General features: G+C 42.3%; 2 protein-coding genes across 5 annotated transcripts in view; both read left to right on the forward strand.

Moving 5' to 3' along the window:
* LOC115476163 (oocyte-specific histone RNA stem-loop-binding protein 2-like) overlaps positions 1-13,335 on the forward strand; it is a 15,653-nt gene extending 2,318 nt beyond the window's left edge. For 2 of the 3 annotated variants that reach the window (XM_030212378.1, XM_030212375.1), the window contains 4 exons: positions 3,737-3,826; positions 6,662-6,757; positions 9,963-10,088; positions 12,160-13,335. In XM_030212378.1, the coding sequence (XP_030068238.1) occupies positions 3,737-3,826; positions 6,662-6,757; positions 9,963-10,088; positions 12,160-12,325 (478 nt within the window). In that variant the 3' untranslated portion in view covers positions 12,326-13,335. The remainder of the gene's footprint in view (positions 1-3,736; positions 3,827-6,661; positions 6,758-9,962; positions 10,089-12,159) is intronic. The other variant, XM_030212377.1, reaches the window with a different exon arrangement.
* Positions 13,336-41,906: 28,571 nt separating this feature from the next.
* On the forward strand, positions 41,907-87,962 carry LOC115476923 (C-terminal-binding protein 2-like). Of its 2 annotated transcripts, XM_030213507.1 has the most exons (11): positions 41,923-41,985; positions 47,225-47,330; positions 48,571-48,686; positions 51,611-51,765; positions 51,990-52,134; positions 59,215-59,421; positions 59,570-59,784; positions 60,346-60,476; positions 76,234-76,361; positions 76,656-76,782; positions 84,373-87,962. In XM_030213507.1, exons 3-11 carry the CDS (start codon positions 48,638-48,640, stop codon positions 84,527-84,529), a joined length of 1,314 nt encoding a protein of 437 aa, XP_030069367.1. In that variant the 5' UTR covers positions 41,923-41,985; positions 47,225-47,330; positions 48,571-48,637; the 3' UTR covers positions 84,530-87,962. The 2 variants fall into 2 exon arrangements, with proteins under 2 accessions (XP_030069368.1, XP_030069367.1); XM_030213508.1 differs by lacking the exon at positions 47,225-47,330 and having other exon boundaries at positions 41,907-41,985.
* Positions 87,963-144,179: the final 56,217 nt, after the last annotated feature.

Genomic DNA, 144,179 nt, shown 5'->3' on the forward strand with positions numbered 1-144,179 from the left:
AGCTCCATGCGATTTTCCATTTTTTTCCAAAATTGAAGGAATACCTATATCGTATGGTTTGTGACTTGATATTTGCTATACCAGCTTAAGTGGATACATCAAAGCATCTTATAGTGAAAATACATGGACAAGAACGTTCAGAACAGAAGACAAAGAAATAAATCTCTCCTCAGCCATTTCTTCTTCGAACTGAAGAGCTATAACCTCTCTAGCCTATTCTCATTTCAGAGTCATTCTGTCCCCTTCATCATTGTTGTTGCCTTCTCTGTAACTTTTCTAGTTCTATTTCTTTTTTTTTTTTTTTTTTTCTTTTTTTTTTTAATCCTATGATATTTGTTTTATTCCCTAAACCAGTGGTTCCCAAACCAGGTCCTGGAGGCAATCCAGCCAGTCAGGTTTTCAGGATATTCACAGTGTAACGTAGTATGTAACTTTGCTTTGAGATTAGATTTGTAAAAAGGTAAGCAATAAAATCTAAAATCTAGATGTGATTAAATATAACTGTAGTAAATGATGGCAGATAAAGACTACCGTTTCCTATTTAACCTGCCCAGTAAGGTAATTTGGGCTGTAAGTGCTCCTTGTAAAATTACTCCCCCCCCCCCCTTACCCCACTGCAGGGGCGTAGCCAGACAACAGATTTTGGGTGGGCCTGGGCAAGAATTGGGTGGGTACCAAGTGTTCTCCCTCCCCCACCACCACAAAAAAAAAATAGCTGGTGGGAAAACACTTCTTTCCACCTTGGCCATTTGCAGCAGGCATACGCTGAAAACTGAGTATGTGTAGGTGCCAGTATCATGGAGAGTAGCATTTTCAAATACCATCAGGGGGAAGTCTTCAGCTGGCGGAGCTTGGGATCCCAGCTACTACTAAACATGTGCTAATGATGGGTGGGCCTGAGCCCTAAATGGGTGGGCCCCGGCCCACCCGTGGCTACGCCACTGCCCCACTGTATGCCTCTTCTGAAATGTGAAAGTCATTTAACTTTTACTTTAAGTGGAAACTCTATACTTCAATTCCATCCTCTTCTGTTAAGACTGCAAGACCCATCTTCGCAATCCTGCTATGTGAGGCTAGTGTTGTAATACTGCAACACTTCCTTCAGTTGTCCTTTGTCAGTCTTTCTCCTGTGAGACTTGTCTGTTGCTATCAAAGACTAAACTTTGTTTTTAATCACACAAACCAGCACTTCCCGGTTCAGTCGTTACATTTTTTTTGTCCAGCGATGCACAGTACTCGCATCAACAGTCATCGCCATAAACAACCTGCATACAGTGATGAATTTCAATTGAAGGGATTCCTTCAACAGTCGGCAAAGACTTTGACACAGTTGCATATAAATGACTTATGAATAAACTGACTGCCTCAGTATGGGTGCCAGTGACTAACTGGATTAGAAACTGGTTGAGTGGAAGGTGACAGAAGGCAGGGCTGCTGACAGGCATGGCCGGGTCCAGGGTAGAACCGGACTGCCACAAGCCACGCTGCCACCCCCCCCCCTTGCACTGCCACTCTTGCACCTTTTTGTCTTTTGCCTCCAAGCGGGGAGCCCACTCCGGCAAGCCGCTTCCTTTGTGTCTGCTCCCACAGTCTTGTCCTCTCATGTTCGTGTCCATGCTGGAAGTCAGGACCTAGATGATTGCATTAATGCGATAAGTTGGGTCCTGGGCAGCACACAGGAGCAGGGGAGGACAGACCCGGAGGCAGGCAGCAAGAAGCCCCCGCCCCCCCCCCCCCCCCCCCGGAGGCCGGGCCTGGGGAATTTTACTCCCTCTTAGCGGCCCTGACAGGTCGTGGTAAATTGAGTTCATTCTGAGGAAAGTGATGTTACTAGTGGTGTATCACAAGGTACAGTTCTTGGGACTGTCCTTAACCCTTTTTTTGAGTGATGTTGTGGAAGGGCTTTCTGGTAAGGTTTGCCTCTCTGCAGGTGCTACCAAAATCTGCAATAGGATACACAACCCTGATGGTGTGGTGGATAACCAAGAGGAGGGATCTAGTGAAGCTTGACGAATGGACCAGAACTTGGCAACTAAGATTTTATGTTAAAAAAGGCAGAGTGAAATGCTTTTACTATGAAAGAGGAGCAGGACTTGAGTGTGATCACACTTGATTTTAAGGTGGCCAAACAGGTAGAAAAGGTGATGGTAAAAGCTTGAGGAGTGGCCTGCAGGAAAGGAGGTGATGCCTCTTAAGACCTCATTTAGAGTACTGTGTATAATTCTGGAGAAACCAGCTTCAAAAAAATAAACAGGATGGAGTTAGTCCAGAGGGCAGCTACTAAAGTGGTTAGTAGTCTCTGTTATAAAGCCTATGGGGACAGACTTAAAAATCTCAATATCTATATAGACCCAGCCAGTCAGGTTTTCAGGATATCCACAATGAATATTCATGAGAGATTTACATGCACTGCTTCCACTGTATGCAAATCTCTCTCATGATTATTCATTGTAGATCTCCTGAAAACCTGACTGGTTTGGGAACCACTGCTTTAAAAGAAAAGATGAGAGAGGAGATGTGATAGAGGTGGCATAAATACACAAGAAGCACAAGCCTTTCAACTGACGGGAAGCTCTAGAATGAGGGGACATAAGCTGAAGGTAAAAGGGGACAAAGTCGCGGAGTGCAAGAGTGGTTAGGGTGGTGGACTCTGGTCCTGGGGAACTGAGTTCGATTCCCACTTCAGGCACAGCTCCTTGTGACTCTGGGCAAGTCACTTAACCCTCCATTGCCCCAGGTATAAATAAGTACCTGTATATGTAAGCCGCATTGAGCCTGCCATGAGTGGGAAAGCGCGGGGTACAAATGTAACTAAAAAAAAGAAAAAGAATAAGAAAATACTCTTTATGGAAAGGGTGGTGAATTTATGGAATGGCCTCCAGTGGAGGTGGTGGAGACACTGTATCTGAATTCAAAAAAGCATGGGACAAGTCGATAGGATATGTAAGGGAGAGGAAGGATAGCATGGATGGGCAAACTCCATAGACCCTATGGTCTTTATCTACCTTAATTATTCTATCAAGGTACATTGCTTAAATAGCACCAAATGCTCAGTACAATGCCTCCATTTTACAAGCAATAGCAAAACAGCCTCTTCGCACAGACACTTCTTGATAACTGAGATATATATTTTGGCCCTGTCTATTTCCTTCTGCCCTTTGTGCTTCTTTCTCTGTCTGAGTCATCCTCTGAAGGTTCAAGACACTACACCTAGCATTCACAGGTACCTCCCAGTACAGTCCAGCCATTGTGGAAGTTGCACTCGATTGGGTGTCCATAAACCATGCCTCATTCTAGAGCTCAACTAATGGAGGCTCAGTCCAGCTAGTAGGTGCCCTATTGCTCATTAGGGATTCCTCACTCCAACTACCTGTGGCATGGAAGATTTAATGTGAGATGCTAACATGGGTCTTCATATTACAGCACACAGCAGTGGCACAGGGCTGACCGAACTAGGTTGTGTGAGTTGATATAGGTGGAGGCAGCTCTGAAACTGTGCCTTTGTTTTGAGATACTGATGTGTGTATTCCCCCAGTCTTCCTTTTTGTCTTATAGTAGTGACCTGTTGGACAAAGGATAGAGTGAAAGTCCCTATAGTTGAACCTCTTGGTTCATCTATAGCTGCTGACTGAGGCCAGAAGATCTGGTCTGCTTTCAACTGTTGAGCTCTTCTCGGAGCTAAGTTTATATCCATTAATAGCATGAATATTTACATTTTTATTTTTATTTTGATCAGTGGAACCTGCAGGTCTAGATTTCATGCTTCTTTTGTACCCAGCTTTGAAGAATCTCTTCTTGGAGAGCTGGAAAGGACCTGGATACATAGGTTTGTATCATAAAATGATTTCTAACATGCAGGTTACAACTACAGATAACAGGGCACTTCCAAAACCACAGGGATATTTTTAGAATTTGTCAAAAGAATTCTATAAAGACCTTTTCCAATGGTGGCACAATCTACTTGAAGATTAGATTCTGTGAGCAAAGCTAAGTGATTTACTCCCTAAGCTTGGGAAGGGGATTTGTCTTATGATTTGAGTTAGTGTGCAGGGAGAGTCGGCCTTTGTTCGATCACATGTAAACCTGGGAGGAAAGTTCATCTGCCAACATTATTCATAAAGCCCAGACTGGTTATAAGAGGGTCATGTATTTGTTATACCACCTTTCTGAAGTACAACCAAAGCAGTTTACATTTATTATATGCAGGTACTTTCTCTGTCCCTAATGGGTTCACAATCTAAGCTTTTATACCAGGGCAATGAATGATTACTACTAATCATTTCTATAGCGCTACTCAGGGGCGTAGCCAGACACCCAATTTTGGGTGGGCCTGGGCCCAAGATGGGTGGGCAGAAGAACCCCACCTCATCCCACAGATGATGTGGTCTCTCCTCTCACCTGCTGTCAAACATTCTCTCCCCCCCCCCCCCCCCCCACATACCTTTTAAATAGCAGATTTTCACCGGCAACGGGCAGCAACTAATACACACTGCTGATGTTGGCTCCATACCCTTCCCTCTGATGCAACTTCCTGTTTCTGCCTAAGCAAGAATACATCAGAGTGAAGGCTATGGCGCCGGTGCGAGCAGTATGCATTAGTCACTGCTCACTGCAGGCGAAGATCTGCTATTTACAAGGTATGCAGGAGGGACAGTTGTTGGGAGTTTTTGGCTGGCGGGGCTTGGGGATCCCTGCCAGCCACATTATAGCTATGCTGGTACTGGCCCACCCAAGCCCACCCTTGGCTACGCCACTGGCGCTACTAGACATATTGTAATGAAGGAAGGCAACATAAGACACTTTGCAGATCCAGGGGATATAGAACTACTGTACCCACAATGCCAGGGGGGAAGGGAAGAAAGAGCAGCCTAGAAACCCTGACATGGAATCCTCCCCTAGCAAGGAAGGGCCGGACACGGAGAAAAACCATTATATCAGAGGGTGGCCAGTAGAGGGAGCAGCAGTGCTAAAACTCCGTTTCCATGGTTAAGAAATCCAATATAGGATTCCATCCACCTGGGAGGAGGGAGAGAAAAGGTGCAGGCCAGCTGATGGGAGGGAGGAATCAAGTGGTATGAAGGGTGGAGAGTAGCCTGATTGGATGGAGGGCATAGAAGAGGGCATGGATTTACCTGCAGTGGACAACCGTTTGGACGAGCAAATGTGCATGGACTATAAGAACACTAATGACCTAGGTTTGCAAGGCTGAAGGAATGGCAGGGGGTGGACACAGAGTGAAGTAGCTATGAAGTGGGAGGTGTGCTGCCCAGCCTGCAGTACTCTGAGAGAAAGGTATTCAGAGAGCAGGTGATTTTTTTCCTTTTTCTTTGCTGTTTTGTATGGACTATGCTTAAAGAGACTTGAAGTGTGTTTATAAAGAAAAGGTGTGAGAGTTTTCCCCTTCTCAAGGAGAAATCTAGAATGAACTGTTAGCTATATTTTGGGACTACTGAGAGGTTTATGTAAACTGTCTCTAAAGACTGTGGATTGTGAAGGAAGTTTGGTGTTGACTTTTGGATTGTGTGAAAGAGGGAAGCTCCAACCCAGGAGGACAGAGCTGGAAACGTTGTCTGCCCCACGCTGAGGACCACAAGGGTTACAGTACACAGCGCTGTACACTTGAACATGAAAAGACAGTCCCTGCTCAACAGAGCTTACAATCCAATTAGGACAGACAGGACAAACAAGAGATAAGGGAATAATTAAAGTGAGGATGATAAAATAAGGGTTCTGAACAAGTGAATAAGGGTTAGGAGTTAAAAGCAGCATCAAAAAGGTGGGCTTTAGCTTAGATTTGAAGACGGCCAGAGATGGAGCTTGATGTACCGGCTCAGGAAGTCTATTCCAGGCATGTGGTGCAGCAAGATAAAGGAACGAAGTCTGGAGTTAGCGGTGGAGGAGAAGGGTGCAGATAAGAGAGATTTACCCAGTGAACGGAGTTCCCGGGGAGGAGTGTAGGGAGAGATGAGAGTGAAGAGGTACCGAGGAGCTGCAGAGTGAATGCACTTATAAGTCAATAAGAGGAGTTTGAACTGTATGCGGAAATGGATAGGATGATTAAGTGACTTGCCCAGATTCACAAGCAGCCACAGTAGAAATTAAACCCAGTTCTCCCTAGTTCTCAGCCCACTGCACTAACCATTAGGTGGCTGCTCCAAGAAGTCTAGAAACCATTTTTTTCCCAGTCGTGGCCAATCCAGGCCACAAGTATCTGTCAGAATCCTGTAAAACAGTTGGACCTAGGAATAAACAGTGGCTTTCCTAAGTCTACTTGGATATTAAGTTCTTGGAAGAAAGGTCAAACCATTAACTAAGCCCTTTGTAAACCCAGTTCTACTAACTGCTTTTACCACCTTCTTGCACAGTTAAGCTGTGGAATTTGCATTGCATGAGTCCCAATTAGTTGCAACCGCTTCACAAAACTAATAGCATGTTTACATAACCCAGGATTGATTTCTGTCCTTAAATATTTGTGTATGTACCCCATAGATGTAGATGAATAGGATACTAAATGGGGTAGGAAAGACATCCCTGGTGCCGTGTCTCTGAGCTCCCAAAATGAATGAGGGTGAGAAGGGTGCCTGTGTTGCTCCCTGCAACGCAGGTATATCTAATGAAAGAGCTGTCTTTTTTTTTTTTTTTTTTTTTTCTGTTTGGACAGAGCCTTCCTGTCAACCTCTCTCTATGATGTGGGCATGGTCAGCATTGGCGTTGGCACAGACTCGGACCCAGCTGAATCAGATTGGTTTCATGACAGGTTTGTGTGTGTGATTTTTTTTTTTCTTATTTTGTCCTTATTACAAGGATTTATGACTTTCTACTACATGCCATTCCCCTCCCACCTTTAAATTAAATTTTTACCCTAGTGATGTGAAGATCTTTTTGGCTACTAAATGCCTCAAGCTGTCATTGTTAAGCAGAGCTAGGATTCCTAAGATGAAAATGGATCTTGGGGTGATGGGTGAGGAACACTAAAAGTGGATGGAAACATAATAAAATAATTTGTTAGCAGTGGATCAGTTGGGGCCATTTGTGCTGCTCAGACATCTGTTCTTTAGGGCTTCATTTGTTGGTGTTTTCATGGATGACATTGATCAATATGGGTAACTTCAACAAAAGGCAGCAAAAAGTCAGTGTCTGTGGTGAATTTGGCCTTTCCCCAGAGTCTAGGGATAAAGGAGGGAAAAAACACTTTTGGGTTCTGGTCAGCCTGGTGGTGTTGGCAGTGAGAAGCTGATGCAGTGCCTTCATTTAAAATACAACACAAATATACATTTCTATACTGCATCAGCCAAATAATAAAGTTGTAAAGTGTTCAAGATAGAGGAAGAAACTTAAGACTGCCAAATTACACAGATTGGGAGTCCAAAGGTTGAGGAATGATCTCTTAGCTTTTTTTCCTTAAATTTTCGCAGTAGATTAGTTACTGCATTCATAACCATGCAAACAACTTTAAGAACATTAAACCAAGAGGAAACAATAAATCAATTAAACTCCACAGTTTATTTGACTCCCACTCAAGAATTTTAAGCCGCATTATTCAGTATTATAAACCTGCTGGAATAACCTTGTCTTTAATTCTCTTAAATGTCTTCACATTTTGAACTGCTCTTAATTTTAATGGTAGAGAATTCCACAACTTTGGACCCACAGTATTGAAGGTAGAAAAGCGATATGCCTCTAATCTTACAGCACGAAATGAAGGAACTTCCAGTAGGGTCATATTTGTGAACCTCAATGTGTAAACTGAGATTGTCACAGATACTACGGACCTTTCACTAAGCCATGTACGTGCTTGTGTGTGCCCTATTCGTGCCAGTTCCGAGCTGCTGCGTGGCCCTAGCGGTAATTTTATTTTTTAGGCGCACGTCCGCTACGCGTGTCAGAAAAATATTTTTTTATTTTCTGGCATGCGTCAGATACGTGCGTCGTGGCATTTGACGTGCATAGGTCATTACCAGAATCCAGCCTTCCTTCGCAAGTCGCATGATGGCTCCGCCCTCGCGTAAACAGGAAATACGTCAGAAGAGGGCGGAGCCATCATGCGACTTGCAAAGGAAGGCTGGATTCTGGAGCCGAGATAAGCCTGCTGCTGACTTCAAAGCCGGCGCTGCCCGCAGGAAAAATACAATATTTAAAGGTAGGGCAGGGGGCCGGGGCAGGAAGGAAACGAGGGCTGCCTATCGGGGAGCTAAGGGCAGATGGGAGAGATGGTCGATGACCTGGCTGGGGAGTGGGCAAGCGTGCAGCTGGTGGGGTGGAGGCAGCAGGGGAAAAAACTTCACGGTCGGTTGGGCTGGGGAGGCTTACCCAAGCCTCTTATACGGGGCGCCTATGGCGCCAAATTCAAAATTAACACCCGGGGCACGTGGTAATGCTGATTTGGCATATGCTGGACATGTGTAGACCCTTACGCGCATTTGTATAAGGGCCCCAAAGTTAAGAATTGATGCAGTGTAATTAGTTTAAAACAAAACAAAAAAAACCCCCAAAAAACTAAAACTATACACAAAACATTTTAGTACTCTAACCTGGTTAAAACGATGCTCTGCCAATTGATTCTGAAATCTTCAGATGGTATCCATGTATTCAAGGCAATGCAACAAGCCTTAAATTGAGCCTGGTAGAAGACTTTTATAAGGTCCAGGCTAATGTGGTTTCTGTAGCCAGTCTCTATAAAAATCTGCAGCCAGCTAAGAGGTAAGGGGTGACTATTATCCTTAGTCGTTTTGTTTTTCTCCCATCGTATAAGCTTTCTTTTGAAATCAGGATGCCAAGGATGAACAGGAGGGACCCTAAAAAGTATGAGCTTGTGATTATCAAGGAAGAAAGACAAGGGCAGTCCTTTATGTACAGCAGTCTTTAGCAAAGGGCCACATTATGAACCCTCTGCTTATGAGCTAGTGCAGGAAACATGGCTTCCCTCATATCATCCTCCCACCTTCCTCCTGCAAAGGGAGAGCTGGACAGTGAAACAATTCTCTTTCTGCCTCTTCATCTTCATTCTGAACCCAACCCTCCCTGGTCTCCCAGATTTCCCCTGGCATAACTGTTAAGAAGCAGGAGCAATGTGCATTTGCTCCTGCCTCTGTACAGCCATCTTCAAAAATGGCAGCACCTATCTTTGCAGTGTGCATTCTGGGATGTTGACACAGCAGTAAACACAGAGGCATATTTTCAAAGCACTTAGCCTCCCAAAGTTCCATAGAAACCTATGGAACTTAGCCTCCCAAAGTGCTTTGAAAATATGCCTCACAGTCTCCTGGGTTGGAAGCACAGACTATAAACAAAGTGAATACAGTACAAAAATGTCAAGTTTTTTGTTTTGTTATTTTTGTAGACTCCACAGCATTTGGATCTAAATATGTATTCCAGAGCAGAGGTCTGCAGACTAAAGCCCAGCGGGCATATCTTCTCCCCCCCCTCCCCCCCCCCCAGTGCAGTGTGAGATGGGAGTGGAGAAAATCCAGCTCAGTCTGGGCCCAAAGGTGGGGAACAGGGCAAATAGAGACTTGAGGGGAGGGGTGAGCTGTTTGCATGGAAGACTAATTGCAGTGGTCCTGAAAAATTCTAGATCAAAGCTTTTTATCAAGTATCAACATTTTCCCATGATAGTTTAAAATTACAATTTAGTGAATTTTATGATATTAGATTTATCATAGATGTTACAAAACTGTTTCTTTTGCAGGCTTTTATAAGGCTAGTTTATTTGTATCATTACTAATCTGTTACTTGTGATGCTGCTTCTGTGGTGGGGTTTTTTTTTTTTTTTTTTTACATAGTCTTACAATAGGTATTAAACATTATGTTCTCACAAGATAGTATTACTTTCATGCACAGGACACTACTGCTAAATATATTTAAACCTTGCTGGAATTCTTGGCATAGTTTGTAAGGGTGACTGTTTTGATTGTACATGAGCTGGAGATTCCAGTAATCAAGGTATATTTCAAATCCTACAGCCCACCAAATGCTCCTTATTTATCAAGATATGAGACAGATGTGGCAACTCTTCAGAGGAGACAGAAACAGATTGACTATGGGAAAAACACCATTGGCTACCAACGGTATGCGGAGCAGGTTCCCAGGTGAGAGCATCCTGCCTCTATCAGAGGGTCCTGTTTTTGTCACGCTGCACACAGCTAATCTCACAAACATCTAGCCTTGCAGAACAAAATATTGTACAGTTTCAAACAATATGCAGAAGCACTTGTGTGCTGAGTACTGAGTGTTTCTTAAAATGTTCAGCCACCAAGTTGAGATCTGGCCAAAAACAAACTTGCTTAAGAGGACTAAGACTAGCTAGGCCGAGACAACAGGACACCTTTGTGGTTGGAAGGGGTGAACAAATCAATCCCTGACCCCCACCCCTAAGGACATAAGAATAGCCAAACTAGGTCAGACCAATGGTCCATGTATTGCAGTGTCCTGCCAATCCAGGTCACAAGTACCTGGCTTAAATACCTCCGTGAGGTAATTGGTTTTCAGAATACCCACAGTGAATATACATGAGACAGATTTGCATGTACTGCCTCGGTGTATGCAAATTTCTCATGCATATTCGCTGTGGTGTCTTGAAAACCCCTGATAAGTGACCGCACACAAGTTATGTTTAAGGTTAGGGCTCTTGCAGTCCTAAAATCTCAGATATTTAGGGTCCCACCTGAACAAATAAGGTCATTAACTATTGGACATAAAGATAAGGAGATACATCCTCCACTTGCTGCTGCTGACAAAGCCCCAGTATTTATTTTAAGGTTCCTTAATCAGTCAACATATAATGGTCCTTAACTAGGTTTGGAACTACTTTGTTTTAGACAATCTACCTTTTTTTCCTGTTCTCTGCTGGTAATCGCATGTGCACCTAACTGTTAGTAATACCACATTAGGCATACACATCACTGATGCCTCAAGCTTCTACCAGATAGTAGAAGAGGCTTAAGGGAGCAATTTTCAAACTGCCTACATTACTGCACAGTCCATGGTTGCATAGGCGGTCGGTGGCCCAACTGTTTGGGGAGGCTAAAGGGGGCGGGGTTAGGGAGTGGGGCCAGGGGTGGAGCTTAAATCCATAATTGTCTAACACACAAAAAAATAAATAAAAATAAGTCACAATACCTTTTGTTAAATTTAGATATTAGATATGTATCGTGTCAAAGAATAAAGTGGTTGCTCAAAGCATATTCTAAGCACAATCGCTCAACTGCAAAACACTATGCACAACTTTGTGCAAAAACACACTCAGAACCTTACTGTACCATAAATATTACACTGGGCAGAACCTAATACACCAATATGCCACCCATACGGAAAATGCAGACGGTCAACAATATGAAACAAGGGATCATAATATCACAACTCTCATGTAGAGCCACAAAACACCCTAATTCATGTTTAATGTGGGATAAAATGCCATAAATAAGTAAATAAATATAAACGTTTAATGTTGAGCACCTGATTCTCAAAGTGGACATATTCCAAACACTATAATGAAAATAAAATGATCTTTTCTACCTTTGTTGTCTGGTTGTCCGAATCTGCTGCTATCTGTTCTCAGTGCAGGTCAGGAAGTCATCCTTGTTAAATATCTCCCTGGCAACCCAGCCAACCCCCCTCCCCCTGCTCTCCCAGCAGTAAGGTAAACAAACCATAAACCAATTTCTACAATTGGTTACACAAGGCTAGAGGGCTTTCACTGCAGCTCCTGCTGTGAGGATGAAGGTAAATCAACAATTTAAACCTCTCAGAGCACAGCAGGGGAGGCTTAGCCTGTCCAAGCCTCTTATACGGGGCGCCTATGCATGGTTGCATTGCACATGTGGTCTTTTGCTCCAGCTTTCAGCCAGTACTCTTGGCAGGTACTTAACCCTGATTAGGCACTTTTGAGAGAGCAGCTTCTGCAACTACTGTAGTTCTAGGTGGGGTGGGGAGGGGGAAAGAGGCTATAGCTCAGAAAATTCAGAAATATGCAGGTAGGCTTATTTATTATTCTCCCAGCTTTATTATTCTCCCAGGTATAACAGCACCTTGACAACAGGCAGGTAAAAGGACAAATGTGTAACAAAAGCACAAACTGCCTACCTGTCTGTAAAGAATACATGCAATTCCTTTTAAAACTCTTTTGCTGCCAAGTTTCACAACTTTCTGGTCTTTACACAGGGCACTTCGGAAGCCAGGCATTCATCCTCACAGCCCCAATAAATATAAGAGATACAGTCGACGCTCCTGGGATATGCAAATCAAGCTGTGGCGCCGGGCCCTTCACGCTTGGGATCCTGCTATTCCTCTAGGAATGAATGTCTTCCACAACACACTTTTCAAATGACGCTGTCTGATCTCTTGTGCCTTTTTAAAATGCAGACAGATATTTGGTGGACAATAAAAGTGTGTTTAGACCTTGCAGAGTAAGGTTCCTTTACGTTCATTTTCCGCATAACTGTGCACTGAAACTCTGTTCTGTTTTCAAAAACTTTTCTTAAAACATACTCAAATGCTGAGTTTTGCTGTTCTAAAAAGGGGTTTTATTTAAATAGCAAAACTCATCTGTGTTTTGTGATGCAGGAATATTTCTTTATGACCTGTTACTAGAGAGCTGTTTTCCAAGTTTACTGCATTTTTCAAATAGCTTTTCTAATTCTTGCATCTGAAAGGAATAAATCCAGCCTTTCCAGTCTTAGACCATTTGACCTGACTGGAGATTGAATGAAGATGCAAGTACTGTCTGTCCCACAGTGCATTACTTAGTGACTTTCTCTGATGCTCCTCCATTTTTGTGCTGCTCTACTTCAGAAAAGACTCTGTTGGCAGATCTATTTCTAAAATAATACCTGAATTGAGCTTTTCCAGTCTCTGTTCTGTGTAAAATTGGGCTCTTACAATGGCACAAAATGTATAATTGCTGTCTGAATATTGATCTTGTTATTACAGTTACTGAAAAATGTCAACAAATTACATGGGAACATGATATAATCTAATGTAAATTCTGAAAACACTTTTTCTAAGAAAATGCCTGTGTACAATAGGAATAGTAGGGGATGTTGCAAGGTACTGTTTCTTAGGGGTTTGCCAGAGGCTGTGCTGTAGTGACATTCTGGATGTGGCAGGAAATTGTGCTACCCTATTGGGGATGGCAGGTTCTGAGTGTTTCTCTCTAGGGTGAGGTGGGAAAAATATGGAAAAGAGTGCAGTGACATCCACTGGTGGTGGGGAATACTTCTATATAGTGTTTTTTTCCCCTTCATATCATGTATATGAAAGACTAACTCACTTTCTCATTGTTATCACTGCTAGTCTTTAGCAGGAGAGACATATAAAATAAAGTAAAATGGAAACTTTTATCTTCTTTTTATTCAATTGTTTTTATTACATCTTATCTGTTTATGATGTATTATAAATAAATTACAAAATACATGTTGCTACTACTCCCCCCCCCTTTTTTTTTTTTTTTTAAAGGAGGGCCCTCTTAAGCCCTCCCTACACCAATCCTGCATATGTCTGTCTTATGCTGGACTGGGAGTGAGGGGATTATCTCCCTCTTTCTCAATCTTCTGCACTCCCCTCTCCCATCTGGCATATTTCCCTCTTTCTCAACCCTTTCCCCAGATTGGTATGTCCCCTCCCTTTCTCATCCACTATTTATCAATCATCTTTCCAGTGCAGTATGTCTCCTTCTTTCTCATCCATGATATCTCCCTCTTTCTCAATCCCCCCCCCCCCTCATCCAGCACATCTCCTTCCTTTCTCTTATAATATCTCGATTCCATCTATGCCTCATGTATTGGCTTAAACTGATCTTTTTTTTTATCCACCATATCGGGTTATAAAATAAACTGGGGGAAAACAGAATGCCTGCCCCTTCATAAAGGGAAATGGGAGTTGATATACAGCCTTTCTGTGGTATTTTGCAACAACATTCAAAGTGGTTTATTTTATTTGCTGCACTTGTATCCCACATTTTCCCACCTATTTGCAGGCTCAATGTGGCTTACAAAAAAATATTACGACATATACACATTGCAGAATAAGAATTTCAGAATAAAGATAGGTACATAAGAATATCATAGCAATCATATTAACGGACTAATAAGATGTAATATTCAGTCATGAGGATGTAATTAAGATGAACAAATAGCAGGGTTCCATAATAGTTACATAGTAACATAGTATATGACGGCAGAAAAAGACCTGCATGGTCCATCCAGTCTGCCCAAGACAAACTCATATGTGTATACCCTACCTTGAATTTGTACCTGTCCTTTTCAGGGCACAGACCATATAAGTCTGCCCAGCAGTATTTCCCGCCTCCCAACCACCAGTCCCGCCTCCCATCACCGGCTCTGGTACAGACCGTACAAGTCTGCCCTCCCCTATCCTCGCCTCCCAAACACCACCCCCTCTTCCCCCCACCTGCTCTGCCACCCAATTTCAGCTAAGCTTCTGAGGATCCATTCCTTCTGCACAGGATTCCTCTATGCATATCCCACGCATGTTTGAACTCCGTTACAGTTTTCATCTCCACCACCTCCCGCGGGAGGGCATTCCAAGCGTCCACCACCCTCTCCGTGAAAAAATACTTCCTGACATCTTTCCTGAGTCTGCCCCCCTTCAATCTCATTTCATGTCCTCTCGTTCTACCGCCTTCCCATCTCCGGAAAAGATTCGTTTGCGGATTAATACCTTTCAAATATTTGAACGTCTGTATCATATCACCCCTGTTCCTTCTTTCCTCCAGGGTGTACATGTTCAGGTCAGCAAGCCTCTCTTCATACGTCTTGGAACGTAAATCCCATACCATCCTTGTAGCTTTTCTTTGCACTTCTTCCATTTTTTTAACATCCTTCGCAAGATACGGCCTCCAAAACTGAACACAATACTCCAGGTGGGGCCTCACCAACGTCTTATACAGGGGCATTAAAACCTCCTTTCTTCTGCTGGTCACTCCTCTCTCTATACAGCCTAGCAATCTTCTAGCTACGGCCACCGCCTTGTCGCACTGTTTCGTCGCCTTCAGGTCCTCAGATACTATCACCCCAAGATCCCTCTCCCCGTCCGTGCCTATCAGACTCTCCCCGCTTAACACATACGTCTCCCTTGGATTTCTACTCCCTAAGTGCATCACTTTGCATTTCTTCGCATTGAATTTTAATTGCCAAACGTTAGACCATTCTTCTAGCTTCTTCAGATCTTTTTTCATGTTTTCCACTCCCTCCGGGGTGTCCACTCTGTTGGAAATCTTGGTGTCATCCGCAAAAAGGCAAACTTTACCTTGTAACCCTTCGGCAATGTCACTCACAAATATATTGAACAGAATGGGCCCCAGCACCGATCCCTGAGGCACTCCACTACTCACCTTCCCCTCCTCCGAGCGAACTCCATTCACCACCACCCTCTGGCGTCTGTCCGTCAACCAGTTCCTAATCCAGTTCACCACTTTGGGTCCTATCTTCAGGCCGTCTAGTTTATTCAAGAGCCTCCTGTGGGGAACCGTGTCAAAAGCCTTGCTGAAATCTAAGTAGATGATGTCCATAGCACGTCCTTGATTTAATTCTCCTGTCACCCAGTCAAAGAATGCAATGAGATTCGTTTGGCACGATTTCCCTTTGGTGAAACCATGTTGTCTTGGATCTTGCAACTTATTGGCTTCCAGGAAATTCACTATCCTTTCCTTCAGCATGGCTTCCATTACTTTTCCAATAACCGAAGTGAGGCTTACTGGCCTGTAGTTTCCAGCTTCTTCCCTATCACCACTTTTGTGAAGAGGGACCACCTCCGCCGTTCTCCAATCCCTCGGAACCTCTCCCGTCTCCAAGGATTTATTAAACAAGTCTTTAAGAGGACCCGCCAGAACCTCTCTGAGCTCCCTCAGTATTCTGGGGTGGATCCCGTCCGGCCCCATGGCTTTGTCCACCTTTAGCTTTCCAAGTTGTTGATACACACTCTCTTCCGTGAACGGCGCTTTATCCACCTCATTCTCAGGTGTACTTTTGCCAGTCCCTCTCGGTCCTTCCCCAGGGTTTTCTTCAGTGAAAACAGAACAAAAGTATCTATTTAGCAAATTGGCTTTTTCTTCATCATTTTCTACATAGCGTTTTGTTGTATCTTTTAGTCTCGCAATTCCCTTTATAGTCTTTCTCCTTTCACTAATATACCTGAAGAAGTTTTTGTCTCCCTTCCTTACAGTTCTAGCCATTTGTTCTTCCGCTTGCGCCTTCGCCAGACGTACCTCTCTCTTGGCTTCTTTCAGTTTCATCCGGTATTCCTCCCCGTGTTCCTCCTCTTGAGATTTTCTATATTTCTGGAACGCTAACTCTTTCATATTTATTTTCTCAGCCACTTGCTTTGAGAACCATATCGGTTTCCTTTTTCTCTTGCTTTTATTTACTCTCCTTACATAAAGGTCTGTGGCCCTGTTTATTACTTCTTTTAGCCTGGACCACTGTCCTTCCACTTCTCGTATGTCCTCCCAGCCCATCAGGTCCTTCCTCAGGTATTCTCCCATTTTGTTAAAGTCAGCTCGCTTGAAATCCAGGACTTTGAGTTTAGAGTGGCCGCTATCCATATGAGCTGTTACATCAAAACAAACCGTTTGATGGTCACTGTTTTCCAGGTGTGCAGCCACTCGGACATTTGACACACTATCCCCATTTGTGAGCACCAGATCCAACGTGGCTCCCTCCCTTGTGGGTTTGTTCATCATTTGTCTGAACAGAGCACTTTGGAAAGCATCCACAATCTCTCTACTTCTTTCCGATTTTGCAGACGGAACCTTCCAATCTACATCCGGCAGATTAAAATCTCCCAACAACAGCACCTCTCTTTTCTTCCCCAACTTTTGAATATCAGCGATCAGATCTTTATCTAGTTCTTCCAATTGTGTCGGGGGTCTATAGACAACACCCACGTGGACCAAGGTTCTATCCTCTCTTTTTAAGGTGATCCATATCGCTTCTTCCTTTCCCCAGTTCCCTCTCATTTCAGTCGCTGCGATATCATTTCTCACATACAGAGCTACTCCTCCACCTATACGTCCCTCTCTATCCTTCCTAAAAAGATTATAGCCTGGTATGTTTACATCCCATTCATGGAAACCATTGAGCCATGTCTCTGTGACTGCAACTATGTCCAAGTCAGCCTCCAAAATCAGGGCTTGAAGGTCATGAATTTTATTGCTTAGACTGCGAGCATTTGTGGTCATTGCTTTCCATGTACATTTCCTAGTATGTGTTTTGGTTTTAGTGATTTGTGAGGGTGTTTTCTCTTTGGGTACCTTCTCATATTTTTGTTCCCCCTTCCTTGCTTTTTCTTTTTTTTCCGCTTCAGTTTTATTTTCAGGAACATCACAGTGCTGTAGTGGAGCAAAAGAATTTTGTAGTGGCAACACTTGTGCGGGCGGATGCTTCTGTGTTACATGATGAAGTCTGCCTGAGCCTACTGTGAACCATCTGTTATGTGGTTTTATTCTTTGAGGCAGTGGTGAGAAGTTATGATTCTGCACAGTCCTATAAGTTGCTTTAATTGCATCTAATTCTTGCATTGCTTTACAGAGCTCTTGTTTTAAAGTAGATAGCTGAAGACAGATAGGACAAGCTTTAAGTCTCCAGATGATTGGCCTTGAAACTAAAGCATCACAATTTATTGCAGAGAATAAAAGTCATCCTGATTGGTTGAAATGGGTATGAACAGGTGTACTATGTTGGAGTAACAGCCTGCAAGACTGCCTGTGTATGATTGAGTAAAGTTAATGAGGTTTGGTTTGTCTATAAATGAGTGGCAAACCCTGGGGTGGGTAGGTTGTGGGGTGGGAGGGTGGGATTATAAGTTCCAAAGTGTCAGCTAAGTGCTGTTATCAAGGGAATACTCTAGTTGAATGGACCCAAATGGTCCAGTCTGAGCAAGAATTTTCAATTAACTTTTAAAACTGCCCTAGATATTGCTAACTTTCCTTTTAAAATAAGTCTAAATATTCCCAATAATTATAGTTGTAATTGGAATAATTTGGGAGTCAGATCATTATGGGAAATCTTTTTTTTTTTTGTACGTCTTTATGAATAAGTTAGTATTTAGTAATTTTCGGAAGGTTGTCAAGTCGTGTGTTGTTTTTATGGCGATTGGTAATTCATTCCGTAGTTGTGGGTAGATGTATGAGAAACTAAATGTATGTATAGATTTGTATTTAAGTCCTCTGCAGCTGGGATAGTGAAGATTTAAGCAGGTGCGTGATGAACCTTTTGTTATTTCTCTCTGGTAAGTCAATTAGGTCTGACATGTAGGATGGGGCATCTCCGTAAATGATCTTATGAACCAAGGTACATATCTTTAAATATATACAGGTACTTATTTTGTACCTGGGGCAATGGAGGGTTAAGTGGCTTGCCCACAGTCACAAGGAGCTGCAGTGGGAATTGAACCCAGTTCCCCAGGATCAAAGTCTGCTACACTAACCACTAGGCTACTCCTCCACTTTATGGTCTCAGATCTATCTAATTTCTCTTTCAAAACCCAATTATCTTTAATTGGCTATTTAGGAATCTAGCTTGGTGGATCTATTCAATAAACAATTTCTGAAAATATTATTTTCTCCAAGAAATTACACTCACCATCTCTGAATGGTCTCCCTTGTACTTGTGCTGGTGGGGTAGACTGGAGGCAATTAAAATGTCAATTGCCCTTAAAGTCAAGTATGTGTTAAATAGGCTTCTGGTTCACCTAACTTTTTTTTTTTCTTCAAATGATTGGATAACTATTGATAGCTTTCTATCTAGAATAGCCACCAGAATTTTGAAACTCTCCAAACCAGGGGCGTAGCTACGGGTGGGCCCGGGCCCGCCCAGTCTTTTGCGACCCTCACCTTCCACGATGACGACTTCGTTTTTTTTGCCCACAGCGGCGAGTGGGCGTAAAAGCAGCGAGCCAGTCTCGACTCCGTCCTTTGCTTCCTGCCCTCTCAGCATCCCGACTCCCGCCCGCCTGAAAGGAAATGACATCAGAGGAAGGCGGGACGGCACAGAGAGAGGGCAGGAAGCGAAGGACAGAGTCGAGACTGGCTCGCTGCTTTTACGCTGCAACTTCGGGAGTGGAAGTGAGCCAGCCAGCCCGCCCATCTAGTCCATTAAAAAAAAAAAAGAAGTGATTTGGTTTCCACTCCTCCGCGCAGCCATCGCCGTTCACTCAAAACACAGGGCAAGCAAACCTGTGAGCTGCTGCATCCACGTTGTCGTTCTTTTGAGGGGGGGGGCAGGGGAGACGCCAGATGGAATGGGGAAGGGGATTGAAATAAACAGGATGGGCAGGGGAGAGTGGAGAATTGCCGGACAACAGGGATTGATGGAGGGGGCAGGGGAGAGAGGAAATTTGGTGGAGATGGATGGAGGAGAAGGCAGGGGAGAATGGAGAGTTGCTGGACGGAGCGGAGGGCAGGGGAAGGAGGAGAATTGCTGGACATGGATGGATGGAGGGAAAAGGGGAGAGAGGAAATTTGCTGGGTATGGATGGATGGAGGGCAGGGGAGAATGGAGAGTTGCTGGACATGGATGGATGGAGAGGAGGGCAGGGGAGAGAATAGAAATTGCTGGACATGGAGCGGAGGGCAGGGGAAGGAGGAAAATTGCTGGACATGGATGGATGGAGGGGAAAGGGAAGAGAGGAAATTTGCTGGGTATGGATGGATGGAGGGGAGGGCAGAGGAGAGAGGAGAATTGCTGAACATGGATGGATGAATGCAGGGGACAGAGGACATTTGCTGGATATGGGTGAATGGAGGAGAGAGCAGGGGAGAATGGAGAGTTGATAGATGGAGGGAGGGGAGAGAAGTCAGGGAGGAGATGCACATAGATGGAGGGGAGGGAAGAGAGGAGAAATGCTGGACATGGATGGAGTGGAGGGCAGGGAAGAGAAGGAAAAATGTTGGACAAGGATGGAGGGGAGGGAAGACAGAGGAAGTAGAAGCACATGGATGGAGGGGTGTAAGGAGAAATGCTGGATATGGATGGAGGGAAAACTGCTGAGTTTAAGGGCTGGTTTGGAACACGTTGAGGGCAGATACTGAAACTCAAGGAAGGATAGGAACAGGGCTACAGATGGTAGACAGGACACATAAGGACACAGGAGGATGGTGGACATGGTGAGAGAAAAAATATCAGATGGAAAGAAGACACTGGGACCAAAGCAAATAGATCAGACAACAAAGGTAGAAAAAGTATTTTATTCAGAATTTATTAATTGGAATATGTCAGCTTTTGGAAATGTGAATCTGTGATATTTTGCATGTAAGTTTCAATTTTTCTGGTATTGCTGCATGCTGAGTCTGACTTCTTGAGTTAACTTTCCAGTTCAGTATTTTGCCTTCAGATTTTTTGATTTCTAGTTCCTTGTGTCATGTCTGTTGTGTCATGTGTTTTTCATGTGTGAATTAGTGCTGTTATTGTTTAGTAAGGATATGAGTGTGTTTTTGCACAAGTTTGTGTATAGCATTTTGCAGTGGAGAGATGTGAGATAATGTAATTATATTTAAAAATATCAATTTTTCCATTAAGTATGTATGTGGTTATTCTGATGCAGGGCAGCTGTTGGGCATCAAGTGAATTCTAAGGCATTATTTTGTAGGATCCCAAGAGACACTACTCAAACTTACATAGACAGTGCGTGCTCACCCATATTAGCTCTGGGCCCACCCAAAATCTCAGGTCTGGCTACGCCACTGCTCCAAACAAAATGGGAGTCAGGTTTCCAGATTTCATTAATTACCACTCTGCATTTATTTTATGTAACGGCTCTAGATCGTTTAACATAGATGATTCCTTAGCGTCCCTCCGGCCCGGACCAGTATTGGACTGATGGGTTGTGCTCGCCTACCAGCAGGTGGAGACTGAGAAAAAACTCTGACTCTAGAGAGCCAATAGGAGCCCTGGCCATGGGACCTTAGCCTCAGTATTTTCTCAGTCTCCCAGCAGGTAGGAAGCGAGCCCATTAGTCTCTCTCTTTATCTCTCTCTTTTAGAGGTTAATAATGCTACCTCTTCTTCTGTGCCTAGGAATTCTCTGTTAGACGCTGGTCAGGTAGGGATTTCTTTTCCTTTCTTTCTTTTACAGCCTATGTGGGTGTTAAACTCGGGTGTCCCCGGGTCCCTCCCCCCTTCCTCCCCATCTCCCATACGTAGCTGGGAAGGGATACCCTTTGTTTAGAAAGGTGTATGTCTTTGGGAGAGGCAGCCACTATGGAAAGTTGAAAGTACAAGTATTTTTTTTTCCTTTCCCAGCGTTTTAAACGAGCAAGTTGTTTAAAAAAAAAAAAAAGGGGGGACAATACTCAGTTGGCTAATGAGCACCAGAATTGTAACGAGCAGGGTCAGCTGTTTAAAAAAAAAAAAAAAAAAAAGAGAACCCCAGCCTTCTAACGAGCAGAGGCAGCTGTGTAAAAATTAAATAAATAAACAGAGAAGGATATAATGGTGTCTGGGGTTTTTGGCACATCATTTTCTTCCTCAGCAGTTGATTTTCTCTGTTCCATCTCGCTTGGGCAGCGGGAGCTAGCTTGTTTAAAAAAAAAAAAAAAAAAAAAGGGGCGCGCAGCGTTGTTTCTAGAGCTCAGCTGGCAACCGCACAGAGAGCTCAGTGAGGATGGGCACGCAATGCGTTCCTTCTCAGCGCCAGGGTGTGATTACTCGGGGCACCTTCTTGGCGAGTTTACATGTTTTCTTTGGTCTCTTCCTGCGGTTCGCGTCAGCGGTTTTTCTTTGCTGGTCCGTCGCGTCTGCCTCATTTTTCTCCGTTTCGCTTTCGGAAGGCCACCATCTTGTCTTCGGCTGCTCTTTTTTCAGCGAGGGAGCTTGATTCTGGTTTAGCTGGCAGACGGAGATCGTTTTTCGGGGCCAGTCTACGGGAACTTAGGAGGCGGGATTTTCCTCTCCGTTTGTTTCTCACTTATACCAAGCACTCTTATTTAATCTTGGGACTCCACTGTAGACTCTCTTTGTGTCAGGTGTTCAGCGCTGTGTTTTTCTGGTAGAGCTATATATATATAGTTATAATCCTATATAATAATTCTCACCTCCAACAGGATGTGCTTGGGACCGTGCCTGCTGGAAGTGGTCTGCTAGGCAGGCACGCATTGACCTCAGTGACATCAGTGACAGACAATTTGGCAAAGCAAAACAATCTGAGTGCTGGCCATTAGGACACAGGGTTGATAGGAGAGTTTTAAAAGACTGAAGGAACCGAAAGTGTTAAATGGGGGGAGGGGGGGAGTTCTGAACGACTGAAAGACATGAACATTTGGGAAAGGAAAACAATCTGAATGCTGGCCATTAGGACACAGGGTAGATAGGAGAGTTTTAAAATACTGAAGGAAACGAAAGTGTTAAACTGGAGAAGGGAGGGGGGGAGTTGTGAATGACTGAAAGACATGCAAATTTGGGACAGGAAAACAATCTCAATGCTGACCATTAGCACACAGGGTACATAGGAGAGTTTTAAAAGACTGAAGGAACCAAAAGTGTTCGGGGGGGGGGGGGGGGGGGCAAGTTCTGAATGAATGAAAGAAATGAAAATTTACGAGAGGAACACAATCTGAATGCTGGGCATTTGTACACAGGGTAGATAGAACACTTGTTAAAAAAAAATGAAGGACGTGAAAGTATTACATCTTGGGGGAGGGGTGAGGAGGAAAGCGGTGGGGTATCCGGATACTGGGCGTTAGGGCCACGGGGGTACATAGACTTTTGAAAGCCTTAAGGAACCCAAAGTGTGGGAAGGAGGAGGAAAAGGAGGGGAGGGAACGGGGTGAGGGGCATTAGGAACAGGGGAGGAGGCCCTGTCACACACACTCATTCTCACACACACACTGTCACACAGACAGTCTCAGTCTGTCACACACCCGCACATTCACTCTGGCTCTCTCTCTCAAACATACACACTCTCAGGAAAACCTTGCTAGCGCCCGTTTCATTCGTTCCAGAAATGGGCCTTTTTTACTATTTACTAATAATAACAATAATGATACCTTCCAGAGAACTCATTTTCATCTGTCCTACTCGTTCAGACCTATAACGGGGCTTCTTTTTGGGCCCAGAATCAGACCTCTACGCTTTTAGGCTTCGCTTTTATGTATATTTTACATGGACTGATTCTTACTTTAGCCTTCTGCATTTTTACTCGTTTTCACGTTTTTAATACCATTTCTGTATGTCCTTGAACCACTCTATGCAGTATTTAGACAGCCTTTTGATGCTTGTTTCTCTATGATCTACCGTGATTTTCACTGTGTGTCCGTAGTGCGCAGTTATGCCTTCTGGTTTAGTACCTTTCAAAATGTCATGAGTTGATCATTTGGGTTACATACAGTGGGGGAAATAAGTATTTGATCCCTTGCTGATTTTGTAAGTTTGCCCTCTGACAAAGACATGAGCAGCCCATAATTGAAGGGTAGGTTATTGGTAACAGTGAGAGATAGCACATCACAAATTAAATCCGGAAAATCACATTGTGGAAAGTATATGAATTTATTTGCATTCTGCAGAGGGAAATAAGTATTTAATCCCTCTGGCAAACAAGACCTAATACTTGGTGGCAAAACCCTTGTTGGCAAGCACAGCGGTCAGACGTCTTCTGTAGTTGATGATGAGGTTTGCACACATGTCAGGAGGAATTTTGGTCCACTCCTCTTTGCAGATCATCTCTAAATCATTAAGAGTTCTGGGCTGTCGCTTGGCAACTCGCAGCTTCAGCTCCCTCCATAAGTTTTCAATGGGATTAAGGTCTGGTGACTGGCTAGGCCACTCCATGACCCTAATGTGCTTCTTCCTGAGCCACTCCTTTGTTGCCTTGGCTGTATGTTTTGGGTCATTGTCGTGCTGGAAGACCCAGCCACGACCCATTTTTAAGGCCCTGGCGGAGGGAAGGAGGTTGTCACTCAGAATTGTACGGTACATGGCCCCATCCATTCTCCCATTGATGCGGTGAAGTAGTCCTGTGCCCTTAGCAGAGAAACACCCCCAAAACATAACATTTCCACCTCCATGCTTGACAGTGGGGACGGTGTTCTTTGGGTCATAGGCAGCATTTCTCTTCCTCCAAACACGGCGAGTTGAGTTCATGCCAAAGAGCTCAATTTTTGTCTCATCTGACCACAGCACCTTCTCCCAATCACTCTCGGCATCATCCAGGTGTTCACTGGCAAACTTCAGACGGGCCGTCACATGTGCCTTCCGGAGCAGGGGGACCTTGCGGGCACTGCAGGATTGCAATCCGTTATGTCGTAATGTGTTACCAATGGTTTTCGTGGTGACAGTGGTCCCAGCTGCCTTGAGATCATTGACAAGTTCCCCCCTTGTAGTTGTAGGCTGATTTCTAACCTTCCTCATGATCAAGGATACCCCACGAGGTGAGATTTTGCGTGGAGCCCCAGATCTTTGTCGATTGACAGTCATTTTGTACTTCTTCCATTTTCTTACTATGGCACCAACAGTTGTCTCCTTCTCGCCCAGCGTCTTACTGATGGTTTTGTAGCCCATTCCAGCCTTGTGCAGGTGTATGATCTTGTCCCTGACATCCTTAGACAGCTCCTTGCTCTTGGCCATTTTGTAGAGGTTAGAGTCTGACTGATTCACTGAGTCTGTGGACAGGTGTCTTTCATACAGGTGACCATTGCCGACAGCTGTCTGTCATGCAGGTAACGAGTTGATTTGGAGCATCTACCTGGTCTGTAGGGGCCAGATCTCTTACTGGTTGGTGGGGGATCAAATACTTATTTCCCTCTGCAGAATGCAAATAAATTCATATACTTTCCACAATGTGATTTTCCGGATTTAATTTGTGATGTGCTATCTCTCACTGTTACCAATAACCTACCCTTCAATTATGGGCTGCTCATGTCTTTGTCAGTGGGCAAACTTACAAAATCAGCAAGGGATCAAATACTTATTTCCCCCACTGTATGTGCTTTTTTTTTCCCATAGGCATGGTTTCAGTCAGGTATTATTTTTTGTGGCTGTATTTGTACAATATGTACATATATAGGAATATATATATTGTAATAAGTACATAAGTAATGCCACACTGGGAAAAAGCCAAGGGTCCATCGAGCCCAGCTTCCTGTCTACGACAGCGGTCAATCCAGGCCAAGGGCTCCTGGCAAGCTTCCCAAGCGTACAAACATTCTATACATGTTATTCCTGGAACTCTGGATTTATTTCCCAAGTCCATTTAGTAGTGGTTTATGGACTTGTATATGAAACAAATAATTTATACTAACCACTGCCTATGTTTGCTTAATTCAGTTTCTTACAAATTGCCATCAAGCGCAGGAGTCTCAGGTGATCTACTTGCAGAGGCAGCAGCTACAGACGTTTTTCCTGTCTCATATGAATTGCGTTTTGGGATATGTTTCTTCTGATTTCATATGTGTCTCAGGGGTATATTGTACATCTGCAGCAGCTGACGGTTTACTGGACCTTCAGTCAAGTTTGCAATAAACATTTATATACCTTCTTCGTGGTCATGACATTTTATTCTATGATGATTTATTTGGCTTACTGTGGTTTCCTTGATAATAGCCTTTACATACTTCGCTTTCTGTAGCTCTGTCGGCAATGGTCTCCAATATCTGTAGGAGTTTGTAGTTCAGGATTCCTGTTTCCACTTTCTGCAGCTGAGGCGGAATCATTGCAGATTGTTCGAGATGGCTATGCCTCTAGTTTTGTCAACCTTCTTTTAGCCGTCTTTCTAGAGTCTCCCTGTCCTTCCCACCACACTGCTAGTGCGGTAGGAGACAATCTTCAGCGGCTCTTGGATCCTCAAAAATTTTTGATTTGTAATCATCCTATTTGGTTGGTTGGTGCCTCTTGGATCTTCAGGCTTTTTGCTATGGAATCATCCTATTTTGTTTGGTGGCGGGTCTTGGATCTTCAAGATTTTGGCTTTGTAAGCATCCTATTGTGTTTGTTGTCAAGGTAGTCTTCCGCGTTCTCAAGGTCCCATGTTTTTTCATAGGGAGACATTTGAATATGTCATACTGGTAATTTTGTGCAGGGCACTGTTTTTTAATATCCTTAGATCTGCTGGCAATTTAGCCACATATTCCTTTCTGGACCGCTTTCCAAAGGTTTTGTGCGGTTTCAGATTCTGGGACACCATTTTTCAGTTTCAGGCTCTGCCGTGGTATCTTGCAACAGTTCCTACCACTGTTGTCAAACTTTTGGTGGTGGTGACAGTAGATCTTATGGAAGAGAGAATTCTACTTTCCAGTATCTAGATGTCCAGCTAATAAAGAAACCTTATTATCAAGAGAGTTGGCCGGTCTTAGACCGAGCAGGACAATATTTTTCTTCCAGTTCTTAGGCTGGCTACTAAAGATGGTCCAGATTCAAATTTTGCTTCTAGGTCGAGTTCTTTATGTTCAATATTATATTCAGGTTACCGTCCATGACATCGATTTTGGAGTTCTTTCCTGGGCTCTACTTTTCTTGACATCTTTCTGATATTCTCTCATATCCGGATATTCCTCTCGGATGGAGTCTCTTTGGCTGAGGTGTTCTCTGTATTCTCAATACTGCAGCTCTCTGGTCTGCTGTTGGAGATTGAACATCTTCACTGCAGGTACTGTATGTCTCTAGACTATACACAGTGGACAGTTTTTATCGTTCATTCTCAGTTTACGTGGCGGGGGTGCCCGCTAGTTAGACAGGCTATACTATTTTCAGGGGGGCTACTTGTCACTTCTTCAATTGCTTTGAAATTAAAAAAAAAAAAAAAAAAAAAATTTGTTTAGCTCTAGAGGGCTTTCTTTATTTTTTTTAATTTTATTTTAGTTACATTTGTACCCCGCGCTTTCCCACTCATGGCAGGCTCAATGCGGCTTACATATACAGGTACTTATTTGTACCTGGGGCAATGGAGGGTTAAGTGACTTGCCCAGAGTCGCAAGGAGCTGTGCCTGAAGTGGGAATCGAACTCAGTTCCTCAGTTCCCCAGGACCAGAGTCCACCACCCTAACCACTAGACCACTCCTCCACTTATCTTCTGGATAGCGAGGTGGTGAGAGTCTGTCAGACAATTTCTTGACAGTAGCCTATCTCTTTCCTCAAAGAACAAGGTAGAATCTACTCTTCACAAGGCAGAAGGCAGCCTTATTAGCATGGGTAGGTTTTTTGCCTTACTGTCACTGTCAGTTTTTTTTTTCAGGGGAATGGACTCATACCTTCTGAGCATTGTCAGCTGATAGTTCCTTATTGGGGTGCTTCAGTTCTAGAACCTTTTGCTTTTGCTCTGTCCTCACAGGTTCCTAGCTTAGTGTCTCACTGAACAGTCTCGTAAGCGGCAGGGGTAGATGTCCTCTTGCGGCAGTAGTCTTCTCTATCTCTTTCTTCCAATTTTTCTCTTGGGTCGTCTTTTACAGGAGATCGAGACACATGGGAGTCTAGTGTATCTGGCAGCTCCATATTGGTCCTGAGATCCGGGATATGCGGATCTTCAGCGTCTTACTTGCTGTCTTTTCTACATCTTCGGGTTAGCTCAGTCAGGCTGTTCCAGAGTCCCATCGTTCACTCAAGCCAAGCTTGTTTTTATTTTAGTCTGTGGTTTTCCTATGGCCTTCTTGAACTGAGACAGGATTTGCTGCTTCAGTAGTTGTAGCTATGCTGCGGTTGCCTCGTTGGACCGTGTCTCTCTCTCTCTCTTCTTGTTCCTTCTTTTCTGTCTACCGGAATGTCATCTTTCTCAATCAGTTTTTTCTGTCTGTTCTGGGGTCAATAATTTCAAGTTTAACAGAGATCTTGCTAATTAAGGGAGCTGTTACATGGTATTGCTCAACTGTCACAACTATTGACTATTTTCGGCGCTGGGATGGTCCTTCTGTTCTTCTAGCCGATTGGCGTAAGATATTGGTCGTTTCTACCTCACTATGTCTAGATGCATTAAGGAGATCAGAACTTCTATTTCTCTCCTCACCGGGAGTACAGTTACAGTAAGGTCCAAAAAGAAAAAAAAATTCATTCCACGACTAAATGATCGGTTGTTCCTTGGCAGAGTGATTTGTTTTGGGGTCCTCAGAGTACTTTTGTACATTGAATGGTCACTATCGCTGGTAGACGCTCTTGGCAACTCCAGTAGTTCCACCAGGTTTCATAGGGTCCCTCCCGTAACATTACTGCTTTGGTACTTCCCATCAGTCCATTCCTGGTCCGGTCCGGAGGGACGCTAAGGAAGGAGAAATTAGATCTTACCTGCTAATTTGCTTTCCTTTAGTCCCTCCAGACCGGACCAGGCCCCTCCCAAGTTTCATCATTGGTTTTCTACAGAATATGTAAAAAACAAAAACAAAAAACAGATGCTAGTATATATAGAGAACTTTAAGTGGGACATACCACAGCTCTAGTTGGAGTTGCCGGTGGGCTCAGTTGCTGGAATATGTGTCTGTACGTGTTTATTTATGTATGTATATGTATATATATGTGTATATATATAGAACTCTGAGGGTTGCTGGTGAGTTCTAATTCTCGGGAGCCATGCCACTTCTCTGGTGGGAGTTGCTGGTAAGCTTTACTACAAGAGGGACATATCACTTCTCTGGTGAGAGTTGCTAGGGGGCTCAGTTGCTGGTATGTATATGTAAAACTTTAGGTGGGCTATACCACGTCTCTGGTGAGAGTTGCTGGTGAGCTATAATACAAGTGAGCCATACCACTTCTCTGGTGAGAGTTGCTGGTGAGCTATAATACAAGTGAGCCATACCACTTCTCTGGTGAGAGTTGCTGGTGAGCTCTAGTACTCGGTTTTGCCGAGGAATTTGTGGCTGCTAGGATTCCATATGGCACAGAAGGTCTTTCTTTCTTTCCTGCTTTGTTATTCAAATACTGAGGCTAAGGTCACATGGCCAGGGCTCCTATTGGCTCTCTATAGTCAGAGTTTTTTCTCAGTCTCCACCTGCTGGTAGGCGAGCACAACCCATCAGTCCAATCCTGGTCCGGTCCGGAGGGACTAAAGGAAAGCAAATTAGCAGGTAAGATCAACCAACCAACTCCTTCTCCTCCTTCCCTGATATCTCCGAGGAGGAAACTGCCCGCCTTCTTTCCTCCTCGAAATGCACAACTTGTTCCTCTGATCCCATCCCCACCAACTTACTTAACACCATCTCTCATACTGTCACCCCCTCCATCTGTCATATCCTCAACCTATCTCTATCCACTGCAACTGTCCCTGACACCTTCAAGCACGCCATAGTCACACCTCTCCTCAAAAAACCATCACTTGACCCTACCTGTCCCTCCAACTACCGCCCCATCTCCCTCCTACCCTTCCTCTCCAAACTACTTGAGTGCGCCGTTCACAGCCGCTGCCTCGATTTCCTCTCCTCTCAGGCCATCCTCGATCCACTTCAATCCGGTTTTCGCCCTCTACACTCGACAGAAACAGCACTCTCAAGTCTGTAATGACCTGTTCCTTGCCAAGTCCAGAGGCCACTACTCCATCCTTATCCTCCTTGATCTATCCGCTGCGTTTGACACTGTCAATCACGATTTACTTCTTGCCACACTGTCCTCATTTGGGTTCCAGGGCTCTGTCCTCTCCTGGTTCTCCTCCTATCTCTCCCATCGTACCTTCAGAGTACACTCTCGCGGTTCTTCCTCCACCCCCATCCCGCTCTCTGTAGGAGTTCCCCAGGGTTCTGTCCTTGGACCCCTTCTTTTTTCAATCTACACCTCTTCCCTGGGCTCACTGATCTCATCTCATGGTTTCCACTATCATCTTTATGCTGATAACACCCAGTTGTATCTCTCCACACCAGACATCACAGTGGAGACCCAGACCAAGGTATCGGCCTGCTTGTCTGACATTGCTGCATGGATGTCCAACCGCCACCTGAAACTGAACATGTCCAAGACCGAGCTTATAGTCTTTCCACCAAAGCCCACCTCTCCTCTTCCCCCTCTCTCGATCTCAGTTGATAACACCTTCATCCTCCCCGTCTCATCTGCCCGCAACCTTGGAGTCATCTTCGACTCCTCCCTCTCATTCTCTGCGCATATCCAGCAGACAGCCAAGACCTGTCGCTTCTTCCTCTTTAACATCAGCAAAATTCGCCCTTTCCTCTCTGAACACACCACCTGAACTCTCATCCACGCCCTCATTACCTCTCGCCTTGACTACTGCAACCTTCTCCTCACTGGCCTCCCACTTAGCCATCTATCCCCACTTCAATCCATTCAGAACTCTGCTGCTCGTCTTATATTCCGCCTGAACCGATACACTCATATTAACCCCCTCCTCAGGTTGCTTCACTGGCTTCCGATCAGATACCGCATTCAGTTCAAGCTTCTCCTTCTCACCTACAAATGCACTCAGTCTGCAGCCCCTCATTACCTCTCCACCCTCATCTCCCCTTACATTCCCGCCCGAAACCTCCGCTCACAGGACAAATCCCTCCTCTCAGTACCCTTCTCCACCACCGCCAGGATCCGCCCATTCTGCCTCACCTCACCCTATGCGTGGAATCAACTTCCTGTGGCCCTACGCTAAGCCCCCTCCCTACCCATCTTCAAATCCTTGCTCAAAGCCCACCTCTTCAATGTTGCCTTCGGCACCTAACCTTAGACTGCCCCAATTTGACTGCCACTACTTGATTGTCTGTACATTTGTCCATTAGATTGTAAGCTCTTCGAGCAGGGACTGTCCTTCTATGTTATATTGTACAGCGCTGCGTAACCCTAGTAGCGCTTTAGAAATGTCAAATAGTAGTAGTAAGATCTAATTTCTCCTTTCTCTTACCGTCCTTCTTGGTTCCTTCTGGAACAAGAAATTCATAAATCTGTTCCCTTAAACATATTAGCTAAATTCTCTTCACCTCGTCCTTTCAATGTAACTTTAGCTACTGTACTTTCTTTCTACAATTGTCAAAGACTGACAATATTGTCATATGGAACAATAAAGATATCAAGGTGGATGGTAAGCCTATTAATGGGCAGGTATGGAAATCTTGTAGTATTTGGTTTCTAAGACAATTAAACTCCACTGCCTCTCTCAAAACATTTGTACAATTACAACAAGAGTTTAATGTCCACAACTCTTAAATGTTATTGTTGGCTCCAATTATATCATGCTCTGAAAAAGAAAAAAAAACCCAGTTACCCTTATTTCATTTATAGCTTATTGAAGCCTGCAAGCAGTACTAGCTCAAAGATCTAGGATATAACAGAGTATTGTATATTTAGCCTACATGATAAACAATGCACCTAGCCAAGCTATATTTTTGAAACAAAACAGATTTTAACACTTCTTAAAAATATTAATACTGGACACCAATTTGTCATGTGGAAGAGTGGATTACAAGCTGGCAGCTTGATATGAAAATAAAGATGCATACATTTTCTTAGATATAACTCCTTTGGGACTTGGAAACAATAATGCCATCCTATTCCTACCATCATAAAATTAACAAGTCAATACCCTATATATAAGATGAACAATATAGAGAGGAATTAGGTGATTTCTGATCTTAAAAATCAAACAGCTCAGCTTAAATGACATTCTGGATTCAACTGGAAACCAGTGCAAAGCTACAACAAAAGGTGTTATCCTATCCAAATTTTTTGTCAGAGAATATATAAAACGCACTGCAACATTTTGAATTGTTTGAACCCTCTTCAGCAAAGTTTTTGGAAGCTATAAACAATGTTGCAGTAAACCAACTTGCTCAGTATCAACAACTCAACCACCAGCCTAAATTCTTTTTTTTCTGGTATTTTCTGATACTTTTCAGTTTTTGTAAAGTGCCAAAGGTAAAATTATGTATCATACCTGATAATTTTCTTTCCATTAATCATAGCTGATTAATCCATAGACTGGTGGGTTGTGTCCATCTACCAGCAGGTGGAGATAGAGAGCAATCCTTTTGCCTCCCTATATGTGGTCATGTGCTGCCGGAAACTCCTCAGTATGTCGATATCAAAGCTCCATCCGCAGGACTCAGCACTTAGAGAATTACACCCACAATGCATAATGAGAGCTTGCTGACCCTTACTCACAATTAATCTGATTTGTTCCAGCAGTTAACAGTATCTCTGTGCTGCACAAAAACCAGACTGAGATGAATGTTGTATATCAAACTGAGCCAAATAAGTTACCAACTGATTTGTAACTATACCATCCATAACCTTAAAATAGGGAGTAGATGCCACTGGTTTATAAATAGAAGTATCACTCACTGATGCCTTTGGATTTTTCATTATGGGAGTTAAAATGATCTCGGCATATTCCCTAGGGAAGATGCTGGAAGTAAAAGAATCCTCTATCCAATGAAGTAAAATGTTTTAAAATTAAATGGTGCCATTTTCATTAGGTATGTGGGGCAGTTATCAATTGATGTCTTTATTGAAAAAGCATGCTTATTGTCACACAAAGCTTCAATTTTTAAAATAAACTTTCTAATTACCCAACAGGAACTTTTGTGTTGATAACTCAGTCTGGGAAAAAGACATCTGTGATCAGCTGTCTCAAGAAAATTGGCACAATTTCTAAATGTTTGGCCCCAGAGCTTCTTTATCCTCTTCAAAAATTCAAATCATGTACTTTTTACAACATCATGCATTATGAACTCCCAGGAAATCCAAACTTAGTGGATCCTTGTCTTCAGACCTTTGCTGCTCTTGCCACAAGGTAACTAGAACTCTGGTTCATCTACTGTATGAATGTGACAATTTACAACGATACTGGGGGGACGCTTGGGGCAAGATTCAGAAAATATTTAATTTCTCTGAACACCTCACTCTAAAGCACATTCCCCCATTTACTAAGCTGAGCAGCAACCCCGACATAGCCTATTGAAAGTGAATGGGCTGGGTCTGCATTAGGGCACCCGCTAGTAAACAGGGGCGATTATTTTTAAATCATTATGACTTAATTCCATCTTATCAACAGAGGATAAAGGTCTACTTGATTTTCTTATTACTATAGCTCAGAAATTAGTTGTTAATCATTGGAAAGATAATACTCATCAGTATTTATGTGGTGGAATTGGGTATTGTATAAAAAATATACTTCATAATTGTTATCGTTATAAACAGAAATATATCAAAACATAGAAAAGAAAATAAGATGAACTTTTTTTATTGGACTAACTTAATACATTTTTTGATTAGCTCTCAAAGGTAACCTTTCTTCTTCAGATAAGAAATAACCAAAATTAATTTGTTATTAATCCCTCCACTTTTCATAAATGGAAATCTTTGGATTCTTATCTATTAAATTCTCAATAATTTAGTACTGCTATTAATGTCTTCCTTTTTAATAATTACAGCTAAACTACATAAGTACATAAGTAATGCCACACTGGGAAAAGACCAAGGGTCCATCGAGCCCAGCATCCTATCCACGACAGCAGCCAATCCAGGCCAAGGGCACCTGGCGAGTTTCCCAATATGTACAAACATTCTATACATGTTATTCCTGGAATTGTAGATTTTTCCCAAGTCCATTTAGTAGTGGTTTATGGACTTGTCCTTTAGGAAACCGTCTAACCCCTTTTTAAACTCTGCTAAACTAACCGCCTTCACCACATTCTCTGGCAACGAATTCCAGAGTTTAATTATGTGTTGGGTCAAGAAGAAGTTTCTCCGATTTTTTTTTTTTAATTTACTACACTGTAGTTTCATCGCATGCCCCCCTAGTCCTAGTATTTTTGGAAAGCGTGAACAGATGCTTCACATCCACCTGTTCCACTCCACTCATTATTTTATATACCTCTATCATGTCTCCCCTCAGCCGTCTCTTCTCCAAGCTGAAAAGCCCCAACCTCCTTAGTCTTTCTTCATAGGGAAGTCATCCCATCCCCGCTATCATTTTAGTCGCCCTTCGCTGCACCTTTTTCAATTCTACTATATCTTTCTTGAGATGTGGCGACCAGAATTGAACACAATACTCAAGGTGCGGTCGCACCATGGAGCGATACAAGGGCATTATAACATCCTCACACCTGTTTTCCATACCTTTCCTAATAATACCCAACATTCTATTCGCTTTCCTAGCCGCAGCAGCACACTGAGCAGAAGGTTTCAGTGTATTATCGACGACGACACCCAGATCCCTTTCTTGGTCCGTAACTCCTAACGTGGAACCTTGCATGACGTAGCTATAATTCGGGTTCTTTTTTTCCCACATGCATCACCTTGCACTTGCTCACATTAAACGTCATCTGCCATTTAGCCGCCCAGTCTTCCAGTCTCGTAAAGTCCTACTGTAACTTTTCACAATCCTGTCGCAAATTAACGACTTTGAATAACTTTGTGTCATCAGCAAATTTAATTACCTCACTAGTTACTCCCATCTCTAAATCATTTATAAATATATTAAAAAGCAGCGGTCCTAGCACAGACCCCTGAGGAACCCCACTAACTACCCTTCTCCATTGTGAATACTGCCCATTTAACCCCACTCTCTGTTTCCTATCCTTCAACCAGTTTTTAATCCACAATAGGACATTTCCTCCTATCCCATGACCTTCCAATTTCCGCTGTAGCCTTTCATGAGGTACCTTGTCAAACGCCTTTTGAAAATCCAGATACACAATATCAACCAGCTCCCCTTTGTCCATATGTTTACTCCTTCAAAGAATTGATGTAAATTGGTCAGGCAAGATTTCCCCCCACAAAAGCCGTGCTGACAATGGGGCTCATTTTCAAAGTACTTAGCCTTACAAAGTTCCATAGTAACCTATGGAACTTTGGAAAGCTTTGAAAATATGCCTCTTGGTCTCAGTAATCCATGTCCTTGGATGTGCTCTGTAATTTTGTTTTTGATAATAGCCTCTACCATTTTCCCCGGCACCGATGTCAGACTCACCGGTTTATAATTTCCCAGATCTCCTCTGGAACCTTTTTTAAAAATCGGCGTTACAGTGGCCACCTCCAATCTTCCGGTACCACGCTTGCTATTAAGGATAAATTGCATATCACTAACAGTAGCTCCGCAAGCTAATTTTTCAGTAGTAGTTTATTATTGTACTTGTATTTCTTTTTTATTGTTTCTAGCTGAGCTGATCCGGTCAATGGACACTCAGTTCTACACCTATTCAGATGATCTGCAGCCACTCATACCCACTGAACCTGACTTACCCACAGCCTTGAATAAACTGATTAACAGTCTAACATCAATTCAACAATGGGCTAAACACAATAAACTTTGCCTGAACCCAAGTAAAATCGAACTTCTTTGGGTACCTAACACGAGTGGTTACATACCTGACATGAAAATCCCTTTTGGAAAGTACGAATTCCCCTCAAATCACAAGTCAGGAATCTTGGAATACAGTTAGACTCAACACTTACTCTACTCCCCAAATCCAAGCAACCTTCAAGAGCTGCTTCTACTGTTTGCAACAGCTATGCTGCCTCTCGCCTTACATTGAGAAGGGAAATCTTATCCCAGTTGTGCATGCCGTGATAACATCACGACTGGATTCCTGCAATGCACTAGACAACGGTCTGACTACAAAGGGCCTGCACCAGCTCCAGTTGATTCAGAATGCAGCAGCAAGACTCATAGAAGGTTGCAAGCGACGTGACCACATCACACCATTTTTGCAAAAACTTCATTGGCTACCAGTACAATACAGGGCTAAATTTAAAACTCTATGTCTGATCTTCAAGGCGCTGAAAGGAAAGAGTACCTGAAGAATAGGATGATCCTCCACACACCGACAAGGACACTAAGGTCCTCTCAAGGACTATCACTAACCACACCCTCTCCAAAATACATTACACGATGTGATACCCGCAAGTGAGCCTTCTCCAGAGTACAGGGTTACCATATTTTGTCCTCTCAAAAAGAGGACACATGCCCTGCCCATGCCCGCCCCTTTCGCATCCTCACCCCGCCCCTGTCACATATTCCCCTATCCTTGGGTCACATAATCCCCTCCCCTGCCCCCCCGTCACCTCCCCTAGCCCGGGTCACCTTCCCTTCCCGCCCCTTACTTACTATCTACTGCCCTGGTGGTCTAGTGACCTCTTCGGGGCAGGAAAGAGCCCCCTCTTTCCTCCCCGGAGCTCTGTCCTTGCCCTGTATCCTGTTGCTGTGATGGTCTCGGGATTCAAAATGGCTGCCGAGAGGTGAAGTCTTGCGAGACCGTTTCAACTCTCGGCGGCCATTTTGAATCCCGAGACTGTCACAGCAACAGGATGCAGGGCAAGGGCAATGCTCCAGGCAGGAAAGAGGTCACTAGACCACCATGGCAGTAGATAGTAAGTAAGGGAAGGGGAGGCTAGGATAGGCCCGCCGCCTGCCCTGTTTGTCTAGAAATCCGGACAAATGGGCGGACTGGCAAAACCCGTCCGGACATGTCCTCAAAAAGAGGACATGTCTGGGTAAATCCAGACATATGGTAACCCTACCAGAGTAGCCCCCCTCACTCTGGAATGCGCTGCCTGAAAGGCTGCTCCTAACACAAGATTAGCTCTATTTCAGGAAGCAGGTGAAAGCTTGGCTGTTCAACCAGGCCTTTAATGGAAGAAGTAACTAAAGTGTTAGTCTCACTCACACACACAAGGATTGACTTGGGCTGCACATACTGCAGCAGGACATGTTTATTCACTCCTACCCTAGCTGAGATAATATTTGACCATCTCTCTGACCTCATGTCCACCTTTCTTTAATTAGTCACCTTATTTTCTAACTCCTCATACTCTCTTACCCATCTATATGTTAACCAACTCTCTGACCTCATGTGCAACTTTCTCTGAATCAGTCACCTACTTTTTAACTCTTCTTACTCTCTTATCTATCTATTTTGTTGGAGGCAAAAACACATAGTAAATGGGTTTTTTTTAGGTATATTAAAAGCAGGAAGCCGGCAAAAGAATCAGTTGGACCGCTAGATGACCGAGGGGTAAAAGGGGTGATCAGGGAAGACAAAGCCATAGCGGAGAGATTAAATGCATGCTTTGCTTCGGTTTTCACTGAGGAGGATTTGGGAGAGATACCGGTGCCAGAAATGGTATTCAAAGCTGACGAGTCGCAAAAACTGAATGAAATCTCTATAAACCTGGAGGATGTAATGGGGCAATTTGACAAATTGAAGAGTAGCAAATCTGGACCAGATGGTATCCATCCCAGAGTACTGATAGAATTGAAAAATGAACTTGCGGAACTATTGTTAGTAATATGTAATTTATCTTTAAAATCGAGCGTGGTACTGGAAGATTGGAGGGTGGCTAATGTAATGCCGATTTTTAAAAAAGGTTCCAGATGAGGAGATCTGGGAAATTATAGACCGGTGAGCCTGATGTCAGTGCCAGGCAAGATGGTAGAGACTATTATAAAGAACAAAATTACAGAGCATATTCAAAAGCATGGATTAATGAGACAAAGCCAACATGGATTTAGTGAAGGGAAATCTTGCCTCGCCAATCTACTACATTTCTTTGAAGGGGTGAACAAACATGTGGATAAAGGTGAGCCAGTTGATATTGTATATCTGGATTTTCAGAAGGCGTTTGACAAAGTACCTCATGAAAGACTCCAGAGGAAATTGGAGAGCCATGGGATAGGAGGTAGTGTCCTATTGTGGATTAAAAACTGGTCAAAAGATAGAAAAAAGAGAGTAGGGTTAAATGGTCAGTATTCTCAATGGAGAAGGGTAGTTAGCAGGGTTCCTCAGGGGTCGGTGCTGGGACCTCTGCTTTTTAACATGTTTATAAATGACCTAGAGATGGGAGTAAATAGTGAGGTAATTAAATTTGCTGACACAGAAATATTCAAAGTTGTTAAATCGCGAGAGGATTGTGAAAAGTTACAAGAGGACCTTACGAGATTTGGAGACTGGGCGTCTAAATGACAGATGACATTTAATGTGAGCAAGTGCAAAGTGATGCATGTGGGAAAGAGGAACCCGAACTACAGCTACATAATGCAAAGTTCCACCTTAGAAGTCCCCGACCAAGAAAGGGATCTAGGTGTCGTCGTTGATAATACGTTGAAATGCTCTGCTCAGTGTGCTGTTGTGGCTAAGAAAGCAAATAGAATGTTAGGCATTATTAAGAAAGGAATGGAAAACAAAAATGAGGATGATATGATGCCTTTCTATCGTTCCATGGTGCGACCACACCTTGAATATTGTGTTAAATTCTGGTCACCACATCTCAAAAAAGATGTGGAGGGGCATTTTCGATCGGGGACGCCCATCTCTGAAGACGGCGCCACGAAGGGGCAGGGTCGACTGTGTTTTCGAAACGAGATGGCCGGCCATCTTTCGTTTCAATAATACGGTTGGTGCCGCCCAAATGTCAGAGATGGCCGGGTTTGAGATGGCCGGCCTCGGTTTTCGCCCATAATGGAAACCAAGGCCGGCGATCTCGAACCCGGCCAAATCCAAAGCATTTGGTCATGGTAGGAGCCAGCATTTGTAGTGCACTGGTCCCCCTGACATGCCAGGGCACCAACCGGGCACCCTAGGGGGCCCTTCTACAAATTAAAAAAAAAAAATAGCTCCCAGGTGTATAGCTCCCTTACCTTGGGTGCTGAGCCCCCCCAAATCCCCCCCAAAACCCACTCCCCAAAACTCTACACCATTACCATAGCCCTTATGGGTGAAGGGGGGGTACCTACATGTGGGTACAGTGGGTTATGGGGGGGGGGGTTGGAGGGCTCCCATTTACCACCACAAATGTAACAGGTAGGTGGGGGGGATGGGCCTTGGTCCGCCTGCCTGGTCCACTGCACCCACTAAAACTGCTCCAGGGACCTGTATACTGCTGCCATGATCAGATCAAGAGAGAGGAAAAAAACTTTTCTCAATGCTCTCTGTTGAAGCACAGCCCTTGAAAAAGCCTACAAGCGAAACGGATGGGGCCACCGTCGGGCAACAGATAAGTGCTTGACTTTGCTTTATCTTTGTAAAGCTGCTTTATAGCACTTCATGAGAATCAGTGAAGGTTTTTATGAACTAAATAAATTTTGAAATTAGCATTGATATTGTCAACATATTAAAAAAACTCTGTTGTAAAAAAGAGCAAAATTGCTAAAATCTTTTTGGAAATAAATTTGGAAATAAATTAAAAGTTAAAATAATTCTTTCCAAGCAAGGTTTTTATGACCAGTGATGAACACCACCAGTTAAAGCCGCCGAAAACTAAAAGTAAGCGGTCGGGCGTTTTGAGGTCTTTTCCTTGCTTTTTAGAAATATTTTGTTAAAATCAAACATCATATTTCCATATAGATTTTATTGGATTCTTGTATCTTGGAGTCCTGTATGGTGATCCTCCTACTATTGTTTTCCTAACCGCAAGAACATACCAAGTGCTAGCAAACACGAACACATCACTACCATGGAAACCAGAATGTGGAGTACCCCAAGGATCACCACTATCACCAACCCTTTTCAACCTAATGATGACCCCACTAGCCAAATCCCTATCCAACCAAGGCCTCAACCCCTACATCTACGCAGACAATCTCACAATATACATCCTGTTCAAACATGATCTAACAGAAATCACAAAACGAAATTAAACTCAGCCTCCAAACCATGAACTCTTGGGTGGACACATTTCAATTAAAACTCAACGCAGAAAAAACACACTGTCTCATCCTTTCATCACCATACAACACAAACATTACACACACATTAAACACCCCAGACTACACCCTTCCTATTTCGGACAGCCTGAAAATTCTTGGAGTTACAACCAACCGAAATCTCACCCTAGAGAGCCAAGCGAAAAACACAACAAAGAAAATGTTCCATTCAATGTGGAAACTCAAACGAGTTAAACCTTTCTTCCCGAGGGAAATATTCTGCAGCCTGGTACAATCAATGGTCCTAAGTCACCTAGACTACTGCAATGTAATCTATGCTGGATGCAACAGGAAATCATGAAGAAACTCCAAACTGCCCAGAACACCGCAGCCAGACTCATATTTGGAAAAACGAAATACGAAAGTGCCAAGCCATCACGAGAAAAACTACATTGGCTCCCAATCAAAGAGCGAATCGCGTACAAAATCTGCACCCTGGTTCATAAAATTATTCACGGCGAGGCCCCAGTCTACATGGCAGACCTTATAGACCTACCAACCAGGAACACAAAAAGATCAGCATGTATATACCGTATTTTTCGGACTATAAGACGCACTTTTTTCCCCAAAAATTTGGGAGGAAAATGGGGGGTGCGTCTTATAGTCCGAAGGTAGCGAGTTCCCTCCCTCCCGCCCTCCCCCCGAGTTCGGGATCGCCCTCCCCCCGGCCCTGTCACCACTTCTCCCCTACTCACGTCACGCGATGTTCCCTGGTGGTCTAGTGACGTCGGGGCAGAAAAGAGCCCCCTCTTTCCTGCCCAGCGCGCTGCTCTCCGTCCTCCTGTATGCTGCCTGACGGTCTCGGCGAGATTCAAAATGGATGCAGAGACTTCAATTCTCGGCAGCCATTTTGAATCTCGCCGAGACCGTCAGGCAGCATACAGGAGGACGGAGAGCAGCGCGCTGGGCAGGAAAGAGGAGGCTCTTTCCTGCCCCAACGTCACTAGACCACCAGGGAACATCGCGTGACATGAGTAGGGGAGAAGTGGTGACAGGGCCGGGGGGAGGGCGATCCCGAACTTGGACAAGACGCACCGGAGCACCTAGGTTTTAGAGGAGGGAAAAAGGAAAATTTTTTTTTCCTATTTCCCTCCTCTAAAACCTAGGTGCGTCTTATGGTCCGGTGCGTCTTATAGTCCGAAAAATACGGTACCTAAATCTCCACTACCCCAGCTGCAAAGGATTAAAATATAAATCAACATATGCATCCAGCTTCTCTTATATAAGCACGCAACTAAGGAATGCACGACCTAACAAATTACCGAAAATTGCTAAAAACCAACCTGTTCTCAAAGGCGTAATAGAATGATCCAACCTGAACACCTATAACCCTGCAACACAATCGAAACTCCTACCAGAACTGGACAAAACTTAACTCTCTCTCCTTGTATACTTAATATACTCTGTCACTTATGAACATTAATACTAGATCACGCTGTATTTCGCTCACCGTAATTGGCGATTGCCATCATGGTACTATGTAAGCCACATTGAGCCTGCAAATAGGTGGGAAAATGTGGGATACAAATGCAACAAATAAATACATAAATAAATAAAATAATCAAAAGAGATCTTCATAAAACAAAATATTTATTTTTATTTTGACTTATAAAACCACTTGCCCCTGAAACATGTTCAACAGAATAATCCGTTAGTATATCTAAAATGTTAATTTCTACAAAATAGATTGAAGATAAAGATGTGATTCCATGTGCCACCATGAAAGAAGAGTTTAATTTTACTTCCATTTACTTTCAATACATTCCATCATCATCTTTATAACACCTTCCAAAGGCAGATTACATCAACAGTTAAGATAAACCCATCAGGAAACAGGATATCCTCACTGAAATTTGGCTATCTGTATTGTATAGAACAGTGTAGAAAAATGAGCCCAAGTGCTCTTTCTACTGCCTACAATCATTTTAAAGCTGTTTTAGTGATTATATATCTAGATAGGGGTCGCTTTTAACTAAATTAAAAACATCAAACATGTCAAGTAAAAAAACGAAAATCTTTTGTCCTGTACATTTTAAAACACTGCCCATCCAACTGGCACAGCTTTAGACTTTTTACAGATGGACCACGCCTAGAGGCAGTCCTTTAATATTTCTAATAATCTTTTGCTATTGTTTTGGGTGAACTAAAGCTCCGCCTACTGGCTTCAGCCCGTATAATGGACTAGACAACCTCCTTGGTATCAAACCTCCTCCGTCCTCGGCTGCTTGGCTGAATCGGGCCCGGAAATTTCCCGCATCCCGCCCCTCCTCCCTCTCCCTCCCTTTCCGACGCAACGTCCCTAGTTGTGCCGGAAACAGGAAGTTGCGTCGGAGGGGGGCGGGACACGGCCGAGGGAAAGCTCCGGGGTCGCCGGAGGTGTCTGTATAAAGTGTTACTGCTGGCGGCGACCACCTCAAATAGAAATCTGAAGGTAGGGGTTAAGAATGAGGGCGAGAGGCTGAACCGCGGTGGGGCCGGGAGGAAGTGGGGGAACCATGCTGGACTGGAAGAGAGAGGGAGCGATGCCAGACCGGTGGGGGCGGGGGCTGGCTGAGTGTGTGAGGTTAACCAAAGATGTAGGGGGAATATTCTCACCGGGAGGAGAGGTGGTATGGGGGGGTGTGGAGGTAGTTGAGGGGTGGAGAAAGAAGGAATCTTACCCGTATGGGAGGGGTGGCACTGGGGACTGGAGAAAGTAGAAGGAATCTTGTAGTGAAGGGATAGTGAGGGGAGTGGGGTGACTTGGTTGGAGAACAGAAGGAATCTTGTAGGGAAGGGATAGTGAGGGGCGTGTGGGGTGAATTGGTTGGAGAACAGATGGAATCTTGTAGGGAAGGGATGGTGAGGGGAGTGGGGTGAATCAGTTGGAGAACAGAAGGAATCTTGTAGGGAAGGGATAGTGAGGGGAGTGAGGTGAATTGGTTGGAGAACAGAAGGAATCTTGTAGGGAAGGGATGGTGAGGGGAGTGGGGTGAATCAGTTGGAGAACAGAAGGAATCTTGTAGGGAAGGGATAGTGAGGGGAGTGAGGTGAATTGGTTGGAGAACAGAAGGAATCTTGTAGGGAAGGGATGGTGAGGGGAGTGGGGTGAATCAGTTGGAGAACAGAAGGAATCTTGTAGGGAAGGGATAGTGAGGGGAGTGAGGTGAATCAGAACAGAAGGAATCTTGTCATTGGGAGGGGATAAAGGACAGAGAATTTACACTTAGGGTAGGGAGGGAGTGGAAGGAAGGGGTGAACAAAGGGATAAGTGAGAGCAAAGAAGAGAGAATCTTGGCATGGAGGTCAACAAAATCCTGAGTGCTGGAGAAGGGTAAAAGTAAATTGATTTTTTTACTCTTTCAAAAAGTATAAAGACCAGGGGACGCTCAGTGAAGTTAGATGGAAATACTTTTAAAACAAATAGGAGGAAATATTTTTTCACTCAATGGAGTGGAGGAGTAGCCTAGTAGTTAGTGCAGTAGACTTTGATCCTGGAGAACTGAGTTCAATTCCCACTGCAGCTCCTTGTGACTCTGGGCAAGTCCCTCCATTGCCCCTGGTACAAAATAAGTACCTGACTATATGTAAACCGCTTTGAATGTAGTTGCAAAAACCTCAGAAAGGCGGTATATCAAGTCCCATTTCCCTTTCCCTCTGGAACTCATTGCTGGAGGATGTGGTAACAGAAAAGGTCAACTTCCTGGGGGAAAAGTCCATATTCTGTAGAGCTACTAGATGTACGCAGTGCTGTACACATTATATGCTGGTACTTTTTCTGTCCCTAGAGGGCTCACAATCTAATTTTTTTTATACTGGGTGCAGTGGAGGGTTGTGACTTGCCCAAGGTCATGAGCTGCTGTGGGAATCAAACCCAGGTTGCCAGGATCAAAGTCTGTTCTGCTGCTCCAACCATTAGGCTACTCCTCCACTCCAATGAGGGCGGAAAGAAGAAGAACAGGTATTCTACTATAGGGATTGGGGTGGGGAGAAGGAGATGGCGTTCCATTTTGAGAGAAAGGATAACGAGAGAGAAATTAATAGACATCACAGATTGGGATACAAATGAAAGTAAACCCCCTTCCTGAGGTGGTATCTAGGGGATAAGAGTGAGCGTGAATCCTCAGAGAGGCAGAAAAAGAAGAGTGAACCAGGCACCCCCTTAATAACACAAAATTGTGTGTGTGGGGGGGGGGGGGGGGGGATGCAGTCCACACATATACAGTGGTGGAAATAAGTATTTGATCCCTTGCTGATTTTGTAAGTTTGCCCACTGACAAAGACATGAGCAGCCCATAATTGAAGTGTAGGTTATTGGTAACAGTGAGAGATAGCACATCACAAATTAAATCCGGAAAATCACATTGTGGAAAGTATATGAATTTATTTGCATTCTGCAGAGGGAAATAAGTATTTAATCCCTCTGGCAAACAAGACCTAATACTTGGTGGCAAAACCCTTGTTGGCAAGCACAGCGGTCAGACGTCTTCTGTAGTTGATGATGAGGTTTGCACACATGTCAGGAGGAATTTTGGTCCACTCCTCTTTGCAGATCATCTCTAAATCATTAAGAGTTCTGGGCTGTCGCTTGGCAACTCGCAGCTTCAGCTCCCTCCATAAGTTTTCAATGGGATTAAGGTCTGGTGACTGGCTAGGCCACTCCATGACCCTAATGTGCTTCTTCCTGAGCCACTCCTTTGTTGCCTTGGCTGTATGTTTTGGGTCATTGTCGTGCTGGAAGACCCAGCCACGACCCATTTTTAAGGCCCTGGCGGAGGGAAGGAGGTTGTCACTCAGAATTGTACGGTACATGGCCCCATCCATTCTCCCATTGATGCGGTGAAGTAGTCCTGTGCCCTTAGCAGAGAAACACCCCCAAAACATAACATTTCCACCTCCATGCTTGACAGTGGGGACGGTGTTCTTTGGGTCATAGGCAGCATTTCTCTTCCTCCAAACACGGCGAGTTGAGTTCATGCCAAAGAGCTCAATTTTTGTCTCATCTGACCACAGCACCTTCTCCCAGTCACTCTCGGCATCATCCAGGTGTTCACTGGCAAACTTCAGACGGGCCGTCACATGTGCCTTCCGGAGCAGGGGGACCTTGCGGGCACTGCAGGATTGCAATCCGTTATGTCGTAATGTGTTACCAATGGTTTTCGTGGTGACAGTGGTCCCAGCTGCCTTGAGATCATTGACAAGTTCCCCCCTTGTAGTTGTAGGCTGATTTCTAACCTTCCTCATGATCAAGGATACCCCACGAGGTGAGATTTTGCGTGGAGCCCCAGATCTTTGTCGATTGACAGTCATTTTGTACTTCTTCCATTTTCTTACTATGGCACCAACAGTTGTCTCCTTCTCGCCCAGCGTCTTACTGATGGTTTTGTAGCCCATTCCAGCCTTGTGCAGGTGTATGATCTTGTCCCTGACATCCTTAGACAGCTCCTTGCTCTTGGCCATTTTGTAGAGGTTAGAGTCTGACTGATTCACTGAGTCTGTGGACAGGTGTCTTTCATACAGGTGACCATTGCCGACAGCTGTCTGTCATGCAGGTAACGAGTTGATTTGGAGCATCTACCTGGTCTGTAGGGGCCAGATCTCTTACTGGTTGGTGGGGGATCAAATACTTATTTCCCTCTGCAGAATGCAAATAAATTCATATACTTTCCACAATGTGATTTTCCGGATTTAATTTGTGATGTGCTATCTCTCACTGTTACCAATAACCTACCCTTCAATTATGGGCTGCTCATGTCTTTGTCAGTGGGCAAACTTACAAAATCAGCAAGGGATCAAATACTTATTTCCACCACTGTATAGGGAGCATGTCCTACCAAACTGCAAACACCCAGAAGCCAAACAGAGACGGCCACAGCACCAATGCACTTCCTATTGGGAGGCACAGATCTAAAAACAGAACGTGGAGTGCTACAGAATCCTGATTAAAAAATATACAGTAGCAGAATACCTGACCCTGATCACATGTACAAAACATAGGCACTCACCAAATACAGAAATTGAAAACTGAACTGGAAACACCAAAAGGCCAGATTCTGCAATGCAGTGTCAGAGAAATAGAAACACAAATGCATTTCCCATCCTACTGTGTAAAATATGAAAGATATCAGAAATACATATTTTCAAAAACTATCAGAGAAGATCAGACTTCCCAGAGAAGAATGAGCAGGAAAAAAATTATATTATCCTGGGGGAAAGATTTGAAATAGCAGCAAAATACATTGTTTTCTGCCACCAGGCAAGAAATGTGACCTGAGCAGGGGAAATACAGACTAGGACCTGGACTTGGGAATTGTTTTATCAACCTCTATTTTATTTTACTGTTAGTATTCACTTTTGTAAATTATCTCCTCCTGTCCTTTTGCCCCTTTCTCTCCACCAGTAAATGTATTACTTTGTCAAACATGTAAAATTGTCACGCCAGTTATTTGAATCTTATCTTGGGATGGGGGGGGGGGAGGTAGGGAGAGAGAGAGGATTGTAAATTTTATCCTGTTAAAAGGAAGGGGGAAGTTGAGAGAATATCCCTTTCGGCAAGAAGAAAGAAGTCATGGACTAAATTATACCTAGGTGGAGGCAGTGAGTGAGAGCAGTGAGACAGATAGTTTTGTTCTTAGGGGTAGGGGAATGGGGAAAGAATGGATCCAAGGGAAATCAGGGGATATATTTCTAAGAGAGAGAGGTGGGGTGGAATGGGAAAAAGAATCCTATTCCAGGTGAAAAGAGACAACTTTATCCTGATGGTGGAGAGGGAGAAATCATTCCAAAAGGAGATTGACCAGGGTATGGGGTAAGGGGAGAGATTTATTTTGAGGCAGGTTTTGGGTTTAAGTTTGGGAATGGAGCTCAGATTTTAGGGTAAAGTTTCTGTAAGCATTGAATTAAAGCAACAGTATTAATTTACTTGTCCGTAAGTCTGTACATTTATAGGAATCCTGAACAGAAATGTAATTCCTTGGCATTGCTGCATCTTTCCCTGTACCTGAATATATCAGGGTGTTCAGAACAAAATGCAATCAATCATCTCATTAAGTACACATATATTTAGGGTTGTTGAATCTAGGTGTTGCTTTTTATTATTATTATTAGTTGATCTAATGTTTTCATTTTGCTAATTTTGTGTATTTAAATGTATTGGCCTTCCAAAACACTTCCCAAAGCATTTATAATATCTAGCTCCAAAGCTGGCCATCGGAAGCAGCTGGACAATACAGCTAGTAGGAGGAAGTGAGTAGGCCCAAGGCTAATAAGAATTTGTGTAACTGAGGAGCCATCAGTATAGTGGAGTCAGCTGGAAAATGGAGGTGTAGGGGGGGGGCGGAGAACAGAGTAGGCAGACTGTGTATAATTCTGGTGTTGCTCCAATAAACTCTTGGTTTAATGTTTTTTTTTTCGTGGGGGGTGGTAGTTTATGAATTGAAAGCTAAAGCCAGAAGCCCTGAAGTTATTAAATGCATGAAAGCAGAACAGTTTTAAAGTAGCATGGGTTTGAAACTTGTCAGCCCTGAAGGAAATGTAGATATAAACACTAGCACAAAGAAACTGATAAACTGCTATTTTGAAAAAATCTTATTGCTTTGAAGGCATCACTGAAAATAACTAGAATAAACCCAGAAATAATTAACTTACTTATAGATTATTGGTTTCAATTTATTTCTGGTGTTTTGTCACAGGTCCTGTGGAACAGTCTTTGCACTGAACTCCTGTTAGGCAGGACCATATGGTAATGGAATAAGGAAGAGTCCAGAGATCAGGAACAGATAATCAGAGCAAAAGACAGTAAGAGACAATTGACTTTTTAAGAGTTGTTGCATCATTTATCCATTTCAAAATTAATTCTCATACACTGGCTCTTTTCAGCATCCTTGTCCTGTAGTGTACACTATGAAGTCAGTTAAAATGCTTCAAATCAGACACGTCATTGTAGACAATATAAATGTTGCAGAAAATACTCATAAAGCAGAGTGGTCTTCATTCTGGGTGTGTTGAACGTCTTGATATTTCTTAACCTTATAATGGGGTCTATATATGCAGTATGTTATAGTAAGATGATTTTGTCTATTAGTGTTTATAATTGTTCACAGGTTATAAATGTAAATTTAGTATGTTCTCAAGATTTGTAATAAAAGTACAGTGCTCTCTATAACACATAGTGGTTATGAGATGGCTGTTTCCCATGTGCAGGAATCCTGTTCAGAAGGAATGGATTCAAAGAAGCTTAGCGGAGATTAGGTGGCAACACCAGTAATTGAGAAGCAAAGCCAGTGCTGTGTAGACTTCTATGGTTGGATGGCTTCCTAAAGGAAAAGTCCATAGACCATTATTAAATGGACTTGGGGAAAATGCATTATTTCTGGGATAAGCAGTATAAAATGTTTTGTACTTTTTTGGGACCTTGCCAGGTATTTGTGACCTGGATTGGCCACTGTTGGAAACAGGATGCTGGGCTTGATGGACCTTTAGTCTGTCCAGTATGGCAATACTTATGCACTTGTGTCTGTGCCCTGATTGTGGCTGAATAGATTTGGATGGGTTGGAGTGGAACTTTTTAGGGGCTTTGATTACAACTTCTGAAGTATTAGAACAAGGACTGTGCTGGCAGACTTCTATGGCCTATGTCCTGAAAATGGCAAGGAGAAATCAAGATCAGGTATACATGTGATGTATGACTTCATACCATATGTAATGAGTTTATCTTGTTAGGCAGACTGGATGGTCTTTATCTGCCGTCATCTACTACATTACCTTTTCTACTCTTTATTGTTATGTCTGTGATGGAGTTTGTCTGAATTTCCTTATTGGAGCTGATTCTTTACCTCTATCTTGTGAATATAATAAAGGGAAACATATATTACAGCAGTTCCCACAACCACTTTTCATTGTATCAAAGATATATTTTGCCATAAGTGGGGAACCTAATTGCCATCAGCACAGCAGGTTTATGTGCTGTAAGAGGAGGGGCATCTTCTACCTGATCTCCCTTTCCTGGTCTTCATTGTTGTCATTTGAATTCTTCTAGAGAACACTCTTAAGGAATCTGGAAGACAGCTGAGCACTTTGATCACCCTCTCTCTTTGGATTCTTTCATGGATAAACACAAAGTGAAACGTCAGCGAATAGACCGCATCTGTGAAGGTACTTAATTTCAAATTGTACTGGCAGTATTTAAATATTTGATACAACTGTATGACTGTTGAAGGTTTTGAGGTTCATAATATGTTTTTATCTACTTTGTACACTTACCCTCATTCTATAACTTCTGCACATTTTTGTGTTTACTGTGCAAAATTGTGTGCACAAATTATGGAATACTGCCAGTTATACATGTAAGCTAATTAATGACAGCAGCTAATTGGCACTAACAGTTGCCAGCAATTAAACTTAATTGGCTGTAATTTGCAGTTGTGTGTGTAACTGCACTTAGTCTCTATTATAGAAGCTAAGCATGGAAAATCTATAGCAGGTAAGTGCAAGAGAGGGGCATGGGCATTTCAGGGATGTGCGCAGTGCTCACATTCTGGAATAAGGTCAGTTACGTCTGCAGCCATACCATTGTCGTGCTCGTTTACAGCAGCCATTGACATGGTGTAAGCGTCCGTTCCTAAATGCGCATCTCTAATGGCAGCTGCCCCACTAGTATTGTATTGTAGTTTATCTTGTTGGGCAGACTGGGTGGGCCGTGCAGGTCTTTTTCTGCCGTCATCTACTATGTTACTATGTATTCTAATTTTAAACTGATCTTTGTTGTGAACTGTTTGTATATGATATTAGCTGTCTGCTTCATTGCTTGTGATGAACATTACATACTGACAGGTTTTATAATGTTTTATAATGTTTTTGTAATCCACTTAGAGCTGTCTGGTTAGGCAGAACAGAAAATGCCTGTTTTAAAGTAAATTTTTAATTACAATAAAGGTGTAGGGATTCCTCAACCTTCTTACTTTAAATCTATTTTAATGGTGATATTCAACATAAGATAGATGAAAGTATATTGTCAAATAACATCTAACACATCAACTGGTATCTTAAGTTTAAATATCTAAACCCAAAGTATTAGAATCTCCATTTCCATTTTCATAGGTTCCCCCTTCCTTTTTCCTCCTCCTCCCCTCTCTTGATCTCTTTATGAAGGTTCTTATAATCCCTCACCCTGTTCTAGCTCAACCCTCATCCCACCTCTTCCACACACTGTCATGTCATACATAGTACCTTATAAATATGGAAGCTATTTGTAAATCCCCAAGTCTCCAAAACAGATCATACATCACCTTGGGCTAAACAATTGTTTTGAATTTTCACTTAATGCAATTTAAAAATAAATCTACACACACACAAATTTTTTTAGTGTATCAAAATGTGCTCAGTCCATGCCTGGTGCAACCATTACATCCTCGGGGAGAATATGTGGTCATATCACAGTTGGAACCATCACTGCACATTCGATGTTCCACCTCCCTAATGTATGTACATACATTCAGACCAGATGTAAGGCCTTCACCATATATTGGATAATGTAATAAACTTAGATTAACACATTTTTATATTTGTCAGAAAGAAACATTACCCAGCCAAAACCCTGCTAACGCAATCTTATACAAAATATTAGGAGGTACATGCATCTTCAGTGACATTAATGTAACTGACCACAAACCAAACAGAGTTGTACAAAACAATATGCACAGAAAAATAAACACTTCCCTTGAGAAAGATGCATTGAGATCGTGAGAAAGAGTGGATGAATGTATGAGTGTGTTTTTGAGCACCAATTGTTTGTGTGTGTAGATTTATTTTTAAATTGCATTAAGTGAAAATTCAAAAAAATTGTTTAGCCCAAGGTGATGTATGATATGTCATACATAGTAACATATATAGTAGATGACAGCAGATAAAGACCCATATGGTCAGTCCGTCCAGTCTGCCCAACAAGATAAACTCATAGCATTTAAATGTCCTTCCCAAGCTACCTGTATCTCTAACCTTGTTGTACCAGAGCCTTAGCATCCCAAACCCAGAACCAGCATTATGGGAAGGGGAGGGGGCAACCAGGGCAATTGCCTGGGGCTCCCAAGCCTGCCTAAAGCTGAAGGAGGCAGCTGGGTAATGAGTTTCATGACCCCATCCCAAATTTCTGCCCAGCGGCCTCATCATTAACCTGGCCTTCCCAAGTGCTTTCTGCTAGGGTATGTCCACATTAATATTATGTACAAGGGTACCATTTGACCCGAACTAATCACCTCATATAAATCTGCTCCAAAACCATCAGAATCCTCTTGCAGTTCCTCCATTTTGAGATTTTGTTTATTAAGTACATTCTTTGCCAACTTGAAAGTTACAGCATACATTTTATCTTTTAAATGGCACACAATGAGCAGTATATTAATTTAAGCCCCGGTCTCTTTCTCTCCCTTTCCCTCCGTATTACCGTCCAAAAAAATATACTGTTCTTTTAGCATAACAGCTATTAGCCTATACTCAACCACAATGTCACCTTCCAACTGCAATTTGTTTTGCTTTCTTGGTCCAATAATTTTATCCTTGGTGCAGGTCTTAAGGGCATTACTGCAGAACAAGGGCCTACAGACAACAATATTTATTTTATTTATTTATTAGGATTTATTTACCCCCTTTTTGAAGGAATTCACTCAAGGCGGTGTACAGTAAATAAATCAGACACGAGTAATAGACAATTACAACAGTAAAAATATTTAAATAACAATACAAAGTATGGCGTAGCATACTACTTACAATGTCAACACAATATGTAATAGAACATTTTAATTTATAAGTGTAGGGTATAAGCAAAGGTGGAACATATAGGTAAGAGAGTAAGAAGCATTAGAAAATAAGGTGACTAAGTTAAAGAAAGTTGCACATGAGGTCATAGAGATGGTTAACATAGATAGGTAAGAGGAGTTAGAGAATAAGGTGACTAATATCAAAATCCTAGCCTTGTTGCCATCAAAAGTCCTCTACACTGTAAAAATGAAGGGTTGCAGCCTGTCTTTGCTATGGATGCTTCTCTACTCTGTCTGCTCTCTCTCCTTGTATTTTTTCTACAGGGATCCGATCCCCTATTCTGAATGGTCCGATGCCTACTCGCCCCTTAGTTGCACTTCTGGACGGTAGGGACTGCACAGTGGAGATGCCTATCTTGAAGGATGTGGCTACAGTGGCATTCTGTGATGCTCAGTCTACGCAAGAAATTCACGAAAAGGTAAACTTTAGTACTGATCTTATGTTCTAAATCCTATTGCACAGGTTTAGAATGAATTATCATGGACCAAGCTTTCTGGACTTACTGCTCTTCACTAGGTATACCCATATTTTCTTTCCTCTATATGTAGTCTTCTCTACTTGGCTTCCTCTTTCTTGTCATCATGTGCTGAGTGAGTAAGAGGGAGCTCTGACATATATACCCTCCTTATCTTTCCCTGATAGGTGTTAAATGAAGCAGTTGGCGCGCTGATGTATCACACAATTTCCCTGTCCCGGGAAGATCTGGAGAAGTTCAAGGCACTTCGTATCATTATCCGGATTGGCAGTGGCTATGACAACATTGACATCAAATCGGCTGCAGAATTAGGTATGGTGAACCACATGCATATTCAGAGAGACAGATGTCGGTTTTATCAGAGCTTTGGGTCTCATCTTTAAACCTCAAGGAAAAATACAAGATCATAGCTAATGCACAAAAGTGTAACCACCAATTTATGGTAAAGGGATAGTCAGCCAACACCAATTTATGGTAAAGGGATAGTCAGCCAAGCTATTAAAGCATCTCAACATATCCATTCCTCAGTTGGCATGCATACAGATGATATGAAAACATCCCGTCCTGTTTCCCCTATTATCACATATAATACAGAACCTGAGTAAACACAGTTTTGAAATTACTTAATTTATTTAAGGAACAAACTTATCCAACACCCATATTACCCATGTGAAAAAGTAGCTATCCCCTAAACTCAATACCTGATTGCAGCACCTTTGGCAGCAATAATTGCAACCACACTTCCAATAATTTTTTATCTGTCTTTCACATCGCTGTTGAGGAATTTTGGCCCACTCTTCTTTGCAGAGCTGCTTTAATTCAGACATATTCATGGGTTTTCGTGCATTAACTGGATACTTCAGGTCCTGCCACTGCATTTCTGTTGGGTTCAAGTTAGGACTTTGTTTAAGCTAGCCAAAACTTGAATTTTGTTAATCTTCAGCCATTCAGATGTAGACTTGCTTTTGTGTATTGGATCATTGTCTTGCTGCATAACCCAATTATGCTTCAGCCCATGAATAGGTGATTGGACATTCTGCTTAAGAATTCTATGGTTCAGTGCAGAGTTACTGGTAAATTTTCCAAGTCCTGAGGCAGCAAAGCATCCTCACACTATCATCACCATGACTGACTATTCTTACTGTGGAATGCTGTATTTCCTTTATATGAAGACATAAATGGGATCTGTGTTGTCCAAATAGTTCCATTTTGACTCGTCTGTCTGCAGAACATTATCCCAAAATGCTTGGGGATCAGATAGCAGCAGTTTCTGCCTTGCTACTGTCCTATGAATCCCATTTTTGCCCAGCCCCTTTAAGTACATAAGTGTTGCCGTACTGGGATAGACCTTAGGTCCATCAAGCCTAGTATCGTGTTTCCAACAGTGGCCAATCCAGGTTACAAGTGCCTGGCAAGATCCCAAAGCAGTAAAGTAGATTTTATGTTCCTTATCCTAGAAATAAACAGTGGATTTTCCTCAAGTCCATCTTAATAATGGCTTACGGACTTTTCTTTTAGGAAGTTATGCAAACCTTTTTTTAAACCCTGCTAAGGTAACTGCTTTTACCACATTCTGTGGCAATGAATTCCAGAGTTTAATTACACGTTGAGTGAAAAAATATTTTCTCTGATTTTGTTCTAAATTTGCTACTTAATAGCTTCATTGCGTGCCCCTTAGTCCTGGTATTTTTGGAAATAGTAAACAAGTGATTCACGTCCACCCTTTCCATTCCACTCATTATTTTATAGACCTCTATCATATCTCCCCTCAGCCGTCTCTTCTCCAAGCTGAAGAGCCCTATCCGCTTTAGCCTTCCCTCGTAGGGAAATTATCCTGTCTCCTTTATAATTTTTGTCACCATTCTCTGTACCTTTTCTAATTCCACTATATGCGTTGATGAGTCAATACAAGAGCCTTGAATTGAACTCTGTATGATACAGGAAGCCAGTGTAACTTTTTTTTGTGTTGGGGAGTTGTGTTTGGACCCTGAGATTCCAGTGATCAATCATGCAGCTGCGTTTTGGATGACCTGCAGAGCTTGGATTCGGGATGATGGTATTCCCAGAAATAGAGAGTTACAGTAGTCAATTTTTGTTAGTATCAGGCTCCATACTATCATCCGAAAGTCATATGGTGTGACTATATCTTTCAATTTGCTCAACATGCGAAGTTCAAAAAAAGAGGTAGAGATCACATGGTCTGTGTTTTTGCATTGTCAAATTAGTGTCTAGGAAGACTTCTAGACTATAGACAAAAGGCTTCATGATCACTTTTTTGCCCCAATATTCAAACATTGTTGGTAGCAATGAATCAAGACTCCTACCTACGTATATTATTTCTGTCTTTGCAACATTTAAAGACATCTTTGCCTGTCCCATCCAATCAGCAATTTTGTCAAAAATATTCTTCAGTTGTACAGATCCTGATCGTGTTTGTTGACAGGGATGACAAATTATACATCAACTACGTATATTCTATGCGATATGTTTAAATCATGGAGGACATCCCCCAGAGACACTATAAATAAGTTAAAAAGTACTGCTGATAGGGCTCAACCTTGTGGTACACTACGCGTGATTGGAAAGCTAGTGGAAACTGAGTCCTGTACTTTAACATGAAATTTTCTTCTTTACAAGTATGAAAGGAACCAGGATAAGATTGACCACCAATGCCAAGATCTGACAATGTGTTAATTAGGAGTTGATGGTCAATCGTGTCAAATGCTGATGCAATATAAAGTGTGATAACGCAGAAATTGATGATCTGGTCCATTCCAATCTTTAGTTCATCTAGCATTGATAGCGGCAGAACTTCCACACTATGGTTGAGTCTAAAACCATATTGAGAATCATTTAACAAATTATTTTCTTCAACAAACTCCATTAGTTGGTGCAATACAGCTTTCTCAATGATTTTTGCTAAGAACGGAAGAACAGAAATTGATCTGTAATTACTCATTATTCTTGAATCAAGCATTGATTTTTTTTTATTAGTGGTTTAACCGTCGCCTCTTTAAGCGAGTCCGCTAATAAACCTCTTGCATAGATTTATTCACTAGATTTTTCAAAAATGGAACAATTATCTCTGGCATTGATCTAAATATTATCGAAGAGCAGGGATCTGCCTGAGCTCTGGTGGGTGATAAGGTCTTCACCAGTTTCTCTATCATGTCCTCATCCACCATGCGGAAGGAATTCCACACTTGATCCCATACTTCTTCACTCATTGATCGATGGGGCTAGAGGTTGGGAGGCGGGGCTAGTGCTGGGCAGACTTCCACGGTCTGTGGCCTGAAAATGGCAGATACAAATCAAACTCAGGTATACACATAAAGTAGCGCATATGAGTTTATCTTATTGGGCAGATTGGATGGACAGTACAGGTCTTTCTTTGCTGTCATCTACTATGTTACTATGATGTGGGTAAGACTAAATTATCAGATTCTGAGTTTGATGTTTTAGTATCCAGTTTCTGATGTAGCCAAATTGCATAATCTTGAGGATTAACATTCTGTGTTCTCATCTTTTCTTTCCTCTATTAAATATTTCACTGTATGAAATAATTCCCTAGGTTTATTTAGGGAGGCTTTAATCTTGTCTTTGATGCATGCATTCCTTTCTTCCTCCCATAATTGCTTATATTCCGCCATTTTAATCCTATGCGTCTCCAAGTTATCATTGATTTTTGTTTTCTTCCATAATCTCTCTGCAGTTCTTAGGTCTTTCCTTACTTGTTTCAGTGCTGGTGTAAACCAACAGCAGGTCTCCCCTGAGCTCTTAACTGTTACCATCTTTTTTGGTGTCTAAGGCATCTGTTAATGATTTTGTCCAGTGATTAACTATACAGTTTTGACTCTTACCTATGTTGATTGATAGTTTGTCAGCCTGACAGGCTTTTTGCTCTGGCAGTTCAAATTTGGACCTTGTTTATAGGGTAGTGACTTCTCTTTATTTTTCACTCTTTAAATCTTCATTGAGAATTCAAATATTACTAAAGCATGATCAGACCATGCAATTTCTTTGATGACAGGGATACAATCAGGGACTGAAATAATGCAGGTGATACATATACTAGATCCAACATATGTCCTGCTGTGTGTGTAGGGTCTTCACAGTTTGTCTGAATAGAAATTGTTGTAGTATTATTTTGACAACTCATCAACAGACAATTCCCCTGGTACGTTAGTCACCTAAAATACATAAATTCTGGCGATTGATTGGTAATCTTGGTGCCTAAAAGGAAAACTCTTGTAAAGGATCTCTGTAAAGGTTTCTTTCCCAAGTACGGGCCTACCTTTCTTTCTATTTGTATTGATAGAGGTGTCTTTAAAATGACTAAAGAGTCTAAACTAAGGCTTCCTGTGCCTATTAGTTGTATTTTATACTGATACTATAGTAACTGAAAAAAACAAAAAACACTAAACAAGACCCTTAAATGCTAGCCTATAGATCTGTAACAGAGACTTTATATGCTAAGAAAAAAGTATTCCTTAGACTCCTTTAGTAAGCAAGCGGAGTAACTTAAAAATAAGGTCCCTGAGATTACCTATTTAATTCTAAGTCTACCTTTCCCCAAGTTTAAAAACAAATTCTTACAAATGAAGATCTCTCCTTCTCTGGAACTGTTCTCACTACACCTCCTTGTATTGTGGAGTCATGAACAATGACCTTAGCTGAGGCCTTCAAGGCCTGCGGTTCTTTGGATGTTCTTCTGGGATGATTTGTGACTTCTTGAATGAGTTGTTGTACCCTGGGATAATTTTGGCAGCCTGGCCAATCCTGGGAAGATTCACCACTGTTCCACGTCTTTGGAGATGGTGGCTCTCACTATGGTTTGGTGGAATCCCCAGAGCTTTAGAAATGGCTTAGTTGAAATATATCATTCTGGAAAGAGTCTCTCATCTCTTTTGGAATTTTCTTTGATCATGACATAGCGTTCTTGTAGATACTTTGTGGTGACTACTTCACTCTCATGGTATGATGATTCAATATATATATTGAGGTTCAGATTCAACAGGGCTAGCTGCAGTTAAGCCTAGTTGTGTTCAATCAGCTGAATCTTATTGTCAGTTAAATTGGTCAATTGGTTGATTAAGTGGCAGTTACTTTTTTTACATGGATGATATGAGTATTGGAAACTCATTCCTTAAAGAAATGGAAGTTATAATTGTAAAACTGTTATGTGTTTACTTGGGTTCCATTTGTCTAGTAGTAACAATACGGGGAACATTAGGAGGGGACATAAACTTTCATATTCGTGTACATATCTTGTATGACTATGGGATTGCTAACCTTTGACAGACATATAGCTAGTGAGCGAGCGCATGTTTGAAATGTCTGTGCATGGAGTGGATCTGTGGAGTGTCCTCCTAACTTAATACCAGTTTGACAACTTGGTCAGTAACTTTGGTTTGCATGCCCTTTGGGGTCAACCGCTACCAGGGTAGCATTTGAATTCGCTGGTAACATATCTTGTATGACTATGGGATTGCTAACCTTTGACAGACATATAGCTAGTGAGCGAGCGCATGTTTGAAATGTCTGTGCATGGAGTGGATCTGTGGAGTGTCCTCCTAACTTAATACCAGTTTGACAACTTGGTCAGTAACTTTGGTTTGCATGCCCTTTGGGGTCAACCGCTACCAGGGTAGCATTTGAATTCGCTGGTAATATTGATTTTTCAATAAGTTTCTTCAGTCTCAGGCAATGTTTTAAGAAACTCTTTTTTATAATGTTTTGCATGTTTCAGAAAGTTTGCAGTTATCTTCTAGTGAAAAACCAGTGTTTATCAACTGTAAATAAGTACATCATAATTACATCAATATTTTCAAGGGATACTTATCACTCTTTTTGTGTGATAATTGTATAGCTCTATCATAGGCCTACTCGTGAAACAATTTTTTTTTTTTTTTTTTTTTAACTTTGAATTTTTATTGAAATAACATCTCAAACATAACAACGAGCCATTGGCTCCAGCACATGACAATGCAACAATTTAATTTTATTTTAACATTATGCGTATAACCCTTTTATCCCCCCCTATTGTGAACCAATTTTATTATTGTACACCCAGCCTCTTATTTATTATACAGAAAAATAAAAGGCGTTCTGTTACTTTTGAAACACGGTGTGTTTGTATATATATTACACGATTAATCGCACCTCTAGGCTGAATGACTTGGAACTAGTTAATTCCCACTGCATGGACATTTTTTAAACCTGCTGAATATAATTAAAAGTTGCATGCACATTGATCCCCCTCTCCTTCATACATGCTGCATCCTTCCCCTGTACTTACATCCAAGTGTCTCCCCTTCTGCTGCTAAACCTGTTATCCCTGACACACAGACACCTATTTCTCTCCTCTCTTGCTGCTGCTGACCTTGCCCCCCCAGCACAAGATCCAACATCTTTCTCCCTTCACCCCCACATTTATTGTAACATTTATCTGGCTCTTTATAGGGTCTATGGCAGCAATTCCTACATGCTACTTGCAACTGACGCCGATACCTTCCCTCTGCCACGTTATGCCAAGGTGAAATACTATAGGTGGGGAAAGAAAGCAGTGCTGGACAACGGAGGGGAGATTTTGATCAGGATTAAAAAAATGTAATCTTAGTTAAAATAAAAAAAAAAATCGAATTAATAGTGCACTAAATGCCCACCCCTTTCAAAAAAATAATGTATACATACACACACACACACACTCACACACACACATACACACTGTGTTCAGAAAAAAGTGAGTCCTCTAAACATTTTGCAGTAACAATCTCAAACCTGTACCAAATGAATTAAAATGGTACCTTCACAAAATTACGTCTATTTGTATCACTGACGCCAAATTACATAGGAATCCCTCATCCCGTTTAAGAGATTTTTAATTTCTGCAAACTGCTGTTACAAATCTCAGTTTCTGATATGGTTTAATTACTTATTTATTCGCAGATATCATCCGTAATGTCATTGCATGTTGATAAACAGTGTTGTCAAAAGAAGATTGAGTTTTAATTGAAATACTCAGAGTTGAAAAAGGATACAGTGCTAAAAGATCAGATTTAAACGTTTGGACTGTTCAGGTGACATTAACTGTGTTAGAAACTCTAACTTTTGGGTAGTGTTATTTAAAATTTGACATCTCAGTAACGTTAAGGTGGATTTCTTTTAAACCACACAACATTGTTTGAAATAGATGTTACTTTGTGGTACTTTAATTCGGTGTGGGTTTGCGGTTGTTTGTTTAGGGGGCTCACTTTTTTCCAGATACAGTATATGTGTGTATGTGTATATCGAGCTATCAATCGTAGCCTTTGGTGGGAGCATGCTTAGATTCAAGAAAATCCTAGTCTAAATGGGGCTGTTTATCTCAATCTCTCTCATCACTCCTGCTAGGCATTGCAGTATGTAATATCCCCTCATCGTCGGTGGAAGAAACTGCTGACTCCACATTGTGCCATATTTTGAACCTCTATCGTCGTGTCACTTGGCTGCATCAGGCCATGAGAGAAGGGAACCGGGCCTGCAGTGTAGAGCAGATTCGAGAAGTTGCTGGAGGGGCAGCCAGGATCCGTGGAGAGACCTTGGGCATTATTGGCCTTGGTAATATACCTTTCAAAGTTTGCATTTGTAGAGCTGTGTTCTAGGTCTGAAGGGGTGGATCCCAGTACTCCTCATAGGCTGGGTAGTTGCCTAGTGTTTCACAAGTTTCTTTCATTGTATGAGTGCTTTTTTAAATTATTATTTTGAGGTCGAGTGGGACAAGCTGTGGCATTACGTGCAAAAGCATTTGGCTTCAATGTGATATTCTATGACCCCTACCTTCCGGATGGAGTGGAGCGTTCTTTAGGATTACAGAGAATGGTTACCCTACAGGACCTGCTAATGCATAGTGACTGCATCACTCTTCACTGCAGCCTGAATGAGCATAACCATCACCTCATTAATGACTTCACTATTAAGCAGGTGAGCACCTCTTACCAACAGTGTAAGGTTCTTGTTCCTCCTTGCACTTACAATTGTGGCCATATGTCTCTTTTTCCTCTTCAGTGACAAATGAGGGAGCAAAGGTGGGAATCGGAATGAACTTTGTCAGCTGTCCCAGGCCTAACGGGCTTCATGGCAATGCGGGCTCCAGGGTGGGAGATAGAGCGATTAGCCTGCTCTTTTTGAAAGTTGGAGGCAATAGTGGTACATGCTTTGGGAAGGGGGGAGGGCTGCTCTCTATCCACTGTACTGTACTTGTGGCAATGTCTGAGTTTGCTCTGGGAAACAAACTGGCCTGTGGTGATCTGCGTTTCTTCAGTTCTGACCAGGGATGGTGATTATAGTGTTGACGGAGGTGACTGCTAGGAGGCTGGCAGCCCAACTTCCTTTTCCTCTGCCTTCTGAGTGGCGCAGTGTGAAGTCTCCAGGGGGTGAAGGAGGGAATTAAACGGATATTGTCTGTCTGTTCCTCTTCTCTCTTTTTCTGCCTTGGTCTGCAAGGCACATCATTTAGGTTTTCTCTTAATTTGACCTCTATAGATGCGCCAGGGATGCTTCCTTGTGAACACAGCCCGTGGGGGACTTGTGGATGAGAAAGCAATTGCACAAGCTTTGAAAGAAGGGCGAATCCGAGGCGCTGCACTGGATGTCCATGAATTGGAGCCCTTTAGGTGAGTCTGAAGTTGTGTTTAGGGCCTGCCTGCCTTTTCACTTCTCAAAGTGTTTTTGTTTGCCAGAGCTACAGTTGCTGATGTCTCTCAGAGGATTGATTCTTTAAGAAAATGATTCTGCTAGTTTTTTATTTTAAGTAAATACCAGCATTTGCTATGGTATCTTTCTTTTCTATTAGTTGTATGCTAGCACAAACTGTTAGCAGGCTGAGACCAGTGCATAATGATGACATCTGCATTTGATATCCACTGATGTTATTTGGACCTCATCTTGCAAGCTTCTCTCCCAAGATGTCTTCTTTAAAATACAGTGTCCATGCTAGTAAGAGAGAAACATATTGCTTGAACACCTTATCTCTGAATAATGACAGCAAATATTCTCCATAATAGAAATACCATAATAACTGAAGCCATTACGCTTGACTATTAATCCAAATAGTACATGACCCCAAGCAAGTAACAGAGAAGTCAGTTCAGACTGAGATGGCGTTAAGAACAAAATTCCTTTATTCATATATCCATAAGTCTGGACCAATGGTTCTCCTTCAGTGTGTTGCAACACACTAAAATGTCACGAGCACCTTGGAGATGTCATGAGGCCAGCACCAGCAGTGGCGGCTTGGAGGGGAGAGTGGCAGCAGGAGACACAGCTACACTAACCCCAACACAGTGCTCCTTCCCTGGGTGCCAGCAGCAAACTGCACTTACCAGGTTTTCACTGCTGGTGCACAGAGCCACCAGAAGTGAAAGCCTGTAAAGCATGGTTTGTTGCCTCCTTTCCAAAATTTAAGTCTGTATTGAAAACTCACCTGTTCTCCCTGCTTTTTGGGGCTCAGGGATAAAGGAATGTGCAGTTGACCTCTTCCTTCCTTCCCGTCTCCCTTCCTCACTTCTCTTACTTTCACTTCCTTGGTGTTCTATTTCAATTGTAGTTCTTTTTCTCTTTTATTTTTTTTAATTGTGCACCGTTCTACTTATCAAGTCCTGAATATAGATTAGTGAAATATGGATGGAAGACTGAAGAGTGAGAGCATGAAATTTGAGTGGGCAGACAGAAAAGAGAGAAAGAGGAACTATGTCAGCGACAGATGTAGTGAGGGAATGGAAGAAGATACGAGAAAAATGGAGAAAGGATAAATAGATAGCTCCACTGGAAAAAGACCTAGGGACATCTCCCCCACAACTCCTAGATCTCGGTGTTCCCAGTTTCCTTGGACATCGCTTAGCATAATGTCCCAGAGGTTTTATGCTCTATGCCTTGTCTCTTCCTCCAAGAATGTCCTATTTGCATGAGTACCTCTTCCTTCAGGGTGGCAGGAGAAGCTGGTGTCTGTGAGTCTGTGGGATCCTGAAACTGGGGTGCCGACCGCATAAATTTATTTATTTATTACATTTGTATAAAACAGCATTTACCTTCATGTTCCTTAGCCCTCTCTTGAAAGTGGATGTCCACCTCGATGCATAGGGAGACCAGGTCATCTAAACTAGTGGGTAGATTCTGTGTCGCCAGTTATTCCTTAATGTGTCCCACCAGGCCCTACCAAAAAAAAAACGCCAGGTCATCTAAACTGGTGGGTAGATTCTGTCCTGCCAGTTCATCCTTAATATGTCCCACCAGGCCCTGCCAAAAAAAAAAAACGGCCACCTGGGTCTCCATTCCATTGCAGTCAGAAACCAAGGTCTGGAATTGAATGGCATATTGGCCCACAGTTAGGACCTCTTGTCAAAGGTGCAGGAGCTTGGCTGCTACCAAGGAAAGATGCCCTGGCTTATGAAATACCTGCTGGAAGCATGTGAGGAAGGCAGCCAAGTTGGACATAAGTGGGTCATTCTGCTCCCACAGGGGAGAGGCCCAAGCCAGAGCTTGCTCAGAAAGGAGAGAGACAAGGACTCGATCCAAAGGAAAGTTTTTATGAGAGCTGAAAACAGAGAAGAAAGCAGAAGAGAGCAACTGGAACCAACAAGCTTGGAAAAATAAAATGCCTATACAATAAAGGTAGAAAAACATGTTTTATTTTAAATTTATTAATTAGAATTATGTTAGATTTGGGAAATGTGCATCATGGATATTATTTGTATGTTGTTAAGTACAAGAAAAAATGTATTTCTGTATTTTTCCCCCATGCTATAACTTTTAGGGGTTCCCAGTTCAATGTTTTCTTCATGTTTTTATTTCTAGTTTGTGATCCCTTGTTCTGTATTTGGTGAGAATATTTCTGTGTTTTCTGAGTGAATGAGGTATGGGATGGACAGATACTGCATGGAGAGGAGCGAGAGAGGGAGAAATATTTGACATGGGTGGAGGGAAGGGAGAGATGGTACATGAGGGAGAGAGGGAGAAATATTGGGCATGATGGAGGAAGGGTCAGGGAGAGAGGGAGGGATGTTGGACAAGGAGGGGATGAGAGGGAGGGAGAGAGACACAGGAGGTGGAGAGGGGAGGAAGAGAGAAATATTAGATCAAGGCGCAGAAGGGAGTGATGGAGAGATGCCGGGCAATGGGAGGGAGGGAAGAGAGGGAGAAATGCTGGACCATGGGGGAGAAGGCAGAAGGGAAGAGAGAAGGGACAGAGAGATGAGAGGCAATGAGGATGGAGAGGGGAGAAAGAGGGATCAGATGCTGGGCTAGAAGGGTGGAGGGAGGAAGGCGCTGGGAATGGTGGAACCATATGGGAGATGCCAGGAGGGGGAAGAGGGGGTGGAAAGGAAATTAATGAGAGGATAGTGCTTACAGAGGATAGAAATATGGTAATGGGGGGGGGGAGGAAGTGACGTCACGAGGCTGAATGGCCGCTTAATCCCGGAGCTCCGTTCTTCCCTCCAGTTAATAGGCACTATTCGCTATAATTTATCCTCTCACTGCATTCGCACGAACTGCAAATTGTTGCTGACTTACCTGGCTCCAGTAAGATGAGTAAAAAAAGCGGCGCGCCGCATCGGGAGAGCGAGCGTCTGTCGGCGAAGCAGACGGAACGAGGCCTAGCGCACCCCGCCTCCCCCAAGGTATGCAGACTCCCGGAATCAAGCCAGAGTTCGTCCGGTGAAGAGCGCCACGAGTCCGACCCCATTGAGGCTCCCTCACAGGACCTGACTAAATGCTTGGAGGCGCTCAGGGCCGAAATTGTGGCGTCAAAAGAGGAAATCCTTGAACACGTGGATGCCCTGAGCGTCGACTTGAGAGAGCTGGGTGGGAGGGTGGAAGCTTTAGAAGAGCGCGCAGATGAGCTGGGAGAGAGACACGATGAGACAGACAGACGCCTGCAAAAACTGACGGATCAGACAGAAGATCTGCGATTTAAACTGGACGATCTTGAAAACAGGGGACGCAGACAAAACCTTCGGTTTCGGGGAGTCCAGGAGAATGGGGACAAGGAGGATGTCCAGATGGTCGTGCGAGCCATATGTGCACAATTGATGGGCCCGGAGTTTGATGTCAGTGAGCTAGCAATGGACAGAGCACATAGAGCGCTGGGGCCTGCAAGGGATAACAGACCGCAAGATATTGTGGTGCGTTTCACCACCTATGCCTGCAAAGAGCAAATATGGCAAAAGGCTCGCCAATCCCCCAACCTCGAGTTCAATGGGGCCCGCGTGGTGGTCTATCAAGATCTTTCCTTGTACACGTTGACCCTGAGGAGGAATATGAAGCCGGTCATAGAGATCCTAACTAAGGAAAAAATCTTCTACAGATGGGCATTTCCGTTTGCAATCTGCTTCGAGCTTAAGGGTGAGAAGCTCCGTTGTCGCACTGTGGCGGCAGCATGGAAGAGCCTTCATGAGGTGGGCTTAACATCTACGGAAAGTCCGCCGACAGAGCTGGCTCCTTCAACAAAAGCACGGCTGCAGAGATGGAAGAGAGTTGAAAAAGGGGCAAAGAAACCGCGACCTCAGACCTGAGAAGCAACAGCTGGACAGCGTTGTGAAAATTCAGTTTTGGAGTCTCAAGCCCCAATGGGGGAAGAGACGATTTTATGATTAAGTGAGAGTGACTTAAATGCTATAATATGACACAGGGTAGTGGACCTTCATGTGTAAGTGAGAAGAGAGGAGGAGGGAGGAACGTGGGAAGGGGGGATTGAGGGGAATTGTTTATTTTTGGTTAAAAAGTTGTAGTAAAAAATTTGAGATTTGGCTAGTGGGGTTTCTTCTTCAAAGTCCCAAGCAGTGCCATATGGTGCTGGTTGGTGGGTTGAGGAGAGGGGATGGAAGGGAGGGGAGTTGGGGGAGAGAAGGGGATAGGGTGGGAATGCGTGGGTGGGGTTGGGTAGTAAGGGTAGGGAATAGTAGGGGAGGGAGGGAGTTAGAGTTAGGTTTAAGTCTTCCCTGGTTCACATCTTATTCTTTTCTTCACCGAAGTATAAATGGTGGACTTTAGGGTTTGCACATACAACATAAAGGGGCTGAACTCACCATATAAGAGGCACGCCTTGATGCGGGAATTAAATTTGATGAGACCGCAGGTTGTCTTCTTGCAGGAAACTCATTTCCTTCGAAGGCATGAGGGGCTCTTGTCTTCTAAACAATACCAACAAGTGTACTGTGCCTCTGATGTGGCTGGTTCTAAAAAATGAGGGGTGGCCATAATGTTCCATAAGGATACCCAGGTGCAAGTATTACATTCTAGAAAGGACAGGGAGGGCAGATTTCTGTTATTGCATGTGTTGTTGGAGCAGGAGGAATGCACACTGGCTAGTGTATATGCCCCGAACGAGAGGCAGGATAAATTTTTCCTGCGCCTGCGGAGGGAATTACAGGCCTTTGTTAAGGGTAAACTGATAGTGGCTGGTGATTTCAATGCCACCATGCAGCCAGGTTTGGATAGGTCAGCTCCTCCTGCTCCGACTGACTGTAGAATTTCCCGCGCTTTAAACTGTTTGGTTGATGAGATGGGTTTATATGATGTCTGGAGAATTGGGAACACCAGGGGGCGGGAATATACATTTTACTCAACAGTGCACCTCTCTTACTCCAGAATTGACTTCATTTTTTTGGATAAGACGTTGTCGGTTGGGGTGGGGGGGGGCCAATATAGGTCACATCACGATCTCCGATCACGCTCCAGTCTGGGTCAATATCCCATCTTTGCGTGAGGAACAGCGTGATAGGAGATGGACGATTAATAATTCACTGCTACAAGACCCGGAACTGGTGGTGAGATTTTTCCCAGTATTAAAAGAGTATTTTGATATTAATATGGACTCTGGACCATCACTGGGTACAGTCTGGGATGCTTTTAAAGCAGTAGCGAGAGGGTATTTCCTTAAGCAGGCTGGTCAGAGGTCTCGAGTTCATAAGGAACGCCTGTCCCAATGTATGGACAAGTTGGGGGATTTGGAGCTTAAATATAGAGAGACTGGACCGGTGTCCGATTATCGGAGACTGCAGGCTATGAGGCTGGAAATAACTGCCTTACACGAGGATAGTTTGAAATTTGTGCATGCAAGGGTTAACCAGGTGTATTATGCATGTACTAATAACCAGGAAGATTATTGGCCACTAAATTACGAAAGATGAGATCTGACCGGCACATACTAAGGATGAGGGGTGCTAGAGGTGAGGTGCTGCACAAATCCACACAGATCAGAGATTGCTTTGCACAATACTATGAAAATTTATATCGAGAGGATGCTGCTGTACAGACGGACAAAATAGATGAATATTTGGCGTCGAGGGGTTTGATGGTTCTTTCTGAGGCACAGAGGTTGGAGCTAGACCGGCCGGTGGGAGTAGATGAAGTGATAAAGGTTATCAAGGCATTGCCAACGGGGAAAGTGCCGGGGCTAGATGGTTTTACTAACGAATTTTACAAGGCCTTTGCAACCCAACTAGTGCCCTATTTGACTCTGATCATTAATTCGGTACGTGAGGGAGCTTCTTTGCCATCGACGATGCTGGAGGCATGGGTGGCAGTAATACCAAAGCCCGGTAAAGACAGAACTGAATGCGCCTCGTACCGGCCAATATCGATACTGAACACGGATGTCAAAATTTTGGCTAAGGTTCTGGCCAACAGACTGGGGAGGGTGTTGCCTTGTTTAATCCATCCTGACCAGGTAGGCTTCGTGGCTAATAGGCAAGCTATGGACAATATCCGGAGAACAGTGGACCTCTTATACGCAACCCGGACAAGGGCTAGTCCAGTGGTTCTCTTGGGGCTGGACGCTGAAAAAGCCTTTGACCGGGTCCACTGGGGGTTCCTTGACAAGGTCCTCGCTAGGGTTGGGATAGGAATCCAATACAGGACCTGGATTGGGGCATTGTACACGGGGCCACGAGCGTGTGTGAGGGTGAATGGCGGACACTCGGCGGCGTTTCAGCTAGGTCGAGGTACGAGGCAGGGTTGCCCGCTGTCTCCCTTGCTCTTTGCCCTGGCAATGGAGCCCTTGGCGGAGGCGATTAGAGAGCATCCGGACATTGCCGGGGTGAAGGTGGGAGGACAGGAATATAAAGTAGCGTTATTCGCGGACGATGTCCTCCTGTCACTGACAAATCCGCTAATTTCCTTACCTAATCTCATGAAAGTGATAGGGGAGTACGCTGGAATTTCAGGATATAAACTCAATGCTAGTAAGTCTATAGGAATGGCGGTTGGGGTAGCTTCGAGTGTAATGGAAACGTTGAAGACATCTTTTTCTTTTAAGTGGGAGGAGAGTGCTTTGAGCTATCTGGGTGTGAAGATTTCTAGTAACCTATCTGCGCTGTTTGACAATAACTACCTAGCCCTTAAGAGGGAGATACAGAGGGATTTGGACAGGTGGTTGAATATGGGTTTATCCTGGTTCGGGCGCATTGCAGCAATTAAAATGAACATTTTGCCCCGACTGCTATACTTGTTCCAGGTATTGCCTTTGAGACTGTCCAGGTCCTTCCTGTCTGGGCTTCAAGATGCTTTGATCCGGTTCATCCGGAACCATAAAAAACTGCGATTGCCCTGAGCATTGTTATACAAGAGCAAACGGGAAGGAGGTCTGGGAGTTCCCTATCTGACATGGTATTATTGGGCGGCACAGGCGAGAGGGGCTATTGATTGGTTTAGAGGGGATGACCATAAAGATGGCTATTGAGCAAGCTTTGGTGGGTTCGCGTGCCCTAGGACATTTAATGTGGCTACCCAGTAAGTATAGGGGAAGGATAGATAGATTTCCGCCCACAGTCCAGGCCACTTTTTATTATTGGGATTCTGTGTTCCCAGATCGCCAACCGATCGTATCAGGTTTAGCCCCAATTGTGGATAACCCCTTATTTGAGCCAGGTATGGGCAGTAGACCTTTCTGTTATTGGGAAGCCGCAGGCCTGGATTTGCTGGGGCAGTTGCATGTGGGTGATAGGGTGGTCCCTTTTGAGATTTTGAGGAAAGATTATGGACTTGGCTCCAGTGACCATTTTGCCTACTTGCAGCTTCATCATTTTCTTAAGGGGCCTGTTTACGGTACATGCTTAAGGCGTGACACGCACCCGATGGAGGAGGTGTGTGTGGACACTAAGCGACTAAGCGCACGAGGGGTCTGATATCCTTTTTGTATGATTACCAAATGAGGCTTTCAAAATCATATGTACTACATAGACAGAGATGGGAGCAAGAGCTACAATTCACACTTCCAGAGGCTAGCTGGTTGACACTTGAGAAGAGTATTAGGAAGGCTTCATTGGCGGTGGCCTTACAAGAAAATGCGGTTAAGGTGTTTTACAGATGGTATTTGACACCCGCTAGATTACACCACATGAACGCCCAAATATCACAGAGTTGTTGGCGAAATTGCGGGGCGGTTGGAACCGCAGGGCACATTTGGTGGACATGCCCTAAAGCACAGGCTTATTGGAGGGGAATTCAGGCACGCCTTCAAAGATGGATTGGTGGGTCTGTGCGGTGGCATCCCTCGATCTTTCTGCTGGGGGCACGGCTCGAGGGTCTTGCGCCCCCTCAGTGGCTTTTTGTGCGTGCCTCTCTGAATGCGGCACGGGTGAACTTAGCTCAAAGCTGGAAATCTCCATTGGTTCCCCCAATGGTAAGATGGATAACCAAGGTCAGATACATTTGTGAAATGGAAAGGTTGACTGCTGTAAAACAAAGAACGCTGCCCAAATGGCAGAGAATTTGGGAACCCTTTTTGGCTAAGTGCGTAGAATAATAGAAGTTTTGGATGAGAAAATTGGGAAGACGGGTGGGAGGGGGGAGGGAGGGTTAGAGATTGATAGAGGGGGGTTAGGACACAAGGGTGGGGTAGGTTCAAATGTAAAATCACAAAATGTTTGAAGTATGCTGAGCTTCGTATATGATATTGTTAATCTGTTAGCAGTTTTGCTTGTTACATTGACTAGATTGACCTGGATTGATAGTGAACCAGTATAATTTACTTGTATTATGTAAAGATGGTTAATGGTTGTGTTTGATTAACAATGCTGAATAAAGACTTCTATAAATCAAAAAAAAAAGAAATATGGTAATGGGAATGGAGGGCTGGGGAATGGGACAGCCAGTGGGTGAGAGAAGAAGATGGAAATTTGATAGGTAGCTGAAAACTACTAAGAACTCTATTTGAATTTTACCCACACCCTTTTCTTAATCTCATTTCCCATCTAGTCCTGCCTAATTATGGTCTCACCTATTCACCCTTAATTATTTGTTTGTCCTTGAGATAGTCTAACTCCCTGGTTACTTACTGGACACATATTAATTTGCTTCTTGAAGTTATTGTAATTTGTGTTCTGTACATTGTTTTATTAAGTTTATTGTGTGTTTGTAAGCCACATTGAACTTGAGTCTATTTCGGGCTAATGTGGGATATAAATGTCAGTGGGCTTCATCAGGGAAATCCATATTGTATATCCAATATTCTGCTTCTTTATGTTTGTCGAGCTATACTTTGCAAGATGATTTGTAGTGCAGAAGGAAGGAAGAAACTGCAGTACAAATCGTCATTCAAAGTATAGCTCGACAAACATAAAGAAACAGAATATCGAATAAACAATATGGATTTCCCTGTTGAAGCCCCAGCTGAGGACCTCCTCCAAAGACAGCCAGAACTCTCTTCTACCAAGCTCTGCAGACAGTGACAGCATCCTTGAGCCACCGACAACTAAGTATTTGTGGGGTGACAGCATTAGTGGCTCAGGAACGTTGCTGGTTAAAGTGAGTTCTGTCTACTTTCAGAGAAAGTCTTCAGCTGAGAGAGCTTTGGGGATTCTCATTAGCTAAAGTATTTATATTTTGAGGTGGGGTAAGGGAGGGCAGATAAAATTTTGTGCCCATTTACTTTGGGCTCGGGCCCACCTAAAATTGGCTGTCTGGCTATGCCACTGATTGAACCTGCTCTGCAGATGTCTAGCACAGTTATGCAGGCTTTTTGAGCTAAGGACAAGGCCACTCACTGCTTAGGTCAACCTGTTCACAAACTGAGGTTGGAATTTCTTGTCATTTTGAAGGCAATACAACTGTTTATCCATCTTGAAAAATTATTTGTCGTAAACACTCTTCTTGAAATGTATTTACATTTCTTGATGATAACACCTTATAAAAAAAATACAATAATACAAGTATAGGAATATAATATGACAACATCCCATTCCTTTGCCCCACCACAATCCATCCCCTTCTGATCAAGCAAAAAGGAAACTAGGTTTTGAAATATATTTACTCAAATTTTTAGCCCATTCTCCCAACAATGCCCCGAATGAGTTACTGAAATTACATTCATAATAATGAGTAGAGAGGTGTGGTAGCCGTGTTAGTCCACTTTTAAAGGTAATCAATAGACATAAAACAAAATAAAACATGGAAAAGAAAACAAGATACCTTTTTTATTGGACATAACTTAGTACATTTCTTGATTAGCTTTTGAAGGTAGCCCTTCTTCGTCAGATCGGAAATAAGCAAATGTTGGTAGATGACAGTACCCTTGCGTACAAGAACTTCACATAGACATAACCCTGTACCATGGTTCAACGATGATCTAAAAAAATTAAAAACACAAACCAGAAAGTTTGAACGAGCATGGACAAAAAGAAAAGACGATCAAACAACACATGGAAACAAGTTCAAAGGAAATATAAATATGCAATAAGACAAGCCAAAAGGGCCTACTATAAAACCAAAATAGGCCCAGATCATAAAGATACGAAGAAAATATTCCAAATTGTACATAAACTTCTGGATACTACCTCGGTCACCACAACTAAGTCTGACATCCCATCTGCAGACGAACTCATCAACTACTTTAATGAAAAAATTGTTAAACTACAAAATAACCATCCTTAGAGCACCACCGATTTTGAAAACTTCATTACTGGTCTAGATCCATCTTCAGGAGAATACCCAGCGGATCGAGTCTGGTTAAAATTCGCTCTCCTCAATACTGATTCAATTACCAGTGCGGTCAATAGAGCCTCCAACACTCATTGCACACTGGACACCTGTCCCAGCTACCTACTAAAATTCGCCCCTGATTGCTTCACAGCAGATCTCACTCCCTACGTGAATTTCATGCTTCAACTAGATCTCTTCCCCGAGGAAAATGGCAACATCCTACTTACTCCAATTCCAAAAGATATCAAGAAAAAAAAACTAGTGATCTCACCAACTACCGTCCTGTAGCATCTATTCCACCAGTAGTTAAGTTGATGGAAAGTATGGTAACCAAACAGCTTACCGATTACATATACAAATTCTCTATATTACATGAATCACAATCAGGATTTCGCCCCGCCATAGCACTGAAACAGTGTTAACCACCCTCCTGGCCAGATTCAGACAGGAAATAGCAATTGGCAACAACGTACTTCTTCTCCAATTCGATATGTCTAGTGCATTGTGGCCTAGTGGTTAGGGTGGTGGATTTTGGTCCTGGGGAACTGAGGAACTGAGTTCGATTCCCACTTCAGGCACAGGCAGCTCCTTGTGACTCTGGGCAAGTCACTTAACCCTCCATTGCCCCATGTAAACTGCATTGAGCCTGCCATGAGTGGGAAAGCGCGGGGTACAAATGTAACAAAAAAAAATGGTTGATCATAATATATTACTAGGACTCCTGGATTACTTCGGGATTGGTGGTAATGTACGCAAATGGATCAAGGGTTTCCTAACCACCAGATCTTATCAAGTGAAATCAAATTCTAATCTATCATCCCATTGGAGAGCAGATTGTGGAGTACCTCAAGGATTGCCATTGTCACCAACCCTTTTCAACCTAATGACGACTCCACTAGCCAAGGCCTTATCCATCCAGGGCCTCAGCCCCTTCATCTATGCTGATGATGTTACAATATTCATCCCCTTCAAACATGATTCGTCAGAAATCACCAACAAAATTAACCTTGGCTTGCATACCATGAACTCATGAGCAAATTCATTCAAGCTCAAACTAAATGCAGAAAAAACTCACTGCCTCATCCTCTCATCCCGCTACAACTCGAATATTCCCTCGAATCTAATCACCCCAAACTATATTCTTCCTATTTCAGATAATTTGAAAATCCTCGGTGGTATTGTTGACAGGAACCTCACATTTGAGAGCCAAGTTAATTCTACAATCAAGAAAATGTTCCACTCAATGTGGAAATTTAAGAGTGAAACCGTTCTTCCCGAGGGCAATATTTTGCAATCTGGTAAAATCAATGGTCCTTAGCCATGCTGACTACTCTAATTGAATTTATGCTGGATGCAAAGAAAATCTTATAAAAAAAGCTTCAGACTGCTCAAAATACGGCAGCCAGACTTGTATTTAGAAGACCGCGATTTGATAGGGCCAAACCTCTTCATGAAAAATTACAATGGTTACCAATCCGAGAACGTATTACTTTTAAAATTTGTACCCTGGTCCATAAAATTATATACGGTGATGCCCCAGGATATATGGCTGACCTCATAGACCTACCAACCAGAAACTCAATCAGATCATCACGCTCTTATTTAAGTCTCTGCCACCCTAGTTGCAAAGGACTTAAATACAAATCAGTTAATGGATCCAGCTTCTCATATATTGGTACACAACTCTGGAATACACTCCCAAAGACCGTGAAAACTACGTACGACCACCTCAACTTCCGGAAATCACTAAAGACTACTTGTTCGAAAAGGCATATCCTAATGATCCAACTTAATTGCCTGAGTCCAACCACTCAGATAAACCCAAGCTTGCTATGAACTTAATGAACTTTACATAACCTCCCTCTCTATGTTCCCTAATGTGTCTGTACATATCTATTTCATTTATAATAACATCTATATTTGTTCCTAACCCGCACTATGTAAGCCACATTGAGCCTGCAAATAGGTGGGAAAATGTAACAAATAAAATAAATATAAGTGAAACATCAAAGCATTTCAGTGACAGTCTAACAGGATGTGAGGGTAGGTTAGGTGAGACACAGGAAGAGTCGGGTGGATGAGGGACAGGGAGATATGTATGGAGATAGGAGGGTGACAAAGCAGTATAATTTTATGGTTTATAATGGGCTAGAAAACCCAGATCTTTGTTAAGTCTGGTCTGGTGGGTGTCAAAATATTTAATCATTCTGCCTTCAAAGGTCTTACGTTCCTGTATTGTTTTAAAGTTCCCTTTCAGGGTTCTTACCATGAGTGTTCTGGTTTTGTAAAGTGCTGCCCCACAGAAGTGACATCCTGAATGATATATACCACATTGGAAGATGAGCACGTGAAAGCTTCCTTAAAGTTGAATAGTTTTCTTTTGTGAATGACCGTGGGGTCCTGTGAAATGTTTTGGCATAGTTTGCAGCTGAATATATTGCAAGGATGTGTGCTATTCTCTTCTTTTTGAGTCTGTGTTGGGAGCTTACTTCTAATTAGCTTATGTTTTAAGTTGGGTGGCTGTTGGAAGGCCAGCACTGGTGGGGATGGGAATATCTTTTTCAGTAATTCATCCTCCTGGAGTAGAGGCTGTAGATTTTTTTATGATTTTTCTTAATTTTTCCAGTTCTGGGTTGTATGTCACTATAAGGGGGATTCAGTCTGTGGCTTTTTTTTCTTTGTACTGTAGCAGATTTTCCCTGGGTGTTTTGAGGGAGGAGGCAATATCCTTGGAGATTATTTTGGGATTGTAGCCTTTCTGTTCGAAGGATGCAGTCAGGATTTCAAGGTGTCTGTCTCTGTCCCCTGGTATAAATTTGATTAATTTTGTAATAGTTTTTGGTGAGTATTGATGGTCCAGTGTGGATGTTTTTAGGAGCTTCTCACATGCAGCTATGCCATCCGCATGGGGAATGTTGCTGTATGGTGATTCTACATCCATCGTGACCAGAAGGGTACTTGGTGGTAATTGTTTGATATTTTTCAATTTATTCAGAAAGTCTGTGGTGTCTTTATGAAGCTGTTTGTTTTGTGCATGAGAGGTTTCAGAATCCCCCTCTGAGTCCAGATATTTCCTCCGTGAGTGTGCCAATACTCAATATGATTGGTCTGCCAGGGTTTCCGGGTTTGTGGATTTTGGGTAGCATGTAGAACGTGCCCACAGAAGGCTGGTTTGGTATGAGACTAGGGGACACTCGAGGAAGTTACATGGAAATACTTTTAAAACAAATAGGAGGAAATATTTTTTCACTCAACGAATATTTAAGCTCTGGAACTCTTTGTTGGAGGATGTGGTAACAGCGGTTAGCATTTCTAGGTTTAAAAAAAGGTTTGTACAAATTCTTGGAGGAAAAGTCCATAGTCTGCTATTGAGACAGACATAGGAAGCAACTGCTTGCCCTGGGATTTGTAGTATGGAGTGTTGCCACAATTTGGTTTTCTGCCAGGTACTTATGTCCTGGCTTGGCCACTGTTTGGAAAACAGGATACTGGGCTAGATGAACCATTGGTCTGACCCAGTATGGATACTCTTATGTTCTTATGATCATATTACATAGGGCTATTTTCCTCATTAGAGAGGATTGTCACAGTAGTAGTTAATAACGGGACTATATTACAATGATATAAGGTAGTAAGATCCCATGGTATTAGGACTCCTAAGTACTTAATAGATGTCTCCACCCATATCGGTGGAAATGCCCCCACCCAACTAGTAATCACAGCAGACTGCAAAGGAAGGCTACTGATTTTTGAAGGTTAAGAGCAAAACCAGAATAAAAACCAAATTCATCCACAGCACCCAACGTAAGGAAGACTGCGATATGTGAGGACCAATAAGACGTCATCAGCATAGGCTAGAACTTTAATCTGGCAATCCCCCAGGGGCACTTCTCAGATCTCAGCATCTACCGAAAGGGTTCCAGCTAAAGTAAAAACAACAAAAGTGGAGAAAGGGAGCAACCCTGACGGGTGCCTTGTGCAATCGGGAATGACTGTCCAGACCCCATTAACAATAATACTTGCTACAGGCTGTGTATAAATACATTAACAGCCTGATAAAACCAATCCTGAATCCCCATGTATCACAAAACCTGACAGAGATAATCCCAAACCACCTGGCCAAAGGCTTGGCTGAATCCAGACTGAAAAGCATGCTCGGAATGTCAAATTGCTGGCAATGAGACATCGCCAACAAAGCTTTACTCATATTCAACACCAGTTGGCGATCTTTGATATACCCTACCTGATGATTCCCAATCAATGAAGGGAGATGGACGGTTTGTCCACCAGGATCCTAGAAAATATTTTAAGATCCACGTTGATCAGGGATATAGGTCTGTAAGAATCTGGCAAAGAATCAGGCTTCAAATTAGTGATTAAGTTCTCATTGGCTCTAAGTGAAAAGGAGCCGGTCTCTAAAGCATAGTAATTTACCAAAGGCCCACAAACCATGGCCTTACAAAATTCTGGTGTATATCAGTCTGGGCCAGGTGCTGTTGCATTCCGACTCATCTTAATAGCCTGCTGAATCTCTTTGGCATGGATGGGAGCATTAAGAAGTGCCAAATCAGTAGGCGAGAGCCTACTTCAACCTGAGTCCTCCTGATAGTCAAGAACTGTGGGGCTCCCACCCCCCTCTTGAGCAGCATACACATGCAAAAAATAACATGGGGTCAATATTCAGCATGCAGGGTCAGTTTAAGTCACAGCTGCATGTTGGGCCATGTGAGGGTACAGATATTTAACTCCTAACCTTTACTCACATGTTCAGTACCCTTATTTTATCATCCCCACCTTAGTAATTCCCTTATCTCTTATTTCTCCTGTTTGTCTGTCCTAGTTAGATTGTAAACTGTGTCTAGCAGGGACTGTCTCTTCATATTCAAGTGTGTAGCCCTGCGTAAGTCTAGTAGCGCTATAGAAATGATAAGTAGTAGTAGATATTGAATATCCAGGTTAAGTAGTTACCCAGATGCTAACTGCATACCAGCCAATATTCAGACGATGGTTAGCTTGGTGGATAAAATTAGGACAGCTTTTTTGCTTTCATGCATTCTAACCTATTACACCTACCCAGAATATATGAGCAGATCTTGAAAACAGAGCCAAGATCAGTGGGAGAAAAGGCACAGTTCAGACCTGGCATTCACTTTTGTATATACATTCACCACAAGGCTGGAATGAATCTTGTTAGACTTTCCACAGTGGAGACATAAGATGAGCAGTTGCCTAATGGTTACACTCAAGCTTGTATGTCTGTTGGTAGCTACTGGAAATGGGAGACTTTTTAAGGAAGATTACCACAGGTGTTTTTAAGATGCCTACTGTAAATAAATTCTGTAATCGTTTACCATATTTTTAATTCACTCATTGCTAGTTTTGTAAACAGGTAAGGTACAAGAGGATTGATATCTTGAGCTACTTTGACGTGTCATTCTTTATTTTTCACTTCAGCTTTTCCCAGGGACCCCTTAAGGATGTTCCTAATTTGATTTGCACTCCTCATACTGCATGGTACAGTGAACAGGCTTCAATTGAGTCCAGAGAAGAGGCAGCTAAGGAGATTCGCAGAGCAATCTCAGGTATGCAGAGAGGCGAGCCAGAGAGTAGCAGCCATCTAGTTAACATAAACAGTTGAACAAGAGGCAGTCATCCAAAAGAAGGCAGCTGTCGGTGTGGGGTGAGATGTTGCCCATGTAATAGGGGGCAGGAAGGCAAAGGGAACAATGTAGCCATCCAGGTAACAGGGAAGATGACGAGGGAGACATCCAAGTAGTAAGGGAGGTAAAGAGGCAATGGTTCTCTTTTGTATTTGTCATTAGATATATATGTCTGTTACTATCCCCAGGGTCTCAGACTTCTCTGTCTCTCCACAGGTCCCATTCCCGATGCCCTCCGGAACTGTGTTAATAAAGAATATTTGCTGGCAGCTGCTCAGTGGTCTGGGATGGAGCCAGCAGCTTCCCATGGAGAACTGAATGGTGCTGCAGGTTACAGATCAGTGTGAGTTCTCAGGCCTCAGCATAATTTCATAATATGGGGCCCATTGTTCATGAGAGTTTAATCAGGCAGGAAAGTTGGGAGGGGATATTCAATGGGGCAGTGTGGCTGAATATGTCCTCTGACCACCGTGGCACTGACCTGGCAGTACCAGGGTGGAGTCAGAGCAGAGCAAGGTTTTATCCAGTTAATGCTGATAGTCCGCTAACTGGGTAAGTGAGTGGATAACGTTAAGAGTGGCGCCCAGCATTGAATATCCAGGCTTAATTCAGCCTGTGGGTGTCAGCGGCTTAAAGACTGCTGACTGCCATGGCCTGAATATTGGGTCCATCACCCAGACAATGAACAAGAATCTTCTGGAGCATCAGGCAGGGACCTTTTTACTCTCTGAAAGTCCTCTCTTTTCACTTCTCTGTCCTGTTCTTTAAGGCTAGGTGGGATACATCTAAGGTGCTGACTAAGCTGAAGTTCAAAAGTGCAGCGTGAAAAGTTACTCAGAGAGGTTTTGGCAGGTTCATAGAAGGATCAGTTTAATAGATCTTTGGTGATAAGAGTGGTTGTATGGAATTGGAGAAGGACAGATAATGTCACTCATCATAAAATCAGTAAAAAATGAAAAAAGTTGACCGTTTAGTGTAATTTTTGTGGTAGAAAAATTAATTACAACTATACTGATGGAAAGGATGTTGAAGTATCTTGGATCCTGTGGGCTGCAGAACGGTGATGGTGTCAAACAAATCTGATAAGTTTCTTGGCTTGGTTGATTAGGGAATTGGATCAAGGTAATGGGCTGATGATATATGCTTGAATTCCAGCAAAGCTTTTGAAACTGTTCTAATAAGAAACTCATAAATGAACTAAACAACTTGGGTGTGGGCCCAAAGGTAATGAACTTGAGTTAGAGAATGAGGGACAGATGATAGTGTGGCGGTAAATGGACTTCATGTTGAGGAAAGGAAGAGGATGAGTGGAGTGTCTCAGCATCTGTCCTAGGTCTGGTTCTGTTCAACATCTTTTTGAGTGATATTTTTTTTTAAAGGGAGGGGGGTAGTGTGTACAGTTTGCCTTTAAGACTGTTTAATCAAGTATTTGGCAGCATGTTTGCTTTGGGGTGCAGAAAACCTAGGGGGCAGTACATGATTGAGCTGTCAGATACTTGAGCTGCCCTGATATTAACTTGGAGTGATATATCAAATTATATTATTAAAACAAATAGGTGGTAGTCAGAGGAATGCTAGAATGCATAAGGAGAGGCAGAACTAGCAGACAAAAAGATTTTAATGACATTGTACAGATCATTGGTGAGATCTCATCCAGAGTATGATTTCCATTTCTGGAAGATGTATTGAAACTGATGGCTTTGTTAATGATTTCAGACACTTTCCTGAGGGGATGGGGAGGAAGAGAAACTGGAGGGATATAATGCAGTGGTTGTCACACTTGCCTGGTTTGAACCCAGGCAGAAACAGCTGCCTTCTTTTAGAGATTTTAGACATTTAGAGGCATATTTTCAAAAGCACTTTGGGAGGCTAAGTTCCATAGGTTTCTATGGAACTTTGGGAGGCTAAGTGCTTTGAAAATGAGCCCCTTAGTAGTCAGTATGGATGGACAGACTGATAGGCCATATGGTCTTTAGCTGCTGTCCTTTTCTATATTTGGAACAGACTAGAATCAGAAGTAGTCAAGAAAAGGCTTACCAAAATGTTTCAAGATCTGCATGAAAAACTTTAAATATCCAAAGGAGCTGTATGTGATCTGCACAGACCTGGAGAAGGACCTTGGGGTGGTAGTGTCTGAGGACCTTAAGGCTGCAAAACAATGTGACTGTAGCCAGATGAATGCTAGGCTGCATCGAAAGTGGAATAAAAAGCAGAAAAAGCAAGGTGTTAATGACATACAAGTTGTTGGTGAGGCCCCCCTTGGATTATTGGATTCAAAATTCAACTGGTGGCTCTCGGCGTTCTGCTAACCACCATTGATGTTATGCTTGGAAATTCAGTACTGGCCATGTCAGGGCTTCAGCATTGAATTTTTGGGTTTGCGGAGCTGGTTAAGGGTGATATCGAGCACTTCACTGGCTGTGGGGTACAACATAAAGGTAGGACTGACTTTATATAGTCCTATTTATGCAGTTACCTTGGCCAGTTAAGTGCTGAATATCACCCTTAAATGCCGACTCTACCCCTGGAATGTCCCTAAAATAGCCGGTTTTCAGCAGCAGTAATCAGCTCCGAAAAGGAGATTTAACTGGCCAGGAGTTGTTTCTGCCAGGTACTTGTGACCTAGCTTGGCCACTGTTGGAAGCAGGATAGTGGGATAGATGAACCATTGGTCTGACCCAGTATGGCCAATCTAAGTTCTTAAATAGTTTTGAATATCAACCTGATTGTGTTTAGTTCTGGAGGCTGTATTTTGCTAAGGATGTAGGAAGACTTAATATCAGACAAAAACAGCAGCAGAATTCAAAAGTGCAGGGGATAGACAGAATCCCTAAATAGAAAGAGGGTAATATCAAAACAAAAATGAATTCATAGCTGTTGATGGGTTAAGTTATGATGAGCAGAAGTGGTACTTAGATGGCTTTGGGAAGTGAGTCAACCACACAAAGTAGAGGAACACTCAGTCCCTACGTGCGTCAGCAAGAGAGAATCCAAGGAGTCAGCTAAACAGGCTCTTCCAGAAGACTGAGGGAGACGTTAGTTCAGAAAGGTGATCTTTATTGAAATAATTGGGGGAATGAGGCCATTGCTGGATGGATTTTATGGTCTCTGTCCCGTATATGGCAAGACAGATCAGGATGGGCTGGAGTGGGCTTCGATGACAACTCCAGTGGTAGGGAAGAAGGGCCATTGCTGGGCAGACGTTTATGGTCTGAGTACTGAAAATGGTAAGTGCAGTACAGGATCAAGTATGTGTATTTTATGTATGCTATGAGGGCAAGTGCTGTGTATCTCAGTAGGGGAGAGAAAGACATCTTAAAGTGGAATTCAGCAATGTTGTTAGTAATTTTATTGGATTGTTGGTTTAATCATCAATTGATAATGAATGTGACTGTTGGGCAGAGTGGATGAACAATGCAGATCTTTATCTGCCATCATTTACTATGTTACTATAAGAGGAGAGAGAGGAAGGATATGACAGACAGTTGTATGCTTTAGTGGGGCCATTTTCAAAATGGCGTGATCAAGAGCACCTGCAAACTCCACAGGTACTTTTACACCTAGATTTTACACATTCTGTTGAAAACTGCCCCAAAATAAAGAATCCACAGATATTTGTACCCTCATTTTTTTTTGTTGACATTTGGTAACCAAAACAAAGTGCATAGTTTTGAAAATATATTAACTGTGTGATATTCCTTTTCCCATTGTGATCTGGCCCAGGAAATGTCTTTGCAAATATGTGAATAAATGTGAGTGGGGGTCTACAACATGCACAATCGTACTTGCATACAGGGTGGGCCATTTCAAAAAGCCCCTTGGCCCAAGTAAATAGTTGCCTACGTGGGTAGATAATGGCTTTTGGAAATTGTCCTTCATGGGTGTAATTTATATACAGGAGTAAAACATTTTTCTGTAGAAAGGAAGTTTGTTTATTTACAAAGTTTCTTTATGTCAATCCTGAACAAGCTTACAACAATACCAGAAAAGACATAAGGGTAGTATATATATATTTTTAGAAGGCAATCTTTAAAACTTTAAAAATAATAGTACTAAACCCTCTGCCTCAACCCTCCACACCCCAGCCTCACAAAATCCAGTAGTGTAGTGCCAGTGAATGACTCCAAGGGGATGGAATTTGGAATAATATTGGTTAGACCATTAGGTCATCAATGTGTAAAAGGAGTACTTGGGGAGTGGACACGGGACAAGGCCATAGTTGAACAAGTAAATGACTTCTTTGCTTCAATCTTTACTGAGGAAGATGTAACGGAGTTACCTGTGAGGAAGGAGTAGGGGTGGACCAAAGAACTTCCAGCAGCCAGGCATAAACAACCAAAATTTTATTGACAAAGCACCCAAATTGGAAAGAACCATCTGCCTTGGGATCAAAATGCTCTTAAAAACAACAAAAAATACATTGTAAAAATGTATATATACAGCAATAAGTTAAAAACAGTTGTAATAAATAAAATTTAGATGCAATCATTAAATACTACAAAAAGTGAGTAAGCATAGAGGCAGACAACAGGTATATGTGGCTCCCAAAAACATCCAGAAAAAAGCAATGGTGTATTTTTTTTTGTTTGTTTTTGTTAGAGCATTTTGACTCCTGAGGTAGGCGATTCTCTGCCAAAACATGGCCCTGTGTCAGGTCTTTCCAGTTTGGGTGCTTTGTCAATAAAATTTTAATTGTTTATGCCTGGCTGCTGGCAGTTCTGTGGTCCACCCCTACTTCTTCCTCAACGTGCTCTTTACTTAGGGATTCTTTCCTTTTTCTCTGTTTTTTGGAGCTTGGTATCTGACAACTTAGGGAGTTACTTGTGCCAGAATAAGTTAAAGAAAGCTTGGTGAACCTGGGAGATGTAATAAACCAAATTGACAAGTTAAAGAGCATTAAATCTCATGGACTGGATGATGTACCCAGGATGCTGAAAGATAAATGAAACTACAAGTCTCTGATTGGGAATCTGTAACCTGTCATTTAAAATTGTTGATGGTACCTGAAGATTGGAAGTTGGCCAATGACGCCAGTTTTTAAAAGGGGTTTTGGGGATAATCTGGTAAACTACAGACTAGTAAGCCTTATGTCAGTGCTGGGCAAAATGGTGGAAACTATTATAAAGAATGAAATTACCAAACACATAGACAATTGTGGTTTAATTGAACAGAGTGTATGTGAATTCACCAAGGGAAATCTTGCCTCGCCAATTTGTTACGTTTTTGTGATGGAATGAATAAATGTGGATAAAAGGAAGCCAGTTGATATAGTGTATCTAGATCTTCAGAAAGCTATTGACAGTCCATCATGAGAGACTCCTGAGAAAATTAAAAAGCCATGGGATAGAAGGCAAACTGTTGTTGATTGGGAAGCGATTAAAAAATAGAACACAGAGAGTAGGATTAAATGGACAATTCTATCAATGGAGGAAGACGAATTGTGCAGTGCTGCAAGGATCTGTACTGGGACAGGTGCTTTTTAGCATATTTATAAATGATCTGGGAATGAGTGAGTTGAGCAATTTTGTAGGTGATATGAAACAATTGAAAGTTGTGAAATTGCAGGAAGACCTTGAAAGGCTGGAAAACTTGGCATCCAAATGGTAAATGAAATTTAATGTGGACAAGTGCTAAGTGATGCACATTGGGAAGAAGAACCCAAATTATAGCTATGTAATGCTAGGTTCCACATTAGGAGTCACCATGAAGGAAAATGATTTAGGGGGTCATTGTGAGCAATGTATTAAAATCTTCTGCTCGAACATGGGGGCAACTGATTGTTGGCGAGGCCCTACTGTCCTTTGCAGAAGCTCAACAACAGTTCCCGACAGTGGTGACCGATAAATATGCATATTTTCAACTTACCCATTTTCTTAAGACAAAAGCTATACAGGAAGTATTGCACAGGAAGCAATCCGCTCTCGAGCAAATTTGTGAGGGGCCGGGCACGACTACAGGGCTGATATCCCGCCTACATCACATTATCACTCAACAAACACCCCGTTACATACTACACAGGAAAAGCTGGCAGAGGGACTTGGGTATTGAACTAGAGGAGGGGGCATGGGAGAGGATGGAACAGGCTGCGGCGGGGGTGTCATCTCATGTGCCATTTAAAGAAAATGCCATTAAAGTCCTATTTAGGTGGTATATGACACCAGAGCGTTTACAGCGTATTTACCCTACCTTGTCTGGGCTGTGTTGGAGAGGATGTGCTGTGAAGGGAACCATGGGACACATTTGGTGGCATTGTAGGAAAATAAAGGCTTTCTGGAAAGCGGTTCACAGTAGGCTGCAGGTATGGCTGGGGGTACAGATTTTATGGCAACCCACTATCTATTTATTCTCTACTAAAGCAGCAGGCCTCTTATCTAATCAACAAACACTGGTGCGCTATGCCACATGTGCAGCTCGAATTGTTATAGCAGCCTGTTGGAAACAGACTACGACCCCACCTTTAACTCGGTGGATTTGAAAGCTGAGATATTTGTGTGAGATGGAGCGGCTTATTGCAGAGCGGAGTAATCGTACCAATAAATGGCACCTGATTTGGGACTCCTTTCTCCTTCATACATAATTTAATTGTTGATTCATAAAACCAGTCCGGGTGGGGCGAGGGGGGGGGGAGTGGAGTTTGTTTGTCTTTTATTGTAAAAATTTTATAAAAATTTGAAGTTCCGAAAGATATCAATATTGCTTCTTTCTCGCCCTGGTGCGGAGGTAACATCTGCTAAAGTGTCGTGATCTTAGTATTGTTTGGAGAAACCTGATTTGTAACTTAATACCTCTGTCATTATATAATGTTTTAAACGGTATGAATATTACTGATTGTACTGTTGGAAGAATGTACCATTTATTAATAAAGACTTCATATAAATTAAAAAAAAAATCTTCTGCTCGGTGTGCAGTGGCGGCAGCCAATAAAAGAAAACAATGTTAGGAATTCTTAGGAAAGGAATAGAGAATTAAGGAATATCATAAAGTCTGCACCTTTGAGTATTGTGTGCGATTCTAGTATCGCATATGAAAAAAGATACAGTGGAACTGGAAAAGGTAAAGGGAAGAGTGACTACCATGATTAACGGTTGGAAGGACTCATATGAGGAAAGCCTAAAGAGGTTAGGGCTCTTCAATTTGGAGAAGGAATGGCTGAGGGGAGATATAATCGTGGTCTATAAATTCCCGAGTGGCATGGAACAGGTAAACATGAATCGATTGCTTGCTGTTTCAAAAGTGCAAAGACTAGGGGACAGTCCATGAAATGACATAGTGGCACATTTAAAACAAATAAGAGGAAATATTTTTTCACTCCGCAGTCAGTTAAGTTCTGGAATTCTTTGTTGGAGCAAGTGGTAAAAGCAGTTAATGCAGCTGGGTTTAAAAAAGGTTTGGACAAATTCCTGGAGGAAAAGTCCATCAATTGTTCTTTAAGATAGGCCCGGGAAAAGCCACGGCTTATCCCTGGGATTAAATGTTATGGAATCTTGCCACTTTTTTGGATTTTGTCATGGTTTTGTGACCTGGACTGGCTACTGTTGAAAATAGACCTATGGTTTCATCCAGTAGGGCAACTCTTATGTTCTTATTTCTTTGCTGAAAAGATGTTGAATGCATGGAACAACTTTCCAGGAGAGGCAAAAATGATAATGCAGTAGAGGAAAGCCTCTAATTGGCATAGAGGAGTTGAAGGGGAACCCAAACATCAGCTGTGGTTTGTAGCATGCATCAAGAATCAAACTGAGTAATTAGATGGTTTAATATCCTTATTTGTCCTCTTATTCCCCATCCTTATCTTCTCCTATCTGTTTACCCATTTGGTTTCTTCCCAAGGAATCTCCCCAGGTAAGCAGTACAGATTCCCACAATACCCAAAAAGTCCAATCCTGTTTCTGGAAATTCTACCCTGGTGCTTACTATCTCTTCTGTGTTTCAGGTTTCCTCCAGGAATGGTTGGCGTTACTCCTCCTGTATTACCAGCAAGCTCTGTGGATGGGCTTGTGGCATCATCTATCCCACATATGACTCACACTCCTCCTCCCGGACAAACCAGCAAATCGGAATCAGACAGAGAGATTTCCACAGATCAGTAGCACCTTTCCTCACTTCTTCCCTCTCTCCTTGTTCCTGTGCCCTGACCCTGACCAGGAATCTGGCTTTCTCAGCATTCTCACAGTCTTACTTGGTAGAGCAGTGCTAAGCAAGCTCTGTACCCTGCCAAATCTTTGTCTTGATGTTTTCTTTCAAATCTAAAGAGCTTTAGATATTTCCTTTTAACACACATTCAGAGAGATTTTGTAAACAATTTAGTTTCAAGAAAACTGTAAGTGAATGTTTTGTGCACCGACTCTAATTTGTGAAGTACTGTGCCAGAGGGTTTTCAGTGCATGGAGCAGCTGTCTGGGATAAAAGTGAGTATCTTTGCAACTAAGGTACCACATATACCAGCATTTATACTAATCTGGTAGGGAGCTGTGTGTGGAAGCTTTTCACAGATGTGAGGGGGTACCCTTTGTTACAGTTTGTGAGGAGCTGTTTGGTACCATGTGTAGGAATGCAAAGTAATGCACTATGTCAATCTTCGTGGATGTGAGGTGAGGTAGAGGCTTTCTGGGTGCAGCGTTACCAGTAACCTGGCCAGAATCCTAGAATGGGGAAGGTCAATGAAATTTATTTTCTTGTAGCAGTATTCAAGAGGGAGTTTGGGTGACCTGTTGTGGAGGATGTGTATGAAGGACGTGTTTGAGGAGTTAGCTTCCTGTAGATCATTAGTGGCATTTAAGTAAACCTGTCTTCTTCAGGGGGCCCTTGATAGGAAGACAAGGTCACATAAACCTCTTTGCCCTCTTTAGAATTTGTTTTATCTGTGGAACAGATTGAAAATTAGAGTTCAAGTGTCAGAAAACCTGCTTTCCACCATAGTTAGCCAATTCCCAAGCAAGTGACATTGTGCCACCTATAAAACTTTGCTGGACAGTGCTTAAAACTTCCAAAGAAAGGCAACAGAATTACAGATCCCTGGTTAATTTAAAATTTCTGTGTCTCATTGTCCAGTTTTTGCTGTTTTCTGCAATATCAGAGTATCATTCAGAGTATCATGGTACCTGCTCAGTTCATACATACCTTTGGTAGCAGTGCAGAGTTAGGGAACACACACTCTTCAACCTGTGTGGCTCTGTAAGTTCATTATTATTTCTGGTGGAGTAATAGATTGGCCTTTTCTAGTCATATGGTGGTAGGCTGATCATGGTCAGCTGCAGAAAAGCCTTTCCCCGTGGCACTTTTAATTGAGTAAAGCAAAGTATGTTCTCAGTATTCTGAACAGCTGGATTAGGTTCTCCTTTCAGTCTGAGAGCAGCACACCAGGATCTCGCTTCTCTCAAGATCTGCCCTGCTTGACATCAGATTCAAAGGTGGCTGCGGCTGCTTCTCACTATACTGTTTGTCTTTCACAACACAGATCTGTTGAGCCCCAGCTCCAGAGTGTTAGGATTTCAGCAGAAGAACAGATGATGACAGAAGATCTCTGGGTTGGTGCTCTATGAGTTCTTTTGGCTTGTTAGAAGCAGCTGGTATGTAAATGCTGCTGAATGTGCAGTTGGGGGGGGGGGGTCTCAGCTGTTCTTGATGGAGTCTTCCTACTTGGTATGTGATTTGCTACGCCACCTTGAATACTTTGTAGTGATACTGAGCCTTCTATGAGCCATGACATGTCTGTTTGGGCAGGAATTGCCAGTTTTCTGACCCTGGCATGGGCTTTCGGAGGATTGTTTGGGGAGGGGGGGAGACCTTTGATTGGATTCAGAATAAAAGTAAGCATATTTCCTTTAAAAGCAAACAGTAGCTAAGTCTGGTGTCATGCATAGAAATGTTGTTGATCTCCTCTTTTATCCCGGATCGTTAAAAGGACTCTGAAAGCACCTGGGTCATTCCTTACCTGCCATCCAAAAGTCTGAATAGGGCCTGAAGGTCTCAGTACTAAGTAGAATATGTTAGCTGAGACTTGTCCCATAGCAATGTGCCATATTAGTGGCGTGACCCATGAATAGCTCTGGGGACACAGGATTTTCTTTCAGAACTGCTGGGATTTCTGATAAAGATTAACCACCTCTATCATAAAGAGTCCATTTTACCTTTGTGGTGAGAGTATAGATAACATATATGAACTTGACCATTCCTTATTGCAGATGGGACTTAGAATCAAGCCAGGTCAACTCTAGGGTTGCCAACTGGCCTAGTTGGCGAGTTTTTATTAAGGGCATCTAGCAGACTTTTAAACTGGCAATATAATTTCTGACAAAGGGCTGCCTAGCTCACCAGCAAGTTGCTTCTCTTTATCCCCTTCATCTCCACTCCCTTGTTCTCCTCAAGCCTTGTACACTCACTGTAGTTCCTGTATATAATAGATGTAAACTGCTTTGCTTTGGTTGTAACACAGAAAAGTGGTATATCAAATCCATTACCCATTACCCTTTACCCTTATTCCTCTCCCTCTTCTTTGATGCAAACTTCTTGTCCAAATAGGAGGCCTGCATTAGTAGAGAAAAGGGATATTTAGTGTTCGCTGGCTGACAGTCTCCAAGCCGGATTTCTGTCTAGGGCTGTTCATTTCAACTTCCCTTCAGTGGTGATAGGATAGGCCATGCAAGGGTCAGGGTATTGATCGTTTTTATAGATAAGTGAATGAGAACCCTAGGTGCCTTGCTATAGCAGAAGGGATTGTTGAAGCATATAGAAGGTCAAGCTCCTGCTTTATACGTAAGGAGGGCTATAATTGAACTGCCTACACCTGGTAGTTTTTTTTTTGCCTTAGGGTTTGCACCAATAAAGTAAAACAACACATGTAGTTTTGCTTTGATTATTACTGAGGGAAAAAGTACTGCAGAGATTTGTCTGTCTCCAGGACTTGTTCCTTGCTCGGGGAACACTTCTGTGGCTTTCAGTAGAGGGACATTTAAAAAAACAAACAAACAAACAAAAACTCTCTATTCCTTTAAAGCAAGATGACATTCCGGATATCCAGGTAGATTTGTCACAGCTGTTTATGCATTTCCTTTAAGCCCGGAGACATTCCGTTTTGAACTTTTACAAAGATACCTAACTGTGATAAACCAAAGTTTGATACATTTTTGTAGTTTATTTTGTGCTTCTCTTGTAAAAGGTCTAGTTTGCCAACCACGTGAGTCCTCATCATTTTTAACATAAAAGTAAAAGTTAACTTGTTGAGCAGATTTATTTCATGTACCTGCTTGCTTCGGTAATCCGAGGAAGGTGATTTCCATATTGTAGCAATTATGAACTTTGCAGTATATATCAACTGACTAAGCAGTCACTTGGTATTTATCCTTATATATCGGTCCCCTTTGCTAGTATTCAAGCAGAGTTATGGGCTAAGGCTTACATTTTCCCCATTATATGAAACACCTCAGCTTTCACTCCTCTCCAGAATCCCTGTACTTGTGCACATATAATCTGTCCTCTCTGCACCCCTCCAGCATCGTTTAGAGCAGGGTTTCTCAACCCAGTCCTAAGGGAACCCAAAGTAGTCTGGTTTTCAAGATATCCACAATGAATATGCATGATATATATTTGCATACATTGGAGTACATGTAAATTTATCTCGTGCAATCTTGAAAAACAGACCGGCTTGGGGTTCCCTGAGGGTTGGGTTCTGAAACCCTGGTCTAGAGGCAGTGCGTGAAAAAGAGAACATTAGTATGAACAGTAGTGTAATATCTTCATCATCATCTCAGATCTGAGGCTATAGATTGATATCTTGTGGTTAGTTTTCCTGTCATTTTATGTGAGTAAGAAAAATGCATTTTATAGTGCTATATAATAGTTGAGGGGCTCTGTGCTCACTATGTCTTGATTTTATTTGTACAATAGGGAGTTGGCTTTATGTGATATTATTATCTTGAATTAATACTTCTGTAGGACCAAAGGAGCCTTGGGTTCCCAATCAGTCTATGTGTCTCTGGAAGGCCTCTCCTATTTGCATATAATGCTAAAAGGAGTCCTCTGATAGACTGAATTTTGAATACAATGTAGAGTATAGTGTAATGTTCCTGTCTCCCAGGGCTGTCCCAGAAATACAGGGCTAGCTTTCACCATTCTTTCATTTGTTTACATGCCTGCCTACAGCATTTACCAAGATGGTAGGATTATGTCTTTGGGGATTGGGGTGGGGTTATGGGTAAGTCAAATTTTGAGGTATTTTTAGTCTACCACATAGTGCTCGCCACACCTTGGTCATATGAGAATAGAAAAGAATAGAGCAATTTTTATGACTTGTAGAGAAGTCGATGGTAGAAGCAGCAATGATGTAACTCCATTCACTCTGCCTGATGTTTTTTTAAGTCCAGAGAATAATAGAATGGAGACTACAACCAGTGAAAGGGCTGACCCAAAAGATGTTCTACAATAAATTATTTGAAAAAGTTTTTCTGTATATAAAAGTTGTTAATATATGAGAATCATGAGAAGTTCTCAGGGTATAAATTCACCCAAGCGAGACTACACTGAAGTGATTGACGTCTCTAAGGGTGGACACGTTTTTCAATCATGGAACCTCTCTATTTTTTATTTTATATCAAATGCACCCATGTGCTGTAAATAATTCCCAATTAACAAAAATAATAAACGTGAATACTCAATCACTAATTATGAAGAACAGATGAGTCAATCCTCTCACTGACTCCAACAAACCTCCTGCGTAAGAAGTATGATAGTCAAAAACTCTACAAATGTAAAGAAATCTTAAAGGCACTTAGCGTTGTGTAATTCAGGATACCACGTTCTCACTGGATGCAATTATGGTCCATGTAATGTCACCAACACTGTATACAGGTCCGTTTAACAGCCCCAAAGCAGTCCCAACTCGCTGCAAAAAAAATGTATTAATAGAGCTGTAGCAAAATAGCCAGCGTGTAAAGTACCCTCTTCTGTAGAATGTAGACGAGGGCACTTTACGTTCTTTCTTATTTTGACAGTGAAAATTTATCATATATAGAGTTCCTGAAGAAGTTTTTTGAAACCCTGCAGAGTCGGACTCATTATGATTTCACTTTGAAAGTACTGTTACATCTAAGAAGATTGAAAAAAACACTGGAAACTTTGGACTCATGTTTTCGCTTTGAGGATATCATTGTATCTGGAAGTGAGAGGAACACGCTGGTTATTTTGCCTTTAAGATTTCTTTACATTTGTTTAGTAGAGTTACTCTTTATAGTAACAGCATATATAATACACTTAGAGTTTTTGATTATCATACTTTTTACGCAGAAGGTTTGTTGGAGTCAGTGAGAGGATTGACTCATCTGTTCTGTTCTTCACGTTTATTATTTTTGTTAATTGGGAATTATTTACAGCACATGGGTGCGTTTGATATAAAATAAAAAAATAGAAAGGTTCCATGATTGAGAAACTTGTCCACCCTTAGAGACGTCAATCACTTCAGTGTAGTCTTGCTTTAGGTGAGTTTATACTCTGAGAACGTCTCATGATTCTCATATATTAACAACTTATATATATAGAAAAACGTTTTCAAATAATTTATTGTAGAACATCTTTTGGGTCAGTCCTTTCACTGGTTGTTGTCACCATTATATTATTCTCTGTTTTTTTTATGTTGATATTGTTTTTTTACCAGAGATCATTTGGGAATTTTTTGTTGATTATCTGATGTCTTTTAAGAGCAGTCAGGGCTTTAGGTAAGCCACAAGCTATATATAAATGCCCAACAATGCAGTATGCTTGAAAATTTGGAAGTGCCATAGTCTTTTCTAGCCTCCGAAGTATATTGAGTCTCACAGAAGGGGATTTGTCATGTCATACACATTTAGATATTACTTCAATCAAAATAGCTAAAAAGCTCCCAGGCAGGTAACATGTAGCATGCTGGAGCAGGTACATTAGCCTAGGCTCCTTCTTGTATGGTCATGGCGTTTGATTGGTCCCCCCGGATGTTTGGACCTGAGGTCTTGCAGTTTTTTTTTTTAATAATAAAACATAATCTGTAGTTATATCTTGTGCAGCATCCCTCCTATTTGAATTTTTCACTTGATACCCTTGAGTACATCCTCTGTGCTAGTACTTCTATAGCTAGATTGAACAGCAGAGTGGATACTCCTATCTATCTTGTGCTGTTCAAGACTGGGAAGGAGTCAGACAGTGAGCTGCTAGTCAACGCTTTGGCCTTGGGTGCTGCATAAAATGTCAAAATCAGTAGGTCTTCCTTGACTAAAACTGTGAGGAAGAAAGGTTATCAAAGGTTTTTCCTCATCTAGAGCCATTACTCCATCTGAGATCTTGTCCTGCTTTACTATAACTGTGGTGATTAGTTAGTTTCTTGTACGTCTTACTGAGGTTCTTTCCCTTATAAAACTGCTTTCTCCAAACTAGTCATCTTTCCCATCAAAAATCTCTAGCATAACCTGAAATAGCTGAATTTTGATACCCATGTTTAGGAGTGATATTGGGTGATAAGAGCTGGAATCTGCCTCATCCCTTCTCATGAGTTAGCAATATTCTTCTTTATTCTTTGGAGGTGCTTGCTATTGCCTGTCAAACAGAGCTAATAGGTTTACTTATTAAAAACAATTATTCACAAACTGAAAAGAAAAAGGAGCTTCAGTGTAAGATAGGATAGAGGGGATAGAACATAATACAAAGTTCAACAATCGAAGTTAAAATAACAAGAGGGTAAGCAAGGAAAAAAAAAGGACGGACAACCAGGGATAGAATTAAATTTCCCATCCTCATGGACCAAAAGCTTGCCTGAACAACCAGGTTTTGATAGCAGTCTTAAATTTAGAAAGGGATAATTCACCACTAATGTCAAGTGGGAGATTATTCCTGGAAGTTGGAGCCAGGAAGAAAAATGCACTGTGACGTGTGCACTCATAGTTTTCCAGTTTGGGACCTGGGAGCACCATCTGGTGGTGGTTAATGGAGCGAAGCAACTGCAGGTAGGGGGGTGGGGAGTAGGGTATTGTTAAAGAAGAAAGGTAAGGTGGAAGACCCAGTCGGAAGGTTTTGAAGGCCAGAAGAAGAACCTTGTACTGGCTCTAGCATGACAGATGAAATGACAGGCAGTGTTTTGGAGAGTCTGAAGCTTTTTTTTTTTTTTATAGATGCTTGAGGTAATCCGGAAAAAATGATGTTACAGTAGTTGAGTTTTGAAATCAGAGTCCTAAAGCATGAAATCATGAGATAAAAATTTCCTAATGCTGCCTAGTTGATGCAACACAAAGAAACCAGATCGCAAAAGAAAAGAAATGTAAGGGGCAAATGATAATTAGGAATCCAAAGTGACTCCAAAGTAACGGAAGGATTGGGTCAGAGTAATAGTGGTGTCAAGAAAGTGAAGATCATTGGTGGAACCAAGAGGATAGCCAGAGATCTAGCAAGCCACAGTTTTATTTTGATTGAGAACCATCTGATGGTCATCAAGCTATTTTGCAATGGTGTCCAGACAGAATTGAAGTAGAGCAATATTTTGAGTGACAGTATCCATGTAATACAGGAGCAAAATATTTTCTGAATAAATATAAGAATATATTGAAAAATTCTGTATAAGGGTAACGAGAGGACCAAGAAACAAACAATAATGGTAGCAAAATAGACACCTGTGTAGCGCCGCATTATAACAAGTGAGAGGTAGACATAGAAGACTGGGAAGAGACCAAGATTGTTCAGAGGGAAAAGAAGAGAAGGAACATAAGACTGTCCCTGAAATATCTAAAGAAGCAAGCCGAGATAAAAGAGAATGGTTAATTAAATCAAAGGTGGCTGAAAGATCGAGAGAAACAGCCAAAGCAATACGGTTATTGTCCAGATTGGAAGTAATTTCACTGAGTACACCAGTCAGAGCAGTGACTGCTGTAACCGGATTGATGGGGATGAAGGGCTAGTGTTTTTTCTGCGAAATTTGAAGGTTTGCGGAAAACAGCTTTTTCTAGAATTTTGGACATTAGACACTGGACGATAACTACTGGGAATCAGCAGGGTCCATAAGTACACAAGTATTGCCACACTAGGACAGACAAAAGTTCCATCAAGCCCAGCATCCTATTTCCAACTGAAGGTTTTTTTCAAAATTGGCTGTACGATAGCCATTTCCAGGCTAAGGTTATAGATGTGGAGTAATGAAAGAAGAATGGTCAAAGTAGCCATGTTAACCAGGATAAAGCTAAAGGATCTAATGCATTTGTCAGGCTTCTAGGTCTCTTGGGTGTCCCTCTATTTACATGAACGCTTCTGACACGATAAGGGATGGAGCAGAGAAATGCCTCTTGTAAAAATCAAATAGAACCTATCTGACACTGGATTCTTACCATTGGAAAGCCAAACCACTTTTTGCATCTCAAAGAGCATAATAGATGTGGTCGGCTCTACCAGTTCCTCTAGGAGTGTAACCAGGCAGATCCCTTAGAGATCAGCAGTTATCTCATCTACTGAATATCCAGCTCTGAGTACAGCTTTAATAAATAAGATGAAAAGATGCTGTTAACTTGTAGATGTGCTATGTGTAATATTACCTTTTATTTATGACCTCCAAGATTAGTTTATGTTGTCTTTTTTTCCTCGGCACTCTAGCTAACAGGGCCCTTTTTTTGCTACCATATTTATAGAAATTTTGGCAAGAATATCTGAATCTTTCAGTATTATAAATAGGACTTCGTATTCTTAGGGATTAATAACTTTTTAGGTGTGTGTTTTCTATCAATTAGGCATTCTTTGAGAATATAAAAACTCGGTGTTTTATCAGTCTTTTCTGGTGCAGGTGCTGCTGCTGGGGACGTTTTCTGGTGGAATTGAATATACAGATTTCTGCAGCTTGAGGAGCTGTCAGCATGAAAAGACACAAAAACTGAAGGATCCAAGGCAGACAAGGGGAGAGGTGAAAGAATATTATGGGTTATGCGGGTTTCTTGGTGTTTATCAAATAAACACCTGTTCAACATTTTTTTTCTCTTTTACTCTGGGGGTGTTTTATTGGTTAAAACCTAAAATTGGAAGCCTTCATTATAAATCCGGAGCCTTTGCAATTTCTTTTGCATCTCTGTAGCTTCTTGTATACCATATTCGAGCAGCTTGCCTTATGTCCAACCTCTGATTTTTCTGTCTTTGCTCTTTTTGTTTTAATGTATCCTGTGAGAATAATATTTCTCTTTATGGTTGCTTTAAGCAATTTACAGACCAACACAGGATTGTATTTCTCCTCCTGCATGAACTGCTACAAATTTCTTTACAGTATCAATTATCCTTACCTATTATTGGTAAATTTAGTCTCTTGTTTTGGTTTTGTTTTGTTTTTACTCACGGACTCCGTTACTGAAGGGGAGCTTTTTTTTTACTAGAGCTTTATTTTCTACTTGATTGGGTGCGAAGAGGGACAACACACCGTTGCAGCATATTGCTTCCAACAATCCTGACCCCTGACACAGGCGCTAAGTGCCGAAACACGGCCTGTGTTGGGTCTTTCCGAGGATTGTTTTACCAATACGTATGATTAAAGGATTTGTGTCCCTATTTTGAAGGCTCCTGGTACTTTTTCTTTTGCTTTTTTGGACTTTTGTTTGGACTTTGCTCCCTCTCTCTGCTGTATTACTTTATTGAGAGGCACCATTACTGTTTGATCTGAAAGGTGACCGACGAAGATATCTAGGTCTGACATATCTCTGGTGCACAAACAAAATATCCTATAGGTATTGTGTCTCTTGAGAAGTCCTGTACTCCCTGCTTAAGCTTATCAGACATGCCACAGGTCTGTTAACCTCAGGCACTGTGTTAGAATCCTTTCCTGACTCCAAGCTTATGTTCAGTCGCCCTCAATTAAGTAGAGAAGGAAGGAGAAGTAGTTTGCTTATAGAAATCATTGTTGCTCTCATTTGGAGTAAATCTGTTATAGAGCAAGCTCTCAGGCCATAGATTGTCTCGCAGGCTCTGTTCATAAGTTATTCACCTTCAGAAGAAGTGCTTTGTATATCAGGTTATACTCCTTTGTGCCTGGAGTTAAAGGAGGAATTGGTTGTAATATAATTGGTATGTTTTTTAAAATTGTATTTTCATTTTAGACTCGAGAAAAATATTCTTCAGCCATTAAGAATGGGGCATGTCGGGGCGGGACTGGGCCGTGCTTAAGAGATGGGTGTCCTCGGCTGATAATGGAAAAAAGAAGGGCGTCCCTGACGAGCATTTGGTCGACTTTAGTTGGTCCATTTTTTTTCATGACCAAGCCTCAAAAAGTTGCCCAAACTGACCAGATAACCACCGGAGGGAATTGGGGATGACCTCCCCTTTTCTCCCCCAGTGGTCACCAACCCCCTCCCACCCTAAAAAAAAAAATTCCAAAAAGTTTTTGCCAGCCTCTATGCCAGCCTCAAATGTCATACCCAGCCCCATGACAGCAGTATGCAGGTCCCTGGAGCAGTTTTAGTGGGGGCAGTGCACTTCAGGCAGGCGGATCCAGGCCCATCCCCTCCCTACCTGTTACACTTGTGGTGGTAAATGTGAGCCCTCCAAAACCCACCCGAAACCCACTGTACCCACATGTAGGTGCCCCCCTTCACCCCTTAGGGCTATGGTAGCGGTGTACAGTTGTGGGGAGTGGGTTTTGGGGGGGGGGGGGTTGGGGGATCAGCACTGAAGGTAAGGGAGCTTTACTTGCTTAGTGCCCTTAATTAAGTGGCTTCATGATACTTTTCCATATCTGGTACTGACAACCCCCCCTCCTTTTTTTTTTTTTTTAAGAAGGATAACCCTAACTATCCTTGGTGGCAGCATATAAATAGCTTCTTCTTTAAGGATTGAAATGTTCTGGGAGGGACCTTTATTGGGAGTATTTGACATAGATACAAAACTGTAGGGAATACCTTCATTTTTACTGTTTCAATCCTGCCCTCCCGATCTTTCTAGGTCCCGAGCCACATTTCTTAGTTTATAGACACTAGGGCATTCAGTCTTACTTCCTTTGTCAGCTGTTCCCCTAAATATTTAATAGAAGAGGGCTTCCACCAGAAGAGGTACTGTTTTCTCAGCACTTGGTTTATTGATTGGATTAGGATGATATATAACAAGACTTTAGCAAATTTAATGATTAATGAGGGGGAGGGGTGTGAATTAGAACTCAAAGAACTTTGTACCCCTATCTGGACATTTTCCCCGTCCTCTCTATCTCTCCCAGCATTTCCCACCTGCCCTCTGCCCAAACCCAGTTCTTATTATGGTCCTAGTGCTTGTTTGATCTCAGTGTAGACTGCATTCTGCTCGTTGTTTCTCCTTGATTTGGTAATCGGTGTGCTGCACATGCTATTTAGTACACACTCTGCATTACATCTGCTCTGACTCCAAACTGTTAATATGAAGACCTTGTTGGTTCTGTGGTTACCATTCTTTTCTAAATTTGTTCCAGTTCTGCCCACTTGACTTCTTGCTGCTGCCACAATGCTGAGGAGAAAAAGCCCATCCATAACATGCTTTTCACTGCCCTGCTCATCTCCCCCAACCCCATCCACTGCCTGCCTTCCTTTTTGCCCTCCATCTTGGCTAGTACAGTCTACCAATTTCTAAATACTGAGTTAATTACTGAGCCTATGCACCTCTCAATAGTGAGTTAATTACACACATGTAATCAGATCTGGAGACCTGAATGGTTCATCATTACCTTGATTTCTACCATCTTTACTTGGTAGAGGCAGGTTGACCATGTTTTCTACTGTTCTTCAGAGACAACCAATTTTTTAGCAAATATCATACGACTAGATCTTATTGTCCTTGCTACCAGATGGACCCATCTCGTCAGTTTTTGTTTCCTCACTGGTTTCTTGGACATTTAATTAAAATCCAGTGCAGGAAGAGCTTTTAATATAATAAATCATCAGGCAGGAATGACTTGGATCAGCAGTCTTCTGCCATCATTATATCTAGTGTTGCCACCCAAGGTTTTAAGAAGAACAGACTGCTGTCCCCCCCCCCCCCAAAAAAAAAAAAACAGTAGAAAAAAATGCAAAATTTAAACCTTCTAATGTGATGGTGCTCATACTGCCCAACATAGGAGGCCCTGAAAGGTTACAGGAATTTAATAAAATGCTTTTTGAAATATTTTTTATTAAAAAAACATGCTTAAACATACATGAATTGTAATAGTATCCAAATTTGTCCTAGTGAGTGATTTAAAGTTCATTCTCCATCAAGTCTCAGCAGGACACACATCATGTTCACATCACATGATTGATACAATTCCACACGATTGTAATTGTATCACACAAGCAAACCAACACTACTGTCATAACCCACCAGTCTCTTTGGACCCATGAGTAACCAGTGGCAGTCAGCAGTCTACTTCCAGTGTCCCTGGTGCCGTGACCGTAAAACTCAGCTTTGAGCTGGCGGGGGGCATTCCCAGACCTTGCTCACTATGGCCGGGATAGATTGGCACGACCAAGATGCAAGTGACAAGGAGAAAGATGTTGGATTGATGGAAAAGTATGTCAGTGTTCATTTTGAGCGGTGACAGAGAAAAGCTAATAAATTAGGTTTGGCTGTTTGTGTGAGTAATGGCCCTGAGAAGGGTAGTGGGTGGGAATGGTGCATGTGATGTGCTGCTGTGCATTGTATATGATGTGCCTTAAAAAAACAAAAACAAAAACAAACAACCCCCCCCCCCCCCCCAGATTCTTGCATTTTCTACTTAACATTATGATAGCACTGAAAATTCAAAATAAAAAAAAAGGTAGGAAAAACACAGGAGTTAAGGAAAATCAATAGATTCCCTATCGAAACAGGTAGAAATGTAGATCAAAAAAATTAGATGCAAAAAAAAAAAAATAGCAGTGACAATACTGATCACATTTCATTACCCAGGGATGCATTTTTTGACGTCTTAAAGGGTGGTCAGATTTCAAAAAGGCCTATTTCTATAGGCAAAATACTGTTCTGTCTGTGGTAATGGCTTTGATTATTGCCCTGCAGTGGCTCTGGGAAGTCACTTCCTGAAATAGGGAGGATAGTAATAGTTGGCAGCAGGTGAAAGAGCTGCTTAGATTTTCATTTCTAAATTAAATGTTTGCCAATATGCAACTGTTTAAAGTTTGAGAGTTGCAGACTAATTGTTTTATTTTTTTAAACTTGGGCTTGATATACTGTACATCACACAACTTGTGCTATTGTACAGCTAACTGTAAATCATGATCAGTAGAAAGGAACTACAAAAGATAAAACAGAAAAGTAGGTGGGGTAGGGAGAGAAAGACAGACAAGACATAGTAGTATGCAATGGATAATACATGAGGGGAAGGGGGATTAGAGAGAACTTGGGAATGCAAAGGAGTTAGGACGCTCTTTGAGAGGTCAGTGTGGAATGGAAACTGGAGTGTTATCTGAATGCCTGATAAAAGAGCCACATGTTAACAGATTTCTTTTTGAATTGACAGATGTTGGCAAAGATGCCTTTTCTTATTTAGGTGTTATCCTGAGAATATCAAGTGGAGATGCAATGGGGGTGAGAGTGAGAAGGCTAACCTTGGAGGATTGGCATGGACAGGAGGGGAGAATATGGAGTGAGCAAGTTAGCTGTGTAACGAGGGGTGCCTGAATGAATACTGTTGTAAACAAGACGGAGAATTTTAAATTGAAGGATGGTAGAGACCAGTAGCCAGTGCTTAGTTTGAAGTAAAAGATGTGGTCATGACAACAAACATTGTATAACATCTTGACAATGGTTGACTAACTAAAATGGAGGCATTTCAGAGAGCTTAAGGGAAGACTGATACCGAGTTACAGTAGTCCACGTGGAAAATGACATTACAAGAGCAAGGTCCAAAGATGATTTGATGAGAGTAACAGACCTTTATAGAGCGAATTTGCAGTAGAGCAAAAAATGCAGACCAGACTGCAGAGTTAATTTGGGCTCTGAAGAAAAATCTGGAATCAAAGATGACCCCTAATATATGAATTGTTTCACTGGTAATGGGAGGTCTTGGACAATGGAAGGGGCAGGGCAGGCAGCTTGGGGGTTGAGGAAGAGAATGGAATCACATTTTGAGGAATTCAGGAACAAAAGGTTATCTTTAAGCCACTTACATATTGGGTCACCCTCTAGTGGGGAGCGCTGTTTCAGCATCACATTTTCAGTAATGAGAGACAGCAAGCTCTGCAGAACTCTAGTGATTGAAAACATAATTTAAATGTAGGCAGGACACAGGTAGCTGGGTTCTTCCTTGTAGATCACACACATTGCATGCAGAACTTTATCCCCTTCTCCTTTGAGTCCTTCCTGACCTACATTTTGAGCACCTAGTAAAACTAAGTGATGGCATGCAGACATCTAGCAGATGAAAATTTTCATTTAGAAAGATGATACTACTTAAGCATCTAGATCTTTTGAACATCAGCCTCCCAAGACTGTGTGCTAAGCAGTACAGACATGGGGCAGGCAGGACCAGCCCTACCATTGAGCAGCTGTGTGTTTTGCACATGACCCACACTTTTTTGCCCAGTTTTCAGTCCCTACTCACTTATGAAGATAGGGCCCTGCAGTGAGACTCTGCACATGGCCCCACATCACTTTGCATCCCCTATGGGCGGTCCATGAGGTCAAATGGAGGCTGAGGAGGATAGAATGACCAGGAAGAGGAATAGGATGAATGTAGTTAGGAACAAGAAAGTGAGAAAAATGTACAGAAATGGGTGAAAGGGAAAGGAATCTTCCATAGCTCCTTTAGGGCCTGATTTACTAAGGATGTTTCCCTTATGTCTATGGGAAAAGAAAGCTTAGTAAATCACAGTAACACAGTAAATTACGACAGATAAAGACCTGCATGGTCCATCTAGTCTGCACAACAAGGTGGTTGGAGCCATAGAGATGAGTCTCTTCATAAAGGCAGTTAATAAATTCCAATAAATAAAGATCTGCCGCTCTGTGCAGGTTATAATCCTTCATGATTGAACATTGATACCACAACCAGGGCTGTCAGCAATTTCACTATGCCTATCATATATAGGCAGTTATACATAGTGCCAACATCATGCCATACTCTGTTTTATTATTATGGCTCAGCATAGCTGTGTTCATTATCAATGATTTAAGCCATCAATCCAACCATATTGTTAATAGTTTACTTTCTAGTTTAGACTTATTAAAATTTGCTTCACTATTTGGCTTACACAGATAGTGCCATAAAAACAATAGGAAATGCCTTGATCATATAACAAAACATCAGTCCAAGTATGATGCTCTCACTTCTTACAGGTGACATTCAGTGAACCTCCGCAGTCCCTGAGATCTGAATGCCAAATGCCAATAGTAAAAATGGGGTTTCAACAAAATCTTAAATTTCCACAAATGATTCCACAAAGCAGGACTCCAGCCAGTAAAATGTGCTGATACGGGTTAACTCCCAGAGAGCACTCGAAAGAGGAGGCAAGACCAGGTGAGGGCTTGCTACAGGGTACATTACTCTACCAAGTATATAAGAAAGAGTCATGGCAGCAAGGTATGGAGTCTTCTCGTAATAGGCCTTATAGGCCAGTGTCAACAAATGTCTTGCCCTCCACCATAGAGATACACAACACCAGCCCTCATAGCATATCATACAGAAATGTGATCTACAGTATGCATATTTGACCATTTTTGGGGTAGACCATAGACGTTTGCTCAGCACTGGCCTTCTCAACAATCCAACTACTGGAATTGTGGTTGAAGCCCACTCCAGCCCATTCTGATCTGTATTTGCCATTTTCAGGCCACAGACTATAGAAGACTGCCAAACATTGGCCTTACTTTCCAGGTACTGGAGTAGCCTTCCAAGCACCACTTCTTCCCATCATAGCATCAACAGTCAGGTTATTTGAGTTTTGTTTTCATTTCATCCTCTTTCTATATCGTCTGTTTGTCCCACACACACTTTAATTCCTGATGTTACTCCTAAGTCTACAACTGTGAAACCTCAATTCGTGTCCTCTAGTCCTACTGCTTCCCCATCTCTGGAAAATATTTTTTTGCATATTAATACCTTTCAAGTATTTAAACATCTGTATCCTATCTCCCTTATCTGTTTTCCTCTGGGGTATATGTATTCAGGTCTTTGAGTTTGCTGTGGTTACTGGCTTGTCTCTTTTTTTTTTGGCTTGAGATCTTCAGGCACTATCATCCCAAGGTCTCTCTCCTGGTCTGTTCGTAATAGCCTTTTGTCTCCTAGCCTATACAGCTCCTTTGGATTTCTGTTTCCTAAGTGTATCGTTCTGTACTTCTTCACATTAAATGTTAACTGCCAGACATTAATGTTTGTTAATGTTGGGCACGATTTTCATGTTTTCCAGTCCCTCTAGGGTGTCCACTCTTTAAAAAAAAAAAAAAAAAAAAAAAAAAAATCATGTCCATAAAAAGGCAAACGTTTCCCTTCTAATCTTTCAGCAATGTTGCTCACAAATATATTGAATAGAATCAGCCTCAGTACAAGTCCTTGAAACCTTCCACTACTCGCCTTTCTTTCCGCCAAGTAAGTCCTATTTACCACCACCCTCTGCTGTCTGTCAGTGAATCAGTTTTTAATCCAGTTTACCACTTTGGGTTCTAACTTCAGTCTGCTACATTTATTCATGAGCCTTCTATGAGGAACCATGTCAAAGGCTTTGGTAAAGTCCAAGTAAATTACATCTAGTGCATATCCTTTTTCCAGTTCTATGGTCATTCTCTCATTTTTCCCACACTGTCATTATCATTTTCCTTTCCCTCTTTCTCTCTTATTCTCCCCTCCCCTGGCATAATCCTTTCCCTCTTTCTCTCTCATATCCCCCCCTTCCCTGTTACAGGTAAAATGTTAAGGGTAATGCATTTCATATACCACCTTTCTGTGGTATAGCCAAAGTAGTTTTAATTTATTATATCCAGGTACTTCTCTGGCCTTAGCTCACAATGTAAATTTTTGTACCTGGGGCAAAGGAGGGTTAAGTGACTTGCCCAGGGTCACAAGGAGCTGCAGTGGGACTTGAACCCAGTTCCACTAGTTCTTGACCCATTGTACTAACCATTAAGCTACTGTTCCACATTATTGACACGAGTTTTACATGTGTTGCTAAAGTTATACATTTATCCATATATAAAGAGAGAGACATAAAAAAGAAGATGAGAGAACTTTATTTTACTGGTGTTATTACGTTCTCCCTTTTCCCACTATCTCCCTTCTGTTACACTCCACTCCTACCCCTTCACCCCCAGGCTAGCCGTCATCAACCAAGAAGCTAGCCAGCTCTATCCCCGCATTAGTCCAGCTGACCTTGATGGCCATTTTGCTGTCTGTGGCCTGCTTCTAGACCTGGAGCTTCTTCCTCTCTGCACTACGTAGTCTCAGTGAGTTTGAGCCTTGCTATGCAGGAACTGAAGTCATTCACAATCTGACACTTCACAGTCTTCTAATAGCATTATATAATTCTTATGTAAAGTTTGTGTGAATGTTGACAGCATATCAGTTATTTTTCTTGATTGTGCAGGAGGAAGGAAGGTGATTTCCTATCATAGGTGTTGTAGGCCTTACATTCAGTGTATTCACTGCTTCCTGTATTCAGAATGATGGAAGTCTTTTTGATTTATTATGGTCAATCCCACCTCTAACATCTTCTTCAATGCCCATTCCTCCTTGTGTATTCTCTCACTTTTTATCCTCGGCCTAAACTTTTTTTTTTTTTTTTAACTCAGAGAGTGAATTTCAGTGGATTGGTGGTGCTTGCAGGTTCAGGCATGCGTTGTATCTGCAGCTCTTAACTCTCCCTTTGAAGATCTTGTGACTTGCAGTGCTGCTGGGGAGTCTCTAGCCAGTTGTAAACGTAGGCACTGGAATTTCAAATGAAATCCTTGTACTTGTACAGTTCACTTGTGTCAGAGGTTGGGAAACAGATTTGCGTGCTGTTGTACTGGGGTGGGGAGGATGATTATTTATATAGTGAGTTGAGAGGGTACTGGATTATATTATGTTTTATTGTAACATGTTTCAAGCTGTTGGTGAGGGGAGATAATCAGATAATGCAGAGCAAATAATATAAAATAAACCCACCCTAGCTCCACCACAGCATAGTGTCTTTTTCACACAAAGAGCCCAGAGCAATTTTTAAAGGAAGGCTTGTTATTAGTCAAACACTGTTTACTTACAGAAATCCCTGCCTTCTTCAGTATCACATCAATTCCTTTCCACTATACATAAAATCACAAATATTGCCAAATAAATATGTTAAAACTGCTCATTTTAATCCTTTCTGCTGTTTCCTTGCATGAATCAAATTCTTCTAGGGACTTTTTCCATGTTTGCAGAAACTGCTCCACAGCAGAGCTCTGAGCATTGTGGACACTTTAGGTCACAGACAGAAAGTACTTTCAGCACACTATGTACCTGCCAAAGAGGAGAGGACAGGACAGCTCAAACACGAGGCAAAACTCTGTCCAGCCTGAAAGTAAAGCAGAAGCTTGAAGACTTTTATTTAAATTATTCCCATTGCACGATGGCCTTGCAGAGATTTACATTAATTACAGTACTCATTGGGTCGGTTTTACTTCTGAGTTACTGGCCATATACTTGGAAATGTAATGAGATAAATGGAAATGATTAACAGCTGTTCCAGACTTTTCATACATAAGTACATAAGCACTGCCATACTGGGAAAAGACCAAGGGTCCATCAAGCCCAGCATCCTGTCTCTGATAGCGGCCAATCCAGGCTTCAAGAACCCGGCAATCCCTCCCCCCCCCCCCCCCCCCCAAAAAAAAAATGTAGTAATGTTCAATGGACTTTTCCCTCAGGAATCTGTCCAAACCCCCTTTAAATTCCGTAAGGCCAGCTGCTGTCACTACATTCTCCGGCAACGAGTTCCAGAGTCTAACTACAAGCTGAGTAAAGAAAAACCTTCTATTTGTTTTAAATATACCATATTCTAGCTTCATCTTGTGTCTCCTGGTTTTGTTGTTGTTTGAAAGTGTAAACAAACCATAGCAAAAGTAAAAATGCAAAACTGAAACCTAGATAAAACCTGCTGTCATGAGATTTACTTTAATTTTATCTACCAGTTAACAAACTTGATTTGGCACCTGATATTTATCAACTTTGTCCATATCGGTATAGCTTTGTGTTTTTCAGTAAATAAATAATCAAAAGGGAATGGGACTCGATATTCCGCTTTTCTGTGGTTTTTGCAACTACATTCAAAGCGGTTTACATAGTATATACAAAGCACTAGGTGTAATCTGATGGTTTATAAACATATCACCTTAGGTATACAATGAAATTGTAACAGCAAATAGAAATTTATGAGTCAGTATTTCAGTGAATCTGTTTCAAGCAGCAGTAGGATGACAGAAGTTGAGACAAGTATTGGACGAGTAAAAATTATGAAACCAAATTTATTCTTTAGTCTCCCTCTTTCATACCCCAACAAAACCCATCTGGAGACATTGCCCCTAAGGGTAAATGAGCCTGTCAGATAATTCTTTCTCTCCTGACTTCAAGTGCCTTCAGCTTTCCATAGCATTCAAACTATCATCTGGCTTTAAAGACATTGCTGAGACTGTTTGGCTGAGGGAAGAGCCATGTGCATAACAAAAAGTATACGTACTGTTTTTCTCTCCCACCCTTTGGCTATGTGAACAAATATCAGGTGTGAAGTATACATGCACCACTTAGGGGTAATTCTATAAGGGGGATGTGTAATTTATGCAGTAAAGTACACACCTACCCTGAAGTATTTTTTTTTAATTTATAAAGGTCTTTATTTAGCATTGACAAAATAAGACATCCAATTACAAACTAACAGGAATAAATCAAAACTTAACACAGACCAGTCTTCAACCTTTCAGGCGCAACTTAGATACAAGACCAATAGTCAATAGAGTAATCAATGCTGCAACAAATACCTAATGACCCTTACATTTTTTGAACCTATAACTTTTTTTGATAAGTATGTGATCCCTCCCTTCTGCCTCCCTCCCATCGAACCCTCCATTCCACCCTTCCCTTTACCCTGAAGTATTTTAATCCAAGGCACCAGGTCACTGTGGTGATTAGAAATTTCTTTCTGGCACCCAAGATTTTCCTGCACCCCCTTTTTTTCTTTTTTGCACACTGCGTTGCTCTGTGTTGAGTTTGAGCCTCGTGGTGCAGGAACTCTCATATCAGCCTCTTATTCTGAAGTTTCACAAGACCAGTGCAAGAGTTCTGCACCGCATGGCTCAGACTCACACAGAGCCATGCATTGCAGAAAAGAAGCAGCTCCTACTTCCACAGTGACCACAGACAAAGACAGGAATCAGTGAGTCTGAGAGTTGGTGGGGTGGGGAGGGGGGATCTGGAGGCTGACCGCCTTGCTGATGTAGGAATTTGGGAGGGGTGCTATCTGGCTTGCAGGGAGAGACAGAGGACCGACTGGCTTGCTGAGTTAGAAATTTTTTTTTTTTTTTTTTGGGGGGGGGGGGGGGGTGGCCTGATTGGCTTGCTGGAGCAGGAGTGAAGATTTGGGAGGCTAACATCTTGCTGGATGGTGAAGGCTAGAGGTGGATGATCGATTTTAAGGCAGGAGGGAGATAGTGGAACAAGGGAAGGAGAGTAGTGGGGAAGAGAGGCATAAAAGTGAGACGTGGTGGGAGGGGGCTGCAAGAAACTGCTTAGAGGGAGTCATCTTGCTGTGTATTCCTGCCAGTGGCGTTCATGAGTGCATTAAGGGCTTGATTTCCTTAGCTTTATTTTCTCCTACAGATGGAATGGGAAACCAGCTTAAAAGTTATATTTCATGACATGATGGTGTGTACTTTGCTGGAGGGCAAAACACACAAGTTCATGCGTAGATTATCAAATGCTACAGTTTCTGTGTAGCATTTACACCTGCCCTAGGGCTGCTCTAATTGTTCATGACTGTTATTTACTCTAGTATCTTATGAAGAAAAGTAGGACCCTTCTAACCCTCTTATTCTAGGCACTGTGTTATAAAATTACTCTTGTGGCCCAATGCGCAGAACTCCTGCGGTAAGCCAACGGCGCAGAAAATTAGTTTGCCAGTGCTCAAAGGAAATGGTATGCAAATTATATGCGTGCTGTTAAAGTGAAAGCAAGGAGGGGGGATGTGCTTGGCACATGTGCAGAAGAGTTTGACAGTAAGATCAGCTCCTATGCGCATGCGTCAGGCAAACCCAAACATGAAGCACATATTGGTGTCTGTTTTCTGTGCCTTTAAATATAAGCTTTTCAAAACAATTTTTTTAACTTGTAAAACTTATATTTGAATGCAGGAAACTGGCACCAATGTGTGCTTTCACTTTCAGGTTTGCTTGGACTTGCGCATATTTCTCACTTCTGGCGCTTAGGGGCTTGCACAGGCTTCCTTCTGCTTTGAAACTGAAGAAAAAATGGCAGATTTTAAAGAATGGAGAGGATTTCTCATGATTCTAACACCCTAATGCCTGCTCTGAATTGGTGTTCTTTTTTTCAGCAGTGAGGGTGGTTTGGTTTGTGCGCAGTTCTCTGAGCATTGTGAGGCAATAGAAAATGACCTGATTAACATCCATTTGACTACATTAGCATGCTGTTTGCGCTAATCTTTGGCACGCTTGTTTCCCGTGCTGGAACCTCTGAGCATTCTTCACTCACTAATGCGGGCACCAGTCCAGCACTAATGGCCTCTAGTGCTTGCGTTTGCTTCTGAGCATTCGGGTCGTGGTGTGTAATTTGTGGCTGGAAATTTTCCAACAAAACAACTTGTGTAACTTTTCATTGAAACTTAGCTGTTAAGTACCTGCAGATTGCCCAGCTGTGAAGTTCTCTTAATTACCTCCTAACTCTATAAATTTGCGCACAAATTTACGCTTAGCACGCAGTTGCCTGTGCAAGCTATACACTATTATTAGTTACATGTAACTTGATTAACAAGCTGCTAATTGGCATTAATTCATTTTAATTGGCACTAATTAGCACTCATGCGCGTAACTGCCCTACGTCAATATTCTGTAAACTGTGCATGCACAGTGCAAAGCATGGAAGTGCATGGATATGGCAGGGGCCTGGGCGGGTCAGGGGTGTGCCCAGCTGTTGTGCATCCAGGTTGTATTATAGAATATAGCAGTTATGTGTGAGTTTTTACACCATCCATTGAGCTAGTGTAAGGGCTCGTTTCTAAAGTTAGGTGCATAAATGCGCTCTTACACTAGTATTCTGTGCATGCAATTGCAGAAATTGAAATCACACTTACTGCACATCATCCTAATGCGATCTATGGAGAATTGCCCCCTTAGAGGCTCATTTTCAAAGCACTTAGCCTCCCAAAGTTCCATAGAAACCTATGGAACTTAGCCTCCCAAAGTGCTTTGAAAATATGCCTCTTAGTGTCTTAAGTTTCAAACGCCTGTGTTTGATTCTACTTTAATACAGGGTAGATCTGAGGTGGGATATCAAGATACATCTCTGTGTGCAAGTCGGGTATTACCAGGCTTAATGCTGAATGGGAAATGTAGACTACTATAGATTTCCAGATGCAACAAAAAAAAAAAGTGTGCAGGGGAAAAGATTTTATTGTCATTTTCTATCTGTATCAGCACGCACTAAAAATAGTACATGATATTTTGTGTTAATGCACACTAACGGCTTCTTTTACAAAGCCGCGCTAGCGATTGAGAGGAGGCCAATAGGAATTGAATGGGCTTCTCTCATTTGCCGTGCAGGAATTGCTAGCATGGCTTTGTAAAAGAAGCCCTAAATGAAGTAGTGTATACTAAAACGGGATGAAAATTACCATAATAAAAATGTGCATCCCTATACACAGATTAAATAAACTGAAAGAAACCAGGGCTTTAGTTTTGTGCAGCAGCCAGTTCATCAGTGTATTTTATGTCTGTATAAAAGTAGTGGAAGTCATTGCACACAGAAGGTAAAAACTGTTGTATTGGTTATTTATGCATTTGTAATTTCAGGCCTCATTGGCTCTCTGTTGTGATGCAGAGGATATAAAGTTAATAATCATTTCCATACAAGTCACCAATAAGAGCAGAGAGTTGACCTGTCCACATCCTGTCGTCGTCTTATTACTCATACTTGAATATACAAGACATAAATCCCTCCTTTCATTCATTGTTTTCAGTGATTTAAATATAGTAGCAGCTCCACTGTCTTGCTGAAATGATCAGGGTTGGTCTTACTGTGCAGCGTGTTACTGCTAAACCTGACTGATGCAGTCTTTTGGAAATCTGATTATTTTTGTGAGGGGAAAAAAACTATTGTCATTTTTTTACCATTTTACTCATTTTAATTTTTTCATTCAACAGTGCAAAAGAGCATTTTCTATTTGAAAGTGTAAAAAATGAAATTCTGCGGAAATGAATAAATTTTTGCATCCACTGAAATACAGAAAACTAGTGAGTTTGAAAAGAGCTTTACCCAGTGTGGGATTACTTTAGGCTCCACCTCCTCTCAGTTCCTGCATTTACCTTGTCCTCTCAGTGTCTGAAATCACATCTCCTATTTTTTTCTTTTGGTCCTTGAAATCACATCTCTTCCTCCTCCACCACCATCACCTGACCCCATCAACTGTTTTCCTTTATTTGCTCCTTTGGGCCTCAGTCCTCACATCTCCTCCTGATATGCCTCCTGATCCCTGCAGTTCACTCCCATCTCTGCCTCCTGGTCCCTGCAATCACATTTTCTCCTTTACCTTGGAAGAGATTTCCTTCTAGCTCTAAGGCCAGGGTACAGTTATTGTTTAGCCATCTGGGAAAGGGGATATGAGAACAAGCAGAAAATGGCAGGGGGAAACCCCCGTTACGGTGATTTCCGTCACCTCTCTAGATAATGTGTTCCAGTATTTATCTACCCTCACAATTAGTTATTTTGACTACTTGTCCTTTCTTAACTGCTCATCATGAACAACCATTCACTGTCCAAATTGTATTGGCCTTCTTTTTTTTTTTAGGTTTTATAAACAAAGCTCTTTCATCTTACCCTTTTCCTTTACTGAAATTAACCCTGCTCCTACCAGACTAAGATGTTGCATCATACCAAGCCACTGAGATTCCATATTACCTCTCTTCCCAGAACACTTTTAGCTAATGATTCTTCAGTAACCATTTGATACCAGCATTGTGGTTTCAAAGTGTGAATTAAGAACTTGTAAGTCAATAACTGATGACTAGGAGTTGAATAATGAACCATAATGCTAGAAGATAGGAGTATATTTATATTTTCTGTATTTTTTCTCAATGGAAATTCTGCTGTGAAATTTTAAGAGGGTGTTTGTATCAAAGTACCCTGTACAGGCCCCACCTTCTCCCTCCCTTCTTCTGTAGGGGGATGGTCTCAGGGCTGGCCTGGCTTTCCTAGGGTGCAGAATTCTGTGGCCTTTCTCTTACTGCTTTCTTACAGGTCGTTGTCTGTATCAGATTTTGTAATTGCTCTTTAAGGTTCAGAAATATATTTTTGTACACAATGAACAATCTTCCTTTTTTCAGCTGGACAATTAAACTGTGAAACATTTCAAACGCAAGTCACCTGTAAACTGAACCTTTTTTTCTTTTTCTTTTATTAATTTTTTTTAGAAATTTTGTTTGTCTCTGACTGCAAAAAAATTTAGTTTTCCACTTCAAGCCTCTAGAAGCTGATTTGTTAGAGAAGAATTTTTGTTCATTTCATGGAAATATTACAATAAAATTATACAACCAGTATGCCAGAGTTACAAGAAATTATTTATCTTGGGGGAAAGAGCTCTAGAGCACTCGCTACTGTTTATAATTTAAGAGCAGGCGCTGTATTTATAAGTTTTAGGATATTAATTTCTCCACCAATCACCAAAGGTGATAATTGCAATAAATTAAATAAATTAAGTATATATAAAAGATACCATATACTCAGAACACAAAGAGACCGTATTTTTAGCTTCAAAAAGGTTGATTTAATATACAATTGCACACGAGAGGTAGGTTTTAAGAGATCTTTACAGATAATCTGTGCTTAAGTAAGGTAAAGTAGAGTAGCAGGTCTAGATCAAAATTATAACTTACAAAGCAGTCTGTTGCAAAAGCATTTTGTGGTCCATTGAAGAGCCATGAGGCAGGTGGACTGCAGATCAGGAGCAAGGCATCTGGATTGGTGCTGAAGAGAGAATCTCCTGGAGGGAGAGTCTTGAAGAGAGAAGAGAGAGTCTGCTTCTTGGGGAAACAGCTTGTCCTTTTATACTCTTATTTTGCAGGGAAGCAGGCCATGTGCATCTGGTTGCTGGCTTTCTGTTTTTTTTGCACAGGACCCCTGAGTCCTGGTCTCATGTTTGCACACGACCCCTGAGTCTTGGTCTCATGTCTTATGACATCACGAGACTTGCTGTCTGGATTTTGCTGGCAAATGGTCTTTTGATGTACAGGGCTTCCTGCTTGATTCTCTGTGATAGATAAGATTTGTCTGGGGCAGCCAGCAGGTGCCCTTTGTCTTTAAGTTGGATTTCACACCTTTCCCACCTGCTTGTCTCCTTGCCTCTACTGGTTAGGTCCAATCTTTGTTGTGTTGATCAGAGGAATAGAGTCAATTTAAAACTTTAAAGCAGCCTTAAGTCTTTTGTTTAAGGAATGAGAAAAGGCAAGGTGAGGTCCCTGCAACTGCAGCAGTACCTTTGTCTTTTAAATATTCCCCAAAGGGAGAGGGAAGAGGGCTTTTGGAATGAAAGCCAGTTCTGCTGCAGTGTATTTTTAAAAGCTGCACAAATATATTGGTGTATATATATATATATCTGATCCAACACAACATCATGCTACACATTTAATTCTGATGATTGGCTTATACCATAACACTCCCTCTCTTGGTTCTAAGTGACAAATATTAACATAAAATTTGGAGCGAAGAATCATAAAAATAAACTATAAAGGCTACAAAAAACAAAACCTTAACTCTAACCTAATACAGTAGCATAATTCAAAGAATAATAGCAAAGATACTGAACTGTTTACATGGGCATGTGTATTGGAAGAGGTGAATCTTTTAATATTGGACATTGAACAGACTGGACTGTGCAGGTCTTTTCCTGCCGTCATCTACTATGGCACATCACTATGAATCTTGGAATATGTCCTTAGCTGGAATATGACTGTTATAAGCAAAAAGACTCATCATTATTACTTTTGTTTACTCATGACTTACATTTAGGTAGCTAGGGTTAAGTTTTCTGTGGTCAGTTTCATTAGGCTTTCATTCAGTCAGGTGGCAGAGTATGGCTTTGCTCTGGTTTAAAATAGGATTGCAAGTACACTTTATATGACTTCAGCCACACAAGCGTCACCTTGCTCTATTTCCCCAGAGACCACCTCTTTTTGTGCCACCTGCTCAGGGGCGTAGGCTGCTCCCAAGTTTGTGCCACAGGATATCTTACCCAATATGCTAGCCAAATCAATAGCATGAGAGTGCGCAATTGACCAATTTATGCCACCGCAATGGGGTGGAACAATCTATTCAGTCACTATTCTCAGCGTTTGACATTCCAAGGAAAATCCTGACACTGTTAATGTTTCCCTATATTCTCTATCTCAGAGGCTAACTGAGGTATTCACAGCAGTGATAAAAGGACAGATAGTTCTAATACATAAGCAAGAGTGTAAATGTGGAGCTATTATACTACTGTTTAATTAGAAATAAGAAAAGCATATGTACACACAAAATAATTATTCCTATCAATCCTATGCATTAATATTTTGACCAAATAAACAAAAACAGAGTCATGGTATAGTGCCATGAAATACCTTTCAGAGAGAAACTTTTTTTTTTTCCCCAGAGAGAAACTTTTTTTTTTCAGAGAGAAACTATTTATGGGTAATGAGTGTGGTAAAAGGTTACCATATTTATCTGCTTTAGCAGTGTTTAATGTAGCAAATTAATAGACAATACTCATGTGTTTAATGTTGTAAAGAATTTAGAAAAGATATGTTAATTTTGCTTTGCAAACAGCCAATATTTCATTCCAGAGAGAGCATTTTGTACATACTGGCTGTGATGTAGAATAAACTAAAAAGGTTAGAAACATTCCCTGTACTGATTGTACCTGATAGATCATGTAAAGAGAAACCTTTGCTCATATTTTCAAATATACACATGTGAATATATAACCTTAGATAGCAATTGGTAGAACTTAATATATATGTCTGTAGCTTGTATAATAATCCTTTCTGTAGCTTTTCTGCCAGTGAAAATGGTCTCTCTTTTTTTTTCTTTCTTGGACAATGTGAACTAATGGAGGGACTGTTAGTAGGGAGGGTCTGTGAATGTCTGTGTATAGTTTCTTGGGTACCCCATAACATAAAACAAACATGTATCATGGAGACCACATGACAAACAAACAAGGAACTTTATTAGGCCTTTAGGTCTCCGATCGTCCATTCCAGATCCAGGATTGAGCTTAACCTGCAAGTAGAACACAAGAACACAAAAGCAACGTACGCGGCATCCATCTTGGATTGTCAAAGCATTTTCATTCATTTAGAAATAAGCAACAATTAGCAAAATTAATAAAGCACCAAAAGCATCATCTGCGGCATCCATTTGGATTACCACAGCAGTTTCATTCATTTAGAAGTAAGCAACAATTAGCAAAATTATACATGGTTTTTATCTCATAAGTAGAACAGCATAGATCTGTTTATTTTTAAAATATAGAAATATATCTGAGATAGCCATATATATATCAATTCCTAGCACCATAAAAATATTAATCTCGTAAGTAGAACAGAATCAGATCTATTTATTTAGAAAAGTATCTGAGATAGCCATGTATGTATTAATTACTAGCGCCATAAAAATATTAATATCTCATAAGTAGAACTCGAACTCTGAAAAAGACAGAAAGACACTTTCACATTAATTTAGCAGGTCACAGGGCTGGTTCTGGTGGGGGATGCCCTCTCTTGCTTCATAGTTCCTTCCTATAATCTTAGACCATAGTATGCGAGCAGCAGCGTGCAGACAGGCTTTATTTTCTTAAGCTTTAGTTTCTTTTCTATAAAAATAAGCATATGTTGTTAATTCACATTAAAGCACAATATTAAGTTTCAGCTCCAGCGGGAGTTTCCTATTATAAGGAGGCATTTTTAAAACTTCTTACCCAGTATTTTAGTTTCAACTCCAGTGGGAGTCACTCATCAGAAAAAAAGACATTTCTAAATCCTTAAACAATATTATCAAAAACAAATTACAACAGAAGCTATCACAGAGAGACATTTTAAATCTGACTTATTGCAAAGAGACATAATTAAATCTTACACACTCAAAAGAACAATAGCAGCTACATTTTTAATTCCTATCAGTGTTCAAAAGGTTTATAGCAAAAACTTTTTCTATATTCCTGTCCAATCTATTCTAAAAATAAGCACCTGGATTTCCCACCGCCATCTGCAGAGTGGGTCATGCTGTGGAGAAGTCCAGTCCAGGCTGGACGCGTCTCCTCATGTTTATTAGGAATTAAATTGCAGGAAGGGCTGACAGAATGTCAGTTTCTGGTCCAGCAGGACTTGCAGTTATAAGTTTCTGTTTATCTGGCGGCAAATTTCTCTTGTTATAAAAGCTCTGGGTAGCTATCTATAATGCTCTTGCCGTAAAGACACTGGTGGGTTTGTTCTCCCCGTATGAAAGATTCTCACCATGAGATTTCAAAATGTCACATGCTTGCTGGCGGTTTTCAGTAGCTACATACTGAGGAGCTAATTCTCTTATTAGAGGTTCCCTTCTATGGGAGCTTAGATCAGAATGCTGCCCAGGTGGTGCATCTGTGTGTTGAGGAGCTGAACATTTAACTGGAGGCTTACCTTCATGAGCATTTAAATTAGACTGCAGAACAGGTTGTGCATATATGTGCTGAGGTTTGGGATGCTGTGAGGGGGCCTGGGAACTAATGGTTCTAGTTGAACCTCCTGCTATGGGTGTGGACTGTGATACTGTTACCACAGCTGAAACAGGCATGGCTGTAGCTGTATTTGGGTCTGGAGGGGCACATGGGAGACCCGTAATGGCTGACCCCTGCAAATGTGAATCCTGTACATGATCAATATTCTCATCTATAGGGGGCATCTGCAGTGTTAATTCCCTGATTAAATGCTTCAAGCCTGGAACTTGGCTGGCCTGCATTTCTAAAGCTAAAATTTGGGCTTTCATTTTAGTCTCCTGTGCTGCCTGCTGTTGCACCTGTATTCTAAGGGCGTCTAATTGATCATTTAAGCAACTAGCCATTGTGATTAGAAAATCCTTTTCTGTGTCTACCTGCATGCATTCTCTTTCTTTGGTTAGTAACCTGTCATTCAATTCTGCATGTTCTTTTAAGGCTTTCTTACACATGGCCCACATTAACCAAGTGCATGCAGAAATTCTCTTGCTCCCTTAATTGAATATAAATCAAATTTTGTTTCAATATCAGAGGGGGTGGAAATATCATCAGTTACATTACGGGTCCAAGGATTAGGGCCAGAGGATTCTACGCATTGCTTAGGCAAAGTGGGGTTATCTTTGTCCTCTTCAAAAGAAACTGCAAAATTGGTTTTTATTTTATGCCAGAGCATGCCTAAAGATTTGATTATGAAATACATAATGAGTGCATAAGTACCTAAATAAGACCAAACATCCATCCAGCACAGCATTCTAAATATTCTACATGCCCTGAAAACCTTATCAATTTATCAATCGGAAATTTAATTAATGAAACCTGATACTCAGTTCACTATAAAGCAGCAAAATACAAAAATATAATTTAAGAACACTGCTATTTTGTGCACAATAACTCTGCGCGCAATTCTCCACCAATAAAAATGTTACAAGAAATTATTTATCTTGGGGGAAAGAGCTCTAGAGCACTCACTACTGTTTATAATTTAAGAGCAGGCGCTGTATTTATAAGTTTTAGGATATTAATTTCTCCACCAATCACCAAAGGTGATAATTGCAATAAATTAAATAAATTAAGTATATATAAAAGATACCATATACTCAGAACACAAAGAGACCGTATTTTTAGCTTCAAAAAGGTTGATTTAATATACAATTGCACACGAGAGGTAGGTTTTAAGAGATCTTTACAGATAATCTGTGCTTAAGTAAGGTAAAGTAGAGTAGCAGGTCTAGATCAAAATTATAACTTACAAAGCAGTCTGTTGCAAAAGCATTTTGTGGTCCATTGAAGAGCCATGAGGCAGGTGGACTGCAGATCAGGAGCAAGGCATCTGGATTGGTGCTGAAGAGAGAATCTCCTGGAGGGAGAGTCTTGAAGAGAGAAGAGAGAGTCTGCTTCTTGGGGAAACAGCTTGTCCTTTTATACTCTTATTTTGCAGGGAAGCAGGCCATGTGCATCTGGTTGCTGGCTTCCTGTTTTTTTTTGCACAGGACCCCTGAGTCATGGTCTCATGTTTGCACACGACCCCTGAGTCTTGGTCTCATGTCTTATGACATCACGAGACTTGCTGTCTGGATTTTGCTGGCAAATGGTCTTTTGATGTACAGGGCTTCCTGCTTGATTCTCTGTGATAGATAAGATTTGTCTGGGGCAGCCAGCAGGTGCCCTTTGTCTTTAAGTTGGATTTCACACCTTTCCCACCTGCTTGTCTCCTTGCCTCTACTGGTTAGGTCCAATCTTTGTTGTGTTGATCAGAGAAATAGAGTCAATTTAAAACTTTAAAGCAGTCTTAAGTCTTTTGTTTAAGGAATGAGAAAAGGCAAGGTGAGGTCCCTGCAACTGCAGCAGTACCTTTGTCTTTTAAATATTCCCCAAAGGGAGAGGGAAGAGGGCTTTTGGAATGAAAGCCAGTTCTGCTGCAGTGTATTTTTAAAAGCTGCACAAATATATTGGTGTATATATATATATGTATCTGATCCAACACAACATCATGCTACAGATTTAATTCTGATGATTGGCTTATACCATAACACTGGCTCTGGTAGTTTTGTCATTTTTTAAGATATTTTTTGTGTTTTTAAGTTGATGATTAAGATGGTACTAGGTTAAACCAGGGCTTCTCTCTCTCTCTCTCTCTTTCTAATTTTCCTGACTGGTACTGATTTGCTGGTTTTCACCCTTTTGATTTTTTATTTTCTCTGATTCTTTGATTTATAGGCTTTTTAAGCCAATTAAAGTAGGAGGCTTAATTGGGGTTTTCATCATCAAGTGAGTAACCCATAGTAACAGATTAATTCTAGGTCCTGTACAGTCCATTGAGAAGCAGCATAAAATATACCTAATAAACTTAAGGGCTCAGGCAGACAGTAAGGTATATAAAGGAGACCTTCATGGACACAGTAGAAAAATCCCAGTGTGACAGCTCCAGTGCTGCCTGGAAGGACAGCACTATTTTGGTGTAGCAGGAAATGATCCTATAGCCAAGACCTGCCCTCTGGGTGATGTAATGTATCTTTTTGCTTGGAAAATGTCTCTCCAGGGGCATATATCCAGAAGAGAAGGCCTAGAATGGCTATTCTAGTTGATGATTCAGTCATTAGGAATGTAGGTAAATTTCCTGCCTGATGTGAATGCGGCAGACATGTGTCACCTAGATATGATTTTAGTTGATGGAGGAGGCGCAGCCAGCTATCTTGGTACCTATGGGTACCAACAACATAGGAAAGTGTGGGGAAGAAAGTTTGAGTCAAATTTAGGCATTTAGGTAGGAATTAAAATCCAGAACATACAGGGTAACAGAAAAGCTCCCCATCTATGTGCAGGGCCCTAGAGGCATGAAGATCTCTAGAGTCTAAATGTGTTCATGAGACAATAGCGAAGGGAGGAGGGATTTAGATTTTGGAAAAGGGGAGCCTGTTCCAAATTATTGGCTCCACTTTACCCATCTGGCACAAACTTTGGAAAGCAGAGCAGCTTTTAAACTGAAAGAGAAAGCCAACAGTCACTCAGGAGTGCATGATTCAAAGTAAGATATCTTTAAGAGATATTGGCTAAATGCAGAAGTTAGAATATTCTGATAGAAGAGTTATCATAAAAGATGACATAGCCCAGGCTTGTTTAAATAAAGAATAGGGAGAGAGAAAATTCCAGATTACCCTGTCAACTGCTATGCATTTTGTAAAGATAAACAGAAAATGGGATTGTCTATATGCAAATATATCAGATTTTTTAAAAAGTGGGCGTGTTCAGAATAATGGCAGTAAATGAAGAGATAGACATTATAGGCATTTCTGAGACTTGGTGGAAGGAGAACAACCAATATTGTGATACTGGTGTATTCATTATATTGAAGTGACAGGGTAGATGAGATTGCAAGTCTGTCACAGCGGTTCGTGCCATAACATCAAGGCTGGATTACTAATGCACTCTATATTGGTCTGATATAAAGCGTTTGCATCAGCTCCAATTGATTCAGAAGTCTGCTGCACAACTGATAGAAGGTTGTAAGCAATGTGATCATATCTCACCATTTCTTCAAAACCTTTTTACAGGACAGGGCTAAATTTAAAACTCTGTGTGATCTTCAAGGCCTTTAAAGGAAATGAGCAGAGCACTTGAAGAACAGGATCTCTCTCTACACACTTCCAAGGTTGCTAAGGTTCTCCGAAGGAATATCCATAACCACACCCTCTCTCTTCAAGACCTTTAAAGGAAATGAGCAGAGCACTTGAAGAACAGGATCTCTCTCTACACACTTCCAAGGTTGCTAAGGTTCTCCCAAGGAATATCCATAACCATACCCTCTCTCCAAAGGAAATCACACGATGTGACACCTACCAATGAGCTGTCTCTGGAGTAGCCCCCACACCCTTAAATGCGCTCCCAGAAAAGCTTTGCTTAATGAAAAGACTTCAGGAAGCACGTGAAAGTCTGGCTTTTCTCTCAAGCCTTTAATGGAAGAAGCAACTCAATAGCTAGTCATACAGACAAGGACTAACAGTAGCTGTGCAGACTGTAGCATGACTTGATTATCCATTCCTACTCTGAGATCATTTTTCTGCACTTTTTCTAACTTCATATTACTACTACTTATCATTTCTATAGCGCTACTAGACGTACGCAGCGCTGTATGCAATTTTTCCTTTAGTTAGTCACCTTTATGTCTATCTACTGTTGTCTGTCTATATGTTCCACCTCTGCTTTTGCCATCTATTAAGATATTTTAATGTGGATTGTGTTGACATTGTGAATAACATACTATGCCATAATATGTACTGTTGTTTGAATATTTGTACTACTGTGATTCTGTTGCTTATATCCATTTCTGTATACTGCCTTGGGTGGAAATCTTATCAACTTGCTTATCAGCAACAAAGTAGAAGTGAAGATTAGAGCTAATAAAATATATCTGGGTAGCAGTGAGCTCATATGCCCCTACTACTACTACTACTATTTAGCATTTTTATAGCGCTACAAGGTGTACGCAGTGCTGCACAAACATAGAAGAAAGACAGCCCCTGCTCAAAGAGCTTACAATCTAATAGACAAAAATAAAGTAATCAAATCAATTAATGTGTACAGGAAGGAGAGGAGGGTAGGTGGAGGTGAGTGGTTACGAGTCAAAAGCAATGTTAAAGAGGTGGGCTTTCAGTCTAGATTTAAAGGTGATTTCCAACAATTCCACCAGCTTAAATGATATATAACTCAACTACAATACTTTTTTTATTTTTAATTTGCAGTGCTCAGTAGTGCTGTAGTGTTCTTTAAACCAACTGTCTCTGGTTCAGAACTGCAGCTGTCTCACATCATAGCACAAGCCCTTCCTACCTACCAATTCTCACAGGGTTAAACAATAAACACTCCCTGCCGAGAGAACACAAAAAGATGTAATACTGTAAACACTTATCCTTAGCTGTTTGTGGGCCAGTGCTTGGTCTGCAGTAGAGAGTTGCACGGGGACAGAAATCTTACCCGTCCCCGCCTGTCCCCACTGGAATCTTACCCATCCCCGCAAAAATTTAAACCATCCCAACCCGTCCCCACCCGTCCCCGTAAGAATTTAACCCATCCCCACCTATCCCCGTAAGAATTTAATAGTACATAAAAGAAAGTTCCAGTCAGCTCCCTCAGTCTCTCTCTGGATTTGAGCCACAGCACTGTAGGCAAGGAAGGAGTGGAAGCTGAAACTTGGAACACTCTGGTGTGCACATGTAAGATTTGTCTCTGATTTACTGGCAGTGTGTGCTGAGAGGCCGCCACATGCACGCGCCAGTAGGTTAGGTGACATCTGATTCTTGTGCCTGTGTCAGAGCTGAGGTCTGACACAAGTCTGGTAGCAAAGAGGATTAATAGTAACAAAATAAGTGACAGCAAATAGACCTGAACGGTCCATCCACTCTGCCAATAGTCACACTCGTGATCAAGTCATCATTAAATCAACGAGTGTGATATTATATACTTGATTATGGTCTTTCTTCCGTGCTTCTGGAACAAAGACCACAGAAGTCTATCTGGCCCTATCCTTATGTTCCAACTACTGGAGTTGCCGTTGAAGCTCACTCCAGTCTATTCGATTTCTCATTTGTGGGACACAGACCGTAAAAGTCTGTCCAGCACTGTCCTCATGTTCCAGCCACTGAAGTTGCTGTCTAAGCCCTTTCCAGCCCATCCTAAACCAGATTGCCATGTATGAGACACAGACCATACAAGTCTGCCAGGTATCAGCTCTAGTTCATCACAGCCAGAGTTGCCATCTAAGTGTCACTTGACACATCCACACACATGCAGCCATTTAAGGTTAGCTTTTATATAACTTCCATTTTCTAATTAGAGATCCTCTGTGTTCATCCCACGCCTTTTTGAATTCCGTCATCATTTGTGACTCTACCACCTCCTTAATGGAAGACTTTCCACATTTATGCTGTTAAAGCAAGGAAGAAGAGGAGGAGGAGACAGCACTCAAATAAATTGGTATTCGGTAGATGAGAGGCTGGTGCAGGTGCAGCTTACACTTCTACGGGAAGCCCACAGAACTGGTTCCATCCCCGTGGGAACCCCGCAGGAACTGCCTCCGTCCCCGCGGGAACCCCGCAGAACTGTTTCCATCCCGCGGGAACCCCGCAGGAACTGCCTCCATCGGGGACGGAAGCCGTGCAGCTCTCTAGTCTGCAGTGCCTCCAGAGCACCCGTGATTGGTGTTCAATGTGATTAAAACAACCGGCTGATAAGTGTTTACAGTATTACATCTTTTTGTGTTCTCTCGGCAGGGAGTGTTTATTGTTCAACCCTGTGAGAATTGGTAGGTAGGAAGGGCTTGTGCTATGATGTGAGACGGCTGCAGTTCTGAACCAGAGACAGTTGGTTTAAAGAACACTACAGCACTACTGAGCACTGGAAATTAAAAATAAAAAAAGTATTGTAGTTGAGTTATATATCATTTAAGCTGGTGGAATTGTTGGAAATTACTGATTTACCCACACCAGGTTGATTAGATTGAAACCCATATATTTTTTATTTAGATTTAAAGGTGGCCAAGGATGGGGCAAGACGTAGGGGCTCAGGAAGTTTATTCCAGGCGTAGGGTGCAGCGAGACAGAAGGCACGAAGTCTGGAGTTGGCAGTAGTGGAGAAGGGAACAGATAAGAAGGATTTATCCATGGAGCGGAGTGCACAGGAAGGGGTGTAGGGAAAGACGAGTGTGGAGAGATACTAGGGAGCAGCAGAGTGAGTACATTTATAGGTTAGTAGAAGAAGTTTGAACAGGATGCGAAAACGGATAGGGAGCCAGTGAAGCGACTTGAGGAGAGGGGTAGTATGAGTAAAGCGACCCTGGCGGAAGACGAGACGGGCAGCAGAGTTTTGAACCGCTAGGCTAAGCAACAAAGTTCAGGATCTGCAAGCCCTGATATTAGAGGCAGACGTAGATATTGCTGCTGTCATAAAGATGTGGTTCAGTGACTCCCATAAATGAAACACAACCATACTGGGCTATAATCTCTTTAGGGAAGGACAGAGATGGCTGAAAAGGTGAAGGTGAAGCACTGTATGTGAAAAACAATATTAAAGAAAGGAGATGGGACTTGATAGCCTTTCTGTAGTTACAATTAAAGTGGTTTACATCTGATATACAGGTACTTATTTTGTACCTGTGGCTATGGAGGGTTAAGTGACTTGACCTGAGCCATAAGGAATCAGTGGGAATCGAACCCAGCTCCCCAGGTTCTCAGGCTGCTGCACTAACTACTAGGCTGCTCCTCCATGCCAAAAAGTGGCTGCAGTGCAGGGGGATTGGGAAAAGGGGAAAGTAATACAGATAATTTTTAAAAGAAAAGATGACATTTCTATCCATACATGTATTGTCCACAGCCCTCCAACAAAAACAAAACTCTGGTCATGGATATCCAAAAGTTGGGAATGAAAGAGATGCTGTTGCTAGGGGATTTCAACCTGCCAGATACTGATTGGAATGTCCTATCTGCAGAATCAGAAAGTGTAGTAGATTGTGGATGTCTTTCAAGGTACTCTGCTCAGTCTAATGGTGGTGAAACCCACAAGGGAAGGAGCAATACTGGATCTAGTAATCACAAACAGAAAGTATGTGTAATGGCCAGAGGGGTGCTCACTTGGGCAATAGTGATCATCGCATGGTGAGGTTTGATTATAGTAGCTAAAGTAGAGTGCAAAGACAAAATTAAAAGTCCTGAATTTCAAACATGCTGACTTTAGTAAAATAAGGGGAGTACCTGAAGAAAAGAGTTGATAGGATCAGAGGACATAAGAGAAGTGGACAGACAGTGGACCAATCTGAAAGGAGCTATTAAAATGGCAACAGATCTTTATTTAAGGAAAGTCTCACTGCAAATTAGACATATGCCCTAATAACCTTATAAAGTTTGCCCCTCAACAACTCATATCAGACCTCACGAAGCATCTGAACTATATGCTTCAAAATGGACTCTTTCCAAAGGATAAATGAAATATTCTACTCACCCCTATTCCTAAAGATGCAAAGAAAAGTACAAGTGACTTAACCAACTACCGCCCAGTAGCATCTATTCCTTTGATAACCAAACTAACGGAAGGGATGGTGACCAAACAACTCACCAACTACTTAAATAAATTTTCAATACTTCACGACTCCCAATCAGGTTTTCGGTCTAACCACAGCACTGAAACAGTACTAGTTACTCTCCTGACTAAATTTAAACAAGCTATCGCAACAGGCAACAACATACTTCTCCTACAATTCGACATGTCCAGTGCTTTCGACATGGTTGACCATGGAATATTACTACACATCCTAGAATACTTTGGAGTTGGAGGTAACGTTCTTAACTGGTTTAAAGGCTTCCTTACCACAAGATCATACCAAGTGATATCTAACTCGACTACATCAGCCCCATGGATACCTGAATGTGGAGTCCCTCAAGGATCTCCCCTCTCGCCGACCCTCTTCAACTTAATGATGACACCCTTGGCCAGGTTATTATCCAACCAAAATCTCAATCCATACATATACGCAGATGATGTAACGATCTACATCCCATTCAAACATGATTTAAAGGAAATCACCACCGACATCAACCAAAGCTTCCATATCATGCATTCATGGGCGGATGCATTTCAACTGAAACTTAATGCAGAAAAATCACAATGTCTTATACTCACCTCACAACATAACACGAGCAAATTCACCACAATAAACACACCAAACTTGTCCCTTCCCGTCTCAGACACCCTGAAAATTCTTGGAGTTACCATTGATCGAACTCTCACACTTGAAAGTCATGTGAAAACACAACCAAGAAGATGTTCCACTCAATGTGGAAACTTAAAGAGTAAGACCTTTCTTCGCAAGGTCCATCTTTCGCAACCTGGTACAGTCAATGGTGCTGAGTCACCTAGACTACTGCAATGCACTCTACTTTGGTTGTAAAGAGCAAATCATCAACAAACTTCAAACTGCCCAGAACACTGCAGCCAGACTCATATTTGGAAAAAAAAAAATGAAAGCGCAAAACCCCTAAGAGAAAAAGCTACACTGGCTTCCACTCAAAGAACGTATTGCGTTCAAGGTATGCACTCTAGTTCATAAAATCATTCACGGAGATGCCCCAGCCTACATGTTAGACCTGGTAGACTTGCCACCCAGGAACGCTAAAAGATCATCCTGCACATTCCTTAATCTTCACTTCCCCAGCTGTAGAGGTCTAAAATACAGACTAACGCATGCAAGTTTTTCTTACCTGAGCACGCAGTTATGGAATGCATTGCCGCTTAACCTAAAAACTATTTACGAACGAACTAACTTTCATAAATCTCTGAAGACCTACCTCTTCAACAAGGCATACCACAATGATCAATAATTGTAAATGTAACACATCTCCACTTTACCTATATTCGGAACTGTTTTCTTCTTACATCTGTTTGCTTAATTTTATTACGTCATCCATGTTATCTATGTAACACCAATTGTTATCTTCTAACCTGGAATGGCAAATGCCATAACAGTACATTGTAAGCCACATTTAGCCTGCAAAAAGGTGGGAAAATGTGGGTTACAAATGCAACAAATAAATACATAAATAAATAAATAAATAAAAGCAGGAGGAAAAGGTCATATAATTCTCAAACAAGTGGTTGAACTAATAAAGGCAAAATAGGGACCGTTCATGAAATAGAGAAGAATGTAAAAAAAGGAATCCAGAAAAGAATATCAGATGGCTGGCAAAAGCACAGGCAGAAGAAAAAAAATGGTCTGATATGTAAAGATAGGTGACAACACCTTTTTCAGGTATGTTAGGGAATGTAGAAAAGTTAGAAATAGAATTGTAAGATTGAAAAATACTGAGAAATGCTATGCTGAAAATGATGAGGAAGAAACGGACATGCTAAACAAATAACTTATATGTTCATGGAAGAAAATCCCAGTGAAGGACCACAGTCAGATGACAAAGTACCTATGGGAATGGAGTACCTATCATACCATTCATGGAAGAAAGTGTTCAGGAACAACTTGAAAAACTGAAAGTGGAGAAAGCTATGGGGCCAGATGAGATAAATTCTAAGATATTGAGGGAACTCAGAGAATTTCTGGTAGGTTCTCTAAAGATTTGTTTAATAATCCTTGGAGACAGGAGAGAGGTTCCATGGGACTGGAGAAGAGTGGATGTGGCCTTTCACAAACATGGCAGAGAAGAAGAGGGAAACGACAGTTCATAAGCTCTACTTCAGTGGTTGGAAAAGTAATGGAGACAGTACTGAAGAAAAGGATCATGAACTTTTTAGACTCCCTCGGCTTGCAAAATCCAAGACAATATAGTTTTACCAAAGGAAAAAAAACCAAACAAATCTGATTTATTTCACTTGCTGACCAGAGAACTGGATGTAGTCTACTTGGATTTCAGCAAAGTCTTTGGTATAGTTCCTCATCGAAGAAGGCTCACGAACAAACCTGTCCTATGTAGTTGGTATGTGTCTTCCTCAAACACTGAGATCAAATCCAGTTCTGGGTTCTTAACCCAAGCCAATCAGGTTTTAAGAAATATCCTGAAAACCCAACTGGATAGGTGGGCCCTGAGGATTAGGTTGAGAATTATTGCCTTAAAGATGTACATCGAGGGGCATCTAGACACTTCTCCCTGTGCTGCAGCCTGAAAATCATGATAAATAAAAACTATACTATGCAGGTTCTTGATGTGGAAGGGCATTTGGACTCTTGGGTATGACTGATTGGACTTTTCACACACTGCATTTTAATACAATCTCCCATTTATGCAGTGCTATAAGTGGTTGCAGTGGAGGAATACCCTAAAAGCGTGGAAGAAGTAATTTGCAGAAATACTAGAGGAATCCAGGCTAATGGAACATTTCAATTACATTTATAGTACAGAACACATGGTGTCCCTAATATTTTATGTAAATCATAAGAGAAAGAGGTAATCTAAGGGGTTAAAATGGTGTGGGAATGTAAACTAAGCATCACCCTCTCGCTCAATGGAACCTTTTCTGGAGAATGCCAATATACTGCTGTTTATTTATTTTTGTTACATTTGTACCCCGCGCTTTCCACTCATGGCAGAGCTCAATGCGGCGGGCAATGGAGGGTTAAGTTGACTTGCCCAGAGTCACAAGGAGCTGCCTGTGCTGTGTATGAAAGGATGCCGCCACTTTTGTAGAGAAGGGCAGACGAATTTCATATTTAATATAACAGTTTACTCATTTGTTTAGTGTACAAGCTGATTACCATCAATAGGGGTAGTCAGGAAGCATTTCTATACTCAAGGCATATCTACACACACAAGCAATTTTACAGCAAGCTTAGGCAAATCAAAATGCTATACACAGACAAAGAAAAAATTCAAAAATGCTTGCCTACCTCTTTGTTCCAATCTGATTTTATATCGTTCTTCTTTGGCATCTGACCAATTCTCTCATACAACATTCCTGTGCAAGTCTCTGAATACCACAAACTGTTAATCATGGGCAGAACATGCTACATCTGTTTCCCTTATTCCACAGGACTTTCTGGAGCCTGCCTTTAGCTGATGTGGGGCCCATCATGTCCCAGGAGATTTAGTGTTGAAACAGCTAGCTCTGCATGTTCTTTGAAGCTTTCCACTCCTATTTTTTATGCTTTTTGTTCAACAGCTGGGAATCGAACTCAGTTCCTCAGTTCCCCTTTTTGTCTTGCTGGTTTTATTTTTTTCATGCATAGGGTTTGGATTCAATCTTATAGGATCAACAAGACAATATTCAAATTATGTTGGTCCTGTATGACAGGGAGAGGCACCTATATTGTTATGTGGCAATGTACAATATAATGACATGAGATTTGCCAGATGTGCAGAAAATACTTTGTATTGTGATTCTTCAGTTGGTATCAATCTTTGATATCCTGATGGATTTTAAGAGATGGTTTGTTCAATATGTTACAACAGCAATTCAAACTATTCTATCATTCTAGAAAATAATGCTTTGTGAAGGCGTTGTTTTGGTGGAACTCTGTATGCTGTGAATAGAGGACATCTTGAGTGGTGCATTAAAATTTGGACTCTCGTGAAGGAGCACAAGAAAGAACATAGCTGATCTAGATGATATCATATAATTTCAATATTTTAATCTCCTTTATTAGGTTTAAGATAACATCCTGACCTATTTAGTTAACATATTTTGATAATGGAAAATAATAAAGAATTTATACTAAAAATAATAATGATTAATCTATTATTAAAAATTTTCTGTGGACCTGAAAATTAGAAGGTGGACAATGTAATGCCAGTTTTAAAAGGGGCTTTAAAAGTGCTCTGGGAAACTAGAGCCCAGGAAGCCTAACACAATGCTGGGCAAATTTTTTTTTAACTCTTGTTTATTAACATTCAGAACATTTATTACATTACCATTCCAAAATATAAGTACAATAAAGATCGTTCTTGGGGTTTTCTTATAATTCTACTACAACACCCCTTGTTCCCCTTTACTACCCCTCCCCATCATGCCTCCTCTCCCCTCCCTCCCTCCCAACCCGCTACTACCCCACTCCCACCATCCGTTTAAAAGTTTGCTTCTGGCCACGGGGATGAGAGAGTCCCAGAACGGAGACCAGGTTTGCAGAATCTGTCGCCTCTCCCAGAGGCTAAGTCCACAGTTCCTTTCCTCGCCAATGCACAACAGTGAATCATGGCCGACCTCCAATGAGCCACGCTTGGAGGCTCTGGGTCCAGCCACAATTGCAGAATCGTCCGCTTTGCCGTCAAGGTGGTTCTTTTCAGAAATCCCTTATATCCTTCAGGCATCAGCCTTTGTGTGCGAAAAATGTCAAATAGTTGTTCCGGGGCCGGGCGCCAGCGGTAGGACCAAAGTCGTGAGACATGAGTGCCAAGTAGTCCCCAAAGGCATAAACTCCTGGACAGTGCCAATACATATGACCAAGATTAGCATTGGTGGGCCCCACACTTGGGCAAGAGTCTGTCTCTCGGAGGGCGGCCCGAAATGCTCTATGAGGAGATATATGCAATCTTAGTAAAAATTTGTATTGGATCTTGCCCCACGCTACATTCTCTGTCCAAAGCGTGCACAGGCCCTAAGGCACATCGCAAGTTGTTCTGTTTGGAGGCCGATGTGCAATTCTTGATTCCAAGCTTTGCGTTACCAAGGAGAGATCCAGTTCAGGTAACGAGTTTCTTAAATGTCTGTGGAAGTAGCTCATTGGCACCCGCAATTGTGCATCCAGCCCCAGCAACTCCTCAAGCTCGTCCCATGCATCTGCAGCCAGTGCAGATGGAGGGAGTGATTTAACATAGTGGCGAACCTGATAATAGGCAAATATCCTGACTGCTCAACCCGTATTCGTCACACAATTCCTCAAAGGGCTGAATCCCTCCCTGTTCCGATATCACATGGTATATATAGCGTATACCTTGGGTGGTCCATCTCCGGAATGTGGCCGAGTCACTCCCTGCCGGGAATGCCCCATTGCCTTGAATCGACAGTAAAGGTGAAACCTCCCTGTTTCTCCGATAGTGCTTGCGTACCCATCTCCATGTGGTTCTTAGTGGCATCAGAATATATTTTAATGGCTCTAGTTTTGGCAATATACCTGTAGGGCCCTGTAGCCAGTATGCAAAGTGGAGTGGGCCTAGCAAGGATGTCTCAGCATGCAAGAGAAGAAATGTTTTGAGCGGAACCAGTCAGATATGTGTCTGAGATTGCTGGCTACAGTGAACAAGCGCAGGTCTAGTAAACCCAGGCCACCCTTGGGTCGTGAGAGCATCATCCTGACCATTGGTAGTCAGACCCTCTTACCCTACCATAAGAAGTATTTTAGTTTCCTCCTCAGCCATTGGTCCTCTTTGGCCCGCCACCACATGGGGAGCATCTGAAACATATACGTCCATTGAGGAAACAATACCATGTTGTATAGTGCTATGCAGCCTGAAAGATTGATCGGAAGTGCCTGCCATCCCTGCAGAACCTCAGTCGCCCGCTGCTTCAACTCACCCACGTTTACTTTATAGAGTTGGGTTAAATCAGATGTTATCTGAACTCCCAGATATTTTATTTTCGCCTTTCCCACTAAAAGGGAAACTGTCCTATCCAGGATGATTGATTACATTGGGTACGGGGAGGGCCACCGATTTTTGATAATTGAAGGAAAACCCCGTGAGAAACCCAAACTCATCCAGGGCTCCTATCAACTGTCTCACCGATTGTGCTGGGTGTGTGAGTGTTAGGAGAATGTCGTCGGCGAAGGCCAAGACCTTTACCGTCTGGTGTGGCAGGGTTACCCCCACGATGTCTGGATCTACTAATATCGTTCTCAGTAGGGATTCTAAATACAGAAGGAATAATGTCGGCGATAGGGGGCAGCCCTGCCGGGTCCCTCTCTGCACTTCAACAGCTGCCGATTGAGTGCCATTAACCACTACACGCATGGTGGGGGAGGAGTATAATGTTGTAATGGCCTCCGTGATCTACCCCTCTAGTCCCACATATGTCAGAACCTGAAATAAGTAGTCCCATTGTACTTTGTCGAATGCCTTTTCGGCATCTAAACTTAATAGCAGTAAGGGGTCTTTAGTGGATCGGCAGTGCGCTATGGAAAGGAGTGTTTTTCTTACGTTCAGGGTTGCATGGCGGCCTCTCACGAAGCCTACTTGATGTTCACTGACTAGTTGGGGTATATACTTTGCCATTGTATCCGCTAGCACTCGTGCCAAGATTTTTGTGCAACTTTTAATAGGGAGATGGGCCTGTAAGACTCCACTTGGTCCTGGGTTTGCCGGGTTTTGGGATAAGGGTTTTGGGGATAAGAGTTATTATTGCTTCGTTCTCCCCTGGTGAGAAGTGTCCCCGCTCAATTACCGCTTCATAATTTGCGATTAGGGGCCCTACAAGATCTTGGCTCAGATTTTATTGCAAATAGGTTTTTATTGATGATGGTATCAATCATTAGGTATATATACAGCACAGTATCCATTGCAGATAAGTCTTGAATCAAACTTCAAACATCATACTATCACATCATCATTTATGCAATCTTAAAACTATACCTACCTCCTCCCTCCCTCCCTCCCACCCCCCCACCCCCCCCCCCCCCCCCCGGGGGAACATTCCTCTTTCTCCTCATTGTCTATGGTGCCTAACATCTGTGTATTACTCTACTTACACCACGCAAACTATTATTTATATGATTATGTACATCAAAAATTAATATAGGACCTTTCAACCGCTGGAGGCAATGTCAACCAAAATGGAGTCCATAGCTTACAAAAATCTGTTTCTTTAAAGGTTTCTTTCTGATCCACCAGCCGTCTCTCAAACCTCATGAGACAAACCATTTGGCATCTCCATTGATGACTGTGGGAATTTTATTTGTAATCCACTCGGTTAGTATTACTTTTCTTCGCTACAGTTGTTGCCCGAATTGCAAATCCTCTATAACCAGCTGGGGTCGGGGACACCAATCCCGGATTACCAAACAATAATTGTGGCTCATAACACCATGTTGCCTTCCACATAAGGGATACGTGTTTTAGGAGACTCCTCCAGAACTGTGGCTATTTTTGCACAATGCCAAAACATATGTCCTAACTGTACTCCCATCTCGCCACATTTCAGACAGGCCCCACCGTCGAGGCTCCCATATGGAAGGCCCTTCTTGGTGGAATATGTGCACGCATAGCAACTTAAATTGTAATTCCCAATGTGACATCATCCTGCAAGAGCCTCGCAAAGACAAAACATATGCTTTAAGAATTTGATAGGAAATTTCTGTTCCTAAGTCTACGGTCCAGGCCCTTGTAATCAGGTTCTGGTATTGTGTCTCTGATGTGCCTATGGTGCATCCGAAGCGGAACTTTATTTTGTGCCTGTAAGGAGAATGCATCCGACAGTTCCTCCTGTACGTCCTCCGTCAGGTCCTTGCCACTCCAGAGCGGAAATGTAATGTTTTAATTGCATGTAGTGGAAGTACTCTGATTGTCGACAAGAATATTTAGACTTCAGCTCTTCAAATGGTTGAATTTGCCCCTCCTCAGTCAACACTTGCGTTATGTAACTTAACCCTTTGCTTTTCCAACGGCGGAACACACCGTATATCTGTCCCGGCGGGAAGCCTGGATTGTCACAAATGGTCAAATATGGTGTGGTCCGTGATGAGAAATGGTGAAGTCGACAGATCCATCTCCAAACTGCTTTCGCTATTGGCATTATATGAGAGTCCTGTAGTATCGGCGGGATCCGACCTCCTCCTGTATGTAGCAGGTTACTAAAGTGGATCCCAGCAGTGAGCTGTGTCTCCAATTCCGTGGCAGAAAACTCCGCTGTGTTACGAAACCAATCTGAGACGTGTCTCATACCACATGCTACAGTAAGATGTCTCACACTCAAAAGTCCCAGGCCTCCATGTTCCACCGACATCTGGAGTGTTGCAATCGGTATCCGAGCCTTCCGCCCTTTCCACAAAAATTTGTTCAGTTGCTTATTCAATTTGTGTTCATCTTGCAAGCGTAAAAACAGTGGCAGGGTTTGGAAGACATATAGCCACTTGGGCACAATAACCATATTATATAAGGCTATCCTCCCTGTTATTGATAATGGATAATCATGCCACAGTCTCAGCTGTGTACAAGTCTGAGTAAGTAATGGTTGCACATTTTTAAAGTATAGAGTAGTCAAATCCTGTGGTATATAAGTGCCCAAGTATTTGATTTTTTCTTTTTCCCATATCAAATTCCTCTCACCCACACTCATGCCTCCTGCCTGTGGGTATATCATCAATCCCTTGGACTTTCTGCAAATTTAGCGAGAAGCCTGACAAGTTCCCATATTCCGTAATTATAGTTAACATAGCCTCCAATGCCTCCTGCGGTCTGGATGTGATCACGGCCAAGTCATCAGCAAACGCTAACACTTTAACTTGTCCCTCTCCCACCATCACTCCCGGTATATCCTGCTCGGATTTCAAAGCCCTCAGCAGTGGTTCCAATGCTAGCACAAAAAGTAAAGGTGAGAGGGGGCACCCCTGTCTAGTACCCCTCTCTATCCCAAATGGTGCAGCTTTGACCCCATTACCAAAATCACAGTTTCTGGGTCTTTATATAGAGCTATTATGGCTTGATAGAACCAGCCCTGGATTCCCATATATTTAAGAGTTGTGAATAGGTATTCCCAGCCCACTAGGTCAAAAACTTTTTCAGCGTCCAAACTATACAGGCAAGTCGGCACACCCCGCTGCTGACTCAATGCCATTGCCAACAGTAGTCGGCGCACATTTCCAACTGCCTGCCTAGTTCTGACAAAGCCTACCTGCTCCTGTCCTATTACCCTAGGTAATATCGTGGCCAACCTATTGGCAAGAATTTTGGACAGGATTTAATGTCCACATTTATGAGTGAGATTGGTCTATAGGAGGCAGCCTGATCTTCTGGGCGCCCTGGTTTGGGAAGAAGTGAAATCAATGCCATATTAGAGTACTGGAGAAATTTACCTTCTGTTTATGACCTGAGTATAATAGTCACAGAGAGGTCCCACGAAAGAGGTTGGTAGTAATTTATAAAATTCCCCTGTATATCCGTCAGGCCCTGGCGCGGAACCAAGGGTAGGGATTTAATCACCTCCTGGATCTCTTTCCCTGTAATGGACCTTCCAGCGTGTTTAATTCTATTTCTGTCAGTTTGGGTACCCCCACGCGTTCCAAAAAACTGTTAAGTACTTGGCGATCTGGTTTTTGGGTTGCCTGATATAGAGCCTTAAAGTGCCTTGTGAATATTTGTGCAATGTCTTCACTATTATTGCACTGCACTCCTTTCTCATCTCTCAAAGTCGTTATTGGTTGCCGATTTCCCCAAGCCCTTACTAATCTCATTAACATTGATCCCGACCTATTCCCAAATCTTTGCAGTTTAAATTTTGATATGCCAGGGATCTGCACATGCGTTCGTGCAACAATGAATTAAGTGTAACCTGCATTGCCTGCAATTGTTCTTTGTTGTGGCATTGGGGCTACGTATATAACGGGCTTTCGCCTTCTGCAGTTTGGCTTCCAGCCTCAAGATTGCTATGGAATGTTTTTGTTCCTTGCATGGGCATAGGCTATCACCTCCCCTCGCAATACAGCTTTTGCAGCCGACCAGAACAATGTTGATTGAGTCATATGCCTTCTATTATTCTGCTTGTAATCTTCCCATTTCTGATGGAGAAAGTCCCGAATTCCTTGTTATGGTAAAGATATGCCGGGAATCTCCATCCCCCCGATGTCTGATAGAACCTCGTAGTCTCCACATCTATCCACAACCATAGAATGGTCAGACAACCCCCCCGGGCCTATTTCTGCTCTAGCTACCCATGAAAATGCTGTTCGACTTATCAGTATGTAGTCTAGTCTAGAAAGCGTGCCATGTGCTCGAGAAACATGAGTATAATCACGCTCTCCAGGGTGTAGTGCCCTCCATGTATCCACCAAGTCTAGAGAGCGCATGAAGGACCTCATGGCCCGTGATTTAGGCCCTCCCCGAGATGTCACATTTGGATCAGAGCAATCTACATGATAGTCCCTGAGACCAGATTAAAATCGCCCATGACTATAATTGTGAAGCTTTATATGGCATGCAGATTTCCATTAACTTCGCATTGAATTTGCATCATAGACATTAGGTCCATATAATCCCAGCACCAGGAATTCTCTATTTTGTATCCATAACTTAAACCACTACGTAATCACCCTATGGACCAAACCTGCACTACTTCGGATTTGGCTGCTAACCCCTTGCGTATTAATAGGGCCACTCCGCCTTTCCGCCCTCCTGCTGAAGTGTAGTGGACCTCCCCCACCCATCTAGTTCTCAATTTCCTATGCTCTTCCGGGGAGAGTCTAGTTTCTTGTAAACACCCGACATCTACTTTATGTCTCTTTAGGGCCTCCAGAATTTTTGCTCTTTTAATTGGAGTTGCTATCCCTCCCACATTCCATGTAGCAAACCTTAAAGTTTTAATCTTCCTCTCCGTAAAGCTTTGTCGTATTTAGCTACTTCCAAACACATCTCCCGGGCACCCAGCCTCACCCGAGAGATCCAAAATGTCAAGATTCTCCAGTCTGATCCCCAGCTGACATCCCTCCTATCACATCCAGCCCGCTTTTTTCTCTGATCGCTTTTGCATTGTGGATTACACAAACATTTATCACCTTCTTCCCTTCTGCCCAACATTACCATTATTCCCCCTTTCCTCCCTCTCCTAACCCCCCCCCCCCCCTAACCCCCCCTGTTACAACCCAAAACACTTAACTCCCATCCTTATTCACCCAACGGAGATCAGATGAGATTTGAAACCCCCCCCCCCCCCCCCAAACACACACATGTTATCATATCATATCAATCCCACCACCTACTGTTCCTTTCACCGTAAATTACATAAGCATCTCTGCATATAAAGTACAACACACAACCACTTTAACTTGTCATAATCATACACTTGAACTTAGACCTTATGGAATGTTCTCTGCTTCTTAGAAGCCTTCTCTTGTCTCTCATGTCGGATCCAGTCCAGCAATAAATTTTGTGGCCTCTTGCGGTGTTTTAAAGAGATGCCATTTTCCCTGGTGTTGGAGTTTTAATGTCGCTGGATAGATTAAGGCAAATTTCTTTTGACTTTCTGTTTTACAGACCGGCTGGAATGCCCGTCGCTTCTCCTGTAAGCATAGTGAAAAATCCTGAAATATCTTGACGGAGCTGCCGTTATAAAACAGCTTATCGCGCTTCAGCCGAGCCCCTCTCAGGATCTCCATCTTGTGCACAAAATTGTGCACCTTTACAATCACCACTCTTGGCCTTTGATTTTGTTCCGGCTTACGCCCTAATCTGTGGGCCCTTTCCAGGCACAAGGATTCTGTATTATCTGAGAGTGCCATTTCTTCAGACAGCCATTTTTCCAGTACTGATTGTAACATGTGCTCCGGAATTGTTTCTGGAATGCCTACCAAGCGTAAATTATCACGTCGCGAACGATTCTCCAACTCATCGATCTGTTGAGATTGCAGATGCACTAATTTTTTAAGCTCTTCCAGCTGTTTGACTTGCCCAGCCTCGCCGTCTTCTATGGCCGACACTCTGTGCTCTAACTCTCCCGTTCGACGGGTAGTATCATCCAAACGTGTTTCCATCGAGGTGAGCTGATTAGAGAGCTGCTGTAATTGAGGCTCTAATGCCGACTTTACCGCTTCGGTTAATTGTACTAGTTGTTGTTCTGTGAAAGTTACCTCTTTCAGGCTTGGCCCGGGGCTCGGCGCCATTTTGGGATCCATCCCCCGCGGCTTCGCCGCATCTTTTTTGACGCTTTTCGCTGGCATCCCCGCTTCAATTTTTATAACAAAAGGGTCCATATAAGCTAACTTGCTGCTTTATGTGTTTTTCGCGGTTCACTATCGCCCGGCAATCAGTGTGTTGTGTCCGAGGGGAGGCAGGGTCTGAGAGAGGAGCTACTGCACGTCTGCTCCACTCAGCTCATCACGTGATCTCCTTGGCTCAGAATTTTATAATATTCACTTGAGAGCCGATCTGGGCCTGGCGCTGATTTCATTGGTAGAGTTTTTATAACCCGTTGTATTTCATGGGCTGTTATGGGAGCCGACAGTTGTTCCCTGGCACTCTGGTCTAATCGGGGCATGCCCGATCCTCTAGATAGTCCTACTGGAGACTGGCCTGATCCCCCTTCCCTTTCTGCATATACTTCGCTGGGCAAAATTTTATAATAACATGGCCCCCTGTTTACTAAGCTGTGCACCTAATGCAACACAGCCCATTCACAGCTTAGGTAAACAGGTGCGATACTTACTCAACAATAGTAGTCATGGTTTGATGAGACAAAACCAACATTACCCAAGTATATTGTACACCTCAGTTGATTATATGTCATTTAGAAGATTTATTTAAAACTTACTTCTTTAGGGGCCCTGTTAGCATTTTTAATGTGTGCTAATAATTAGATGTAATGTGAGTTTGGCTAGTAAACAGGGCCCTATATCTGTGTTCAGCTAATATGAAAAAGAATTTTTTTAAATAGTCGTATTCTTGTCTAATATTGTCTTGTAATGCTTATTTTTAATTTATGCAAGCTGCATTGAACCTGAGCTTTCTTGGGAAATGCAGAGTAGATATGTCTAAATAAATAACTAACATGTTTAGTTTTGAGAAATCTTGCATCATCAATGTGCTCCATTATTTTTAAAGGTGTTAATAAAACCTGTGATTAAAGGTGTTCATTGATTATAGTGTATGTGATGAAACGCCTAGCCACCTGCCTGGGGTTACCCCGCGGCCACTTAGAGGGTCTGTCCCCAGCACAACTCAGATCCACCTGCACCTCCTGCTTGTGCTCTACACTAGCACCTTGCTCCCACTGACTGGGTCACAGCCACCTCTGGGTGAGTCTCCTGTGCTCAAATTATCCCCAGTGATTTCTGGGTTACCGCAGCCACACTCCCAATGGTCCCGTAGTTCCCAGAAAGCACTCACAGACTGAACACACAAACCACTGGGATTCTTTATCAGTCCAGACAGGCAGAATGAACAAACAGTTGTGATTATTCTCAGAACTTGGAACAGTGGACAAAAATGTGCAATTGGCAAACAATATAGTAACATCGTAAATGACGGCAGATAAAGACCTGAATGGTCCATCCAGTCTGCCCAACAAGATGAACTCATTTTACATGGTATGTGATACTTTATATGTATACCCGAGTTTGATTTGTCCTTGCCATTCTCAGGGCATAGACCATAGAAGTCTGCCCAGCACTGTTCTTGTACTAAAAGTTCTGAAGCTAACGTCAAAGCCCCTAAAAATCCAGCCCATCCATATCTATTCAGTTACGATCAGGGCGTAGACCATAGAAGTCTGCCCAGCACTGGTTTTGCTTCCCAGTTACTGGCGTTGCCATCCAATCTCCGCTAAGAGTCTGTAGATCCATTCCTTCTAAACAGGATTCCTTTGTGTTTATCCCACGCATGTTTGAATTCCATTACCGTTTCATCTCCACCACCTCCCGCGGGAGGGCATTCCATGTATCTACTACCCTTTCCGTGAAAAATATACTTCCTGACATTACTCCTGAGTCTGCCCTCCTTCAACCTCAATTCATGTCCTCTAGTTCTACCACTTTCCCATCTCCAGAAAAGGTTTGTTTGTGGATTAATACCTTTCAAATATTTGAACTTCTGTATCATATCACCCCTGTTTCTCTTTTCCTCCAAGGTATACATGTTCAGGTCAGGAAGTCTCTCCTTGTACGGTTTGCAACACAAATCCCATACTATTTTTGCAGCTTTTCTTTGCACCGCTTCCGGTCTTTTTACATCTTTAGCAAGATACGGCCTCCAAAACTGAACACAAAACTCCAAGTGGGGCCTCACCAACAACGTAGAGGGGCATCAACACCTCCTTCTGCTGGTTATACCCCTCTCTATGCAGCCTAGCATCCTTCTGGCCGCAGCCATCACATTGTTTCTTCACCTTCATATCCTCTGACACCAACACCCCAAGGTCTGTCTCTGTTTTGGATTTCTGCACCCCAAGTGCATCACTCTACACTTCTTGGCATTAACTTTTAAATAATAGAGATTAGGGGTCAAAAATTTCTATTGGTATTATTTAGGAACTTTTATCTATTAAATATAACAGTCTTATAATTATTGATACTTCTTAATAATGTATTAATGAATAAATTATTAAGAAGTATTAACAATTATGAGACTGGTATATTTAATAGATAAACATTCATTAAATTTTAACTGCCAGACCCTCTACCATTCTTCTAACTTTTGGAGATTACAGGTAACTAGTACACTAACAGGTAATTGATGTATGGATCAATTATAACACTAACTAAACATTTGTATACTGTCTAAGCAGTACGTGGGAAAGTCGGGAAATATAATTCACTGAGCCTTAACAAAGAGATGTGTCTCTTTCCTCCCTGGCTAAAACTGAACTCAAAACCAGTAAAATCCAAATGAGATGAGCTCCTGGGCCAATCAGAGCCCAGCCAACAAGATTTCAAATATATACACCATCTGCTGGCTAAACAAGAGAAAAACACTTCAGATATAATCAATGCAGGAAAATATACAATACATTTTACAGGCTTAAAACACTGTTTATATATAAATAAAATAAAATAAACATGTTTATTTTGAGAAATCTTGCATCATCAATGTGCTCCATTTTTCTTAAATATGTGAATAAACCTGTGCTTAAAGGTGTGTCCATTGATATAGTGTATTTGTATTTTTAGAAAGCTTTTGACAAAATGTGGTCTATATTGGGACTGGTGCTTTTTAATATATTTAAATGATCTTGCAATGGGAATGATGAGCATGGCAGTGGCATAGCCAGAAGTCAATTTTTGGGTGGGCCAACAGGTTGGATGGGTGGGCACTAGACAGTGGTGTGCTGGTAAATGTTTAACAACAGGCTCTCTCCCCGGTCCACCTCTGCGCCCCCCCCCCCCCCCCGTCCACCTCCCTCAAAATTGCAGAGCTGGCTATAGCCGGGGAGAGAGCCTGGGGGGAGGGGGAGGCAATGCATTACTCTCTCCAGAAAAAAACATTAAATGATCCCAGGTTCCAATCTAATTCATGTTTAATGTGGGATAAAATGCCATAATTAAGTAAATAAATATAATCTTTAATGTTGAGCACCTGATTCTCAAAGTGGACATGTTCCAATCATTATAATGAAAATAAAAGGATTTTTTTCTACCTTTGCTGTCTGGTGACTTTGTTTTTCTGGTCATACTGGCCCAGTATCTGATTCTGCTGCTATCTGTCCTCTTTACTCCGTTTCCAGGGCTTCCTTTCCATTTATTTCTTTACTTTCCGCCTTTCTTCTTCATTTCTTGCTCTGGGTCCTCCGCAGACTTGACTGTCCAGTGGATCCAGCTTCTGCCTATTTTCTTCATCCATGTGCAATTTTCTCCTCTCTTCCTTTCCCCTCATCTCATCTCCTTCCTCACACACTCTTCCCTTCCCTCCATCCATGTCCAGCATTTCTTCTCTCTCCCTTCCCTCTCCTCCTTCCATATCCAGCAGCCTCCTCTCTCCTGCCCTGCCCTCCATCCATCCATGTCCAGCAACCCTCCTCTGCCCCCTGCCCTCCCCTCCATCCACCCATGTCCAGCAACCTTCCTCTCTCCTCTTCCCTCCCCTCCATCCACCCATGTGCAGCAACTCTCCTCTCCCCTCCATCCATCCCCAGCAATTCTCCTCTCTCCCCTGCCCCCACCTCCATCCATCCATCCCCAGCAATTCTCCTCTCTCCCCTGACCCCCACCTCCATCCATCCATCCCTAGCAATTCTCTCTCCCCTGACCCCCACCACCATCCATATAACGTGACTCTCCTCTCTCCCCTCCCGCTCCCATCCATGTGTCCAGCGATTCTCCTTCACCCCCATGCATCCTTCCCTCCCATTCCACCTGCCCGCCCTCTCTCTGACGGCAGCGCTTCCCAGACGCTGCCTACCGCCGCTACGATCTACCTCCTCCCTCTGTCTCACTCTCAACAGCAGCGGCAGCGTGTTTGAATCGCGACGCTACCGCTGCTGTTGAGTGAGACAGAGGGAGGAGGTAGATCGTGGCGGCGGAGGCAGCGTCTGGAAAGCACTGCCGTCAGAGAGGAGGCAGATGCAGGATCAGCGCTGCCTGCTCCCTCCGCTTCGCTGCTGGGTGGGCCTAGGCCCCTGGAGCATGGCGATTAAATTTGCAGATGATGATATGAAATTAAGTTGTTAAATTACATGTGGACTGTAAGAAATTGCAAGAGGACCTTGGGAGGCTGGAAGATTGGGCATTGAAATGGCAGATGAAATTTAAGTGGACAAGTGCAAAGTGATACACGTTGGGAATAATAATTCAAATCATGGGTGGTAGTGAAACTTTTCTGCTCAGTGTGCGGTAGTGGCCAACAAATTGAACAGGAATGTTATGAATTATTAGGAATGGATTAGTGAATAAAACAAAGAATATCATAATGCCTCTTTATCACTACATGATGAGCCTATACTTTGAATATTATGTACAATTCTGGCTGCCACATCTCAAAAAGTTGTAATGGACTTGGAAAAGCCACAGAGGGTGACCAACTTTTGTGGATGGGATGACTCTCATATGAGTAAAAAGGCTTAAGAGGTTAGGACTCTTCAGCATGGAGAAGAGATGTCTGAGGGGAGATATGATAAAGGTCTATAAAATCCTGAGTGGTATGGGCCCTGGGGAGAGAAGAGGGAGGCCAATGGAGCCTGCTGCTAACATGCTAATTTTTAGTAAAAGGCCTCCTGAGCCAATCTAGCTTTGAGTGTGACAAACTACTGTCAAGTCCTGTGTTTTGGAACAGTTCACTTTGGAACCTCAGATCTCAGAAAAATTCTGTTTAATTTAAAATTTGATAAAGTGAAAAAAAAAAATCAATGCATAAAATAAAATAATACACTATCATAAAGAACAAGTCCTTAAAGCAAAGTACCCATTGTATTGCTTCTGTATTGCAGCCTGCTCACTTGAATCACCACAGACTGCTCAAAGACTAAAATACTGCAGATTCTTTTTTATTCGTATTGGGTAAATGAAACTCTTTATTTGCACTTTAATTGGAGAGTGCATAAGTCATTACTGTTACTGCAGCACAATGATTAAGAAATAAACACACTAATCGAGTACATTACTAAAGGAAGGCTATAGAAAAGTAAATTAAGAAAGATATATATATTTATACATACATCATCACTGGTCAGGAATTACATCATTCAGACCCTTATCAGCTGGGGGGCCCGTTGCAGCGAAAAGCCTGAAGTCTCCCTAAGACCAGGAACAAGTCTTTTCTGCACGATGCGTTCATCCACAGAATGAGCCCCAAGGCTCTGCTGCAAAAAGCCCCCTTTTTATTAAGCTAAAACTTATCCAAGAATGTACATGAGGTTTCAGTCATATGCTCTCAGTTCAGGTAAACAAACCACTGGCCAGGTGGCTTATCTCTCGAACCTCAAACATACCCTGCCTCCCTCCTGCACAAGCTGGCTTCAGAGGCATTCCAACCTGTTCTTGAGAGATGCCTTATCTCATACATTGTTCTTTAAATACTAAATGAGTAAATATCATTGGACTACAACAAACAATATAATACCTCACGTACCAGTCTTATTGTTTTAAAGCTACTACTTATTGCAAATTTTATTAATATCAATATTAACACATCAGTTTAAATCATTAATATTTTCACTGTGGATATACCTTCTTATACTACATACCTTAAACCACAAACTCAATAATCGTACATACCATCATTCATACCAATACACATAGAGCATATGCGCACCACTTAGCTCAATAATAACCCAGATCTATACAAATACATTCCTGAACATAGCATTTCCTATCACAATTTGGTTATCATTACACAATGCATGTAGCAAAGATCATCCTTGTAGGTAGTCCTCTTATAATCATAGACTGTCTTTTAATCAGCAGTCATAAATTCAAATCAAGAATGTCTTATAAGCAAAGTTCAACCGTTGTACATGCTCATCATATTCTCTTGAGTGGTGTCATAAGAAACTCTTCCGTATCCATAGGTTTACTAATGTAATCAATGCAAGCCCTTCAGAGCATCTTGTAAGACAGCGTTGTTAATCCACGCTCTCGCAGGCGTGATCGCTCCAAGTCTGACGCATTTCGCACTAGGCGTCTTCAGGGGCTCCAGTTCTACACACAGTAACAAAGCAAGTGTATCAGTTCCATCCCTATCCTAACAAAATACATCCATTATTCTAATACATCAACTAATTTACCTCAGCTATTATGAGTGCTCAAGCTCTTCAGGCTGTTACCAAGATGGCTCCCTCCATGGAATACCGGAAATGAGATCAGCGTTACCGCTCTGCCTTAATAAAGAAGTGGAATGAGGGAATCTATAAATGGGTAGGAACAGACTCAGGAAGCCATTACACCTTTTCCTGCGTAAGGCAGAGCGGTAACGCTGATCTCATTTCCGGTATTCCATGGAGGAAGCCATCTTGGTAACAGCCTGAAGAGCTTGAGCACTCATAATAGCTGAGGTAACCTATGGATACGGAAGAGTTTCTTATGACACCACTCAAGAGAATATGATGAGCATGTACAACGGTTGAACTTTGCTTATGAGACATTCTTGATTTGAATTTATGACTGCTGATTAAAAGACAGTCTATAATTATAAGAGGACTACATACAAGGATGATCTTTGCTACATGCATTGTGTAATGATAACCGAATTGTGATAGGAAATGTTATGTACAGGAATGTATTTTTATAGATCTGGGTTATTATTGAGCTAAGTGGTGCGCATATGCTCTATGTGTATAGGTATGAATGATGGTATGTATGATTATTGAGTTTGTGGTCTAAGGTAGGTAGTATAAGCAGGAGGTATATCCACATTGAAAATATTAATGATTTAAACTGATGTGTTAATATTGATATTAATAAAATTTGCAATAAGAAGTAGCTTTAAAAAAATAAGACTGGTATGTGGGGTATTATACATTGTTCTTTGAGATATACAGTGGTGGAAATAAGTATTTGATCCCTTGCTGATTTTGTAAGTTTGCCCACTGACAAAGACATGAGCAGCCCATAATTGAAGGGTAGGTTATTGGTAACAGTGAGAGATAGCACATCACAAATTAAATCCGGAAAATCACATTGTGGAAAGTATATGAATTTATTTGCATTCTGCAGAGGGAAATAAGTATTTAATCCCTCTGGCAAACAAGACCTAATACTTGGTGGCAAAATCCTTGTTGGCAAGCACAGCGGTCAGACGTCTTCTGTAGTTGATGATGAGGTTTGCACACATGTCAGGAGGAATTTTGGTCCACTCCTCTTTGCAGATCATCTCTAAATCATTAAGAGTTCTGGGCTGTCGCTTGGCAACTCGCAGCTTCAGCTCCCTCCATAAGTTTTCAATGGGATTAAGGTCTGGTGACTGGCTAGGCCACTCCATGACCCTAATGTGCTTCTTCCTGAGCCACTCCTTTGTTGCCTTGGCTGTATGTTTTGGGTCATTGTCGTGCTGGAAGACCCAGCCACGACCCATTTTTAAGGCCCTGGCGGAGGGAAGGAGGTTGTCACTCAGAATTGTACGGTACATGGCCCCATCCATTCTCCCATTGATGCGGTGAAGTAGTCCTGTGCCCTTAGCAGAGAAACACCCCCCAAAACATAACATTTCCACCTCCATGCTTGACAGTGGGGACGGTGTTCTTTGGGTCATAGGCAGCATTTCTCTTCCTCCAAACACGGCGAGTTGAGTTCATGCCAAAGAGCTCAATTTTTGTCTCATCTGACCACAGCACCTTCTCCCAATCACTCTCGGCATCAGGGCCGTGCCGATGCGGTAAGCGAGGTAAGCGCCGCAGGGGGGCGCCCACCTCTGGAGGGCGCCGCCGCGGTGCTTACCCTCGCCCCGGCGCCCCAGCCCAATCGTGGACTTCCCTGCTGCCCTCACAAGCGTAGCGCTTTTGTGAGGCAGCTCGGGCTCTCCCTCCTTCCTTACTTGGTTCCCGCTCTGGCTCCCCGATCGGCAGCCCCCCCGCCCCCCCGCGTGTTTTAACCTTTACTCTCCGACGTGGGAGCGATGTCAATCAATGAAGAACGTAGAACAGACTCGCTTCCAGCTTCTCTCTCTTCACAGTGGCCCGCCTTCAGCGTCAGCGATGATGCACTTCCTGTTCCCGCGAGGGCGGGACACTGTGTGAAGAGAGAAGCTGGAAGCGAGTCTGTTCTACGTTCTTCATTGATTGACATCGCTCCCACGTCGGAGAGTAAAGGTTAAAACACGCGGGGGGGGGGGGCTGCCGATCGGGGAGCCAGAGCAGGAACCAAGGAAGGAAGGAGGGAGAGCCAGAGCTGCCTCGCAAAAACGCTGCAGCCTGCCACATGTAGGGGGGAGGGCAGGGGAGAGGAGAATTGTTGGCCATGTATGGATGCAGGGCAGGGAGAGAGAAGAAATCACTGGACAGGAGGGGAGAGGGGAGAGCAGGGGAGAGAATTGCTGACATGGATGGATGGAGGGGAGGGCAGGGAAGAGAGGAGAATTGCTGGGCATAGATCGAGGGGACAGGGGAGAGAGGAAATTATCTGGAGATAGATGGAGGAGAGGGCAGGGGAGAACGGAGAGTTCCTGGACATGGATGGATGGAGGGGAGGGCAAGGGAGAGAGGAGAATTCTGGAAATGGATGATGGGAGATGGGAAGATGGGATCCTGAGATGGGAAGGCGGTAGAACAAGAGCACATGAAATGAGATTGAAGGGGGGCAGAGTCAAAAAAGATGTCAGGAACCAAGTGTTCTTGTAATAATTTGTTAAAACTTATAAATAAATAATTAAAAAAAAAAAAAAAGATGTCAGGAAGTATTTTTTCACGGAGAGGGTGGTGGACGCTTGGAATGCCCTCCCGTGGGAGGTGGTGGAGATGAAAACGGTAACGGAATTCAAACATGCGTGGGATATGCATAAAGGAATCCTGTGCAGCAGGAATGGATCCTCAGAAGCTTAGCTGAAATTGGGTTGCGGAGCAGGTGGGGGGAAGAGGGGTTGGTGGTTGGGAGGCTAGGATAGGGGAGGGCAGACTTATACGGTCTGTACCAGAGCCGGTGATGGGAGACGGGACTGGTGGTTGGGAGGCGGGAAATACTGCTGGGCAGACTTATACGGTCTGTGCCCTGAAAAAGACAGGTACAAATTCAAGATAAACTCATATCTTGGGCAGACTAGATGGACCATGCAGGTCTTTTTCTGCCGTCATCTACTATGTTACTATGGATGGATGAATGGGGACAGGGGAGAGAGGAAATTTTCTGGAGATGGATGGAGGAGAGGGCAGGGGAGAACAGAGAGTTCCTGGACATGGATGGATGGATGGAGGGGAGGGCAAGGGAGAGAGGAGAATTCTGGACATGGATGGATGAATGGGGACAGGGGAGAGAGGAAATTTGCAGGATATGGGTGGATGGATGGAGGAGAGGGAAGGGGAGAATGGAGAGTTGTTGGACATGGATGGATGGAGGGGAGGGACGTCAGGAAGGAGATGCACATGGATGGAGGGGAGGGAAGAGAGGAGAAATGCTGGACATGGATGGAGTGGAGGGCAGGGAAGAGAGGAGAAATGTTGGACAAGGATGGAGGGAAGGAAAGATAAAGGAAGGAGATGCACACGGATGGAGTGGAAGGGAGAGAGGAGAAATGCTGGACATGGATGGAGGGAAGAGAAGACAAAGGTTGTAGATGCACATGGATGGAGGGGAGTGAGGAGAAATGCTTTATATGGATGGAGGGGAAATTGCTGAATTTAAAGGCTGGATTGGAACACTTTGAGGGCAGATGTTGAAACTGGAGAAAGGATAGGGTGGTAGACAGGACGCATAAGGACACAGAAAGATGGTGGACATGATGAGAGAAAAAAATATCAAATGGAAAGAAGACACTGGGACCAAAGCTAATAGAAAAACTAAATGCTCTGACAGCAAAGGTAGAAAACATTTTTTATTCAAAATTTATTAATTGGAATATGTCAGCTTTTGGAAATGTACATCTGTGATATTTTGCATGTAAGTTTCAATGTTTCTAGTATTGCTGCATGCTGAATCTGACTTCTTGTATTTTGCCTTCATATCTGTTAAGCCATGTGTTTTTCATGTGTGATCAAGATGCAGTATTCTGCTAGCGTGAAGTATTTGCAGCCCTTTTTGTTTTATTTTGGTTTCACTAGGTTGTGTACTGGTGTTTTAGAGCCCGGTGTAATTATAGTGCTGCCTTTCCACACATAAAGGTTGTAGCTCGTTCTG

Source organism: Microcaecilia unicolor, chromosome 8 (genome assembly GCF_901765095.1).
Source record: "Microcaecilia unicolor chromosome 8, aMicUni1.1, whole genome shotgun sequence".
Classification (NCBI taxonomy): domain Eukaryota; kingdom Metazoa; phylum Chordata; class Amphibia; order Gymnophiona; family Siphonopidae; genus Microcaecilia; species Microcaecilia unicolor.

What these genes read in the sequence shown, in the direction of transcription:
- LOC115476923 (XM_030213508.1), top strand. Translation starts at nt 48,638, where the DNA reads ATGGATAAACACAAAGTGAAACGTCAGCGAATAGACCGCATCTGTGAA. An exon ending in CTTGGGCATTATTGGCCTTG is followed by an intron (nt 59,422 to 59,569) that starts GTAATATACCTT and finishes TATTATTTTGAG; the next exon opens with GTCGAGTGGGACAAGCTGTG. An exon ending in ATGACTTCACTATTAAGCAG is followed by an intron (nt 59,785 to 60,345) that starts GTGAGCACCTCT and finishes TGACCTCTATAG; the next exon opens with ATGCGCCAGGGATGCTTCCT.